Source organism: Salmo trutta, chromosome 33 (assembly GCF_901001165.1).
Source record: "Salmo trutta chromosome 33, fSalTru1.1, whole genome shotgun sequence".
Lineage (NCBI taxonomy): Eukaryota > Metazoa > Chordata > Actinopteri > Salmoniformes > Salmonidae > Salmo > Salmo trutta.
The window spans coordinates 7,681,161-7,812,672 of NC_042989.1; the positions used below are offsets into that span (position 1 = coordinate 7,681,161).

Here is a 131,512-nt window from a genome sequence, read left to right on the forward strand (position 1 = left end):
CATGATTTTCGAATGAGATGATTGACGAGCAGGTGTCCACACACTTTGTCATGTAGTGTATGTATTTTAACTGACAAATAAAATCAATCAATCAATCCAAACTGTGCAGCGGCCAATATTGATGAATGGAAAGAGACATTTGTTAGAAAACACCAAAAAGTTTAATGACATTCAGAGATTGTCAAGCCAAGCCTTCGATATTGGGTAAACCTAGAAGGCAGTGAGGGATGTGTTTTCGGTTTGTAGAGATTGACAGTCTATTGTGGTGTTGAAAATGCAAATCATCATATTGAAGTGCCCGAAATCGGTATATTTTGTTTATTGGTTGTGTGGGGCATTGACACAAACCTGTTGGTGGAAAATCTGTTGCATATATTATATATAATTATAAATATGTCATCAAAATGTTTAAAATCTGATTCCCCTAGCTGATCATTGACTGCAACCGGCTCTGATCGTGAAGTAATGAAACAGGCAGGGAGAGTGAGCTCTTCTGTGGTGGTCGGCAAACCCTCAACCTTCTGGCCCGTAGCTCTGCGTGGCGTCGACTGTACCACAAAAGCAAAGTAGATATTCAGGTTAATAAACATAGGATCGCTACAGTTATTGTTATTTGTGGTCGGAAACAATATTTTGAGATATTGTATGAGGGGGGTGGGTGTTCATTTTACTTTACAGTATAAGGGGAGGGTCATGTGAAAATATGTTTAACGTTAGGAGATACATCTTTTTTTTTCAGGATACCTTGAGCTGGACCAGCAGAAACCACCACTGCTAAAAAAACAAAAAACATTTTGTTCACTACATCTGGGGTGGTGTTCTACACTTTAAAATTCTATTATTACTGATTGTTTTTACTACCAAATCAAATTTTATTAGTCACATGTGCTGAACACAACAGGTGTAGACCTTACAGTGAAATGCTTACTTACGAGCCCCTAACCAACAATGCAGTTTTAAAAAATACAGATAAGAATAAGAGATAAAAGTAACAAGTAATTAAAAAGCAGCAGTGAAATAACAACAGCGAGACTATATACAGGGGGGTAAGGATACAGAGTCAAAGTGCGGGGGCAACGGTTATTTGAGGTAGTATGTACATGTAGGTAGAGTTATTAAAGTGACTATGCATAGATGACAACAGAGAGTAGCAGTGGTGTAAAGAGAGGGTGGGGGTTGGGCACTGCAGATAGTCTGGGTAGCCATTTGACTAGATGTTCAGGAGTCTTATGGCTTGGGGGTAGAAGCTGTTTAGAAGCCTCTTGGACCTAGACTTGGCACTCCGGTATCGCTTGCCGTGCGGTAGCAGAGAGAACAGTCTGACTAGGGTGGCTGGAGTCTTTTTAGGGCCTTCCTCTGACACCGCCTGGTATAGAGGTCCTGGATGGCAGGAAGCTTGGCCCCAGTGATGTACTGGGCCGTTCGCGCTACCCTCTGTAGTGCCTTGCGGTCGGAGGCCGAGCAGTTGCCATACCAGGCAGTGATGCAACCAGTCAGGATGCTCTCGATGGTGCAGCTGTAGAACTTTTGAGGATCTGAGGACCCATGCCAAATATTTTCAGTCTCCTGGGGGGGAATAGGTCTTGTCGTGCCATCTTCATGACTGTCTTGGTGTGCTTGGACCATGATAGATCGTTGGTGATGTGGACCCCAAGGAACTTGAAGCTCTCAATCTGCTCCACTGCAGCCCCGTCGATGAGAATGGGGACGTGCTCGGTCCTCTTTTTCCTGTAGTCCACAATCATCTCCTTTGTCTTGATCACATTGAGGGAGAGGTTGTTGTCCTGGCACCACACGGCCAGGTCTCTGACCACCTCCCTACGGGCTGTCTTCTTGTTGTCGGTGATCAGGCCTACCACTGTTGTGTCATGGGCAAATTTAATGATGGTGTTGGAGTCGTGCCTGGCCATGCAGTCATGAGTGAACAGGGAGTACAGGAGGGGTCTGAGCACGCACCCCTGAGGGGCCCCTGTGTTGAGTATCAGCGTGGTGGATGTATTGTTACCTACCCTTACCACATGGGGGCGGCCCATCAGGAAGTTCAGGATCCAGTTGCAGAGGGAGGTGTTTAGTCCCAGGGTCCTTAGCTTATTGATGAGCTTTGAGGACACTATGGTGTTGAACGCTGAGCTGTAGTCAATGAATAGCATTCTCACGTAAGTGTTCCTTTTGTCCAGGTGGGAAAGGGCAGTGTGGAGTGCAATGGAGATTGCGCCATCTGTAGATCTGTTGGGGCGGTATGCAAATTGGAGTGGGCCTAGGGTTTCTGGGATGATGGTGTTGATGTGAGCCATGACCAGCCTTTCAAAGCACTTCGTGGCTACAGACGTGAGTGCTATGGGTCGGTAGTCATTTAGGCAGGTTACCTTAGTGTTCTTGGGTACAGGAAATATATGGTGATTTACTTAAAACATGTTATTACAGACTTGGACTGGGAGAGGTTGAAAATGTCAGTGAAGACACTTGCCACTTGGTCAGCACATGCTCACAGTACACGTCCTGGTAATCCATCTGGCCCCACGGCCTTGTGAATGTTGACCAGTTTAAAGGTCTTACTTACGTCGGCTGCGGAGAGCATGATCACACAATCTTCCGGAACAGCTGGTGCCAATGCATGTTTCAGTGTTACTTGCCTTGAAGCGAGCATAGAAGTAGTTTAGCTCATCTGGTAGGCTCGTGTCACTGGGCAGAACCCTTATGTATATTGTTTTTCTTCTGTACTGCACATTGAGATGTTCATTAAACTGTCATACTTAAAATACAGTATATTACTATAATACACTTAACAAATATAGAAACACAACATATGAAGTGTTGGTCCAATGTTTGTTGAGCTGAAATAAAAGATCCCAGAAATGTTCCATATGCACAAAAAGTTTATTTTTACATTTACATTTAAGTCATTTAGGAGACGCTCTTATCCAGAGCGACTTACAAATTGGTGCATTCACCTTCTGATATCCAGTGGAACAACCACTTTACAATAGTACATCTATATATTTTTTTGCGGGGGGGGGAGGGGGTAGAAGGATTACTATATCCTATCCCAGGTATTCCTTAAAGAGGTGGGGTTTCAGGTGTCTACGGAAGGTGGTGATTGACTCCGCTGTCCTGGCGTCGTGAGGGAGCTTGTTCCACCAATGGGGTGCCAGAGCAGCGAACAGTTTTGACTGGGCTGAGCGGGAACTGTGCTTCCGCAGAGGTAGGGGGGCCAGCAGGCCAGAGGTGGATGAACGCAGTGCCCTTGTTTGGGTGTAGGGCCTGATCAGAGCCTGAAGTTACAGAGGTGCCGTTCCCCTCACAGCTCCGTAGGCAAGCACCATGGTCTTGTAGCAGATGCGAGCTTCAACTGGAAGCCAGTGGAGTGTGCGGAGGAGCGGGGTGACGTGAGAGAACTTGGGAAGGTTGAACACCAGACGGGCTGCGGCGTTCTGGATGAGTTGTAGGGGTTTAATGGCACAGGCAGGGAGCCCCGCCAACAGGGAGTTGCAGTAATCCAGACGGGAGATGACAAGTGCCTGGATTAGGACCTGCGCCGCTTCCTGTGTAAGGCAGGGTCGTACTCTGCGAATGTTGTATAGCATGAACGAACCTACAGGATCGGGTCACCACCTTGATGTTAGCGGAGAACGACAGGGTGTTGTCCAGGGTCACGCCGAGGCTCTTAGCACTCTGGGAGGAGGACACAATGGAGTTGTCCACCGTGATGGCGAGATCATGGAAAGGGCAGTCCTTCTCCGGGAGGAAGAGCAGCTCCATCTTGCCGAGGTTCAGCTTGAGGTGGTGATCCGTCATCCACACTGATATGTCTGCCAGACATGCAGAGATGCGATTCGCCACCTGGTTATCAGAAGGGGGAAAGGAGAAGATTAATTGTGTGTCGTCTGCGTAGCAATGATAGGAGAGACCATGTGAGGATATGACAGAGCCAAGTGACTTGGTGTATAGCGAGAATAGGAGAGGGCCTAGAACTGAGCCTTGGGGGACACCAGTGGTGAGAGCACGTGGTGCGGAGACGGATTCTCGCCACGCCACCTGGTAGGAGCGACCTGTCAGGTAGGACGCAATCCAAGAGTGAGCCACGCCGGAGATACCCAACTCGGAGAGGGTGGAGAGGAGGATCTGATGGTTCACAGTATCAAAGGCAGCAGATAGGTCTAGAAGGATGAGAGCAGAGGAGAGAGAGTTAGCTTTAGCAGTGCGGAGAGCCTCCGTGACACAGAGAAGAGCAGTCTCAGTTGAATGACCAGCCTTGAAACCTGACTGATTTGGATCGAGAAGGTCATTCTGAGAGAGATAGCAGGAGAGCTGGCCAAGGACGGCACGTTCAAGAGTTTTGGAGAGAAAAGAAAGAAGGGATACTGGTCTGTAGTTGTTGACATCAGAGGGATCGAGTGTAGGTTTTTTGAGAAGGGGTGCAACTCTCGCTCTCTTGAAGACAGAAGGGACGTAGCCAGCGGTCAAGGATGAGTTGATGAGCGAGGTGAGGTAAGGGAGAAGGTCTCCGGAAATGGTCTGGAGAAGAGAGGAGGGGATAGGGTCAAGCGGGCAGGTTGTTGGGCGGCCGGCCATCACAAGACGCAAGATTTCATCTGGAGAGAGAGGGGAGCAAGAGGTCAAAGCATAGGGTAGGGAAATGTGAGCAGGACCAGCGGTGTCGTTTGACTTAACAAACGAGGATCGGATGTCGTCAACCTTCTTTTCAAAATGGTTGACGAAGTCATCCGCAGAGAGGGAGGAGGGGGGAGGGGGAGGAGGATTCAGGAGGGAGGAGAAGGTGGCAAAGAGCTTCCTAGGGTTAGAGGCAAATGCTTGGAAGTTAGAGTGGTAGAAAGTGGCTTTAGCAGCAGAAACAGAGGAGAAAAATGTAGAGAGGAGGGAGTGAAAAGATGCCAGGTCCGCAGGGAGGCTAGTTTTGCTCCATTTCCGCTTGGCTGCCCGGAGCCCTGTTCTGAGAGCTCGCAATTAGTCGTCAAGCCACGGAGGAGATAGACAGATGGGTCAGGGGAGAAAGAGAGAATGTCCACTTGGGAGAGATGAGGATTCCAGTGCCACCATCCCGCTGACCAGATGCTCTCGGGGTGTGCGAGAACACGTGGTCAGACGAGGAGAGAGCAGTAGGAGTAGCAGTGTTTTCAGTGGTAATCCATGTTTCCGTCAGTGCCAAGAAGTCGAGGGACTGGAGGGTAGCATAGGCTGAGATGAACTCTGCCTTGTTGGCCGCAGACCGGCAGTTCCAGAGGCTGCCGGAGACCTGGAACTCCACGTGGGTCGTGCGCGCTGGGACCACCAGGTTAGAGTGGCAGCGGCCATGCGATGTGAAGCGTTTGTATGGCCTGTGCAGAGAGGAGAGAACAGGGATAGACCGACACATAGTTGATAGGCTACATGAGAGGCTACGCTAATGCAAAGGAGATTGGCATGAAAAATTAACTAAACAACTGGGGAAGCGAGAGAGCAGGGCCTCCCTCACTAACAATTCATTGAAACACTAAAACGCTAAAATATAACTTTCCTAGCTACCACTAGAAATTAAAATTGATGTAAACTACAGTGGTTCAATATTTCCAGGAATAGGCTCAAACTTAGTTTATTCCGCTAGATAACTTGGTACAGTATTCTTCCGTGAAAACCCACCTAGTGCACCGTGTCCTATGACGCCGTAGCTAACTAGCATGCTAGCATCCTATAACACACGGTTAGCACCAATACTTGGTAACAACAAGCTACCAATGGATCATTCGTGTCCGTGTCTAGTTCATAACGCAGAAGTAATTAAACATTGGCTAGCTAACACAAAGTCAGTCCTGCTATTTCTCTAAAATGTTAGGGAGCATTTCTCCTTTGGCAAGATAATCCATCCACCTGACAGGTGTGGCATATCAACAGGCTGATTAAACAGCATGATCATTGATCATTACACAATGCCACAGATGTTTTAAATTTTGAGGAAGCGTGCAATTGGCATGCTGACTGCAGCAATGAACACCAGAGCCGTTTCTTGATAATTGAATGTTAATTTCTCTATCATAAGCCACCCTGTTTTAGAGACTTTGGCATTATGTCCAACCGGCCTCACAATCGCAGACCATGAGTAACCACGTCAGCCCAGGACCTCTATATCTGGCTTCTTCACCTGCAGGATCGTCTTAGACCAGCCATCCAGACAGCTGTCAGAAACCTCCTCAAGTAAGCTCATCTGCGTGCACGTTGTCCTCACCAGGGTCTTGGCCTGACTGCAGTTTGACGTCATAACTGACTTCAGTGGGCAAATGCTCACCTTAGATTGCCACTGGCACGCTGGAGAAGTGTGCTCTTCACGGATGAATCCTGGTTTCAAATGTACCGGGCAGATGGCAGTCAGCTTGTATGGCATCTTGTGGGTGAGTGGTTTGCTGATGTCAACGTTGTGAACAGAGTGCCCCATGGTAATGGTGGAGTTGTGATATGGGCAGGCATAAGCTATGGACAATTAACACAATTGCATTTTATTGATGACAATTTCAATGCACAGAGATACCGTGATGAGATTCTGAGGCCCATCATCATGCCATTAATCCGCCACAATCACCTAATGTTTCAGAATGATAATGCACGGCCCTATGTTGCAAGGATCTGTTAATAATTCCTGGAAGCTGAAAATGTCCCCGTTCTTACATGGCCTGCATACTCACCAAACATGACACCCATTGAGGATGTTTGGGGCACTCTGGATCGACATGTACGACAGCGTGTTCCAGTTCCCGACAATTTCCAGAAACTTCGCACAGCCATTTAAGAGGATGGTCACACCAGATACTGACTATTTTTCTGATCTACGCTTCTATTTTTTTAAGGTATCTGTGACCAACAGATGCGTATTTGTTTTCCCAGTCACGTGAAATCCATAGATTAGGGCCTAATGAATGTATTTCAGTTGACTGATTTCCTTAATGAACTGTCACTCAGTAAAATCTTTGAAATGTTCCATGTTGCGTTTATATTTTTGTTCAGTATAGTATGGGGAAACTCACCCACCTCCAATGGACCCATATTTTACTGTCATACTTGTCTCAGCAAACCTGAGAGAGATGAGGACAGGCAACCATACTGTAACACAAACTGTAGCTAGCTATGAAAGCATCCACCTACTTGGAGGAGGAGATGACGAAGATGAAGAAATTTGGCATGGTGCCTTAGATCCTCAAGAACTGATATAGATGCACCATTGAGAGCATCTTGTCTGACTGCATCACCACCTGGTATGGCAACTGCATCGCCCTCAACCTCAAGGCTCTACAGAGGGTGGTGCGGATGGCCCAGTACATCATTGGGGGCAAGCTTCTAGCCTTACAGAACATTTACACCAGGCGGTGACTGAGCAGCAAGGCCTGGAAGATCGTCAAGGACTCCAGTCACCCGAGCCATGGACTGCTCACTCTGGTACTATCTGGCAAACTTAACCAGAGCATTGAGTCTCAGATCAACAGGCTCAGAGACACCTTCTACCACCAGGTCATACTAAGGGTCTGGTTTCAATAATGGACTCTTTTGGCATAGAGGAACTACATCACAGCTTACGTCACTACTATACAAAATAGTAGCTAGCTAGCAAGATGGAGATCACATATATATATTTTTTTTGTGTGCATTTCGCAAGTGGCTAGTTTGCGTCAACTACCTTCACTATAACCAAGTGCTGCAAACGTTTTGCCTGCAAACTTTGGATTTGAATTGTGACGTTCGGGCATGCCTGCCTAATCATGGTTGCCTAGGGTTGGGCTTTCGAGACTCGGTTGTCACCGCTGAATTAAACAAACAAAAACAAGCAGTAGCTGGAAATGTAACGTTAGCTATCTAAAGCAAGCATTTTCAACACTCACCTGTCAAAAAGCACATCCTCTGACTGCAAATGAACAGAGAGGTATATCAAGAACTTCACCAATGCTACTTCATGCTCACTCTTCATCAGCTAAAGTTATGTTGTTTTGTCTTAAGCTGAATATTTCAAAGGAGTCCTCTTCCCATCTTTTTGTCTGCCTTTAAGTTTTCCCACGATAGTGACGTTTCCCATTTCAACCAATCAAATTTACCTGTTTTCAATTTTGACCTAGTGTACACTACCGTTCAAAAGATTGGGGTGACTTAGAAATGTCCTTGTTTTTGAAAGAAAAGCAATTTTTTTTGTCTATTAAAATAACATCAAATTGATCAGAAATAGAGTGTAGACATTGTTAATGTTGTAAATGACTATTGTATCTGGAAACGGATGATTTTTAATGGAATATCTACATAGGCGTACAGAGGACCATTATCAGCAACCATCCCTCCTGTGTTCCATTGATAGTTGTGTTAGCTAATCCAATTTTATCATTTTAAAAGGCTAATTGATCATTAGAAAACCATTTTGCAATTATGTTAGCACAGCTGAAAGTTGTTGATTTGATTAGAAGCAATAAAACTGGCCTTCTTTAGACTAGTTGAGTATCTGGAGCATCAGCATTTGTGGGTTCTCTTACAGGCTCAAAATGGCCATTAACAAAGTACTTTCTTAAAATAAAAGATTAAGATGCGCAAAAGAACACAGACACTGGACAGAGGACCTCAAACTTTTGAACGGTAGTGTATGTCATAGGCGTCAGCTGATGGAGGCAAAAAAGTGCATTCATTTTTGGACCATTATTTGGACGAACCATTTCATCAGAGATTTTAGATCAATCATCTCCCACACCTTCCTCCACACACCGTGCAGTTGTGTGATTCGCTAAAATTAAATGATGAAAACTACTTTAAGTAGATCACTCCCATAGAATTCTATGGTGACTCCCATTAAGACCAACATTGAATCTTTGATATCCCAGGCTAATGCTGCTTTCATAACCAAGTGCGAAGGTGGTATTTACCACATACGACTGGGAAAAATCCACTAGTTGCCCTCCAACTGGTAATTACTGGTGGGAAACTCTATTATCCCTGAGCTCTGACTTCTCCAGTGGAGAACGACTGCCCCCTTTCATTGAAACCAAGGATGTTCAAGGCTGACCGCAGTACTGCAGACATTGTTAGCGGAAAACAGGATCCCCCATTATAGTGAATAAAAAATAGCCATCTTTGTGGTCAATCTTAGTGTAAATAAAAATTGTATTTACAAGACCATCATGGTACCAATAACTGCTTCTAATACACCAAATGTATGTCCTTGAACCAATTATTTTAAAATTGCACACAGAAGAAGTTTAAGGATAAGTTAGTTGCTAATTGTACTCCGATCAGCCTTCAACTTGAGTTACTCAATGAGAGGGGGCAGCACTGAGCTTCTGTAAATCAAATCAAATGTATTTATATAGCCCTTCTTACATCAGCTGATATCTCAAAGTGCTGTACAGAAAGCCTGCAATGTCACTTTCTGGAGAAGCTCAACTAAGCATGTTATGTCTCCATCCCCGGGTGCATGTTTTGGTTTTTGACATGCCCTAGCACTACACAGCTGATTCAAATAACCAACTCATCTTCAAGCTTTGATTATTTTAATCAGCTATGTAGTTTGGGAAATCTGGCCCTAAGGCAGCCCAAACAGACAATATTTGACTAAAACATAATAATTTCAAACCTTGCTTACATTTGTATACGTTCACACATATTATTATTATTATTATTATTATTATTATTATGCATGGGAATACTTTGGAACAGATTTTCCAAATTAAAATCACTTGTAGCTGAGTTGCTGGTGTTTTTACATGTCCAATAATTAGGAAAATGTCGGTGGCCCCCCCAAAAAAAACATTTGATGAAACATTGCATTTGGCCTATCCAATAGAAACGCTTTGAATAAATCATACATGGAAAAACAGATAGTCCAAAAATAAAGCAAAAGGAAGTATGTTTTGAAGTGTCTGTCCTATATCTGAGCGATGGATTTATAATTTTACCTTGGAATTATCTGTATACCTTTGACATGGAAATGCCCCATTCACTTCCATACTTTTTTTCGGCCTGGTAACCGGTTACCTTCAGACGAGTCCCATGACACTTGTGGGGGTCATAGAGCAAAACGGAGAACATCAACGTGAATACATCCAACAAGTTCTGACTTTACAACAAGTAATTACCACCTTTCCACTTGGTTATGGTTATAAACGCATCATCATATGCGCTGTGCGCAATAACCTGGGGAGGGAGTTAATGTTTTCGAGGCGTGAGTATCCCACTGAGGTATAATAAGAACTAGTCCTGATGATACAGTCATCAGTGATACAACCACAAGATGCAATATAAGATTATGCAAAGCAAAATGAAAGCAGAATTCTCTGATACTTGTTGTAAGTATAAGAAGGAAAAAGGCCATCTGTTTTGGACTTACCCATTAATAAAACATTTCTGGGAAAATGTTTAAAAAAACGAAGCTGTTCATATAAGAATGGACCCATGGCTATTTCTGCTGTGTGTCGTCAGGCCCTCACCTAACTTAGCCCAGCTCAATCTTCTTTGAAGAAAATACTCTTTGTGGCCCGCAAATCCCTTCTCCTTGACTGGATAAAAGACCAGCCACCAACAATAAATCTGTGGTATCGTGAGATCTTTAAAGTGTTACCACCAGAAAAAATGCGTGTAATATTTAGGAACAAGGAAGGAGATTTCTATACAATATGGGATCCCTTTTTGCTATCTCTTTTCCCTAATCTGGCAGATACCATAAAAAGTGTAAATATAAAAATTGTATGAATTTATGGGTCAACTGGACTACGGTCACTTTTTTTGTAAAAAATAAATATATTATTGTATAGGCCTCTATACTCTGGTAGGGGTATATTACACACTACATCCACACATTTAGCGACAGTCAATGTATTAATGCTATGTAAAGAAAATAAAAAATGATAATGGTAATGAAATGAATTAAAAAATATATTAAAGTAATGAAAAATGAAGAAAGAGAATGTATAATTATTATTTTTTCTATGTTCTTGTTTTGGTGTTTGTTGGTTATGTTTATTGTTACCTTGTTTCTTTTTGGAATACAAATATATGTACATACTATGTACAATTTGTTTATGATGTTGACCTGAAACAAGGAAAATTATATATATTATTATATATATTATATTATATTATATATATATATATATATATATATATATATATATATATATATATATATATATATATATATATAAAACCACAGATAAAAGGGGGGGATATTTGTACCCAGTCTCATCAATGTAAGAAAATATAGCAATTCGAAATCATGTCCCTGGTGACTGTCACATGATCTAAACAGGGGCGTGGTTATATAATAACTCGTGAGTTTGCAGCGTTAACAGTGCAGTCAGACTTTTTGGAAACATTGGTCAGGATGATTTATAAATTATCTTTTGCTGTCGCCTTGTGTTTCAGTTTGTGTTTTGATCTCTGTATTGCCGAGAGCTACGTTTTGGATGATAAAGTTGGATTAGGAAGAACGTTTGACGGCATTGGTGGTTTGAGTGGTGGAGGGGTAAGTAACTTATCCTAGCTGCTAATACTAGGCTAGTAGCTACTTCCTGGTTCGACTGTACTGTGAACCAATCAATGAAACGAGTACGTTGCAATTTAAATCGTTTTGTCACTTTTTTGCCACCTTTCCCTTTTCGTTTTAGGCAACATCACGTCTACTTGTCAATTATGCAGAACCCTACCGCAGCCAGATATTGGACTATCTCTTCAAGGTAGCTGCTACAACTGTATACATTCTTATGTTAGGTCTGAATTCCTCTTATCATGCAAGGTAGCCAGCCAGTAATCTTATCTTGGTGTGAGTTCCATAACAGTATGTAACTTTTATTTTCTGTCTGTAGCCAAACTTTGGGGCTTCTCTACACATCCTGAAAGTGGAGATTGGAGGTGATGCCCAAACCACAGGTAAACATGGGAAATGTACTTTATGGTGCACTACTTTAACCAGGACTATTTTGGGATTAGGGTGCCATTTGGGAAGCATTCTTTGTGTTTATCAAGTATGACACAGGCAGAGAGTGGCTTTGAGTTACGAATGTAATGTTAGCTGAAGACTAAGTGTCAATTCTGTTTTTCCCCCTAGATGGAACGGAACCCTCTCACATGCACTATGAAAATGATGAGAACTTCTTCCGAGGGTATGAATGGTGGCTGATGAGAGAAGCCAAGAAGAGGAACCCCAACATCACTCTCATAGGTGAGGCTGAAGGAGCAGTAGACCGTTTCATTGCCGCCGTACCCTTTCATCCCTGTATCAAACTAGAACGCAAGACAGTTGGAAATATCTGCGACGATTCGACAGATCAGCGTCAGGTGTGGTCTCTCTAACAATAGTCTCTGTTCATGTTTCCTTTTGTAACTGCAGGCTTGCCATGGGCCTTCCCGGGTTGGGTTGGACATGGGAAGAACTGGCCGTATGACTTCCCTGATATAACCGCATCCTACGTGGTGTCGTGGATTTTAGGAGCCAAACACTACCATGACCTGAATATTGATTATGTCGGGGTGTGTATTCAATTCATTGTTGTGTATTGAGAATATTTTAATTGGATACAAACATGATGTATTCATTTACTCTACCCACCTGTTTAAAGTTATGCTGCTGTTTTTATAACTATATAGATTTGGAATGAACGGAACTTCGACAGCAAGTACATCAAGGTTGGTGTTATGTTTTGTGTTCATATTTTACCAGCCATTACCATTACACAATGTGAAATGTCTTAGAAGAAAAAGATGACAAAAACTGCCACCAACATTTGGTTTTACTGTTGCAGCCATTAGTTAATTTGTTACCGGTGGCCAGTGGCACCTTAATTGGGGAGGATGGGCTCATCGTAATGGCTGGAATGGTATCAAAGGACTGGTATCCAACAAGGTTTCCATGTGGTTGATACATTCCAGTGACTCCATTCCAGTTATTATTCTGAACTGTCCTCCCCTCAGCAGCCTCCTGTGATTTTAGGGCTATTGGCAGAGAGGTAGACAGAAAATTGTTCATAAAAATCCGATCAAGATCAGCTGTTTGCATCTGAGAGCATATCATTTGTTACTAAGGTGCTCCGAGACACATTGGATAAAGTTGGCCTAACCGGTGTGGGCATCATCGCAGCAGACGGCAACTGGGATGTTTCCAATGCCATGGGTATAGACCCGTACCTCAACGACGCTGTTGAGGTAGTAGGGTAAGTAAGGGACAACATGGACCACAGCTTGCGCTGAAGTGACACAAAGCAGCCTTTGCAACTCCGGCTCACAGCAAATCACTCTGTTTCCTCCATGGCATGGTATTTCTCACGTGAAGCTGACTGTCACAGGTGTAGTCAATAGCATTCTGTGGGTCTAGAAATGCAATGATCATGCTAAACAAACATGCTCTCAGATGCTTTTGCACTAAAGTAATAAGTTAAATAACGTGGTATCGTTAAACCCAGATGCCAGTCAAGGTGAATGAAGAACTGAACACACAGGGGTTTACTGTAATAGAGTATGGGTTCTCCATGGGTGTGTCTCTCCTTTCAGTTCCCTGGGTCTGGTATGTTTGCTTCTGTCACGAGTTAGTTATACCACTCTACAATTCTAGAACACTTGGCAAGCAATCAGGAAGTCTGCGTGCTACATTTCATAACTTTGATTGCTCTGTTGTCAGACAAAGCTGAATGTTGGTGGCTTTTTTTCTTTTTCTTTTAATGCCTGAGCTGTCAGAAGAGATGTCTTAAGACAATTACAGTCAATTCCTGATCAATTAAAATTTTGTTTGAAGTGATACTTCAGGATTACTTCCCTAGAGTCAGATGAACTCGTGGATACTATTTTTATGTCTCTGCGTGCAGTTTGAAGGAAGTTGCTAACTAGCGTTAGCCCAATGACTGGAAATCTATGGTAAGTACTAGTAGATACCATAGACTTCCAGTCATTGCGCTAACACTAGTTAGCGTTGGCTCGCAAAATTACCTTTAACTTCCTTCATACTGGATGCAGAGACATACAAATGTTATACATGATTTCATCTGACTCTGGGAAAGTAGATAAAGGGCTTCATTGCCATAATCCCGAAGTATCACTTTAAGTGAATTTCAGTACACCAGTACCAATTCAAATAAATTCTTCATTATTCTTCTGCATATCTGAATAATCTTATTTAGTGCATATATTCATGAGTCTCAAACCACAGCAATATCAGGAGTTGATTCCATACTAATAGAGAATGTGCACTAGTATGTAAGCTATGTTTATTTCTTGACATTGGCACATGTTAAAGTAAAAGGGCAATGTTGTCAATTGTCCTGAATGGTTCTTCAATACAGGATCACCTTTTCACTTGCCTCTCTTTCTGACTGTCACTGGTTAGCTGCTGCGGTACACTCTGGATAAGAGTGGTTTGGAGAGGGTCAGAATCATAGCCAGTGATAACCTTTGGCAGCCCATAACCTATTCATTGTGTGTCGATCAAGAGCTGGCCGAAGCAGTAGACGTGATAGGGTAGGAGAGTTTCTACTTTGTTTCTGAGCTTCTACTGTGTTACAAAAGACCACCTCTGTTCAATATACTGCATGCGCTTCTCCCATCTATTTAGACGTTATTCCTCAGAACTACCGTCTGCACACACAGTGCTTATTCTTTTAAGTGTGCCTTTGTGTTCATCACTTTTTTTTTTTATAATTCCATTTGTGTGGCCTGATAGGGCCCACTACCCAGGCACCACCACAGTGATAGAGGCCCTGAAGACCCAGAAGAAGCTATGGTCGTCTGAAGACTACAGCACCTTTAACGACGAGGTGGGAGGAGGCTGCTGGGCCCGGATCCTCAACCAGAACTATGTCAACGGACTCATGACTGCGTATGTAGCTAGCTGTCGTAGTTACTGATTTCTACTAAAATCATAGCCTCGTGGAACCAGACTGACTCCTGTGCTCACTTTTCATTTCACAACAGAATGTGAGTTTGCGAGATTGGGCTGATTTTAAACAAGACTACTAAAATCAGCCTTAGTATTGGAAGGGTGAGAGGGGAGTACTAAGATCAACACAGAGATTGACCTTAAGGATTGCCCTAATGCCCGGGGTAAGTGACCTGAGCAGTTGGGCAAGTTGAGGCTGCTCTAAGGTTGCCCCATTGGGCAGGTGACTTTGGGATGAAAACCAACAAACTGCATGAATTCCAGTTTGTAACCTGAGACAAGGTGCAGCTATAAGAATCTGATAGATCAGCGTCCAAAACACGCAAACCTCACTCATATAATGGTAGGTATGGGCTGCGTCCCAAATGGCACCCTGTTTCCTCCCGAGTGGCGCAGTGGTCTAAGGCACTACATCTCAGTGCTAGAGGTGTCACTACAGACACCCTGGTTCGAATCCAGGCTGTATCACAATTGGCCCAGCGTCGTCCAGATTTGGCCGGTGTAGGCCGTCATTGTAAATAAGAATTTGTTCTTAACTGACTTGCCTAGTTAAATAAAGGTTAAATTAAAATTATGACCGGAGCCTATGGACCCTGGTCAAAAGTAGTCTGCCATTAAAAGGGTTACCTGTTGTCCTTTTTGTAAAAGAGTGGTCAGTGAAATATCTGTTGTATTGTTTCAGCACCATATCCTGGAACCTGGTAGCCAGTTACTATGAGGACCTTCCCTTTGGGAGAGATGGCCTAATGACCGCAGAGGAGCCCTGGACTGGGAACTATGTGGTGGAATCCCCCATCTGGATAACTGGTAACCCACAGCACTTAAATGGATAGTTCACCCTAACATTGTTTCATTATTGGTACAGTTAACTTGCATACTAGCTACAGATTAGCACAATAATGTTTGCTTACCGTGTCACTGTTTTTGAGTGGTTTATTACTGCTTCACCATTCTGTGAAGCTTCCCCAAAAGTATCGCCAGCTCACATGTGGCGACATTAGCGGCCATATCCTGCTACAGTACAAAGCTCACCAACATGTTTTAGACAAGTATGTGACAACTGCTAATGTAAAAAGGACTAATAATTTCATTGATCGATTTACATGATTTACATATTATCTCCTAGCCCACACCACCCAGTTTAGCCAGCCAGGATGGACCTATCTGCAAACCGTTGGGCATCTGGTACACGGGGGAAGTTATGTTGCCCTGACCGACAGTAACGGAAACCTCACTGTTGTAATAGAAACCATGGTCAGTATTTATCTTCCTGTACATTATGCCTGTTAACCAGGATCTTTAAGGCTTAATCCTACTGTTGATAGGACACTGTGCTATGAACACTTTTCTAATTTTGAATAAACAATTATGGTAAAGCCCTTTTTTAAAATCTCTGAAGCTTAACTTTTAAGTCTGCTTTTGACTGGAATGGAAACCCGAAGAGGACATTGTTGACTTTCTCTTTCAAATGTAAGCTCTGCTCTCTCCGGAGCCTTCAATCTAAGCTTTAGAAAAGCAAAAGGAAGTCTCGTGAGCTAGCAGCTCACTTCTACTTAGCTTTCTGCTGATGCAAGGATGGTGTAGCCAGAGTGGTTTGCGCTTTAGGCAACTTTATTATTTCTTATCATATAAACACAAAGATATCTGACTACTGGGCTATCACCTTAGTTTTTACATCTATTTTTCTTCTGTTCAGACTCATGATCATTCTGTGTGCATCAGACCTCCACTCCTGCCCTTCAATGTCACAGCCCAGAATGTAACATTCCAACTCAAGGGATCTTTTGTGAGTACTGTCGCAATCCCCTGAGACTTTTCTGCCCACTTAATGATTGAGAGGCTACTTTGTCTGAGTACGTGTTTCTCTGTCCTAGGCTTCGATCAAGGAACTACAGGTGTGGCAGTCAAGGTTTGACTTCAAGACTAAAAAGCCGTTCTTCTTCAAGAAATTGAGCCCCTTCAAGGTAAACGTACTCCTCTGACAGAAATAGCTCTGCAATAGAGCACGCCAGCCTCTAAAAGATTTTTACAAGATGTAATCTGACAGGATGACACTGTCTTTGGATCTTGTTTTTTAGAGCGAGTGTTGTACAAAATGATATTACTCTCCCATGACATTTCACATCTCCTCACTAACTTTTTTTATGAGAGGTTTTATGATTTTAGGTTGAAGATGTTTTGATGTGGGCATTTTTTTATTTACCACATTGTCATGAGTTTCATGCTCCCTCCCTCCCTCTCTGGTAGATTTCTGATGGTTCGTTCACCTTGAGCCTGGATGTTGATGAGGTTTACACTTTAACCACCATATCCACTGGACTGAAAGGGACTTACCCTGATCCACCCACCTCTGGCCCATTCCCTAAAGTTTACTTTGATGACTTTAATGTTGGTAAGTGCATTATAAAGCTAGAAATGTCACTATCTGCCAAAAACAACCTGAAAATGATCTGTAAATTCTAATTAAATAAATGCTTTTGTCTGTCTTGCTCTCGCTTGCTACCTTTCTCCTCTTTTCTCTCTCTGCAGCCAACCCTTCCTTCTCTGAGGCCCCAGACTTTGCTGACCAGACGGGGGTGTTTGAGTATTACATTAACCTGACGGACCCTGGTCCTCATGTCTTCACTTTGCGCCAGGTGGTCACACAGATGCCTGTTACCTGGGCAACAGATGCTGACCAGACCATCAGCATCATTGGAGACTATAAATGGTGAGAGGGCAGGGGTCAGGCCTGATGCCAACCCTTATCCTGGAGGGTTGAAGTGTGCACTTGAATGTATTGTGTATGTAGTGTTTTAGCAATAGGCCTTAGACTCCTCTGCTCAAATCCACAATGATAGTAATATTACTCTGGTAAGGAAAACGGTTCAGGTCAAGAAAGTGGGCATTTTACTGTGTGTATTTTGTAATGTTGTATACTGTTTTCCAGGCAGAACCTGACAGTGACGTGTGATGTCTTCATGGAGACGGTGAAGACTGGTGGAGTGTTCATCGCAGCCAGAGTGGACAAAGGAGGGCAGTCTGTCCGTAGCGCCAAGGGAGTCTTTTTCTGGGTGTTCGCAGATGGCTCCTACAAAGTCACCAATGACCTAGGTCAGTATTTCAATCACACATTAAGGGCTAGTTTCCCCAACACAGATTAAGCCTAATCCAGGACTGAAAACCATGGTCAAAGGATAATCTCCTTTGAAATAACTGTTTAGTCCATGACTAGGCTTGTCTGGGGAAACGGCGCCATAATGTTTATACCTGAGTTTTAAACATGCCTGCTTTTCAGTAAATGATGTATCATTGTAAAGCACAGGGTGTTGATAAAATCAATATGCCAAGTCTTTTTACTCCACAGTTGGCAAGACTGTACTGGCAGAGGGTCTGTCTGGAACGAGAGCGTATGGCTGGCACACGTTAACCCTCACAGTCGAGGTATGTTTACAACTTCAATCTCTGAAACAGTACACCAACTATTTTCAGAGAAACTTCATCAAAATGCATTTCTTTCAATTTTTTGTTTTTCATTTAAATGACTTCCAGACCTTGGTAGGGTGACATATTGTCTGACTATGGGCACATTAGCTATACTAAATTGGAAACTTTTTTTTTTTTTTTTTTCAGGGGCAGTATGCCACAGGGTTGCTGAATGGATATCCACTATGGAAGGATGCTGTGGTATTGGGACCAAAGAATGGCTGGGCTGCCATAGGAACACACTCATTTGAACTTGCACAGTTTGACAACTTTGCTGTGGAAGCAAAATGATACATTTTCTGTATGTTTGTGGTGAATAAACCTTGGTCATTAATTTATTTATTGGCACAATTATGCCTCTGAGCCCTTAAATGTGATTGTGTGTAAAATTAGAATGGTGTTTTTTTAATTCCAGAAATATTTTTTAAAGGGATTAATTTGGATTCAGTGCCATTTCATTAACAATCAAACATTGGCACAAATATCCATACTTTCTATTGTTATTTTGTGTGTGTGCATGCAGAGACGGAAGAGGAAGCGAGAAATCTCACTGGCTCCTATACAGTCAATGAACTAAGTTGACCAGACCCAGTTGCTATTGCATTGGTTTCTATGGGATAGCCACCCCTTAGACCAGAACTGTGACCATATTTTTAATGCCAACGGCCTGAGTAATAGTTACATAATTTAGCAGAGAGTCTTATCAACAGACTTTTCATCTAGTCTGCTCTGGGGTTCATACCAATGACCTTTCGGTTACTGGCCCAACGATTTTTAACTGCTAGGCTACCTGTTAGTAAGACCTCATTTAACCACCATCTTAAGTGCAAGCCTTCGCTTTAAAGATTGTTACATGCCTAGTATTTCCCCAGAAATATGGTGAAATTACTCAACAGTTTGGATCTGAGAATTACTGTGATGGAATTACTTTTCTGTTAAGCCTTTTTTGTCTTTCCACTGATAAAAGAATCATTGCCTAATGACTGTAAATATAGATTATTAATTGTCATACTATAAAAAAAATAACTCTTTACAATAAAGAGAAGGCATATTTTGAAACGGGCTCTTTTTTTTGTGCATATTTGTCAAGTTTGTGTCAAACATTGGGCAAACGATACCCCTTGAACGGTTGTTGCTAAGTAACGGGAGAGACGCCCAGTCAACATCTGAGCGCAGGATGGCTGAGGAAGAAGTTGAGAAGATTATTCGTCACACCAAGCGTATTTTTATCAACAACTTGGACTCCTATGCCTCGAAATGTATCGCAAAGGTTGGGCTTTCTGAAACGGACATATTGTGTAAATAAAAATGTATCTACGACTCGGAACTAAACCGTGGGTCTCATCCATTGCTAGCCAGCTAACGTTAGCCTAGCGGTGTGCTGACCGTTGCTATCCACTCAATGCCTTAAAAACAAATATGTGTCGGTTGTATGCGTAGCTATATAAAAGTAGCTAAAGCAATGGGTTAGACTGGGTTGACCAGAACCATACCTGCTTAAAATGTCTCTCTATGCTGTGTGCAGTTCTTGTCTGCCTGTGTAGTGGGGGCGTCCCTGGTGGAAACTGACGAGCCAGAGGTGGAGGAAGGGGAAGAGAGGCTGTCCAAAGATGAGCATCCAAAAGTCAAAGAGGGAACCTTTCAAATTGTCGGGACTGTTGCAAACAAAAACGAAAGAAGACCAACTTATGTGTTGGATGAATATTTTGTGAGTAACAGCCTAATATGTGTAGCAAAATGTTATTTCCACATGCTCTGCATCTTATCGTCAAAGAAAACGAACGTTAAGTGTTACCTAAACAAGTCCTATGCTATGTGTTTGTATGATTTCAGCAACTGAAAAGGGAAGAACTCCTGGAGCGCCTGATGGAGTGTGATATCATAATTTACAACATCACCGAGGACGCTGACCAGATGGACGAGGCCTCTTGGGTAATCTCAGGTAGGCTACTGTTTGTCTCTCATTGACTGATTATTAATATAAACACACACACCACTACAACACTATCTCTCTGTGTTGGTCTGGGAATTATAACACATTGCATAACACACCATTGATTCAATTGAAATGTCTGCATTGCATGACCCTAGAAATCAATGCCTACTTCACAGTTCACTGTTGTTTCACCAGCCCTTCATGCTGAGATGGCCAGGTTCAGTCAGCCAAAGATGTTCATCCTCATTTCAACTGTAATGACCTGGGCTCTCAGCAAGCCTGTCGATGCGGTGAGTGGGCCAGGATTCACTTCCGCTTTATTGTAGGGACCTTATGCCAACACCTAGCCTAAGTACCAGTCTCTTTAGCTAACATTCCACTCCTTGACACTCCTTGTCATTGCCAAAGAGACTGTCCTTTTGGCAATCTTCAAATGTTAAGATTCTATCATTAATGAGCTTGAGGAAATCAGAGGATTTGATTCTGATTCGATAACCCTCACAGAAAATTAGACTAATAGGAAAACGTTCTAACTTAATTCATAAATTTGAATGGAAACATTCTAACATTGGGCATTTCATTGTAAACATAAACACTGGACGCGGGGAGAGCAGAGGATTCCCCAGCAGTTCATTGTGAATACTGAGTCTATTTTATATCCAGCAAGCAAGAGCAAGGTGCTTCTTTCCTCAATAAAATATTGCTCAAAATAACTTACCAAACTACTGTACATTGCTACATTTGGGACTTGCATTGGGCTAGGCTACTGGTTCAAGAGCTATAAGAGGAATACAGAGGATGGAAGAGAGGCCAGTGGAGATGCCAGCGGAGATGTAGGCAACAACACGTCTGCCACGCTGATCCTCAACTCTTGGGCCCCGCAGGGGTGTGTACTTAGTCCCCTCCTGTACTTCCTGTTCACCCACGACTGCGTGGCCAAACACGACTCCAACACCATCATTAAGTTTGTTGACGGCACAACAGTGGTAGGCCTGATCACCGACAAGGATGAGACAGCCTATATGGAGGAGGTCAGAGAACTGGCAGTGTGGTGCCAGGACAACAACCTCTCCCTCAATGTGAGCAAGACAAAGGAGCTGATCGTGGACTACAGGAAAAGGGGGGCCGAACAGACCCACATTAACATTGACGGGGCTGTAGTGGAGCGGAACGAGAGTTTCAAATTCCTTGGTGTCCACATCACCAACGATCTATCATGGTCCAAACACATCAAGACAGTCGTGAAGAGGGCACAACAAAACTTTTCCCCCTCAGGAGACTGAAAGTTCTACAGCTGCACCATCGAGAGCATCCTGACCGGTTGCATCACCGCCTGGTATGGCAACTGCTCGGCATCTGGCCGTAAGGCGCTACAGAGGGTAGTGCGTACGGCCCAGTACACCACTGGGGCCAAGCTTCCTGCAATCCAGGACCTATATAATAGGCGGTGTCAGAGGAAAGACCATAAATTGTCAGAGACTCCAGTCACACAAGTCATAGACTGTTTTCTCTGTTACCACACAGCAAGCAGTACCGGAGCGCCAAGTCTAGGACCAAAAGGCTCCTTAAAACCTGTTGGGGCCACCCCTTCCCGTTCGGATCCCGGTAATGGGATTGCTTGACAAGATACATGGCGCGAAATTCAAAACAGCAAAAATTTAATAATTTAAATTTCTCAAACAATCAACTATTTTACACCCTTTGAAAGATAAACATCTCCTTAATCTAACCACGTTGTCCGATTTCAAAAAGGCTTTATGGCAAAAGCATAAAGTTAGATTATGTTAGGACAGTATATTGACAAAACATTACACACAGCTATTTTCAATGCAAAGACAGGCGTCACCAAAAGCAGAAAACCAGCTAAAATTATGCACTAACCTTTGACAATCTTCATCAGATGACACTCCTAGGACATTATGTTAGACAATACATGCATTTTTTGTTCTATCAAGTTCATATTTATATCCAAAAACAGCATTTTACAATATCGGTGATGTTCAGAAAATATTTAGCCTCCAAAACTGCCGGTGAATCAGCGCTACAATTTACAAAATTACTATTCGAAAACATTGGTAAAATATAATATTGTCATTCAAAGAATTATAGATTAACATCTCGTGAATGCAACCGCATTGCCAGATTTCAAAATAACTTTACTGGGAAATCACACTTTGCAATAAACGAGGTACTATGCTCAGAAAAATAGGCTAGGCGATACAGACTAGCGCCATCTTGGAGTCATCTAAAATCAAATATACTATTGTAAATATTCCCTTACCTTTGATTATCTTCATCAGAAGGCACTTCCAGGTATCCCAGGTCCACAACAAATGTTGTTTTGTTCGAAGAAGTTCATAATTTATGTCCAAATAGCTCCGTCTTGTTAGCGCGTTCCGAAGGCTACTCAAAATGTACGAAGCGCGCGGAACATGTCGCCACGAAAGTACAATTTGTTTTTTATTTACGTTCGTTCAAACATGTCAAACGTTGTATAGCATAATCTTTAGTGCCTTTTTCAATCAGAACTTTAACAATATTCAAGGCGGACGATTGCATTGTCTTACAAAATGTTTCGGAACGAAAGAGTACCCACATGCACGCGCATCATAGTAGTAATCGCCTTCCCCTTATGACAAACTTTTCCAGGCTTCTCGTTCGGTCAGTTTTTACAGGAGAAGACTCAAACCACTTTGTAAAGACTGTTGACATCTAGTGGAAGCCTTAGGAAGTGCTAAATGAATCCTAACTCACTGTGTGGAGGCTTGAAAATGTTCCACACATCAGATTTTCACTTCCTGTTAGGATTTGTCTCAGGGTTTTGACTGCCATATGACTTATGTTATACTCACAGACACCATTCAAACAGTTTTAGAAACTTTAGAGTGTTTTCTATCCAAATCGAATAATAATATGCATATTGTCGTTTCTGGGCATGAGCAGTAACCAGTTTAAATTGGGTATGTTTTTTATCCGGCCGTGAAAATACTGCCCCCTAGCCACAACAGGTTTTAACAGTTTCTACCCCCAAGCCATAAGACTGCAGAACAATTAATAAAATAGCCACCGAACTATTACATTGACCCCCCCCCATTTGTTTTGTATACTGCTGCTACTCGCTGTTTATTATCTATGCATAGTCACTTTACCCCTACCTACATCTACAGATTACCTCTAATATGTACCCCCGCACACTGACTCGGTACCGGTACCCCCTGTATATAGCCTCATTATTGTTATTCTTATTGTGTTACTTATTATTATTTTTTACTTTTGTCTATTTAGTAAATATTTTCTTAACTCTTCTTGAACTGCACTGTTGGTTAAGGGCTTGTAAGTAAGCATATCACGGTAAGGTCGACACTTGTTATATTCGGCGCATGTGACAAATTAAGTTTGATTTGATTTGCACACGAAGGGAACAGGCAAGACGGAGATGTGTAAAATATAACTTAATTCATAGGCTGTGCTATTAATCCACCATTTGTATGCTAGCCTATATATTAGGCCTAGCCTAATCCTACTACAGTGAATTTAGGCACCCCCTCCTGAGCTATGCAAGCCCTGACACACGCTTTGTGCCAATGAATAGAAGTTGAGCATCGCATTAATTAAATGTGCAATAAAAAAGTATTGTGCCTAGGCCTATTTAATGAAACCCAGGCTGTTGGGCTGTTGACGTAGGCAGCAGATCGCAAAGCAGGGAATCCCCATTCCCCAGTGAGCTGATGTTTGGGAATGGCAAGTTTACTTTCTAATCCATATACGCATATCAAGTGCAAGTGCACGGTCCATCAGCTCACATCAGTAGGATGGGGAGCTTTTTCATTAGGAGGGACGTCTAACGTGGATCACTAAAATAATTACTATCACATTTCCTCAATTTTAATATTTGACCTATGGGGACACCTATACGTTTGGCAGCCAAGCACGAGTGATCATTGTAGCCTTTTATCGTCGAGACACAATGTTGAAATGTCTTCACGCCTAGAATAAAAACCTCCAGGCTTCCGTCAGACTCAAATGAATGAAAAAATGAAGAATTACATGGGGCAGTTTGGAAAAATGAATCCCGTGCTAATCTTACTCTGGAGTAAGTCACATACGTGGATAATAATTACATAACCAACGTCTCTGGTAATACTATAGTTGTCTGTCTCCCCCTTCAAACTTTCCTTATCAATTCATTTGATAGGCAATATTATTTTAGCATTATGCTATAATGTAGCCTAGGCCTACTTTCTGGTGGACTACAGCCAAGATTTGAAGGTGAGCCTAGGTTTTGAATATGTTTTTAGGAAAGGACAAATGTGATGTGTGTGTTTGAGGTGTGCTGTTGGCTTTGATTGGTGGGTCCTTTTAGGGTGTGTATGTGTGTGTGAGTTCGCTAATTCACTCTGTCTATTCAGAATGTTTCCTAAAGTAACCTTTCTGGACTCCATTTCTTAATAAGAGAGGAGGGACAAATAATGTATCTGAAATTAGCTTAGCAAATTGTCAACATTTAAGCAAGTCATTATGATCAGCATGTGTGCGAGGAATGACGAAAGGTGGCTGTTTTGCATTTCTTTCCTCACATTTATGGGATGCAACTGAAGAAAACCTTACTCGATTGAATCTTGTAGGATAATATATTTCTCTCTCTCATTACGGAGTCCTCTCTAGCCACTTTGAACAACATGATCTTGCATTAGCACTGCCTTCTCACAAAGGGAATTACTGCAGCAGGTCGTAACGGTATTGTTTGTTGTACGTAAAATGTGTATTTTATATTGCGCCGAATTTGTGCGCACTGTTCCATGCATATTTCAGAACCTGGTCATGGAACTCTCTACAATATCTAAAATGATCCACGTGTGTTTACAAAGTATTGTATGATAGAGTAATCACTTGTAATCCATAGCTTTAACTGTTTCAACCCAGACTTGTTCACTGGAAGTTTTTTTGAATGTATGATGTTTGCTGTTACATTTTCAGGATGACCCTGAGATTCCATTCACTGAGGAAGACTACAGGAGAAGAAGAGCCCATCCCAACTTCAAAGAGCATATCAACGTTGAAAAACTTGTGGTCAAAATGGGCAAAACGGTTAATCTGCATATTCTTTGTCAGTTTGTGTTATTAAAATTGTGTAGGCATTACTGTTCAGTGCCAATACATAACATTATTCAACCTGCTCATTCCAATGTTTTTCTTTCGCTATAGAAAAGTTCATTGCTCTCCACATGCGTAGTGGCCTCAGGAGTTCAGTATGGAATGGGAGAGCAAGTCTTCCACTTCTTCTTCAAGGTAGATCATAACATTGATTATTGTTACCTACACTGAGTGTACAAAACATTAAGAACACCTGCTTTTTCCATGACATAGACTGACCAGGTGAAAGCTATGATCTCTTATTGATGTCACTTGTTAAATCCACCTCAATCAGTGTAGATGAAGATGAGGAGACAGGTTAAAAAAATGATTTTTAAGCATTGAGACACTTGAGACATGGATTGTGTATGTGTGCCCTTCAGTGGATGAATGGGCAAGACAAAAGATTTACGTGCCTTTGAACGGGGTATGGTAGAAGGTGCCAGGTACACTGGTTTATGTCAAGAACTGCAACGCTGCTGGGTTTTTCACACTCAACAGTTTCCTGTGGTGTATAAAGATTGGCCCACCACCCAAAGGACACCCAGCCAACTTGACACAACTGTGGGAAGCATTGGAGTCAACATGGGCCAGCATCCCTGTGGAACGCTTTCCACACCATGTAGAGTCATCCATGCCCTGATGAATTGAGGCCTACTGAGGGCAAAAGGGGGGAGGGTGTTCCTCATATTTGGTGTACTCGGTGTATATTTGTACAAGGGATCATTGAATGTAAGTTGTCTTGTGTGGTTCCTTTTTTTCCTTCATTAGACATCTTGGTTGGGAGACTTGCCCAAAGTCCCTATCTTTGGAGAAGGCACCAATGTCATTCCTACTATTCACATCAATGACCTTGCCGGGTGAGTCCTATTCTTATTTTCCTTCAAAACATGAAATAGGCCTGTCTTTATAAAGCAAAAGCTCTATCATGTACAGTCGCTAGTGAAAGCTTACACACCCCTTGCATGGTCTTCACATTTTTCTGCTTTAATAAAATTGAATCTCAAAAGAGATTAAATTAGATGTCTCCCCCTATTGATTTATATGGTCTAAGACACTGCATCTCAGTGCAAGAGGCGTCACTACAGTCCCTGGTTCGATTCCAGGCTGTATCACATCCGGCCGTGATTGGGAGGCCCATAGGGCGGCGCACAATTGACCCAGTGTCGTCCGAGTTTGGCCGGGGTAGGCCGTTATTGTAAATAAGAATTTGTTCTTAACTGACTTGCCTAGTTTAATAAAATAAATTGATTAATACAACCTCCACATTTTCAAAGTGAAAGAAAAATGATATAACTTTTCCCAAATTACTAAGAAATACTTGGCGGAAGCACCTTTGGCAGTCATTACAGCTGTAAAAAAATGTTTTATAAGATTCTTCCAACCTTGCACAGCTCTTAGGGCAACATACAGTATATCCATTGTTTTTTTCAAAATTGCTCAAGCTCAGTAAACTTGGTTGGGAATCATTGATGGACAGCAATATTCAAACCTTGTCTCTGATTTTTTTAAGCAGATTTAAGTCAGGATGGAGACGGGACCATTCAGGAGCACTCAACACCTCTTGGAAAGGCATTCTGGTGTGTCTTTGGCATTTAATGTGTGAAATTGTCTCAGGGTTTTCAGAAGACTGAGGCGGGTTTTCTGCTAACTTTTTACCTGGGCTTCACTCTTTTTATATTTATTTTGATCCTAACAAACCCCCAGTCCCTGCCGGTGACAAGCATACCTGTAACATGATGCTGCCTAGGGCTGTTATGGTGACCGTATTACCGCCACACCGGCGGTCACAAGTCATAACGCTTCTCCAAGCTCTGATGCTGCGGATGGTCATTAGTAACCTACCAAACGTTCTAACTGCCTGGTACTCAACACTCTATTGTCCCTCAAATCACTTTGACATCAATGCAAAGATAATCAAAACATTTATGAGAGCCCATAAGCTCATGTTGGGCAACATTTCTATAGGCTATGCAGAGTTTTGATGGCCATCAGCTTTCTATAGGTTAAGCCTACTATATTTATTTCTCTCTCAACTTTCCTAATATTAAGCACATTGCTTCTCTTTACAACAGGAGTATAGTCTACCTGGCTGGCATGAAAAGGAACCACGGGAAAAGCGTCCTCCATTCACTATTTAAGTGCATAGATGACATGTATTTTTTTCCCATTGCTCCTGTTTTGATATGCATGATAATGGTCCATTCCAAATCAAAACAAATTCTCACATATATTATTTAGTATATGTAAAGACAAGATGAAATCAAGAATCGTCTGATGGGTGACAATATTAGCCTATATCTTGTGAATGATGCCCAGCTTGTGTGCAGTAAGGCAGGAAACAGTGCATGCCTTTTTTTGTGACTTTTTTCAAATCATAGTCACACACCTCATGTTGCCTAGCCCATAGGCCTATATATTTTGATAAGGTTTGTATCACAACTAAAGTGGCCAAATAACTTTCAAAATTAAGAAAATGAATCCACTTTACAAGGGGTGTAGAGCCTAACTGGCATCCATACGCAGCACGTGAGTTTCAAGTTTGGGGAAGATAATTTTCACAATACAAATGCACCTTTATAATAAAAGCATTACATGCATAACGCATTTGCGATCACTTTTGAGAAAATATATTTTCCCGCTAATTGATTGCATTTTGGAACGTTTGCGCTTATAGCCTACTGCCGTGTCGCATTGCTGCGCTTATAATGTGAAGAAATAACCTAATAGTTTGTCAGCATTTTAAGCTAAGCTTTTAAAAAAATTTTTGAAGCTAGTGGTTGTATATTTTGGGATCTATCGAATCCCACAACTGTCCCAGACTATGTTTGGAATATTTATTTCTCTCACAGAATAGAATAGGTCAACTTTTGTATTATGGGGGATAGCAGATTGACATAGGCTAGTGCTTTTGCTGTTTGTTAGGCCTACTCATCTTGTTGGCTGCCGAAAAGTAAATGTAGACAGTTCTTCCAACATCTTCAATATGTGTCTCGGAATTCAATAAGGACGTGCAGTTGCGTCCCCGATGTGTTTGTCTTCACTTGTAGCCTGTGAGAAAGACCCGATCATGTGACGGGCATTGGCTAATAAGAATTGAGATAACTGAGAGCCATGTGAGTGAGAGATGCTTCGGAGCACGCAGACGGAAGAAGGGAATTATAATTATTATATTCAGCCCAAGGGCACAATGTCCACTGGCCGCAAAGGGCATCGATTTTTTTAGGGGGCATTACGGCCACACAAAGAGGATGCCACCGGGAAATTTAAGGCATTATCAAGTCCTTGTCAAATTGTAAATGATAGACTTGAGGAGGTGTGTGCAGCCTATGCAAAAAACAGCAGAGCTCATGCCTTTCATTAAACTTTTTTCAAATCATCATTAGAGTCTCATAATGCAGCCATAGAATGTATTCAAATTCAGAACATATAGCCCAACATTTGTATCAGAACTACAGTTGCATAAATAACTCTAAATTAAGCATATAGGAAGACCTGTTTCTTTGTTAACCGCTCAACACAGAATAGCCACATGTGGGCACTCCCTCAAATTGTTTGGAGAAAATATCCTTTCTATTTTATTCAGCTATGATGAATTGTATTCTTCATACAAGCAAATAATGCCACGGAATTCTGAGCAATTCTGCTAGCTTTAAGCACCATCTGTCAGAGCAGCTCACAGATTATTGCACCTGTACATAGCCCATCTATAATTAGCCCAAATAACTACCTCTTCCCCTACTGTATTTATTTATTTATTTATTTTGCTCCTTTGCACCCCAGTATTTCTACTTTGCACATTCATCCACTGCAAATCAACCATTCCAGTGTTTTACTTGCTATATTGTATTTACTTTGCCACCATGGCCTATTTATTGCCTTTACCTCCCTTATCTCACCTCATTTGCTCACATTGTATATAGACTTATTTTTCTACTGTATTATTGACTATGTTTATTTTACTCCATGTGTAACTCTGTGTTGTTGTATGTGTCGGAACTGCTTTGCTTTATCTTGGCCAGGTCGCAGTTGTAAATGAGAACTTGTTCTCAACTTGCCTACCTGGTTAAATAAAGGTGAAATAAATAAATAGCCAGATCAGGACCTAACATAAGGACAACTCAGAGTATGCTATTCTGTTCTTCTGAAATAGACAACATTTTCTTCATATCATGTTTCTTTAGACCTGTCTAAAATAATGGATTTATTGTGATGGTATAGGCTATAAATTGATTTATCAGATTTCTTTAAATGTAGATGTTCCAAAGGTCTGCATCAGTGGCTTTTATGCAATGCGTGGAAGCCAGGAGACACTAAATGTGTTTACGTTAATTAACGATCAATTACCGTGAGACCGGCAGTTATTTGCATGACAATCACCAGCTGACAAAATGTCATGACCACCACAGCCCTAATGCTGCCATTGCAATACTTGAAAATACAAAGGGATCAACAACATTGCATTCACTCCACATTACTGAAAAGAAGGAAGCCTGTCTTCCAAAAAAAAAAAAACATTCCAAATCATCCATTCTTAACCGCAGCAAGGCAGTTAAGTAATACTGCAAGACAACAAGGCAAAGACGTTCACTTTTTGGCATGAATTAAAAACTACAGGTTTGGGTCAAATCCAATAGAACACAACACAGAGTGAAACCCTCTGTATTTTCAAGTATTGTGGTCGCAACATCATGTTATGAGTATGCTTGTTATCGGCAGGGATTGGAGAGTTGGTCAGGTTTAAAATATATGTGAAAGGAGCAAAGCCCAGGTAAAAAGTTAAAGGAAAAACCGCTTTGGCCTTCTGAAAACGTATCCCTGGGATAGAGTTTTATTTTTCCGCGAGACAATTGCATACATTTTCATGCCAAAGACACACCAGAATGGCTTTCCTAGAGGTGTTGAGTGTTCCTGGGTTGCAAATCAGAGACAAGGTTTGAATATTGCTGTCCGACAATTATTCTCAACCAAATTTACAGAGCTTGAGCAATTTTGACAAAAACAATGGACATATGTTGCACTAACTTTCTTCTGTTCAATAACGTTCTTTCACTTGGAAAATGTGGAGTAGGTTGTGTAGACTGTAGGAAAAAAAATCTGATTGTGCACGGGGTGTGCCGACTTTCACTAGGCACAGTATCTATTAATCAGACACTTTTTTTCTCTCCTGAAGAGTGATCCAGAATGTAATTGACCACAAGCCAAAACCACATTACTTAGTCGCTGTGGATGATTCCAAGACCACTATCGATGACATTGTAAAGGTAGTTAAAGCAAATATGTTTGATCATTGGGAATTCGACTATAGGTTCAATCATCCCAAAAAAGTGCTTTAAGGATTATTTGAATTCTTATTTTTTCATCACCAGACAATAGCCTATGTGGTGGGGCCAGGAAAGACCAAGAGAGTGCCAAAAGAGGATGCTTTTCTCACTCGGGATTTGAGAGTACGTACAAAGATCAAATCAAACTTTATTCATAATACATTTGATTCAGACGTTACAATATGCTTCACATAGAATATAAGGTAAATACAAGGTTTAGATGGCAGTTTTATTACCATGGTCTACTGTTTATCATTATAATTATTCAAGAAGCAAATCATTAAATCTGGTCTTCTTTTTTTTCCTCAGCAAATGGACATCGATGCTCTTTTTGTCAACCTTCGGATTGAGGCTGTCTACCTGAAAGAGAACTTCAACATCCACTGGGTGTGTGAGTCTGGTCTCATAGACAACATTGACCGTGTTGTGGAGGAATACAAGCAAACCAGGGGCCTGCTGGTAAGTTAGACAGCAGCTGTAGCAGGCTAGCAGCCCATACTATCATTTAAGATTGAACAAAGGCACTCTTGTATTGAACGGGTGTATATTGTTGCATGACGGTGTGTAGATTTCAACTAGTTCAGACTAAATTCTGAGTGTGGGTTGCTGAAATGATTTAATGTAAAAACCCATTGCATTTGACTGAATAAGTTATGTAGTGTGTACTGTAAATTACTCTGTGTATAGTAAATGTGGTCTTTTCCCTAGCCCATCCGAGTGTGTATCATGGGCCCTCCAGCAGTGGGAAAGAGCACAGTAGCAGAGAGGATCTGTAAACACTACAAACTGCACCACATCAGACTCAAGGAAACCATCACTGAGACCCTTGCACACCTGGTCAGTTTCCATCCAGCAGACAAAGACTAACAAACCAGGGCTATGTCCCAAATGGTACTCTGTTCCCTATGGTGTGTACTACTTTGGGCCAGAGCCCATAGGCCTCTGGTCAAAAATAGTGCACTATAAAGGTGCCATTTGGAAGGCAGCCTAACGATCCAGGTGCACCATACCAATGTATGCCTTTTAAATGAGATCCATCATTCCAGGAGTCTATCATTAGGATGGAGGACGGAGAGACTGAGGCAGAGGATTCTGCCACCTCATCAGAACTCCTGGAGACTTTGAAGGAGAACATGGATCAAAATGGAGGTACAGAATGATGCAATTTGTTGTTTTAGCCATATTCCTTTTCTAAAACAAGATGATATAGTCAGTGCAATACATGTTTTCTCTGTCTGTTCTATTCTCCAAGGTCGACTGGATGACCAGTATGTGATCAGGATCATGAGAGACAAGCTGAAGTCAAAGCAGTGCAGGAACCAGGGTTTTGTCCTGGACAGCTTTCCCAAGACATATGAACAGGCCAAGGACCTGTTCTATGGTGAGACAGAGATGTATCCTCACTACTGGAAGTATGTTACAATGGCGCCTTATTCCCTATATAGTGCACTACTTTTGACCAAGAAACGTATTCCCTATTCCCTAGTCAAAAGTAGTGCACTATATAGGGAATAGGGTGATATTTGGGACACATATTTATAGTTTCAGCTCACTTACCAAAATCTATATTTTTTGTTTAGCTGATGATGATGAGCCAGAGGATATGAGGTCAAAGATCCCTCCATTCAACAAGAAGATAATTCCAGGTCTGTCCAAGCTGGAAAACACATATGTTTGCCTTTTTGTTCATCACACGTTGAACGTGAATACCAAGCCAAGTAGTCCCAGACACAGTGGTCATCATTATTTCATAGTAGTTACAGAGCTGACCCTGTCTTTTCAGATCTTTCAGAACAGTATATCTTCAGTGCTTTTCTCATCTCGGAAACCCAGAACCAAAATATTGCGTTAGAGATTGTGTCTCCCCACTGGAGATTATAGTGGCTTTCTTATGTTGTGTACTCTCTCGGTTCTAGAGTTTGTGTTCTCCCTGGACACCTCCGATGCATTCCTGAAGAACCGTGTCCTGAACCTCCCGGAGAGCCTGGTGGAGGGAACGTCCTATTCCCAGGAGCAGTTCCTGCGCCGCCTTGCCAGGTTCCGGGAGAGCAACGTGGAGGACGAGACCGTCCTCAACTACTTTGAAGAGCTAGATATTCACCCGGAGCACATTGGTAAATACTGAGGGAACTAACTTTTTGAACAGTTTGGCGGTGTACCCATAGAAATGAACCACTGGCATACCACTTGTACTAGTACCACGCATACCACTATGTCATAAGTAGATCTCCATATTGTCCATTTTTGTTGGGGCTATAAAGTACTTTTCTATTTAGTTATATTCTACTATTCATCTATGAATTCAGGTACAGTACAGTGTGATTTTACTGACTACTACCTACTCAGTGTATCTAAACTAGTCATTTGTGTTATTTCGGTGTCAGAGATCACCAGCAGTGACGACCAGCAGTACCTGGTGGTGACAGAGAGGATCATCAAGTCAGTGGGTAAGCCTAAGAACTACGGCCCCACCAGCCAGGAGCTGGAGGAGGAGGAGAGGAGGAGCGCAGACCGCCGGCTGAGAACGGAGGCCCAGAAGAGGGCTGACACAGAGAGGCGGGAGACAGAGGAGGCCCAGCAGAGAGCAGCCCGCTGGGAGGAGTGGGTGAGTTCAAGAGGCGGGGTATAAGGGAGATTAGAACTTACCCACTCTCTTCCTCTTACCTGTAGCTCTCTTGAAGGAAGTGATTGAGGGGTAGGTACAATTTTTTTTTCAACACCTATGGGAACATCTCGCATAATTGCCATATTTTGTTTATTCAATACAGCCGCTGTGATGTTTTTAGTAGCAGTCCTCATACTGTATGTTAATGGACAATTCTGCCACTTTTCAAGCTCATATTCATCATCTCCAGCACCAAACCAGTGTCTACATTTGTAAAAACAGCGTGTTTCTATGATCTGTGGTTAAAAAGAAAGGTCTTAAAAAAATGCTTCTCTATGACATCAAATCAACTGTGATTTTTAAAACCTGCAACACATTTCTGTCCAAGGGAGGGTATTTTCTTGCTCCCCATATCACCATGAATCTCATAGTGTTTGGAAAATCACTGTTTTTAAAATGTTGCAACTTTTGATGATGTCATCGGGTAGCACTTTTTAGCTTCATATTTTTTTCTACAAAACGTAGAAATAAGCCGTTTTCACATATGTTGACACTGGTATTGTGTCGGCGATAGTAACAATTTGGTTGAGAAGTGGTGGCGTTGCACTTGAATGTTTCGGTATGTGTTCCAGAGTAAGTGTCTGGAGGAGGTGAAGAAGCAGGAGCATGATCTCCTGGAGGTCCAGTCTGTTCCCCTGAGAAACTATCTGATGAAGAACGTCATGCCCACTCTCACCCAGGGCCTCATCGAGTGCTGCAAGACCAGGCCTCAGGACCCTGTTGATTTCCTGGTGAGACCACATTATAGATAAAAAAAATATATATATTTCAGTAATTTAGCAGACAGTCTTATCCAGAGTGAATTACAGTTAGTGCATTACTAGGTAGTGCATTAAACTACGTTTAGTAGCGAAAAACAACCACATACACAGCATTATTTGTTGAACAAATCCTCGTAGTGCATTAAACTACGTTTAGTAGCGAAAAACAACCACATACACAGCATTATTTGTTGAACAAATCCTCATACAAAATATGTAAAAAAGTTTCCAAGACATCCTCAAATCAAAGTGATGTATTGAAATATGGCCATTTCTTCCATATCAAGCTATGCTATATAGCTTGATATGGAAGAATACATGTTTAAGAAAAATGAAAATTGGCAAAAATAGTTGAGGTTTTCAAAAATAGTTACAAGGTTTTAATCCGACAGCGATTTTGTAAAACATATTCAAATGTCTTATTCTGTGTTTTGTATTTCAGGCAGAATATCTCTTCAAGAGCAACCCCCAAGTGGAGTGAAATGGGACTTGTCTTCAAGATTTATAACCTCATATCAGTACCATCTACAATTCATAATTGTACTCATATCATATTTAAAAGTGATTTAGTAAAAGCCTGTTCTCACAAGAAGAGTTTTTATTTTGATTATATTTAGGGGGGGATTCTTATACATTGACAGTATATTGTAGTTGTTTTATATTATTTTGGCAATAACGTGATTACAACACAACTGTGAAAGATGCAATGAAGCCATGACGTTCAAGTCATAACATTTCAACTTAGTGAGTTTACATCAAAAGTAATATTTCAGTTCACACGTGTAAAGTGTCAAAATATTACTTTTGATGTAAACTCACTAAGTTGAAATGTTATGACTTGAACGTCATGGCTTCATTGCATCTTTCACAGTTGTGTTGTAATCACGTTATTGCCAAAAACAAATAAAAACTCTTCTTGAGTTTGGTTGCAGACATATTTCAGCCATAACATTTTAAGTGGCCCCCCATTTCATGCTGTGACTTTGATAAACTAGATTAGTAAATTATGTCATTCCCTGCCCTGTTTTATTAACACACAGCTTTGTTTGTGTTGTTTTCTATAGACCATTACTTAAAAGCCCTGAGAACTGGATGAAAGCCTGACTGAAGCCAACAGCTAATTAACATGTTAATTTGCGTAATGAACTTGGGTGCGCTTGGTAACTAAAAAGTAGACCCAGTCGGGTCATAATGACTTTGATTTGGCTTGTGATTTCAAAGGATAAATGTTAAAAATGGCAGCTAATTGTGTCACTCTCTCATGTTTCCACTCGCAGCTCTAAGTGTACATAATTAGCTGTACTGGAACACCAAATTATTTCATTGTACATGCTTAATCACCACACTGGGAAATCACTTTGTTTGAGAACATTGTAGCGCGAGCCACAACAACACAATTTCAAGCTGTGTTTTTATATTTTCCTTTCTGATATGTAGGCGTAAATCAAACCACAGATCTGAGGTAAAAATATGCAGTTTGCTTGGACTTTTACTTAATTTTTTCCCCCTTAAACTAAATAAGATGTACTTGTCTTTGTTGTTGAAATTGTTTTATTCGGGGGGAAATTAATACAGATTCTTGACAGTTAGGCTACATTACCTTTTTTTAGTCTCCCTTTCGTCATCTGAGCTGACACCGACGGTCCCTACCTTCACAGGTGAAAATAGTGGTTGACATCCACCTCCACATTGCATATTGCTTTTCAGCTTTTCTGATCCATGCAATTGCTGGAGAGGAGACGAGGAGAGAAGAGGAAGCCACAAAATACTATAGAGATGCATTCTTCATAGTAGAAACTGGTGTCGTGTCCAATATCATCCAAAAGGGGTCAGTCTCTACTGCTTTTGAATGGCAGCATTATAACACTAGATGGCAGCCTTGCCCCAGCTATGGGTTAATTTTGATAATGTAGTTTTCTGGCTTTACCAATAACAACAATTATACACCAGACATTGTATATTTTGTTTGTATATTTATTTATTTATTTATTTAATCATAAATAGATAAATTCATCTTTACCATAAAGAAATTCAGCACATTACCCAATTTAAGCAGTTATAGCTTACTATATCACAGGGTCAATATGCTGAGCTGCAGGTGGACAGAATCCACTGTGTGATGCTGGTCACTGTTCCTTAAAGCTGCTTAAGCCATGGATGGATGTCTCTTTCACACACACACACACACCATGAGCCGAGGCCTTAACTTGGTGGGGAAATTTTCCCCCAGAAAACCTTGCCTCATTGGCGTTCAGAAAGAAAATGTGTTTTGTTGCTTAGGAACAGTTTGCCTTCCGTCTCTGCGGGTGGTCTCCTTGTGAATATCATTATGTGCCCCTCGAGTCGGGAGGACGACACATTTTTCTTTTCTGCCAATATTTATTGTCTGCTCCACTCACTGTCGGGAGGTCTGGAAAATGCTTTCATTGATTAAAGGGGTTACTAGGCAGGCGAAGTCTGTGAGAGACGTCACCTACCTTTATAATTTGTCAACATTATATTTCTAGAGGACAGCTTTAAGCTTACAGACAATATTGTTTTGTTTTGCTTTATGGGGACATCTGCAAAGACAATCTAATTGCTAAATAATACAAAAACACAACTATATTACTTAATTGTTCTTATTCTCAGCTTTGTATTTGTATCCGTCTCGAGTTATTTTGAGTGGTTGGTCCTTTAGATGAGTATAAATGAGCCACCCTCTAAATAAGTGGCACCTGAACATTTCCAGCATTTCCTACACACACACACACACCCTTCCCTGTGAAAACATGCTTGACTTTGAAATATCCTCAGTAGCTTACATTTAGATCCCAAGTGTGAAAACTCTCACCTTACATGATCAACACACACACACACACAGCAGAGGCACTGCTCTTCTGCTCCAAACATCCTCCTCTGACAAAGCAAAGAAGCTGCTCTCTCTCATTACTGTGTGAGGACAGCATAGCAAGCCCAGAGTGAGAGCTTCCTCCTTCTTTCTCCCTCTGAAGTTAGTTTCTGCCTATTGTAATGGCAAGGCAGATTCATTAATATGCCACTGATAAGTACCAAGGAAATTATTTGGAGGAGGAGGAGGAAAAAGAGAGGGAAAGTGGTGGGGCGACGGGACAATCACTCTTCCTCTTCCGGCTGGGCCATGCCAGCTTTCGGAAGTAGATGACAGGCGCTGACAGAGGGAGGGGGTACGTTCAGGCGGGGCGGAGAAAGAGGGGGCCCAGTGAGCGCCTAGAGGACGCCGCAAGGGGCGGAACGGCCCCCACCGCGCCCCGGCCTCACAACAGATCGACAGAGGGATTGTGTTGACAGGGGGAAAGAGGAGAGAAGGAGAAGCAGCCACATTTACAGCAGGGACGGAAATTCATTAAACTAGGGGAACACCTCCAAGAGCCACGCTGCAACAGCAGGCTCTGTTGAGCTCTGTGTGTGTGTTTCTGTGTGTTGCTCTCATTCCTATTGGAAAGCCAGGGCTATTTCTCCGTGATGGATGGGAGAGTTGAGGTGGTCTTCGTTAGAGTATTGCTCATTAGTAATGTATGCTACTGTCCTGTCTAATTGCTTACCCATAATTGTCAGTGTAGGAGAAATGATCAAACTCCCTCTGACCTATTCTCCACATCGGTGCTGCAGATTTCCCCTGCGCTGCAACTTTACTACTTTGATATGTCTAAAAGTGGATATTAAGTGGGTCATTAACATGTGTCTAGCATCTGTTACGGTAACAATGTTTAATCACAAACTAAAAGTTGCTTTCGTAAAAAATGTGTTCAGCACTTCTAAGCTCAAATACACAAGTAGTTAATCATTTTTTTCCTCAGTTTTCATATGTGTGTGATTAAACAAAACAAATAGGTTGAATGAAGTGCTAATAGTGCTGACCTTGTGCTGTTTCTCACTGCTTTTCCCAAATGTGATAATGGGTGTAGGTGTTTCACTCATGTGCAGCAGCCGTAGAGGACCCAGCCCTACTCCCACTGTCAGTACATCTGCTTCTGTCTCTCGTCGTCTCGCTGCCATCAGGTTTCATACCTAGTTGATTCCAGGATGGTGGAGGCACCGCTGGGATGGGGCCTGGCTAGAGGCTTGGAGCTAGGGTTGGACCTGGCTACGGCTGACCTGGCTCAGGTAGGGGCTGGCTGGGGCTTGGGGGTTGGGAGGGAGCCATGGTTGTGGTGGGTGCTGCCGATGGTAGAGATGGAGGTCTTTGTTAAAACATCAGGTGGAGTGTGGGGGTTTGGGCACAGGGCACCAAGGGGGGCAGGGGTGCTCCATGCTGCTCTGTCAATCTGCTTCTAACTCTACCACATCACCCCCTCTCTACACAAACACACAGTCACAGACACACCCCTGCCTGAGCTGAAAGGAAGGAGGGGGTGTGAGAGGCCACCAGGGGAAGGGACTGGCCGGGCAGGGGTGTTTGGGTGGTTATCCAGGCAGTGTGAAACCCAATTCACACCCAAGGACGAAGAGGGAGAGATCATCCCCTGTTAAATACGCCTGTCTACCCTCATCTGTCAATCAGCAGATCTTGAATAAACATGGATTTAGAGAGGAGAGAAATAGGTTACGTCCCAAACGGCACCTTATTCCCTATGTAGTGCACTACTTTTGACCAGGGCCTCAAGGGGCCATTTGGGACGCAGGCATAAACATGAGCGAGAACAGAGGGGAAAGTGGGTTTTTGTATAGGTATTTATTTGTTATTTAACAAAAAGTGCACAAAGTTGTGTAACTGTTATAGCCACAAAAAGCACAAATCCATCAGAATCACTACAAACTTCAATCACTGTATGATTCAAAGTGGAAATGGTGTCCAGTAAGTACCGTAAGTACTATGTATTAGCCTATACATTAACAGAGTGGTTATGCAGAGAAGCATTTTGCCCACGCTCTCATTTTCATGACACTTATGTCAAAATCAAGTAATGCCTTCCTTAGCTGCAATTCTGTCATTCCTTTTTTTTACTGCAGAGACTATTTGTTTTATCCGTGTGACAAATATACACTTTTTGTAAGTGTGACAAATACACAGCAACAACAAGATGACATCATCATACGTATATAAAATCCTAGATCGAGAAATTAAGTCATATAATACAACATTAAAATAGTACTGTTCCCTGTTGATGTGAAGCATTTTGATCCCTTGTTCCCTCAGTCCAACTAAAATAGTTTTACCAGAAGCTCCAAACCAATGATTCAAATGTTAATATCTGTTTAGAACTACATCAAGTTCCTGAACATGAATCCTAAAAATACCAGGGTACAAACTGATTATGTGAAAACTCATAAAAGAAGCAAGACAGCGTAATAAAAACAAAAGGTAAACTGTTGTCGCTAAAACTGTGTGACATACCTGAGGCTGTCCATGTGTGAATGTAAGTTAGCAGAGTTCAGTTCAGTTGTGGATGTCATGCAGATGATGCTGTGGAACATAAGTAACAACCAGACACAAGAGTGCTCCCCTGAACATTAGTCATGACACACACCTTTCCGTATCAACAGAGCTTTAGTCCGCATCACACTCCGGGGACATTAAACGAGGGAGACGGGGGTAGGAAGAGGAGAACGAGGCGGAGAACAGAGAGAACAGCTCTCTTCATTTCTAGGTGATTCACGTTTTGAGTGGGCTTGCAATGTTGCTTCATGGAAAGTGTGTGAGCCTAGGCAGGAGCATTACCCTGGGAACAGCAGGGCGGCTGGGGCTACATCCAAAATGTCACCCTATTCCCTACATAGTGCACTACTTTTGACCAAAGCCTCATTGGTCAGGGTCAAAAGTAGTGCACTACATAAGGAATAGGGGTGCTATTTGGGACATATCCCCCAAGTTTCATTAGGGAGCAGAGCTCCGGCTATGTTACCCAGGTTATGAGTTTTATGGTTATCATTATTTGCCATAGAATTATTATTCGAATAGATCTGCTAGTCAACTGTTTGGGATGGACATTAGGACAGGACGTCTGTGTGTGCGTGAGAGAGAGTGAGAGAGAGAAAGTGTTAGTCTGCGTGCATGTGTGTGTATCCGTTTCAGTCATGTTGTGGGGTTGTCAGCGGGTCTCAGAGGAGTCGGGCCACGGCAGCTCTGTTTCCGTGGCGATGCGGTGACGTGCAGCGTTCCCCGTGCAGAGCTCACTGATCTCTCTCAGTAGACTCTTCTGTGTCTCCATCAGAAAGTCCTCCTGGAAATGACAAACAGTCAAAGACACTGAGTACAGTAGAGTACAGTAGGGAGGACCACAGGATGCATATTTCATCTCCTACAGCACTGTCTTTCCATCTCGTCTTATTCTTATTTATTTATCTATTCCTTTGTGTTTCTTTGAGTTCTATGTGATAGAGGGGAACTCATGAGTAAGTAGGGGAACAAACGCACAGATGCTTCTTGCTGCCATGTTGTGTTTAGAGAGAGAGCGAGAGAGAGAGAGAGAGAGAGAGAGAGAGATCTGACGCGTAGTGAGCTGGCTGGAGGACAGCATTAGAGATGCTGTTTCCTCCTTATAAATTATCGGCGTGACGACCAGGCCCTCCAGCACACCGGTGTGATTCTTTCAGCGTTGGGGACGGAACCCTGCGTAGACCCGCTGTCGTCCCGCAGTGACTACCCACCCACCCTCAACCGCAGCCCGAGCAAAACCCACACCAACCCAACCCATGTCCAGGCCCATGTGTTACTGTGAAGCAGAGGCAGCAGTATGGGTCTCCTTCTCCTTCTCCCTCCTCCTCCTCCTCCCCACTGCGCGGCCGGGCCGGTCTGCAGCAGAGCAGTTAATAAAGAGATTGATTATCAGGCTGTCAGGAAGTGACAGTTGGACAGGGCGTCTCTGCGTGAGTGACAGAGGGCACGCTCGCTGCACAGCAGCCAGGAGAGGAGGCACAGGCACCACACCGCCTTCCGCTCTACCCGCTCCAACCGCCCCGTGCCACCCACACCCCCGGCACCCAACCCGACACCCCGCTTCAAGCCGTGCCAACACTGCTGCCTGCCGGGGGAGGGGGAGGAGGGTGAGAGAGATGGGGGCATGCAGAGCACGCTGCTCCAGCCTTCTGGAGTAGGAGAGAGAAAGACAGGGAGAGGAGGAGAGGAGAAGGAGATGAGGAGAGCAAATCAGCGGCTGGTGACTCTCACTGCCAGAGTCAGAGAGTCAGAGTTCACAGCCGCTGCCTTCTGGAGAGAGAGAAAGCACAAGAGAGAGCGCAAAGAGAAGTGGGGGAGGGAGAGAGAGGGGAGGGGGGAGGGAGGAGAAAGAGATGCCAGTGACGACATACTGTACTGCCGGCGAGGTCAAATATGAGGTACATATGCACACACACACACACACACACACACACACACACACACACACACACACACACACACACACACACACACACACACACACACACACACACACACACACACACACACACACAGGTTTTAGGCATTATCTTGAGTAACATTTACAATGCTCAGTTTTTTTTACTTAAACACAGACATGCACAGCCAATCACAGAGCGTTCTAGTGAGGATACTAGTGAGGATATCCCTGGCACGGTGATAGAAAGGGAGGTGTTCAGTGCCGAGTGCACAGCCCACACCCTAATTAATGATTTAACAGCACACAGGTACGCCCAGACAGCCAGGCAGGTGCTCTACTCATTCGCTTTGTGCTCCTCTCAGTGTCACTCCTCCCCTGCACTGAAGGCTGTCTGGGTGCTACACCTCTCCTCCTGACTCTGTTTGAAGTTTGGGACCTGCCTGCCTGTCGGTCTGTCTGTCCAACAACAGCGCATCCCCCAATCCCCAACACCGTCCCCCCTTTTTAATGAAATCCCAGCACTGATAACATCAGGTGACAACAGTGGATTCATCCTTTCCAGCTGAGTTGCAGCTTGCCGCATCACCCTGTTCAAACAGTGCATTGTTCAAAGACATATATATATATATATATATGAATTGTGTGTGTGTGTGTGTGTGTGTGTGTGTGTGTGTGTGTGTGTGTGTGTGTGTGTGAGTGAGTGAGTGAGTGAGTGAGTGAGTGAGTGAGTGAGTGAGTGAGTGAGTGAGTGTGAAAAAAAGCTGCTCTCTGTCTTGAAGAAGATCAAAACAACCCCAGAGAAAAATATACAATGAAGGCTTCTGATCTGCTCTGGCCATGCAGCGCTGTGATGAGAGAGAGGAGCAGAGGAGCAAGGAGCTGTCGGCCTGCCATGCTACCGAACGCAGTAGCGGACTAGAGAGGAGTGGAGCAAGGCCTCTCTCCGGATGGACGTTTTTCTGGTAGCACATTGTGTGTAGTACTAGCATGTTCATCTCGCATTGTACAGTAAACAGACAGTATGGGCTACAGCGTTCTGCGTTTACTAACTACTGTCTGTTCACACACACACACACACACACACACACACACACACACACACACACACACACACACACACACACACACACACACACACACACACACACACACACACACACACACTTCTTATTCTGAACACTGGAAGCATCTACCTAAGAGGGGAGACTACCTACTTAGTAATAGTCATTTTTATTTGTTTTACAATACCATTGTACGATTTTATTTTGACCATGGGAAAAAGACCATCTGTAAAGATTATGAATGTGGGTTCAATTGGAATACAGCCTTATACTGTGTAGCCTAGCTACCTTCTGACATACAAGGTCGACACACCACAATAATGACCATATGCTGTATAACGAGCATGAAACGTTTTATACAAAGGAGCAGCATGACCACCACACTGGAGCTACACCACATGCTCGCTCTCCGCCACGGGAAAACACAGAAACCGTCACAACCATCAGACAATATGTACGACCATCACACTGACATGTTAATAAGATCATGGCGCTGTGTGTATCAAGGGTGTAATGATTTAGGATCAGTTTGGCCCCGAAAAAAAGTCCCGGACTCCAGAAGGCTCCAGAGATGATCACATTGTGCTTCTTTTCTGTAGGAGGCAACATTTATATTTCCTATGTTAGAGTACATAACATTCTTGCGTTAGTATGTCATATAAAAACAGACCGAACGGCGTAATTGTTTAAAAGTAGATTCGCAGGGCATCAATCTGGAAGTCTGAGTACAATCACAATGCCATTTTCAATACGTACTGTATGTGTGGCACATATCAGTCTCACATATCGCACGTTGGTACATAAAACCACTATACGTGTTTTAGAATATTCACAATGTATAATCAATGTGATAGCAACAGTAGGCCTATCCTGAATGCAATTGCAATGCAATCTTCAATGTGTCACCATCTTTTATGCTAGGTTGTCAGTCTTCCACCACTATGTCACATGGGTGCAGCAACTAAGTGTTAGGGAAGGCTATCAATGCAAAATGAACATGGCGGTGAGAGGCTTGTGAATACAACAATCCCAATGCATTCTTTAATATCCAACACTTCAATGGTGCCTCAGAGTATCAGGACTATCTATCACCCTTGCAGTTCACAGGCGTATCACTTTATTTGGATAGTCCATCTGTAGATGCTCCACAGACTATCAAAGGGAAAGGGGATTCGAACCAGCGACCTTTCGGTTACTGGCCCAACGCTCTTAGGCTTCCTGCTATGCTACCTGCCTCCCCTTATCAGTAACAAACCAGTAACTTATCAGTAACATGCCAACTGTATGTCTGTTGACTTTCAACAAGAAAGTGTCTGTAGTCCATCTACAGATGTTCAACAAACTATCTGCAGACTCAGTAGCATCTCAACTGTATATCTCCTCATTACCAACGCCCTCCATTTGGCAAATCTGACCAGAACTCTATCCTCCTGATTCCTTTTTACAAGCAAAAAGTCAAACAGGAAGTACCATTGACGCGTTCAACGTGGAAGTGGTCCAATGAAGCGGATGCTAAGCTACAGGACTCTTTCGCTAGCAACGACTGGAATATGTTCTGGGATTCATCCGATGGCATTGGGGAATTTACCACATCAGTAACCGGATTCATTAATAAGTGCATCGACGACGTCATCCCCACAGTGACCGTACGTACATATCCCAAACAGAAACCATGGATTACAGGCAATATCCGCACTGAGCTAAGGCTAGAGCTGCCGGGTTAAAGGAATGGGACACTAATCCGGACGATTATAAAAAATCACACTATGCCCTCCGATGAACTATCAGGAAAAGTGTCAATACAGGACCAAGATCAAATTCTACTACACCGGCTCTGACACTCGTTGGATGTGGCAGGGCTTGCAAACTATCACGGATTACAAAAGAAAACCCAGCTGCGAGCTGTCCAGTGAGTTCACTGGCAAGTTCACTGAAATTTTTGCAGACATTTTCAACCTCTCCCTGACCCAGTCTGTAATACCTAGGATGTCTAAATGACTATCGCTATGTAGCACTTATATCTGTAGACATGAAATGCTTTGAAAGGCTGATCAGGGCTCACATCAACACCATCATCACAGACACCCTGGACCCACGGCAATTCGCATACCGCACCAACAGATCCAAAGATGATGCAACCTCTATTGCACTCCACAATGCTCTTTCCCACCTGGAAAAAAGGAACACCTACCTGAGAATTCTGTTCATTGACTACAGCTCAGTGTTCAACACCATAGTACCCTCCCTCAAAGCTCATCACTAAACTAAGGACGCAGGGATTAAATACCTCCCTCTACAACTGGATCCTGGACTTCCTGACGGGCCACCCCCATGTGGTGGAGGTAGGAAAAAAAACATCACCCACACGGACCTTTAACATGGGGGCCCATCAGGGGTGCATGCTTAGTGCCCTCCTGTACTTCCTGTTCACCCACGACTGCGTGGCCAAGCACGACTCCAACATCATCATTAAGTTTGCCGGCAACATGACGGTGGTAGGCCTTATCACCGACGACAACGAGACAGACTACATGGAGAAGGTCAGAGACCTGGCAGTGTGGTGCCAGGGAAATAACCTCTCCCTCAATGTCAGGAAGACAAAGGAGCTGATCGTGGACTACAGGAAATGGAGGGCAGAGTCGAGAGCGTTGCTCGGTGTCCACATCACTAAGGACCTATCATGGTCCAAACACACCAACACAGTCATGAAGAGGGCACGACAACGCCTATTCCCCCTCAGTAGACTGAAAAGATTTGGCATGGGCCCTCAGATCCTCAAAAAGTTCTACTGCTGCAACATTGAGAACATCTTGACTGGCTGCATCACCGCTTGGTATGGCAACTTCTTGGCATCCGTCCGCAAGGTGCTACAGAGGGAAGTGCGTACAGTCCAGTACATCACTGGGACTGAGCTCCCTGCCATCCAGGACCTCTACACCAGGTGGTGTGAGAGGAAGGCCCTAAAAATTGTCAGACTCCAGTCACCCAAGTCATAGACTGTTCTCTCTGCTAACGCACGGCAAGCGGTACCGGAGTGCCAAGTCTGGGAACAAAAGGCTCCTGAACAGCTTCTACCTCCAAGCCATAAAACTGCTGAACAGTTAATCAAATGGTTACCCGGACTATTTGCATTGACCCCCCCCCCACCTTTTTTTCGCACCCCACATTCTTGCACTTGCTTTATGTACACTTACTAGACTCTACCCACACACTAACACATACTACACTGACACTCCAACACACACACGCTCACACACACGCTCACACACATGCATATTGACGTCACACACACCCTCACACATAGACACACTTTCATACTCTTAACATATAATGCTGCTACTCTGTTTATTATCTATCCTGATTGCTTTGTCACGTTTACCCCTACCTACATGTATATACCTCAACTACCTCATACCCCTGCATATTGAATCGGTACCGGTACAAAATACAAATACTCCTTGTATTGAGCCTTGTTATTGTTATTTTATTGTGTTACTATTTCCTTTTTTTTCTTCTTATTTTTTTAAATCATGCTTTCTAACTCTCCATTGTTGGGAAAGGGCTCGCAAATTAGCATTTCACTGTAAAATCTACACCTGTTGTATTCATCGCATGTGACAAATAAAATGTGAAGAATTTCAGAATAATTCACAGTACTTAATTAACGCAATAGTGAAGGTATTGTGAAAACAACCATGCATTCCATACTATAGACTTCCATACTGGCACTGTGATACAGGCATTTCCATACAGCAGTAGTGTGTGTCTACACACAACAATGCCATCCATCCCCCCCTCACCCACTTGAATGGGCTTATCCTGTCTCTCTCATCCCAGTAAACACTCTTTTTGCACTCGATTGGTCGTCGGAGAGATCAATAGCCTCAGACAGAGTGAGTAGAACACCAGGATAGAGATGGTGATGTCTCGTTGGGTTTATTTTTTTCCTCTCTCCTTAAACCGACACAGAGCACGAGAGACCATTTCACACCCCCACAAAAAAAAAAAAAGGAGAGATGAAAAAAGGAAAGGAGGAGGATAGGAAGAGTAGACAGCATTTCACATCCACCCAAAAAAGAAAGAGACAAGAGGAGGAGGAGGAAAAAGAGAGAGTGCTACACAGCGAGCTTGAGAAGGAAGGCAACACAGATGGACAAGTGCTTTTTACGGCTGAAGCTTCTGCTGGCGCGGTGCCACGGGCACAGACTCCCTTTGTTTGCCAGGCTACTAAACTAATAGACATAAAGGCAGGTTCCTGCTGGCCTGGAATTATAAAGTCATTAAGGAATCCAAATACACACACACACATATATATATATATACACACACACACACACACACACACAAGCATACACACACACACACACACACACACACACAAGCATACACACACAAGCACACACACACACACACACACACACACACACACACACACACACACACACACACACACACACACACACACACACACCGACAGCATACAGGGGCCAAGAGAGGGGACGTGCTGACTAGGCCATACCCCTGGTGCAGCTTAGGCTAAGGTAACGTGTGTGCGTAAGGTTGGGGGCCTTGAGTGACTTCGCTGTGCGCGTCAAACACACAAACACACACACACTCATAACTGAAGAGGAGCTGAAACACAAACCGCTCCTCTGCATCGCAATACAAAACAAACTTTTATCAAAAATACACCACCTCCACCTCATCACACTCCACAAATATGTTTTTTATTTGTATTTTAGTTACTTTTGTTCCTCTGTAATCACAGTACTACATTGTCAAACAACCACTGTGTGTCATTCTTCACTATGGGTATTGTTCCCCTCCTTACATGTCTGCCTCGCCACAAAAGGATCCTCCGCGGGCTTTTGTCCCTGGTGTAATCTCAATATTATTTAAGATGGCCAGCGCACAATGGCAGCGAGAACAGGAGCCGCTTAAGCCCCTCTCCCTGAACAGTGGTCTTGGCAACTAAACTAACTCATTTGTTAGCTGTGCATTCCCTCAGACAGACCCGTAAATGGAGGCACCATCCAATTATTACAGGGGATGAACTAGAGCTGCTGCTGCTGCTGTAGGCTGGCCACACCACAATCTATAACCCCACATGGAAAACCTTACACATGGACTGATTCAATCCCCAACTTAGTCGGCTGCAGAAAGAGACCCTGCAGGCCAATCCCTGACATTCTGGAATGTACTGTAAATATATTCTGGAATTTGTCTTTAGAATATGGAAGTGGAATGGGATAGAATAGTTTATTATCATCATGTTGATACATTGTAAATGTGAAGTTTGGGTGTCATCTGACAATGAGACCCAGACGTGCCCAGAGAGAGTTACTACTAAAAAAGCATGGATCTTAATTTGATCACTCTTTTGTTACAGAGAATTTCCCTACACTACAGGAAATGCAAACTTGTAGTGTATGAGTTTAAAAAGGCTACTAAAGTTTGTAATTTCCACTTTGTAATTTCAGACTTGATTTTCCCTATTGAAAAATGTAACAACCCCTACAAAATCGTCCATGAATTATAATCCACACAATAATTAACATTTCCTGTTGCTGCAGGATTCTTTTCCTGCCGAAGCTAGCTGGCTGAAATTAGGATCCTACATCTGTATATACTAGTAAACAGGCACAGGTCGTGAGGTAGAAAATACCCTAATTCTCATGGACTCTAAATTCGACTAACAATACAGTACCTGTCTTTAGATCAAGAGTTGTACTGTAGCGTGTTAAAAGCACAGTATTTATAAGACAGGAAACCTCAGAAGCCTTACATACTCCATTCCATCTCTAGAAACTCATAATGTAGTCTCACTATAATAAACATGTGTGGATCCAGTGTTTGTTCTTCTCTTTCTTTATACAAAGACGAACGCGTGTGTTTTCAAACAAGGATGCTGAGAGGCGAAATTTCAAAGGCGAAACTTGAGAGCGAAGGCTGTGCCTTTACAATATTAATACATTTAAGTACGGCTCGATGGTAATACTACAGTATGCATATTTTGCATTTGTGTATGCATGTGTGTGTGGCATGTGTTTGTGGGTGGGTGGGTGAGAATGAGACTATGAAGAGAATCACTGATGAAAAAAGGCTACTTTGGAAATTCTATGATAATTGGCTTCTTAAAAGGAGCTCATTTTTAACTATGTCACTGCGACTGCTGCATGACAATTAATCTGTTTGCCACTGCTTCCTTGGCATCTGTGCCAATTACTTTATATGCTAATATATGTAAATTACTAAACATTTCAGATACCAGTTACAAGTATATGCAAGTAGTGTATTGTATTTTATTTAAAGTAATATTCTTAAAGCAGATCAACAAAGCAAGTGCTTTACATTTCGAGGCGTATATATTGTTTTTTTCTGTGGCATTTTTCTGTGGCATTTTTCCTAGGATGTGGTGGTATTGGGTACACTAAAATAATGCAATATAAACACTGCTGTTTAACATTTACTCTCCAACTAAAACAAATATTCACAATAATGATAATTTACACCATAACTATTTTCTGCACAGTAAAACAAACTGTTAAAATGAAAAGTTTCCGTATATAAAATTCAAACGTTTATAGCAGAACATTTCAGAGGCAATGAAATTAGAATATTAGAATATTTTTCACAATGCATGATTAAGTTAAGACAGTCGTTTCTCTACCAAGCTGATTCTTTATTTAAATAAATAAACCTCTCCATCTAACCATGTTTACTCATCAAACCGAATGTATTCTACCTTCTTCTGCCCTATCTCAGCGTTAGACGTATTAGAAGACAAAGCTGTGGAACTGCTCTTCTATTCTCTCTAAAGGCGACTAATGTTGTCGATATGTAAATGTTAATGAATGCCCTTTAAGCATCTTACAATGCCCCTTTTCTCTTAACATAAATTGCTATAATTATCAGTGCATTTAGTTTTTCCTCTCCTGGTCTCTCTGGGGCAGTTACATCAATAGAGTGAGGTGTTGTTCTACTGTCCTACAGTATCTCTGTCTACTGTAGTACTGTATACCAGGTAGACTGGCTGCTGCCTCTGCCTCTGCCTCTTTCTATTCTCCCAACTCAACTGAAGATGTCACTATTGTATACAGAATGGATACTCAGGAGAACCACAGAGAGAAAGAGAGAGAGAGAGAAAAAAATAGAGAGAGAGAGAGAGAGAGAGAGAGAGAGACAGAGACAGAGAGATAGACACTACTCGGGGAAAAAGTGTTTGCATGTTCATCTTTACGAGGATAATACGAAGCTGGATGTTTTAAACATATTTTACATTTAAAACAACTCTGCCTGCCTGAACTTTGAAAGTCTGGAAATCCACTACATTTATCAAATCAAGCTTGTACTTTCCTTGTTAAGCATGTCATATTTGGCACCTGTCCAGGTAATAATTTGCACATGAACATGACGGGCACACTAAACAATCTGTATTTCACAACTTATTAGGCATTTCATTCAATAGAACACAGTGGATCAATTGTAAAATATTCTATGCTCAAACACCTGAGTGAAATACCTGAATCTCTGAAGTAGCAGATTCGATTGTGGTTACAGTAAGTACTGTACAATATTTACAATGCATCACCCCAGTAGAAATAAGGAGGTAAAAACAGAGTGAATTCTACTGCCAGCCTATTCATTACAGCAATTAGGAAAAGGATTGGTTGGGTTTAATTCTCACACTTATGTTTAACTTCAGCATTTATTATTGTAAATGGACCCGTAAGTAAGCATTTCACTGTTAGTCTACACCTGTACTCTACGAATCATTTGATTCGAATAACATTTGATTTGATTGTAGTGTTTTCCTTCTGGGCATTATATAATTATAACATCAGCAGATTAGGGGAAGTTATGATGCAATAATTATATTGTGAGGATTTTTCTATTTGGAAAGATGCAGAGGAATGGATAAATAGAGAGAAATAATCACGGCGATAAAAAGAAGAGAATGAATGTAAACCGATTTAAAATACATAGACATTTGCGTACACACGGACACCTTGACCAGAGTTTCCGTAGTGTTATGATGAGAACTTAGAGTAACACCTCTCTCCTAATTTAGCGACCTTAGTCCTCCTTCCTGTCTTCCTCCTCCTCCCTCTCTCTGTCTGTCTGGTGAGCTCCTGCATGTATCCCTCTCTACATGTGTCGCCATTGTGAGTTTTTATCTGTTCTTTAACAGCGGTGCTCACACTCCTACCTGTCATTAGGGAGGGGAGGACACAAGGTTTATGAAGTGTCTTGATTAACACATTATCACAGAGCGCGTGTGTTTCTGTTTGTGCGCGCGTGTGTGTGCGCGCGTACGTGTTTGTGTGTGTCAAGAGGGTCTAGATTCACACAAATGATCACAGAGCCCACCGCTGTGACCCCGGGCCGTGCTCAAGCACCATCGGCTGTAGCTACAGCTCATTTAATTGATCTCTGCACGTTGTATTTTTTTATTTTACATTTACATATCAGTGCTGTTAAAGCAAGCTCTGGGTGGGCGTGGAAGGGCTTATTCTCGATACAAAACTCTTTTTGTTTTGCTCCGCTCTCCTCCTCCGACGACTGACTGATTCCTTTGGCTTCCATCCACAACATGCCTTCACAGGTGTTTAATGAATTAGCCCAGAAATCATAGTACCTGGTATTGTGTTTCTACAGGTGAATATGCATCCAGGCTATTTAAAACGCTTCACGTCTGTCCGTGACATTTTAAAAATGGACTCCCTGAGGGTAAACTTTGCCAATTGCCTTCCCATTAGTTTTGTCTCTGTGTTTTAGGAGAGGGGTTGGATTACAGACTCTTCTAAAAGCCATACTGCTTAGATAAAACAGAGCACCCTGCCTCGGCTGGTCTCTTGCACTGTGACATTTTCATTAAAGGCTTAAAAATGGAGAGAGAAAAAGAGGAATTAAGTGTTGTTGTTTAAATGCCTTTGTTCATTTTTCAGGTGGTATGACAGTAGCACTAGTGTAGGGCACACTGTAGAGAGAGAGAGAGAGAGAGAGAGAGAGAGCAGTTCACTCTCTTTCTGTCTCTTTTGCTCTCTCTGCATCTTGCTTTGCTTTTTCCTTCCTCTGTATTTCTCTATCTCACTTGCTCCCTCTCAACTCACTCCCTGTTAGTCTCTCCCTCTCAGTCTCCCCCTCTCAGTATCTCCTTCTCAGTATCTCAGTCTCTCCCTCAGTCGTTCAGTCTCTCCCTCTCTGTCTCTCCCTCTCAGTCTCTCCCTCTCAGTCTCTCCCTCACAGTCTCTCCCTCACAGTCTCTCCCTCTCAGTCTCTCCCTCACAGTCTCTCCCTCTCAGTCTCTCCCTCACAGTCTCTCCCTCACAGTCTCTCCCTCTCAGTCTCTCCCTCTCAGTCTCTCCCTCTCAGTCTCTCCCTCACAGTCTCTCCCTCTCAGTCTCTCCCTCTCAGTCTCTCCCTCACAGTCTCTCCCTCTCAGTCTCTCCCTCACAGTCTCTCCCTCTCACCCTTTCCGTCTCACCCTCTCTCTTCTGTTGCGGTGTACAAAGATTATGCACCGTCCGGCATCGCTGCCGGTAAAGCGCCATCTGTACGGAAGCGTGGCAGGCGCCGTAATCCGCCTGACGCAGGTTGTCGTGGAGACGGATGGCAGGGCTAGGTCGCCGCAGGTGTGAGAGCCGGTGCCGTGGGAGTGGGAGCGTAACCCTTCCAAGGGGATGGAGACTGGTGAGAAGGTGTGAGAAAGGGGGGGCACAAAGTCTCTGACACCCAGGAAGACGCAGGGAGAGGAAGCACCACCATTCACCGTCCTTCTCTCTCTCTGCATCATCATCACATACATCTCTAACGCTCCTCTATGTGCTTTCAGTGTGACTTAAAAAAAACGAACTATGGTGTAACTCTGAGAATCCGCAGTGTAATGCTTTAATAGTTATGTTGGTGGATAGTTTGAGGACAGGACATGGTGCTGTAGCCCCACTTTCTCAACCTTATTCCAGAATGTTGCTACAGAGAAAGGCCTCCGGTGTAAAAAAAAATGAAGCTCTCTTAAACCACATAGCAGAGCTATGATGCTCAGCTGGGGCCTCGTTTTTGGGCTGCGGCCCTCACAGAACAACCCAGGGATTGAGGTGCCTAGGGAGTACAAATGAATCACCACAACTCACAAACCAATCAGCTGCCCAGGCATATACTTACACTGCTTACAGCCCTTTTAATGTAAATGGGAAGCATTCCACAACTTGCCCTGTTATGTCAGGTGTAAACATTGCTGTGGGCCGCAGTTATTACATTGACATGTTAGTCATTTAGCAGACGCTCTTATCCAGAGTGACTTACAGTTTGTGCATTCACCTTGAGGTAGCTAGGTGAGACAACAACATATCTCAGTCATAGTAAGCACATTTTTCCTCAATACAGTAGCTATCATGAAAGTCAGTACTAACAGAAAAAGTTAGTTGATTAGAAACATATTTATTTCATATTTCAGCAAATGTATGTTGGTTTGAACTATACAGTATGTTGAATCAGCGCATGTTGCTGCAGGTCCACTGATTACTGATTACAATATACTATTTCTCCTTAACTAATTTAATCTATGGGAGATTCAACTGGCAGGGCAAGTCAATGTGTGCACAGTAAGGGTCAACTCCCAAAGGAATACTCACTATAGAGGAGCAGTATGTCGTACGTACTACTTCAATGGTGGGTTACCTGTTTCCCTATGTAGGTGAGATAAAAATAGGGCAGGAGTCAAAGGGAAAGACAACATTTGAAAAAGGTACCACTCTCTGCTGCCAGCCTAAAAGCATACAAATTGCTGTTGATGAGTTTTTGTATTGGGTGTGCGTTTATCCGGCGGTATCCTGGGCTTCCATGGAACAGCGAGACCCTGTGTGCGCTCACACACACACACACACACACACACAGGCAGGGCCGGGTTCTTCAGGTGTTCATTTGAATAGAAAGAGCTGAACGAGGCCTTGCGTAATTGATCCCCTGGGAGAGAGGATGTCTAAGCCTGCAGAACCCAGTTCTTCCCCAATTACACACACAAGGCACGCGAATACACAGGCACGGGTACAATTGTACGCACACTCACACACACACGCACACACACACACGCACGCACACACACACACGCACACACACACACACACACACACACTTCCCAAAAGCACAGCCAGGACCAATCAGATTGTTCAAATCTAAACCAACTCCTGGGTAGCCACTATGTCCATACAATTAATGATACTGTATGTAAACATTGTTCAATAAGAGTCTTTTCTCAGCAACAAACCCACATGATGGCTATCAAAATGGCCTCCACATGCCTCATCCTATCCTATCAGGTCAGAGCACAGCACAGCCCAAGCCATGCGGTCTCATTCATAGACGTTGCATCCCAAATGGGACCCTATTCCTTATATAGTGCACTACTTTTGACCAAAGAAAGGCACTATATAGGGAATTGGGACTCAGTTTCCTCTTCTCCTCAGAGCTGAATTTAATAAAAGCGGTGTTGACAGCAGGGCGCGGCAGTCCCTGACGGGTTCAGGCATGGGGCAGCCATGATGGAGCACCAGTCTGTTAATTACTGAGTACCTCTGGGGTTCCTCACCTGGCCCTCTGCATGCTCCACACGCTCCGCATGCCACGCCCGTCATTACCCACCACCACCCCACCGCTACCCACCCACCCTTGAGCTCACAAACACCACGCCTGAGCCAAACAGGTGCCGATCACTGTGCCACCAGTGTCCGCCACGCTCCTCTGCCCATCACATACACACACACACACCACTAGCATACGCATGCGCGGGCATACACACACATAACCTGCCAGGGAGCAGAGAACTAGGATACAGCCAGCGCCTCCTAGAGCCAGGGCCTCACACTGCATGTTAACGCACACACGCACACACACCACACGCGATTCAGAGGGGTAAACTAGGGGACAACAAGCGGGTCCTCAGTGGAATGGATAACAAAGGTGAATAACATAATAATGTATTCTCTGGTACGGTTGAGTCGTACAATATGGATGAGTGGACAGGTGAAGTGTGATGAGTGAATACCATGACACTGACAGTGGATGTTCTCATCCCAACACTGCTCCTGAACCACATAATGGTGAGGAGTGAATTCCATGACCTCTCAAGCAGTGTTGTCTGTTCTGTGGAGGGACACCTGCATCATGGGGGCATCATGGCATCTGCTATGATTAACGCTTGTCCACTACTATCCTCCACTCACTTCAACCTCCCCTCCCCTCACCTCAACCCCCCTCTCTTACCACTTTCTCTCCCCCCTCTCAGGCCTGGCGTAGGGAGTGTATGGGGAACAGACCTGACCCCTCTCCCCCCTCTCTCCCCTTCCTTTCCCCCCTCTCAGGCCTGGCTTGGGGACTGTGGGGAGACTATAGGGGTAACAGCTGCCCCCAGCCTGTCTGTCCATGACTGGCTGGCCAGCACTTTATTAGTGGCTGTCCAGGACTCCAGCTGATCCTCTCCCATGCAGTGCCCATGTCACACTGATGTCTTCATCGCTAAGCGGAGCAGACGCCCGGCGCCCGGAACTGGCAGCTACTGGAGGTGACAACAAATCCAATTATCTACCCTCACGACGTCTGCCCGGCCGGGACCACAGGGGTTAGAGCTGACAGGGGACAGAGGTATGGGATGGGGGGGACAGTGGGACAGGGGACAGAGGACACACACAGGAAAAGTTTTTCAAGAGGATTAAAACAGAGTGAGTGAGTGAGTGAGTGAGTGAGTGAGTGAGTGAGTGAGTGAGTGAGTGAGTGAGTGAGTGAGTGGGTGAGTGGGTGGGTGGGTGGGTGGGAGAAGGGGAGAAGGGTAGAAGGGGAAAAACAGTCACACTAACAATGCCTTTGTGGAGAGGTGACAGAGTTAATTCACAGCAGTGTGCTTCCCTGATACTGTCTATACTGGGGATCTGTTAGCAATATTACCACCGCCTACTTATGTGAGAAAATCCTGGGACAATCTGGAGAAACACATGCTACAGTATACAGCACAGTACTCCAGTCCATGTGTGTCAAACAATTGCATAATTTACAGAGAATTTGAAAGTGATTTTTCAAAAGAAACAAAGGACAGAAAGAAAAGAAAAGAAAGAAAGAAAGAAAGAAAGAAAGAAAGAAAGAAAGAAAGAAAGAAAAGACCTTGGTCAAAAGTAGTGCTCTACATAGGGAATAGGGTGCTATTTGGACGCATAAAATCATCGCTGCATGGCTCTCAGAGTCTGTGTCCTGTTTTTAACATTAATTCATTTAAATCTTCATAAACAAATTGGTTGATAGTTGCAGACTGGGACACTACATGTTAAGTGCTGATCATAAGGGCTGAGTATTGATCTGTTATCAGACAGTCCATCCCAGCAGAGCTAAAGGTGAAGGAGACCTGGAGGAAGCCACAGAGGTAACCTGCCAACTCATCTCCCCTCCCTCACTCTCCTCTCTCCCTCACCTACCACTCCTCTCCCACTCTCCCATCGTCTTCCACCCTAGGGAAAGTGTCTCAACTTATTATCGCTCTCTCTCTGCCACTGGGCCGGCCCAGCCGAGTACTCAGCCGTTAGTGTCTTTCCTCCCCGGCTCCATCGGCCAACCACCAAGGTCCCCGCTGCTCCTCTCCCTGACAGACGATCAGACAGGGGGACATCGTATGGATGAAGAGCAGGGTGGTTGTGGTGGAGCACTCACCCTCGATGGGGCAAGTGACTGAAATGAAGACATTAAACTATCCATATTTATATCAAAATCCTCCTCAGCCAGCGTGGACCGGCCAATTTCTTCCTTCTCAGCAGCTGAGAAGGCAGGCAGCAGCCATTTGAAAGTGAAAGGGATGGCTTGGTTCTCAGTGGATGGTGAGATCCTGATAAAAGCGGGGAGAGAGCAAGTGAGCACGATCGAGAGCGAGACAGAGAGCTTCATGGTATTCAGATGAGCGGGCGTCAGGCTCTCTGGGCTCTACGATGGGTGACTGGTGACTCGGGGGCATTTGAGCGTAGAGCACCAGGACATGCCCACAGAGGCGCTGCCATCCGACACCCCTACTTATGCATATATATATATATATATATATATATATATATATATATATAACTTCAACTGTATGTATGTATATATATATATATATATATATATATATATATATATATATATATACATACATACAGTTGAAGTCGTAAGTTTACATACACTTAGGTTGGAGTCATTAAAACTCGTTTTTCAACCACTCCACAAATTTTTTGTTAACAAACTATAGTTTTGGCATGTTGGTTAGGACATCTACTTTGTGCAAATCATTTTTACAACAATTGTTTACAGAAAGATTATTTCACTTATAATTCACTGTATCACAATTCCAGTGGGTCAGAAGCTAAAATACACTAAGTTGACTGTGCCTTTAAACAGCTTGGAAAATTCCAGAAAATTATGTCATGGCTTTAGAAGCTTCTGATAGCTAATTGACATAATTTGAGTAAATTGGAAGAGTACCTGTGGATGTATTTCAAGACCTACCTTCAATCTCAGTGCCTCTTTGCTTGACATCATGGGAAAATCAAAAGAAATCAGCCAATCACCTCGGAAAACAAATTGTAGAACTCCACAAGTCTGGTTCATCCTTGGGAGCAATTTCCAAACGCCTGAAGGTACCACGTTCATCTGTACAAACAGTAGTACGCAAGTATAAACACCATGGGACCACGCAGCTGTCATACCGCTCAGGAAGGAGATGCGTTCTGTCTCCTAGAGATGAACGTACTTTGGTGCGAAAAGTGCAAATCAATCCCAGAACAACAGCAAAGGACCTTGTGAAGATGCTGGAGGAAACAGGTACAAAAGTATCTATATCCACAGTAAAACAAGTCCTATATCGACATAACCTAAAAGGCTGCTCAGCAAGGAAGAAGCCACTACTCCAAAACCACCATAAAAAAGCCAGACTACGGTTTGCAACTGCACATGAGGACAAAGATCATACTTTTTGTAGAAATGTCCTCTGGTCTAATGAAACAAAAATAGAAGGAGGAAAAAGGGGGAGGCTGAGGAAGGAAAATTTGGTGGAGATATTGAAGCAACATCACAAGACATCAGTCAGAAAGTTAAAGCTTGGTCGCAAATGGGTCTTCCAAATGGACAATGACCCCAAGCATACTTCCAAAGTTGTGGCAAAATGGCTTAAGGACAACAAAGTCAAGGTATTGGAGTGGCCATCACAAAGCCTTGACCTCAATCCTATAGAACATTTGTGGGCAGAACTGAAAAAGCTTGTACGAGCAAGGAGGCCTGATTTGTTTAACACTTTTTGGTTACTACATGATTCCATATGTGTTATTTCATAGTATTGATCTACAAAGTAAAAAATAGTAAAAATAAAGAAAAACCCTTGAATGAGTAGGTGTGTCCAAACTTTTGACTGGTACTGTATGTATTGCATAGACCCTATGTAAACCCAGCAAAAAAATAAACGTCCTCTCACTGTCAATTGCGTTTATTTTCAGCAAACTTAACATGTGTAAATATTTGTATGAACATAACAAGATTCCACAACTGAGACATAAACTGAACAAGTTCCACAGACATGTCACTAACAGAAATTGAATAATGTGTCCCTGAACAAAGGGGGGGGGGTCAAAATCAAAAGTAACAGTCAGTATCTGGTGTGGCCACCAGCTGCATTAAGTACTGCAGTGTATCTCCTCATGGACTGCACCAGATTTGCCAGTTCTTGCTGTGAGATGTTTCCTCACTCTTCCACCAAGGCACCTGCAAGTTCCCGGACATTTCTGGGGGGAATGGCCCTAGCCCTCACCCTTCGATCCAACAGGTCAAACGCGCTCAATGGGATTGAGATCCGGGCTCTTCGCTGGCCATGGCACAACACTGACATTCCTGTCTTGCAGGAAATCACGCACAGAACGAGCAGTATGGCTGGTGGCATTGTCATGCTGGAGGGTCATGTCAGGATGAGCTTGCAGGAAGGGTACCACATGAGAGAGGAGGATGTCTTCCCTGTAACGCACAGAGTTGAGATTGCCTGCAATGACAACAAGCTCAGTCCGATGATGCTGTGACACAGCGCCCCAGGCCATGACGGACCCTCCACCTCCAAATCGATCCCGCTCCAGAGTACAGGCCTCAATGTAATGCTCATTCCTTCGACGATAAACACGAATCCGACCACCACCCTTGATGAGACAAAACCACGACTCGTCAGTGAAGAGCACTTTTTTGCCAGTCCTGTCTGGTCCAGTGATGGTGGGTTTGTGCCCATAGGCAACGTTGTTGCCAGGGATGTCTGGTGAGGACCTGCCTTACAAGCCCTCACTCCAGCCTCTCTCAGCCTATTGCGGACAGTATGAGCACTGATGGAGGGATTGTGCGTTCCTGGTGTAACTTGGGCAGTTGTTGTTGTCATCCTGTACCTGTCCTGCAGGTGTGATGTTTGGCTGTACCGATCCTGTGCAGGTGTTGTTACACGTGGTCTGGCCACTGTGAGGATGATCAGCTGTCCGTCCTGTCTCCCTGTAGCGCTTTCTTCGGCGTCTCACAGTACAGACATTGCAATTTATTGCCCTGGCGACATCTGCAGTCCTCATGCACCCTTGCAACATGCCTAAGGCACGTTCACGCAGATGAGCTGGGACCCTGGGCATCTTTCTTTTGGTGTTTTTCAGAGTCAGTAGAAAGGCCTCTTTAGTGTCCTAAGTTTTCATAACTGTGACCTTAATTGCCTACCGTCTGTAGGCTGTTAGTATCTTAACAACCGTTCCACAGGTGCATGTTCATTAATTGCTAATGGTTCATTGAACAAGCATGGGAAACAGTGTTTAAACCCTTTACAATGAAGATCTGTGAAGTTATTTGGATTTTTACGAATTATCTTTGAAAGACAGGGTCCTGAAAAAGGGACGTTTCTTTTTTTTCTGAGTTTATGTAGTTCATGACCTCATAATAACTGTCACAGTATCCACAGAAGGTCGTGCCCCTCCTCGGTCGGGCGATGCCCGGCGGTCGTCGTCGCCGGCCTACTAGCTGCCACCGATCTATGTTTCTGTGTCTTTTGGTTTTGTCTGTCTAGGTCCGCACCTGTTCCTTGTCTGTCATTAGTGGGGGGCTATTTAGTGTGTCCTTTTGTGTTCGGGAATTCATGCGGGATTGTTTGTATGTCACTAAGAGTGCAGACGGTAGTTAGCGCTGCCTTAGTATTCAGCGGAGGGGGGGGGCTCTCCTGCACCCACTGTGGGCGCAGAGGACACACTGCGGACCGGTGCTGGAGAGGTCCACCCGGGAGTTTGGATGGCAGGCAGAGCACTACATCGACCCCCCAGGTGAGTCAGCACCAGCCACACCCAGAGCCCCCTGTTGACCACATGTACACCTCAGTTTGTTTTCCCAATTTTTCCCCTCACTTCCAGTATAAGGCACTAGTCGATTCAGGTGCAGCTGGGAGTTTTATGGACCGTGGGGTAGCCAAGAAGTTAGGGATTCCCCTGGTTCAGCTGGACCACCCCTTCCTTGTGCACTTCCTAGATAGTCGACCACTAGGGTCCGGCCAAGTGGGGGAGGTCACCGTGCCACTGGTTATGGTGACGTGGGGGGGCCATGAGGAACGTATCAGCCTATTCCTCATTGACTCCCCGGCGTTTCCGGTGGTACTGGGAATCCCCTAGCTAGCCACTCACAACCCTCAGATTTCGTGGAGGCAGAGGGATCTTAAGGGGTGGTCGAGGAAGTGCTCAGGTAGGTGTATAGGAGTTTCCATCAGTGCAACCACGGTGGAAAGTCCAGACCAAGTCTCCACTGTGCACATTCCCTCAGAATATGCCGATTTGGCTATCGCCTTCTGTAAAACGAAGGCGACTCAATTACCCCCTCATCGACGAGGGGATTGCGATAAACCTCCAGGCTGATGCAGCCCTTCCTAGGAGTCACGTGTATCCTCTGTCTCAGGAGGAGACAGCGGCTATGGAGACATACGTCGCTGAGTCCTTGAGACAGGGATACATTTGGCCATCCAAGTCACCCGTCTCCTCGAGCTTCTTTTTTGTGAAGAAGAAGGAGGGAGGTCTGCGCCCGTGCATTGACTATAGAGGTCTAAATTCTATCACGGTGGGTTTCAGTTACCCGCTACCTCTCATTGCTACGGCAGTGGAGTCATTTCACGGGGCGTGCTTCTTCACAAAACTAGATCTCAGGAGCGCGTATAACCTGGTGCGTATCCGAGATGGAGACGAGTGGAAAACCGCATTTAGTACCACATCTGGCCATTATGAGTACCTCGTCATGCCGTATGGGTTAAAAAATGCTCCCGCTGTCTTCCAATCCTTTGTGGACGAGGTTCTCAGAGACATGCTCGGGCAGGGTGCGGTGGTGTACATCGATGACATCTTGATCTACTCCGCCACACGCGCGGTGCATGTGGCTCTGGTGCGTATAGTGCTTGGGCGGCTGCTGGAGCATAACCTATATGCCAAGGCTGAGAAATGTGAGTTCTCCAAACGAGCAGTCTCTTTTCTGGGATATCGCATTTCCACCACGGGGGTGGTGATGGAATGTGACCGCGTTACGGCTGTGCGTAATTGGCCGACCCCAACCACGGTGAAGGAGGTGCAGCAATTCTTGGGGTTCGCCAATTATTACCGGAGGTTTATCCGGGGTTTTGGCCAGGTGGCGGCTCCCATTACCTCACTGATGAAGGGGGGTCCGGTGCGGCTACGGTGGTCGGCAGAGGCGGACAGAGCCTTCCGTCGTCTGAAGGCTCTGTTTACCGACGCTCCGGTGCTGGCGCATCCGGACCCCTCTTTGCCATTCATAGTGGAGGTGGACGCGTCCGAGGCTGGGGTAGGAGCAGTGCTGTCGCAGCGTTCGGGCGCTCCTCCGAAGCTCCGCCCCTGCGCATTCTTTTCTAAGAAGCTGAGCCCGGCGGAGCGCAACTATGATGTGGGGGACAGGGAGTTGTTATCCGTGTTCAAGGCTTTGACGGTATGGAGACATTGGCTTGAGGGGGCACGTCACCCTTTTCTCATCTGGACCAACCACCGTAACCTGGAGTACATCCGGGCAGCGAGGAGACTTAATCCAGCTTCCCGTTCCAGCTTCCCGGAACCGGAAGGTCGATGCACTGTCGCGTCTCTACGACACCGAGGAGCAGACCATCGATCCTACGTTCCGCTTGGTGTTCGCGATCGCCTGATCCGATGGTCCCACACTCTACCCTCCTCGGGTCATCCTGGGGGGGAACGGACAGTGTGGGGCCTGAAGGGAAAGTACTGGTGGCCCACCTTGGTTGAGGATGTTAGACACTATGTCTCTTCCTGTTCGGTGTGCGCCCAGTGCAAGGCTCCTAGGCACCTGCCTCAAGGGAAACTACAGCCCCTCCCCGTTCCACAGCGACCTTGGTCTCACCTCTCGGTGGATTTCCTCACGGATCTCCCACCGTCTCAGGGGAACACCACAATCCTGGTTGTTGTGGATCGGTTCTCGAAGTCCTGCCGTCTGCTCCCTTTGCCCGGTCTTCCTACGGCCCTACAGACCGCAGAGGCCCTATTCACCCATGTCTTCCGGCACTACGGGGTGCCCGAGGACATCGTATCTGATCGGGGTCCCCAGTTCACGTCCAGGGTGTGGAGGTCGTTTATGGAGAGGCTGGGGGTCTCGGTCAGCCTGACCTCGGGTTTTCACCCCGAGAGTAATGGGCAGGTAGAACGCATTAACCAGGATGTGGGCAGGTTTCTGCAGTTGTATTGCCAGGACCGGCCAGGGGAGTGGGCGAGGTTCGTGCCATGGGCCGAGATTGCCCAGAACTCTCAGCGCCACTCCTCTACTAACCTGTCACCTTTCCAGGTTGTATTAGGGTATCAGCCAGTCCTGGTGCCATGGCAGCAGAGCCAGACGGAGGCTCCTGTGGTGGAGGAATGGGTACAGCGCTCGAAAGAGACCTGGAGTGCTGTCCAGGAGTGTCTGAAGCGGGCGATAGGACGACACAAGGAGAGCGCTGACCGCCGCCGCAGTGAGGCCCCCGTGTTTAACCCGGGGGACAGAGTCTGGCTCTCGACCCAGAACCTGCCCCTCCGCCTGCCCTGCCGGAAGCTGGGCCCGCGATTTTTGGGCCGTTCAAAGTCCTGAGGAGAATAAACGAGGTGTGTTATAGGTTACAACTTCCTTCATATTACCGTATTAACCCCTCGTTTCACGTGTCTCTCCTCAGGCCGGTGGTAGCTGGTCCGCTGCAGGACGCTGAGGTGCGGGAGGTCCCTCCGGCGTACACAGTCCGGGCCATCCTGGACTCCCGACGTCGGGTAGGGGGCCTGCAGTACCTCGTGGACTGGGAGGGGTACGGCCCGGAGGAGAGGTGCTGGGTTCCGGTGGGGGACATTCTGGATCCAGCTATATTGCAGGAATTCCACCGTCTCCGTCCGGATCGACCGGCGCCTCGCCCTCCGGGTCGTCCCCAGGCCGGCGTCGGCGCGCGGGGGTACTGTCACAGTATCCACAGAAGGTGGCGCCCCTCCTCGGTCGGGTGGCGCTCGGCGGTCGTCGTCGCCGGCCTACTAGCTGCCACCGATCTATGTTTCTGTGTCTTTTGGTTTTGTCTGTCTAGGTCCGCACCTGTTCCTTGTCTGTCATTAGTGGGGGGCTATTTAGTGTGTCCTTTTGTGTTCAGGAATTTGTGCGGGATTGTTTGTATGTCACTAAGAGTGCAGACGGTAGTTAGCGCTGCCTTAGTATTCAGCATGTTGCATTTCTGTATTGTGTTTGCCGGGCTGCGCCCCGTGCGTTATCGTTTTGGAACGATTCTCCTCTTTGGGTGTTATGCGCACCCTGTGCTTTTTCGGCTACCTTATTTTCAATGGTGGAATAAAACTTCTGTACTACCGGACCTCAGTCTCCTGCTCTTGACTCTGCCCCTTTCCTGCTCCTAAGAAAACGTGACAATAACCATACACATATGGTGTCATCTGGGGAGGAGGGAGCAGGAAAACGTATAAGAGCTAATCAATTAACAAGAACACCCTCGTGCCAGCCTTGAAAAGACCAAATGTGCAATTGAGTTTGTTTTCTCATGCATATTGCCACCCTCTCTCCCAACACCTCCTTTCTCTTCTCCATCTCCCTGTCTTCCAAAACCAAAAAAACAGCCCTCTGTACTTCCTGTGAACGTGTGGGTCACACCTCTGACTGCTGAGAAGTGTTGGAGAGGAGAGGAGGAGCCATTAAAATCATAGCAAGATAGACCAAGTGTGACACATCAAAGGGCCCGGAAAGAGCTCCGAAACGGCGCAACGCAACCCCTGCTTCATACATACAGCCCCCTCACCCTCCTTCCTCCCCCCCAGAGCAGCAGGGGGAACAAAGGGATACGGCACGCAGTACATGGTCAACAGAGACCCCCAGAAGACTACGACTGTGCAGTCTGCCTCTGTTCTGGCCCGTTCCCGGATCCCTCCCACACGGGCCCACTCCCCCCCTTCTCCACCTCCCCCCGGACACAAACACATCGTCCTCCCCCGTGACTACACGTCCGATGATTACACTACCCCCCCCCCCACCTCAAAACACACACACACACGCTCAGAGGGGCTAATTAAGGCTTTAATATGCAAATGAGAGCAGCAGTAAATTACACAGCTGGCAAATATGCCTATTTTTCCCTGAAAATACATCAGGAGTGCAGCGAGCTACGAGTTTGTTGTTGTGTTTGTGTTTGAGAGACACTGGTTCATTTTCTGTTTGAGAGGCTCTATCCTCTGATGCACTACTAGCAGCCCTAATGGTGATGGTTACAGTTGGAGTTCAGCAGTAGACGGCTTCGTGATTATAGCAATGTCCGAAAAAGTGGTCGGAGTAGTCTTTTGATAGTTGTTGAGTTAAGGTAATATGCAGAAGTCAGAAGTCCTCGTTAAAGCCTCCGTGCCTCTCTTATTGCAGCGATGCGGTGAAAAGCAGGGAGGGTCTGAATGCCAGTTCGCTCTCTGTGTGAGAGCTCCATCTCTGAGGCATCATCTCTGTGGTTCTGGGTGGGTCGGGTGGCATAAGCCTGTGTCCCAAATGGCACCCTTTTCCTTATTTAGTGCACTACTTTTAACCAGGGCCCGTAGGGAATATGCCATGTGGGACGCGACCTCTGCTGTGGTCTCTGGAGCGCTGGGCTGGCTCTGCCTATGATGATGCAGCCCATCACCCCTCTGAGCCTGAACCTGAGTGCTGACTACATGCATGGACAGGTTGTCCCATCCCAGCCGTCAAACAACCAGCCACCGAGACTGACCAAGCCAAAGGAGAGGGGCCCCCAAAAAACATCTTCCCCAATGACTGCCTCCTCCTCCCTTTCTTACTGCACCCCTGCGTGATAAAGAGGCCCCCCCCAAAACAGCTCCCCAGAGACCCCCTCCACATCCCCCTACCTTCACACCTGTACCCTTCTACCAACGCCCCAATGCCACCACACAAATCAACAAAATAACTTTCCAACACACAGCATTCTAAAACAGCTTCCAAAAGGCTGTGTCCTCCACTCTGTATCTTTCCCCACAGAGTCCCAACTCAAGTAACCCTAGACCACCCCCCGTTCTCCTAATTATCACCCTTTCACAATGACAACCTAGTCTACACATTCAACTTCCTCACTGTAGCCCTTAACTGTAGGGCAGAGCCATTCTACATTTACAAGACGCTCTCATCCAGAGCGACTGAATATATTTTCTCAGACTGGTCCCCCATGGGAATCAAACCCACAACCCTGGTGTTGCAAGCGCCATGCTCTACCAACTGAGCCACACAGGGTATTGACCAACAAACAAAATATCCAAACATCAAACTAGCGATTAAGAGGCAGCTGCTAAATGAAGTTTGATGACAAGATGTCTGTGTCCAAAATGGCACCCTATTTCTTATATAGCGCACAACATAGGGAAAAGGTGGACAATTTGGAACGCAGCCCATGTAGTTTGTTTATTAGGCAGGTTGATAAGCAGGATAAACAGCCTCTCTTCACCTTGCAGCCTTGTAGGCAGGGAAGCAGCGGCTACAGATAACTACACGCTCTGAATGTTGCTTTTCATAAGGCTGCTGGCTCAATGAATATTTTAGATGGGTAAATAATTAATAATTAACAGCAAACAGGCCAATGATCAAATGGAGAAGCGCGGCAACAGACATGAAAAATCTGACGCTTGTAAACAAAGATGCAAGGACCCAGATTTCCTCCCATCCCTCCGAGTCCCAGGCCCCGCCACCTTTTTTGTCTTTTAAATATGCGCATCCACAATTGAACCACACACACATAGCCACACACACCCACCACATACGGGCAGACCAACGGCATCACACGCCCACTCTTTTACAGACACACATACACTCCCACACACATACCCAGTCATTTTCCTTTAGAAAAATGAAATTTTCACATTTCTTTGCGACCCGGGGAATACAGCGGGACTGAGTGAGGAACACTTGATCTGGCCCCCCGCTGCTTTCTGATGGAAAGATTTGCTTTTTAATACAATCGTCACTCTTCCCACCTGGATCAGCACGACCGCCAAGACAAATCCCAGCTGTGTGACTCCAAACCTTACAACGGCACAGCGCAAAAATATTCCTTATTACCATGCCTTAAACATCCCGGACTGAAACCACAGTAACTCCTGTCTCCACAACAGAAATGTTAATCATAAGGCTGTGTGTCTGATGCTAGGCATGAAATGCTTTTCTCCAACAAGGAATTTATTTCTGTCCCCATTAAAATTGATACAGTACCTGGCCTGGTATAGGTACACATTCACAGTATGCACAGTACGTTAACCTATCATCATTTCAAATAATAGCTTCCCATTTTCACCCACATAAACAGGCATATACTGTATATCCAGTTGACTTCTGTCACCGGGGAAGAAATTGAATAGAATTTGAATTAAATGAGTAAACACCAAAATAAAACTGCAAACACTAAAATAAAACAAGTTTAGAGCCCCATCCACACGAAGCCATTGGAGTTAATTTTAAAGTAAGAATTCCGTTCCTTGGAGATTTTAATTAATGCTTTAATATGCAAATAAGTTAGCTGAGATAAAATCATGACAAACAGATGGCAAGTGCGGGTAATTATTTTGTGAATCCAGCAGGGGCCTGTATTAAGGTAGTGGCAGAATAGTTCTCCTCAGGCCTTCACAGACACACACAGAGGAGAAAAAGGCAACACTGACGTACCACCATGGGTTAATTTTTAGTTGTCTTTATCTGACTTCTAATTGTGAACTTTAACATGACCAACCAACGGCTGTGGATTAAAGTATTCATATTTAAGTTGTGGCAGCGTCGTTCTCCTCAGCTCTGCGTCTCCTCTGCGTCTCCTTTTGTCCTCCTCACACAGAGGACAAAAAGGCAACAACGCTGAAGACATATCGCAACACTTAATCGCCATGGATGACATTTTAGTGTCTGACTCTGGCCCTGGTCAAAAGTAGTGCACTATATAGGGAAAAGTTGCTTTGATCAAAAGTACTGCTCTACATAGGGAATAGGGTACAATTTGAGATGCTTGAGACTGATGTACCTGTTCCTGTTTGGGTGTGTGGTCCAGGTCCAGTGAGGTGAGGCTGTGGTTGATTCGTAAGGCCAGAGAGAGGGCCATGAGACCTCCAGCCCTGACCTCGTTCTCACGCACGTCCAGACGCTGGATGTGACGGCTCTCAGCTAGAAACTCAGCCAACGCCACAGCACCTACACACACACACACACACACACACACACACACACACACACACACACACACACACACACACACACACACACACACACACACACACACACACACACACACACACTTATAGTAACACAGTAGTATGAAGAGATAGCAAACACACAAAATAACATGAGTGACGACTGTGTGAAAAGTGAGTACCTTCACACGTGATGTGTGTGTGTTCCAGGTCTAGCTGCAGAAGTGAGTGGTTCATCATCAGAGATTCCCTCAGTGTGTGGATACCTCTGTTCTGCAGGTTATTCTCCCCCAGGTTCAATGTCTCCAGAGTCTTTAGGACAGGCTGGAATACAGCACAAACACAAGGCCACAGATCATACTCTGTGTGCGTCCCGAATTCTCTATATAGTGCACTAGGGTATAGGTAACCGTTTGGCACATAGCCTATATCCTCTACCTGAATATAACATCCAATAAAATATGACAATTCTGACATTCTTAAGGAACCACAACTAGTGAAGCAGGGACAATAAATCTGCACATTCAACTACATTTTTAGATATTTTGCAGCAAGTTGTTGATGGTGTTTATGAATCTGTTACAGGATGTTTAATCTCTTCCTGTTCATATAAAAAAATGCTACAGTTCACTATAGTACTTACTATAGAATTATATAGTAAACTATAGTACAGTGTAGAATCCTATACTCCACGTTGTAGTATCCCTCGATTGTGTAGTGCTTACTGTAGAATTTTGTAGTATACTGGAGAATACCATACTACACGCTGTAGTTTCCTTGATCATGTAGTGCTTACTTTGGAATGTTGTAGTATACTGTGTAGAATACTATACATTATACAACGGGTGGGTCTAATCCTGAATGCTGATTGGTTAAAACCGCATTCCAGCCAGTGTCTTTCCACAAGTTACCACCGGCTAAATCTATGATGTTAAAATGCCTATTTACTCTGTTCCATCTGACTGCTCAATCCTCTGTCTCATCAGCCCAGCCAGGCAATTTATGAACTTGATCTCCACTATAAAAATAATCTATACACCATCTCACATTTCTTTTAGAGTAACATTTAGTTTTCAACAGCAGAGATTTGTGTAAACCTTGCTGTCTCTCCGACATTTGCAACATTGTTTCAATATTAAAATTCGATCTCCAGCTGTCCCATAGTAATGAATGTCTCGGGAGTCTCGATGAGACAGACAGGCAGGCAATGTTTCTCACCCAATATAAATCATGAATCAGCTGGCATCATTTTTATGGATATATACAAAGAAATGTAAATTGAAAAAAGGTCAAACGAAACGAAGTACAGCTAGTCTTTCCAGCTTCAGTTTGAAGTGATTGTGTTAGCTTTGTAGTTGGCTAGCTCCTCTGAACAACAGTGTCCTGACGAGTGAGCACATTTTCTATGCCAGGCGAAATCGCGCCTCCTTAGCTCATTGTTATGGATGTATCCAAATAAATGTCATTAGAAAACAGCTTAAACAAATGCAAATTAAGCTACTTTGCTGTTATTCTGGCGAGCCGTAGTTGTTAGCCATAGTTGCCTAACTAGCAAGCAAGGGTTAAGAACGTTGCCAGCCAGTATGGCAATGTAACATTTAGAATAAACGATTGGGTCGTGTCCATAGATACAGAACAAAAAGACTGAACGACTGGGTCGCTTCCATAGATACAGAACAAAAAGACTGAATGACTGGGTCGCGTCTTTCGCAACCGAACCGATAGAACAAACGTCCAGCCGGCTTGGGTAGCAACCCAGGATTTGTTTTGGGACTATATCTTGTGGAAGGAGGAAATAGTATGAATAAATACATCTAAATAACATTCATGAAAATATGTCAATCATTATTTGAAGATGTTGGTAACCCGTTGTATAAAAGTGATAATGCCCTCAGGGCCAGTGTTTGTAGGATATATTGCCCTAACTCCTGTGTCAATATTTCCTCCAAACACCGGCTTGTCGGGCATTATCACTTATTTGTAATATCCTTTGTCACGTAGTGCTTAATTGAGAATTTTCCGATTGGACTGCTAGCTAGCTTTAACAATGCCATTTTGATTTGAACAGTATGTCCTTAGGGAGCTCATGCCGGGAATTTCCTGAGGTTCCCCCTAGATCGTGGTGTGCCAACTATAGAATTTTGTAGAATACTATACTCCACACTGTAGTATCCCTTGATTGATAGTCAAAATCTATTTAAAAACACAATACAACCACAAACGTGGATACAATGGAGTTAGAGATTTGTCAAGAACAAAGTTAATTAATTAAGTAATTAATTCCATTGTGGTCCTAGTTCAAACATGTTAGACATTCACAGCCAACCCCCCCCAAAAAATACTAAAGTATACTATGGTCTAAATGTATATACACTATAGTATTCACTGTATTGTTTTTGTAGACATGACTGTAGTAACACCTGCTGACTAGGGTTAGCTAAAATTGCAGAACCACTAGACTACGCCAGTTACTGTTCAATGAGTGAATCACCTCAACCAGGACATAAGACAGGTTGGTGACAGGCCACCTAGTGAGTTGGGTCAACATTCTGAGCAATTCAACAAACCAGGCAACACCTTAGCAAAAATATAAAACATTTATTACAATTGTAACATCTAAAACATTAGACAGGTTCTAGGCCCATAACAGCTGTTTAATTATGTATGTTCATTGCTGGTTTTGCCTGTTATTATTTGCACCTTTCTCTATCTCCTTTTAGATAAACCATACTCCAGAAAAAATCCAGCCAAGTCTCAATTCAAAACGAGTCTCATGTCAATCATTCCCTGCCATGTATCATCTCCATTACCTGAATCTATAAAGAATCTTAAACTGAACTGCATCTCTGCCTCCGCCTGCTCTTTAACTGAAGTCCCACAGTAGATGGGCATCACCATCACCATAACCCTCACCTAAACCTCAATCAGTTCCAATATTGTAACAGAAGAATATTGTGTGACAGGCCAGGAACCAAAGTTGTAGTCAGTGTTTCCCTGTGCACCCTTATTAGGGGAGGACATGCAGGGTGGGGTGGGGGATATGGCGTGGCGTCATTGCTTTTTATTTCTGTGAGCAACTATTTTGTGACCTTGCGGTCTTGAAGAAAATGTTGGTGTGGTCTATTCTGAATGGTATGTGTTGAGTTTGACCATCAGTGAGTTTTTTCATGTGACAATATTCAAGATGTTGATTATGTAAAGCCACTGAAATGTCCTTTTGTTTTCAGTTGGTTTGTTTGGAGAGGCTTTGCTGGTTTGAGGTTGAGGCAGTTTATTGGCAGCGCCCTCCAATTAGGTGATTTCTAAAATATCTATTATTTATGTAAATGCTGTGGTTAACTGTTCTGTCTTTTCTACAATCTGAAGTACAGTATTGTTTGTCACTATCACTGGTCATCTTGTAAACTTGGTCAGCTGAATCGCTGTGAAAGTATTGTTGTATTTCAGAAAGCTATCTAGTATAAGTAACAGATATAAGTCATTTTGGTGTTCTCTTGTTAATGTGTTTCTAAAAAAACAAACCTCTCCTCTGTTTTAATCAACTTCGCTTGTTCTTTATATCTAGTTCTGTACTGTTTCCCTTTAATAGCAGCATATAAATGGGTAAAACTATTTAAATATAGCAGCAGTTAATAATGAATGGCAAGAAAGGGTTACAAAAGCATGCAGCATGGTAGGCCGAAGCTATAGCAGGCTAATTTATCAATGGCTAGACAGCATAGCAAGCAAATAAACAATATAAGGCTAGCAGAAGTAGAAAGTATAGCCATAAAGCAGGCCTAGTTAGCATAACAAAGACAATGCACAAAAGTGCAACAATTATTAACATGTGGCCATTAACACAAGTATCAAAGAGAAAAGTTCAATACACTCAAAATGGCTGTTTAAATGAGTTGTTAGCATTTCGGGGCCAATATCAACTATACAAAACAAACAATGGCTTGTTCTCTTTTGTAAGATTAAAGGCTTGTACTCCCATTTCAGTTACACACACTGGTGGTTGTTGTTTGTCGTGCTCAACTACTCTGTCTGGGTGAAGGACCCGGATTGAAAGGAGGTGCCCTCGAACCTGCCCATACAGTAAATACCTTGCCATAAAGTTATATAGTGCTCGCTGCCACGAGTGCTCGCTGTCCTCACGTGACCATACAGATGGGCACACTATCAATACCTGTGGATCTAACAATGTAGTGTATCTACAGTATTGCCATGTGGCTTGCAATACACTGGCATTACCCGCAGACAACTACGGTTAATACACTGGCATTACCCGCAGACAACTACGGTTAATACACTGGCATTACCCGCAGACAACTACGGTTAATACACTGGCATTACCCGCAGACAACTACGTTAATACAACTACGGTTATGTGCAGACAACTACGGTTACGCATCAACGAGCACCGCAGTGCCATCAGAAGAAATGACCTGAAATTACTAGTGGCTAGACATTTTCATGAGGCTAAACATGCTGTGACTGATCTTAAGTTCTGTGCCATTGACCATGTTTCTCAAGCCGCCACAATATGGATGAGCACCAGCAGTCCCCCCCAGCACTCTGAGATTTTTAGCCTACTTGAGTATTTTATATCTATTGCTTCTGATATTGTTTTGTAGCCTAGCCTTTTTCCAATAATATGTGACATTTGAATTGTCCATTTTCTATATTCTTCTACATATTCCTTGTTAATATTTATTGACTCCCTATTCTCCAGTATCTAATCAACTATCTGCTTGCACCTGTTGCGCCTGTTACGCATAGCAGGTGTGTCTCCTTAAGTACGTGTCTTCCTAATTTTTGTATACAGCACTGATGAAGGCATAAGGCTGAAACATATGCTTCGTTTTAGTTTTTTTTCGCACTTTGTACTTTCACCTTTTGTATTCTTTCGAGCATGGATAAAATTAAGTGCATTATTTTTTGAAGCTCGGCCTCCTAGGGTTATGCCTTTTTCATGGTTTTCAGTGCGAGTACCTTTTGAAATCTACAGATATTTTTTCTCCTACGCACCGGTCGCCTTCCATTCTAGCCTGAGTGCAAACACTCATACTGGCTTTCTAGAGGGCACACCTGAAACGAATGCCCTCCCCCGCATCCACGTCACAGAGCACAGTAACCAGCTTTACCAGTATAAATCATCAACAATCATCAGACAACCAATAATACATACCCAGATAGTGGCTTGCTCTACTCAATCATAAATACTTAGGACTTTAAGTCACATATCATCAAAGAGGATCATTTGAAATACCTACCATATTTATGATTGCCTGAGTAGAGCAAGCCACTATCTGGGTATGTATTACTGGTTGTCTGATAATTGTTGATTTATACTGGTAAACCCTAAAGGAACTGCCAGTTGGTTTTGAATCTTTGTACAGAATTCCTAGCCCTTGATCATGACTCTCAGTTCCATTAAATTACACATAAGTCATTGGACGAAGGCACCTTATGTACGGGGGAGCTTTGTTAAGAGTCCTTATTCTCAATCTAAACATTTGCACGCGTTGTTTGCGGTACGGTTTTGGAAGCATAAGGACCTTATCTTACATATCATCGAGAAATCATTAAAAATAAATAACGAAAGGTTAGGTTAGTGTACCCACACGGCCATATCTCCATGTTACAGTGCTTGTTTTCACGGAAAACAGACGGAAGACGAGGCGACCGCATTTGCTAATTAGCTCAAGCGTGTGACTTGGGAAGTGTAACGGAAGTGTAGTTTCGTTGGATTGAGGCACCAATGGCTGTATGGATCTGTGCAAAAATTCTACAGTAAGTTTTCTTTTTTATTTGAAGGACTCTTTCTCTCTGATGAAATATTGTGGGCGAAACTAATAGCTGAAAACTGTAGGGAGCAGAATGCTGCTTAGAGTTTGAGAGCTACAATATTGATCTGTTGTCTTCGGTACTAGTAGTGCTAATGGACACGCTAATAATTGTTGCACTTTTTCTGAATTGCCTTTGTGATGCTCATTACACTCCCCCAAAAATATGCTGGGTTAAAAACAAACGAATTTGGGTAAATATTAGGTTTGTATAATCTCCATTACCTGAATGTATAAAGACCCTTAAACTGAACTGCATCTCTTCCTCCGCCTGCTCTTTAACTGGAGTCCCACAGTAGATGGGCATCACCATAACCCTCACCTAAACCTCACTCAGTTACAATCTTGTAACTGAAGAATATTGCGTGACAGGCTAGGAACCAAAGTTTTGGTCAGTGTTTCCCTGTACACCCTTATTAGGGAAGGACATGTAGGAAATGTATAAACACCTTGGTCGCATTCAGGTGAGAGGCCTTCTGAGTGGTGCAGTGGTCGAGGCATCACTGGTTCGATCCCGGGCTGTATCACAACTGGCTGTGATCGGGAGTCCCATAGGGCGCAGCACAATTGGCCCAGCGTCGTCCAGGTTGGCCGTCATTGTAAATAAGAATTTGTTCTTAACTGACTTGCCTAGTTAAATAAAGGTTAAATAAATAAAAAATAAAACAATTACACCATATTGAAGAGGCCGGAGAAATATTGGGGAGGGCAGAGAGGACGGAAGCTGGCGGAAACTGAGGTTTTGTTTGAAACTGCCAGTGAATCGAGTGAAGCTAATAGTACAGAAAGTGAAAATGAGTGGGTTACAGTGGCGGGAAAGGAGAAGTAAAGCTATGTTGGAAAATAGGAAACCACTAAACTCGTTTTTCAGGGTTTTGGATGAATGCTACTTGGTAAATCCGTTGAACGTCTCCAGGAAAATCTGGAATGTGTTGGAACAAAGTGTGGAGTCGGTGAGAGTTACAAGAAGTGGTCTTATTTTATTTTTTGGTCTGCGGAGCAGAAGAAGCGTGTGTTGAAACTCAAAAAGATATCGGAGTGGAATGTTTCCTGCATGGATATTCGTAGCAGGGCGCCAATCAAGGGGGTTATTTCTGGGGTGGCGCAAAAAAGAAAGGCAGAGGATATAACTGAAGACATCGATGGAGTGGTTGGTGCACATCGATTGACCTGTATGGTGGACGGAGAAAAGAAGTTCACTTCATTCACGCTACTATTCCTTGATGAAGAGTCTCTCTCCTCTCATATCAAGTTAGGATTCATGAGCTACCCTGTAAGAGCTTTTGTGCACAAGCACCTTCAGTGTGATAAATCTAAAAGATTTGGTCATGTGTCAAGTGTGTGCAGAAGAGAAGAATATCGTATACCAGATGAAGGGAAATGCTGCAACTGTGGAGGTGAACATGCCCCTGAATTCTTGGCGTGCCCTGGAGAAGGAGGTGGCAAGGGTAAGGAGTGTCCATGGTGTCTCCTATCTGGAGGCGGTGAGAAAATTGAAAGGAACGAGTGGCGGGGAAGAAGTAACGGTAGTAGAGCCACCAAGACCAGAAGGTTTCTCATCAACCGAGGGTTAGTGAAACGCTACATGTTAAAAAGGTGGATTTGTATGATTTAATGCAATGGTCATAAACTGTACAGCACAAGCGGAGAAGAAGTCTAAGAAAATTGGAATCATTGTGAATGCCGCTGAACGTTTTTTGGGTCTTTGTGATTTCACAGCCGAGGCGGTGCAAGAAATCCTGTCGGTGAATGTCCGCCCATCACAGGACCCTAAGCCTGTGTAGGGATGTATTTTGGAGTGGACTATGATTGAAGAAGTATGATGTTGATATAATTTTGTATTTTTTTAGCTGGCGTGTTTTATTTTGGATGATGCTGTTATCCACCTTTCCCAGAATGTTTTTTTTAAGTTTCTTATTCAATAACTCGTCCAGCTGGTGGCGGTAATGCACCATTAACATTGAATGCCAACCTCCATTAAACCCCATCGAAGAAGAAGAATTCAGGTGAAAGCTGTATACCTGGAAGGTTGTGGTTGTGTAGGTTGTATGGTGGCGGTGCAGTTTGTTTATTTTGTGACCATGCGGTCTTGAAGAAATGTTTGGGGTGTGTTCTATTGTTCTGAATGGTATGTGTTGAGTTTGACCATCAGTGAGTTTATTCATGTGTGACAATATTCAAGATGTTCATTATGTAAAGCCACCATTTTCAGTTGTTTTGTTTGGAGAGGCTTTGCTGGTTTGAGGTCCAGGCAGTTTATTGGCAGCGCCCTCCAATAAGTTGACTTTGTAAAGTAATTTGTATTTCAAAAATATATATTGTTTGTGTAAATGCAGTGGTTAACTGTTCTCTACCATCAGAAGTGCAGTATTGTTTGACACTGTTTTTGATCATCTTGTTAAGTTGGTCATCTGAATCTCTGAAAGCAAAGCACTGCATTTCAGAAATCTATCTGGTGGAAGTAACAGATCTAAGTCATTTTGGTGAACTCTTGTTAATGTTTGTTCTTTGTCAAACATGCAAATCTAATTGTCTAAGTCAGTGGTTCCCAAACTTTTTATAGTCCCGTAACCCTTCAAACATTCAACCTCCAGCTGCATTCCCCCTCTAGCACCTGGGTCAGCGTACTCTCACATGTTTTTTGCCATCATTGTAAGCCTGCCACACCACACACACACACACACACACACACACACACTATACGATACAATTATTAAACAAAGGAATGAGTGAGTTTTTGTCACAACCCAGCTTGTGGAAAGTGACAAAGAGCTCTTATAGGACCAGGGCACAAATGATAATATAATAATTAATAGTTTTGCTCTTTATTTAACCATCTTACATATAAAACCTTATTTATTCATTGAAAACTGTGAATAACTCACCACAGGTTAATGAGAAGGGTGTGCTTGAAAGGATGCACATAACTCTGCAATGTTGGGTTGTATTGGAGAGAGTCTCAGTTTTAAATCATTTTCCACACACAGTCTGTGCCTGTATTTTTCATTTTTCAGTTTTCATGCTAGTGAGGGCTGAGAATCCACTCTCACATAGGTACGTGGTTGCAAAGGGCATCAGTGTCTTAACAGCGCAATTTGCCAAGGCAGGATACTCTGAGCGCAGCCCAATCCAGAAATATGGCAGTGGCTTCTGATTAAATTAAATTTTCACAGAACCGCATCTTGTAATTTTGATGAGGCTCTCTTGTTCAGATATCGGTAAGTGGACTGGAGGCAGGGCATGTAAGGGATAACGAATCTAGTTGTTTGTGTCATCCGTTTTGGGAAAGTACCTGCGTAAATGCACACTCAATTCACTCAGGTGGTTCGCTCTATCACATTTGACATTTTCCGTAAGCTTGAGTTCATTTGCACACAAAAAAATCATACAATGATGGAAAGACCTGTGTGTTGTCCTTGTTAATGCAGACAGAGAATAGCTCCAACATATTAATCATAGCCTCAATTTTGTCCCACACATTGAATATAGTTGCGGAGAGTCCCTGTAATCCTAGATTCAGATCATTCAGGCGAGAAAAAACATGACCCAGATAGGTCAGTCGTGTGAGAAACTCGTCATCATGCAAGCGGTCAGACAAGTGGAAATTATGGTCAGTAAAGAAAACTTTAAGGCCATCTCTCAATTAAAAACAACATGTCAATACTTTGCCCCTTGATAACCAGCGCACTTCTGTATGTTGTAAAAGTGTTACATGGTTGCTGCCCATATCATTGCATAGTGCAGATAATACACGAGAGTTCAGGGGCCTTGCTTTAACAAAGTTAATCATTTTCATTGTAGTGTCCAAAACGTTTTTCTAGCTGTCAGGCATTCCCTTGGCAGCAAGAGCCTCTCGGTAGATGTTGCAGTGTACCCAAGTGGAGTCGGGAGAAACTGCTTGCATGCGCGTTACCACTCCACTATATCTCCCTGTCATAGCTTTTGTGCCATCAGTACAGATACCAGCACAAACACATCTTGACCACCAAAGTCCATGATGTCACAAAGCTGTCCAGTACTTTAAAAATATCCTCGCCTGTTGTCCTGGTTTCCAGTGGTTTGCAGAAGAGGATGTCTTCCTTAATTGAACCCTCATAAACGTAACAGACATATACCAGGGGCTGTGCCAGGCCTGCCACATCTGTTAACTCATCCAGCTGTAACGCATTTAATTCACTGGCTTGTATGCAAAGCAGTAATTGTTTCAAAACATCTCCTGCCATGTCACTGATGCGTTGTGAAACAGTGTTGTTTGATGAAGACATTGTCTGTATATTTTTTGGGGCCTTTCCCCCAGCATTGTCCCAGCCATATCCGCAGTAGCAGGACTAATTAAGTCCTCCACAATAGTATGGGGCTTGCCTGTCCAAGCCACTCGGTAGCTCATCATATAGGACACTTCTAGCCCCTTCTTATTAATGGTATATTTTGCTTTTATACATGTCTTACTAATCGAAAGTTGTCTTAATTCTCGCTCAAAAAACTCCAGTGGCTTATTTTTCAAATTGGCATGTTTCATTTCTAAATGTCTGCGCAAGAGTGAAGGTTTCATCAAGTTGTGAGATAGTACTTTTGCACATATAACACACTGTGGCTGAGGAAAGGCACTACTCCGAATATAAGTGAACCCCAAATCAATGAAGTTCTCATCATATTTGCGCCTCGTCTATGGTCAAAAGTCCCTGTTTGTTGTTCGGTGCTTTCCCGGGTAAGGGGGCAGTAGCTCTTCGGCTGCATCCGATTCACAACTGTCAGTGTCCATGCTAGCTGGGCTAACAACAAATGTAGAATTACTGATGCTAGCATTGGATGTGCTCGTGGAAGCAGAACAACTTGTGTTGTCGACAGGTGCAGGTGTAGTACAGCTGGTAGTACTGCTTTTTTTAACCATTTATCAATTTTTGAGCAAACGGAATGAACAGCAACTACGTTTGGCTACATACAGTGGCTTGCAAAAGTATTCACCCTTTTGTCAAGTGTCAGTGTGCAGTGGTTAGGATGGAGTCAGGCGCAGGACACATAACTGAGTAAAAGACATACTTTACTCGAAAATAAACAAAACACACCAGCTCACAGAAACCTTGAACACTAAACAAAGAACAAACGCACACAAAACCATGTGGGAACCAAAAGGTTAAATAGGGAATAAATAGATCGGTGGCAGCTAAAAAAAGAAACATAGATCGGTGGCAGCTAGAAAGCCGGTGACGTCGACCGCCAAACGCCGCCCGAACAAGGAGAGGCACCAACTTCGACGGAAGTCGTGACACCCTTGGCATTTTTCCTATTTTGTTGCCTTACAACCTGTAATTAAAATCGATTTTTGGGGGGTTTGTATAATTTGACTTACACAACATGCATACCACCTTGAAGATGCTAAATACTTTTTTTTGTGAAACAAACAAGACAAAAAAAAACAGACAACTTGCTTGAGCGTGCATAACTATTCACCCCCCCAAAGTCAATACTTTGTAGAGCCGCCTTTTGCAGCAATTACAGCTGCAAGTCTTTTGGGGTGTGTCTCTATAAGCTTGGCACATCTAGCCACTGGGATTTGTGCCCATTCTTCAAGGCAAAATTGCTCCAGCTCCTTCAAGTTGGATGGGTTCCGCTGGTGTACAGCAATCTTTAAGTCATACCATAGATTCTCAATTGGATTGAGGTTTGGGCTTTGACTAGGCCATTCCAAGACATTTAAATGTTTCCCCTTAAACCACTTGGGTGTTGCTTTAGCAGTATGCTTTCAGCTCATTGTCCTGCTGGAAGGTGAACCTCCTTCCCAGTTTCACATCTCTGGAAACAAACAGGATTCCCTCAAGAATTTCCCATTATATAGCACCATCCATCATTCCTTCAATTCTGACCAGTTTCCCAGTCCCTGCCGATGAAAAACATCCCCACAGCATGATGCGGCCACCACCATGCATCACTAAGTCCATATTGACCAAGACTATTTACCTTTCATTACGGAGGGTTTTGTGTCTGTTAGGAAGTAACGACCTAGTGCCAGTGAAGATCCTGAGAGACACAGGTGCCTCTAAGTCATCTGTGTTGGAGTCTGTGTTACCCTTCTCTGCTGAGACTGATTCGGGGAATAGTGTTCTAATTAGGGGAATAGGTTTGAACACTGTCAGTTCCATTGAATAAACTGATGTTGATTGTGGACTGGTGAAAGATGAGGTTGTTGTGGGGGTGCGTCCTTCGTTGCCTACTGAGGGTATCGACGTTATCCTTGGGAATAGCTTGGCTGGTGAGCGTGTATGGCCTGTCCTGTTTCCATCTCTAGTGGTTTCCACTAATCCGTCATTTGCAGGGATTCCTGATGAGAGTGCGCAGAGTTTCCCCAGAGGTGTTCTCTGCGTGTGCAGTGATTCGTTCCATGAGCCGTGGCGACCTGGTCACTGGGCCGTCTAACGAGAATGGCACACAGAAATCTGTCACTACTTTCCCGTTATCTGTACCCCGCTCCGATCTAATCAAGGAGCAATGGGCTGACTCCACATTAGAAGAGTTGCGTGACCAAATTGTGCCTGTGGAACATTTGGGAGATGTCGCCCATGGCTATTTTCTCCAAGAGGATGTCCTGATGAGAAAGTGGGTGTCTCATGGTAGTTGTTTTGTGGGGGAGGCGATTAGTCAGGTTGTTGTACCAGCTAAGCTTCGCGAGTTGGTGTTTACAACTTCTCACAATGATGTTGCTGGACATATGGGTGTGAGGAAAACCTACGATCGCATACTAAGATCGCATACACCTCTTCCCCATTTATTGAGGAGACTCTCCATGCAGACATACGGTTAGATTTTGGTTGTGGCATTTCTATGGCCATTTTGTGTGTTTGCTTTGCCACCTTTCAACACCCCTCATTACCACATTTATGCACGCAACCACTCACTTACACTACTGATTGCTGACTACACACACTATTGCTAATTGTATTTACGTTACTTCAGTTAAGGAATAACAAAAATATATTTATCTCCACATTGTCTCTCTTTTGTTACGGACTTCAAGCCGGTTCGTGACAATGGCCAAAAAGCTCAATTTTAGTCTCATCTGACCAGAGTAAGTTCTTCCATATGTTTGGGGAGTCTCCTACATGCCTTTTGGCGAACACCAAATGTGATTGCTTATTTTTTTCTTCAAGCAATGGCTTTTTTCTGGCTACTCTTCCATAAAGCCCAGTTCTGTGGAGTGTGTGGCTTAAAGTGGTCCTATGGACAGATATCCAATCTCTGCTGTGGAGCTTTTCAGCTCCTTCAGGGTTATCTTTGGTGTCTTTGTTGCCTCTCTGATTAATGCCCTCCTTGACTGGTCCGTGAGTTTTGGTGGGTGGCCCTCTCTTGGCAGGTTTGTTGCAGTGCCATATTCTTTCAATTTTTTTATAATGGATTTAAACGGTGCTCTGTGGGATGTTCAAAGTTTCGGATATTTTTTTATAACCCAACCCTGGTTTGTACTTCTCCACAACTTAGTCCCTGACCTGTTTGGAGAGCTCCTTGGTCTTCATGGTGCCGCTTGATTGGTGGTGCCGCTTGCTTGGTGGTGTTGCAGACTCTGGGGCCTTTCAGAACAGGTGTATATATACTGAGATCATGTGACACTTAGATTGCACACAGGTGGACTTTATTTTACTAATTATGTGACTTCTGAAGGTAATTGGTTGCACCAGATCTTATTTAGGGGCTTCATTGCAAAGGGGTGAATACATATGCACGCACCACTTTTCTGTTTTTAGAATTTTTTTGAAACAAGCTCTTTTTTCATTTCACTTCACCAATTTGGACTAATTTGTGTATGTCCATTGCATGAAATAAAAATAAAAATCCATTTAAATTACAGGTTGTAATGCAACAAAATAGGAAAACGCCAAGGGGGATGAATACTTTTGCAAGGCACTGTACAGACCATTAGTGGAATTCCCGCAAGAGGGTAACGGTTAATATGATTGGATGTTAATTATTTGACTAGACTATCTGTATTTCACATTGTGTTGTTATTTCGCTGAACACTAGATGGTTTCATTTTGGGGGGGGCAGTGAAACGAGGCTACTCAGGCGAGGAAAAAAGCTCACCCAAATGTATAGCCCATTGGAAAATATAAATGGACTGCTTAAAAAATACAAAAAATATTCACATGTTCAAACATCTTCCCCAGTTTTGGAATACCTGGTCTAAGTTTTAATCAACTTTTCTTGTTTTTTATATCTGCTTCTGTACTGTTTCCCTTTGACAACCCTGTTCTAGGCCCATTAAACTAATTCAGTGTCTGCAGGTTTTTGTTTTCCTTTCAATTAAGCCCTAGACAATCAGGTGTTGGGAGTGTCTTACTAATTAGTGGCCTTAATTCATCAATCAAGTACAAACCCGCAGACACTCGACCCTCCATGGAATGAGTTTGTCACCTACAACCTGTGTCTAACGTTTAGATGTTGCAATTGTAATAAAAATATTTTTGCTAAGGTGTTGTCTGGTCCGATGAATTGCTCAGAATGTTGACCCAACTCAATAGGTGGCCTGTCACCAACCTGTCTTATGTTCTGGTTGAGGTGTAGTCTGGTAGTTACTACAATCATGTCTGCGAACACACTATGGTAAATACTGTAGTATACTAGTCATGTCCGCAAAAACACTACAGTAAATATAGCCTCGTCGTGAACCAGGCTACCCTAAAATGGGAAGCCTGGGGAAGTTCCATGGCAGAAATCAGCTAAAGATTGGTTGGAACCCGGTGTAAATCAATAACGACTCGCAAACCTGTCACACGAATCAAATGCGTTGCTGGTTTTCACATAATTTTGAGATGAGCTAAAGCTGCAGCAAGAGGGGAGAAATGGTCTACAGTGGTAGCCATATCAAAGATTATAAATGTGTATGTTTCTAAAGTAGGACAAAAAGTAGCTGGCTAGCTACAAAGAGATTTGTTTTGAGAAAAGTATGCTAACCTTATAAACTACCTAGGCAAAAATGAACTTACTCGCTAGTTCAATTTCTCTCTCGATTATAAAGCCAACATAATGTTAACACCATATTATTGACCTAAAATGTTAGCCATCTTAGCCCAGTCGCTAGCTTATCCAGGGTCAGTGATACTAGTGCAACAATGTACTGTCCCGTACGAAAAAAGATTGCAGTCAGAGTGCAGTATAACTGCAGTCAGAGTGCAGTATAACTGCAGTTGGAGTGCAGTATAACTGCAGTACGCTACAAATACTGCATCCAATATATATATATTTTTTACTGCAGTACTTTTGCAGTATAATTGCATTTCAACTGCAGTTACCAGTCGACTGCAATTAATGCACTTTTATTGCAGTTTCAAAACTGCAATCTTTGTTTAAGGGGTCTATCTATGGGAACAACAGCAATCATATTGCAAGCAATATTGCTAAAATGAATGAACTAAAATGTTACCTGTAATGCTCATCTCCTGTAGCCAAATTGTCATCTCATTATTTCAATACTGTAGCTAAATTTACAATGGGTGGGTTTGCACTAAACAATTGTATTTGTCAGCACATAAAAGCCATGTACAACATCTGGTATATGGTTTGCCTCATATACAGTGAGGGGAAAAAAGTATTTCATCCCCTGCTGATTTTGTAGGTTTTTGTATGCTGATTTTGCATGCTGATTTGCCCACTTACAAAGAAATGATCAGTCTATAATTGTAATGGTAGGTTCATTTGAACAGCGAGAGACAGAATAACAACAACAAAAAATCCAGAAATTCGCATGTCAAAAATGTTATAAATTGATTTGCATTTTAATGAGGGAAATAAATATTTGACCCCTCTTCAAAACATGACTTTGTGATTGCCAACAAGGGTTTTGCCACCAGAGGTCAGACGTTTCTTGTAGTTGGCCACCAGGTTTGCACACATCTCAGGAGGGATTTTGTCCCACTCCTCTTTGCAGATCTTCTCCAAGTCATTAAGGTTTCGAGGCTGACGTTTGGCAACTCGAACCTTCAGCTCCCTCCACAGATTTTCTATGGGATTAAGGTCTGGGGACTGGCTAGGCCACTCCAGGACCTTAATGTGCTTCTTCTTGAGCCACTCCTTTGTTGCCTTGGCCGTGTGTTTTGGTCATTGTCTTGCTGGAATCCCCATTTACGACCCATTTTCAATGCCCTTGCTGAGGGAAGGAGGTTCTCACCCAATATTTGACGGCACATGGCCCCGTCCATCGTCCCTTTGATGTGGTGAAGTTGTCCTGTCCCCTTAGCAGAAAAACACCCCCAAAGCATAATGTTTCCACCTCCATGTTGACGGTGGGGATGGTGTTCTTGGGGTCATAGGCAGCATTCCTCCTCCTCCAAAGACGGCGAGTTGAGTTGATGCCAAAGAGCTCCATTTTGATCTCATCTGATGTAACACTTTCACCCAGTTGTCCTCTGAATCATTCAGATGTTCATTGGCAAACTTCAGACGGGCATGTATATGTGCTTTCTTGAGCAGGGGGACCTTGCGGCGCTGCAGGATTTCAGTCCTTCACGGCGTAGTGTATTACCAATTGTTTTCTTGGTGACTATGGTCCCAGCTGCCTTGAGATCATTGACAAGATCCTCCCGTGTAGTTCTGGGCTGATTCCTCACCGTTCTCATGATCATTGCAACTCCACGAGGTGAGATCTTGCATGGAGCCCCAGGACGAGGGAGATTGACAGTTCTTTTGTGTCTCTTCCATTTGCGAATAATCGCACCAACTGTTGTCACCTTCTCACCAAGCTGCTTGGCGATGGTCTTGTAGCCCATTCCAGCCTTGTGTAGGTCTACAATCTTGTCCCTGACATCCTTGGAGAGCTCTTTGGTCTTGGCCATGGTGGAGAGTTTGGAATCTGATTAATTGATTGCTTCTGTGGACAGGTGTATTTTATACAGGTAACACACTGAGATTAGGAGCACTCCCTTTAAGAGTGTGCTCCTAATCTCAGCTCCTTACCTGTATAAAAGACACCTGGGAGCCAGAAATCTTTCTGATTGAGAGGGGGTCAAATACTTATTTCCCTAATTAAAATGCAAATTAATTTATAACATTTTTGACATGCATTTATCTGGATTTTTTTGTTGTTATTCTGTCTCTCACTGTTCAAATAAACCTACCATTAAAATTATAGACTGATCATTTCTTTGTCAGTGGGCAAACGTACAAAATCAGCAGGGGATCAAATACTTTTTTCCCTCACTGTACATTGTCTACTGGTATCATTTTAACTTCTTTGGTATAGGGGGCGGTATTTTGACATCCGGATGAAAAGCGTGCCCAAAGTAAACTGCCTGCTTCTCAGGCCCAGAAACTAGGATATGTATGGAAAACACTCTAAAGTTTCTATAACTGTTAAAATAATGTCTGTGAGTATAACAGAACTGAAATGGCAGGTGAAACCCTGAGGACAAACCATAAAAAATAGAATAAAATTCAGCATACCACTGATTTCAATGCCTGGCACTTTTATAATAGGGCAAAATCTGGTTTCCAACATACTAATATTCTACATAGTTTAGCGCAGAAAATGTGGTAATTAACTGCAATGGCCATAATCCATTGCATGCCTACTTGGCCAGTCTGTGTTATATGCCTGCTGCGTAAAAGAGACAGAAGAATTCTCGATTGAGAGGAGCATTTGCTTCGTGCAAGGTATTTCTACCTGACAATGCACGATCTAAGTGATTTGATAGTTGGTATTCAGCAGTCATGTAAAAAAAGATTGAAACCAAAATCAAAAACCGTGATTATTTCTTAATAATCGAACCGACCTCAAACAGCACTAATCGCTCAGCACTACAACACAGACACATTAGAGACAGAACCCTTCCCCTTTTTATTGCAGGATTGTCATATGCGATTGACCAACATTGACACTAATTCATTTTGAATAATAGTTTAACAATTAAAACAAATTTAATAAACACTTCACTTCAAAGAATCAACACTTCATCACTTCAAAATGTACAAATAAGCACATAGGTAAAGATCAGAAATCTTAGTCTAAACAACAAAAGATAATTGAGCAATAACAAGTATGCTAATATTACTAAAGCATATTTTCAGGTGAACAAAAACCCACCACAACCTTACAATCTTGCTCCACTGATCCCTGATCTACTGGGTGGGCAGACATTGTGTGTGATGTTTAACTGTATTTTTGTATGCAACATTTGCTAACATAGGTAGGCCTACACATATAATCCATGGCAAATAGGATATACTCATTGGGAGCGCTCTCCATCTGCGAACAGGCTTTCACAGCTTTCCATATCTGAGGACAAAAAATAAATAAATCACAAACAGGCGACAGATATACTCAAATTAGAAAGCACTAAATAATATGTTACTATTATATCTCTGTCCTCAAAGTTTTCCCCTTTGGGGACTGGAGTTGGATACACTTTTCATAATGTCATCCCACAAAGATACCTGCCCTGTCCAGTAGCCTACACTCTCTGTTTACTGACAGCTGGAGCTGCAATGTCACCCTCTTCCATGGCTGTTATCTACAAATGCATTTGGAGACTGTTTTTAATTTACAATGATTACATCAAGATAGCTATCTCATGGGAAGTTAGCTAGCTGATTACATTTTAATTCACTTAGCTAAACAGTGTGTCAAGCTAGCTAGCTAGCTAGCAGCTCAGTTGAGTTAGCCTACAAAGTGGCCTACTGTAGCCAGCCAGCCAGCTAGCTAATAATACCTTAACATTTAAAAAAATGTATTTACTTACTTGAATAGGTTCTCCCACTGGCTCAAAAAATAAAATAATGGACAATATTCACAATATTTTTGGTCGAAGCAAAGCGCCGCCAGCAACCATGTGGATGAATGGAGGGAAAAAAAAGAATTGTAAAAAAAAAGGTTTACCACCAGAGCGGTATTGACCATGTTGTGACGTTTGACTTTACCAGCATAATCCACTTTCAATTTCACTAAATATAAATCGCAGACTGTCACACACAGTTATAACTTAATAACTAGCACTTAATAAAACTAGCATAGGCAACAACTACCCAGACGGTAAACAGTGGTGCACATAACACACAGCACCCCTTCTACGGGTGTGTGGGGGGAGGGTTCTTGAAATGTCACATCCAATCAAAATCTTGCCGTTGGGAGCCAGTGGGCCATTCAAAATGTTTTTGCAAAACAAATTCTCCAGACCTCCAAGAGAGGCGTGACCATGACGTGATTCTGGAGGTATGGCATCATGAGACTACTGTAGTGTTTTTGCAGACATGTCTGTACAGTATTTACTGTAAACACTGCAGTATACTACAGTCATGTCAGCAAAAACACTACAGTATACTACGGTCATATCCGCAATCACACTACAGCGAATACTATAGTATACTACAGTCAGAGTGAGGAGCGATACACCAGCGTACCTCATTGCCACCCCCCGTTCCACTCCTTTGGTCACCCGGCTGAGGAGGTAATGAATGAACGCGGGGGTGGAAAGATGCTGGCAACAGCAGACCTGAGGAAGTGCGTCTTCAGAGTTAATTTGTACAGTGGTGACTACAAACACACTCAAGAGCCCCTCGCTGTGTGTGTGTGGCACACTCAAGAGGCCCTTGCTGTGTCTGTGCTAATGCCAGCTCAGAGATGTGCAGAGGGGAGAGGGGAGAGGGATACACAAAGGCACGACACGTCCGATGGACGACTGAAACCTTTCCCAGAGAGAGGAGATGCTTGAAGGGGAACGCAGGGGATAATAGCGACCAATTAAAGACTTGACTGGTTGTTTGAGGGTTTGAGTCAAGCATGGATGAGGCCTGTCGCATGTAAACCACTGTAGGTTTGGAGAAGAGAGCTTTGGGGAAAACACAATACAGGGCTTCAGTTAAAACCAAAAATTCTAAGACAGATTTTGACGTTTCAGATGACAAAACAAATGGAATAAATAGAGTAAACACCCAGAACTATAAATTGTGAAGATGTAGTCCAGCCATACTGAACAGGCGGACCGCGGTCCGAATCTGGACCCAGAACGGGGTTGGTACGGACCGCAGGTCCCAACTTAAAAACAACTTTTTAAAAACAACTTTTTTTAACAACTCAGTCAGGCTTTCAATTTAATGTTATTGAGAGTTATACTAGTAGAATGTACAAGGTGCAATTTTTAAATGTTGTAGTGCATGGCAGCTTTCCTCTTATGTCATTAAGACATTACTTTAGAGAGCTATTTATAATCTATGTATAACTAGCCAATGTTAGTTAGCCTAACCAGCTAACTTACCTATCTAAATCTTGTAGTTATCAAGGCCAGCTTCGATTCCCATTTGATTTTGTTGAGTCGCTCAGGTATCATATGAACACACATAAGACATGAAAAAATGTGTAGAATTGAAAGAAATTTGCTTAAAAACATTTAAAAAATTCACTCCGCCAAAAAGAGGGGTGTGAAAAGTGTGGGTTGTGAGGTGGTGGTTTGTTGCTACGCCGATAAATGACAATATCCATCAGAACATTTGCCAGATAGGACATTTGTGTGAACGAACCTTCTCAAAAAGTAGTAGAGTATCCTTGACCTAGTCCATTAAGTAGCAAAAAATGACTAAAAATGCATAAAAGGAGGAACTAAAACCGGAGTACCTATACCAACAACAAATATAAAACTCACAGAAAAAGGGAGTTATACTGTATTGTGATTTGTCACTACACTAAATGTGTGTTCTGGATAACATTACAACCCAATTACATTCTGTGACACCAAAGTGGTTCCATGTCCGACCCAAATAACCCGCTCTCACTCTGTTCTCTTTCAACAGAGACAGCCCAGAGGACAAAAGGAAAAGAGAAATACAACAAACGAGAAAGGTTAATAACAGCTTTTCCTGTGTCATATTTGACAAGACCAGCCATTGGTCTAATTATCGTCATTATGGTTTGCCAAGACTTCTACTTCTCCTTCTTAGTGGCAGGCAGCATGATAGCCACTTCTAAACGCATATCTATTATTTAATCAAACTGTTGGTGGTGCAGAACGGGGGGAGAGAGAGAGAGAGAGAGAGAGAGAGGGGCACTTTATTTTTGGCCTGGGTGAGTTCTCTTTGAATATGCCAGTGGGCCAAGGCTTTTAATGTATACCCTTTTGATTTCCAAATCGCCACCACTCAAATGACAAAGGTGCAGTTTATGTTGCCAAAGGGAAAGGCTAAATCTGAGTCAAAGGCTAAGGCTGGGGTTGAGCTAAATGGTAATCCAGGATCAACACAGTGAAATTACAATCAGTATCAACACAGCTAATTTATGATACAGGATCAACATAAGATCTGTGTTCCTCACCAGAACTTTGGCTAGATGGACCAGTCCATTGTTAGTGATCTGGTTGTTCCATAGAATCAGAACCTTCAGTCCATTTGTCTGAACTCTCAGACCTTCACAGATCTCCTCCAGTCCTGCACAAGACCAGAAAAGAGAAATGAAACACTTAAGACTACAGTGCACTAGGCTAGTCATAAAGGGCTTAAATAAATGACAAGGGGAATTCAACAATTTACTGCTACCTCAATCTCTATGAGTGATACAGAGTGAAAATGGTCCTGTTCTTTGACAGTACCAGGACCGTCACCTGAGTCTGTTATGGTGTTGTTGCTGAAGTCCAGGGTAGTGATGGTACTGTTCACAGGAGCTTGGTTGCACCTTAATTGGGGAGAACGGGCTCGTGGTAATGGCTGGAGCGGAATTAGTGGAATGGTATCAAATACATCAAGCACATGGTTTCCATGTGTTTGATGCCATTCCATTCGCTCAGTTCCAGCCATTATTATAAGCCGTCCTCCCTCCAGCAGCCTCCACTGGTACTGTTGTATCTGGTTCATACTGAATATGTTCTTTAAGTGCACCTGAGTTTGCTATGGTGTTGTTGCTGAGGTCCAGAGTAGTGATTGAGCTGTTGTATCTGAGCAGGTCTCCTAACTGCATAGAGTCCTGTTCGCTGTTCAGATTATTGTTGGACAGGTACAGCTCCCGGAGTGCTCTGTTGCTCTTCAAAGCAGCCACTATGGACAAAGAAACCAAAGCAATATTACTTTTTAAGTAAAGTTTGGTTTGATGGTAAAGAATCATGCTAGTCTAATAAATAACCTACTTTAGCTTAAGAACATTTGAGACTAAACCATTGTATTTATAGTATTTCTCAAGAGTCACCCAGCGTTTCTCAAAAGCACAAATCTCCCATTATTCTACCAAAAATATTTTAAAGCATAATTTTATTGCACACTATCTCTCAGTAAATTGTACAGTGAAGTGTGTGTGCGCAGTGGTGGGTTGTCACGCAGCCCAGCCTTAGCGGATCGATGCAGTAGATTTGATCAGGCCCTTTGGGCTGCATGTGGAATGCCAACATTGTCATCATGCACAGTGGGAACCAAATGGAGGGATCGCTGGATTGATCTGGACGACTCCACGGCGCGCGGCCCGTCGAGTGCCGCAATCAGGGCCCCTTCGATCGAAGGCAATGATCCACAGCTGGGCCCCCCGCAGAGAAGGATGGAAGGGAACGGGGGAGGACAGGGGGGTAGGCAGGGGCGACGAGGCTGGATGCACGGCCCAAAAATATCAAAAGGATCCAGGAGGGTTTAAAGAGATAGGGTCTCTGTCTCAGTGGTGAGAAGGAAGAGCGTGTACGTGTATGTGCCTGTCTCTTCCTCTGGCTCATTTACAGATTTACAGGTCATTGTCTCCTCCCTGATCACTAGAGTACACCGGCCCAGCCCCCCGCTGCTCACAGAAGAGGAACACCTCCCTCGGTCGTCAAGGTTACGTCCCAGAGATGAAACACCAGCCAATCAATGAAGGTCACCGTTCAAGGACAGCAAGACCAAAGCCATCACCATGGAGCCGTAGAGTGTGACATTGGTGAAAGCTTTCATCTTAACCTTAAACTGTACTTGGTTAAAGGCTTCGTGGTAAAAATTATAAAAAACAAATTAGTAAATTACAGAAATATGACTGAAGTAAATGTTAATACCCCTCAACATAATTTATTTTTGAGAATTTTACAAGTTAAGGTATTTGTATATCTTGCTCCTGACCAAGGTAATATTATTGTAAGGGAAAGTCCAGTCCTTTATTGGAAGTCCAATGCTGTGTGCTGGAGGGCAGTGTTGGCCTCTTGTGCCTGAGTGCAGTGGTACGGACACAGTGTAGCACATGGGTATCAAACATACTGCTCCGGCCTGCGAGCCTATTCAGTCCAGCCTGTGGCTGGTGTGAGTAAAAAATGTACTGTACTGTGCAAAAGTTTTAAGCAGGTGTGAAAAAATGCTGCAAAGTCAGGGATTTTGTAGGCATATAGTCAGGTGTATGATTAAACAATTATACCTAACAGGTGCTAATAATCATAATTTCAATATGTAGGTTGAAACACAAGCATTACCTGAAACAGAAACAGCTGTGTAGAAGGAATAAAACTCAGCTAACAAGGTGAGGTTGCTGAAGACAGTTTACTGTCAAAATTCATACACCATGGCAAGACTGAGCACAGCAACAAGACACAAGTTAGTTATACTGCATCCGCAAGGTCTCTCCCAGGCAGAAATGTAAAGGCAGACAGGGGTTTCCAGATGTGCTGTCCAAGCTCTTTTGCAGAAGCAAAGAAACGGGCAACGTTGAGGACCACCACTGCGTAGTGGTCGGCCAAGGAAACTTACTGCAGCAGATGAAAGGCATATCATGCTTACTTCCCTTTGCAATCGGAAGATGTCCAGCAGTGCCATCAGCTCAGAATTGGCAGAAAACAGTGGGACCCTGGTACACCCATCTACTGTCCGGAGAAGTCTGGTCAGAAGTGGCCTTCATGGAAGACTTGCGGCCAAAAAGCCCTACCTCCGACGTGGAAACAAGGCCAAGCGACTCAACTATGCATGAAAACACAGGAACTGGGGTGCAGAAAAATGGCAGCAGGTGCTCTGGACTGATGAGTCAATTGAAATATTTGGCTGTAGCAGGAGGCAGTTTGTTCACCGAAGGGCTGGAGAGCGGTACACGAATGAGTGTCTGCAGGCAACAGTGAAGCATGGTGGAGGTTCCTTGCAAGTTTGGGGCTGCATTTCTGCAAATGGAGTTGGGGATTTGGTCAGAATTAATGGTCTCCTCAATGCTGAGAAGTACAGGCAGATAGTTATCCATCATGTAATACCATCAGGGAGGCATCTGATTGGCCCCAAATATATTCTGCAGCATGACAACGACCCCAAACACACAGGGAATGTCATTAAGAACTATCTTCAGCGTGAAGAAGAACAAGGAGTCCTGGAAGTGATGGTACGGCCCACACAGAGCCCTGATCTCAACATCATCAAGTCTGTTTGGGATTACATGAAGAGAGAGAAGCACCTGAGGCTGCCTAAATCCACAGAAGAACTGTGGTTAGTTCTCCAAGATGTTTGGGCCAACCTACATGCCGAGTTCCTTCCAAAAGTGTACCTAGAAGAATTGATGCTGTTTTGAAGGCAAAGGGTGGTCACACCAAATATTGATTTGATGTAGATTTTTCTTCTGTTCACTCACCTCATGTCTATTTTTGAAAGCATTCTTACTTTACAGCATTTTTTCAAACCTGCCTAAAACTTTTGCACAATACTGTATAATACAGTTGAAGTCGGAAGTTCACATACACCTTAGCCAAATACATTTGAACTCAGTTTTTCACAATTCCTGACTTTTAGTCCTAGTAAAAAGTCCCTGTCTTAGGTCAGTTAGGATCACCACTTTATTTTAAGAATGTGAAATGTCAGAATAATAGTAGAGAGAATGATTTATTTCAGCTTTTATTTCTTTCATCACATTCCCAGTGGGTCAGAAGTTTACATACACTCAATTAGTATTTGGTAGTATTGCCTTTAAATTGTTTAACTTGGGTCAAACGTTTTGGGTAGCCTTCCACAAGCTTCCCACAATAAGTTGGGTGAATTTTGGCCCATTCCTCCTGACAGAGCTGGTGTAAATGAGTCAGGTTTGTGGGACTCTTTGCTCGCACACACTTTTTCAGTTCTCCCCACACATTTTCTATAGGATGAGGTCAGGGCTTTGTGATGGCCACTCTAATACCTTGACTTTGTTGTCCTTAAACCATTTTTCCTGTTACTTGAACTCTGTGAAGCATTTATTTGGGCTGCAATCTAAGGTGCAGTTAACTCTCATGAGCTTATCCTCCGCAGCAGAGGTAACTCTGGGTCTTCCTTTCCTGTGGCGTTTCATCATAGCGCTTGATAGGTTTTGCGACTGCACTTAAAATAAACTTTCAAGAACAAGGTTCTTGAAATGTTCCTTATTGACTGACCTTCATGTCTTATTCTTATTACCTTTGCTTATTTGAGCTGTTCTTGCCATAATATAGACCTGGTATTTTACCAAATAGGGCTTTCTTCTGTACCCCTACGTTGTCACAACTGATTGGCTGAAATGCATTAAGAAGGAAAGAAATTCCACAAATTAACTTTTAACAAGGTACTCCTGTTAATTGAAATGCATCCCATGTGACTACCTCATGAAACTGGTTGAGAGAATGCCAAGAGTATGTAAAGCAGTTATCGAGGCAAAGGGTGGTTCCTTTGAAGAATCTCAAATTTAATAAATATTTTGATATGTTTAACACTTTTTTGGTTACTACATGATTCCATATGTGCTATTTCATAGTTTTGATGTCTTCACTATTATTCTACAATGTATAAAATAGTAAAAATAAAGGAAAACCTTTGAGTAGGTGTCTCCAAACTTTTGACTGGTACTGTATATATACACACAGTCCCTTCAGAAAGTATCCACTCCCCTTGACTTTTTCACATTTTGTTGTGTTACAAAGTGGAGTTAAATGGATTTAATTTGTCAACAATCTACACAAAATAATCTGTCAAAGTGAAAGAAAAATATAAAATGGAAAACAAAACAATACTTGATTAGATAAGTATTCAACCCCCTGAGTCAATAAATGTTAGAATCACCTTTGGCAGTGATTACAGCTGTAAGTCTTTTTGGGTAAGTCTCTAAGAAATTTGCATACCTGAATTGTACAATATTTGAACATTGCTCTTCAAATATTCTTCAAGCTTTGTCAAGTTGGTTGTTGATCATTGCTTGACAGCCATTTTCAAATCTCGCCATAGATATTCAAGCTGGTTTAAGTCAAAACTGTAACTAGGCCACTCAAGAAAATTCAATGACGTCTTGGTAAGCAACTCTTGTTCTTAAATCTATTCTGTTTCTTTTTATCCTAAAAAACTCTCTAGTCCTTGCCGATGACTAGCATATCCATAACATGATGCAGCCACCACCATGCTTGAAAATATGATGAGTGCTATTCAGTGATGTGTTGTTGGATTTGACCCAAACATAACACTATGTATTCAGGACATAACGTTCATTTCTTTGTCACATTTTTTGCAGTTTAATGTTAGTGCCTTATTGCAAACAGGATGTATGTTTTGGAATATTTTTATTCTGTACAAGCTTCCATATTTTCACTCTGTCATTTAGGTTAGTATGGTGGAGTAACTATAATATTGTTGATCCATCCTCAGTTTTCTCCTGTCACAGCCATTAAACTCTGTTTTAAAGTCACCATTGACCTTATGGTGAGATCCCTGAGTGTACAAAACATTATAAACTGAGATTTCTATGACATTGACTGACCATGTGAATCCAGGTGAAAGCTATATCCCTTAGTGATGTCACATGTTAAATCCACAGGTTAAAGAATAATTTTTACGTCTTGAAACATTTGAGACATGGATTATGTATGCGTGCCCTTCAGAGGGTGAACGGGCAAGACAAAAGATTTAAGTGCCTTTGAACGGAGTATGGTATTAGGTGCCAGGTGCACCGGTTTGTGTCACGTTCAAAAGTTTCCCATTTGTATCAAGAATGGTCCACCACCCAAAGGGGACATCCAGCCAACTTGACACAACTGTGGAATGCTTTCGACACCTTGTATTGTCCATGCCCAGACAAAATTAGGCTGTTCTGAGGGCAAAAGGTGGGGGTGCAACTCAATATTAGGAAGGTGTTCCTAATATTTTATACACTATACTTTTTGGGGGTATGGGGCTTTTAGAGGGAAAAAAAGCGATGGATAAAGTTATTTTTGCACATTTTAACAGTGAGGAAATACAATTAATCGTAAGTGCGGCACTCTGGACCTCGGTGAAGACCAAATGCGGGGCAAAATGAGTTTAGCATCTCTGGTGAAAGACCTGATTCCTGGTGAAATAACTGTTCTGAGGCCTGGTTACTGGTCCTCGTATCTGGCTACAGAAAGTCCTAGGTAGAAAGGATAGTGTCTCTGGCCGCGATGACGGTGTGGATCAGTGCGGCGGTGTGTAAAGTGACAGGCTGAAGATTAGGACATCTAATCCCGGGCCAGTCCCACTGTGAGGGTCACAGGGCCAAAATCTGCTCCTCCGCTCCTTGTCCTCCGTCATCTGTTCCTGCTGGCCACGGCCGAGCATGGACAACACAGAGTGCACACACATACACATTGACACACAAAAACACACATATGCAGTCACACACACACACCCACACACACAGGAGATACTACTGAGCCCTATCAGGCCATGAGGAAGAACTCAGAAATAACAGATTGTGTGTGTGTGTGTGTGTGTGTGTGTGTGTGTGTGTGTGTGTGTGTGTGTGTGTGTGTGTGTGTGTGTGTGTGTGTGTGTGTGTGTGTGTGTGTGTGTGTGTGTGTGTGTACATGTTTATATATACTTGTGGGTACCAGAAGTCCCCACAAGAATAGTAAACAAACAAAAATGTTACCAACTGGGGACTTTATTTAACCAGGAAAGTCAGTTAAGAACAAATTCTTATTTTCCATGACAGCCTAGGAACAGTGTGTTAACTGCCTTGTTCAGGGGCAGAAGGATAGATTTTTACCTTGTCAGCTCGGGGATTCGATCTTGCAACCTTTCGGTTACTAGTCCAACGCTCTAACCACTAGGCTACTTGCCGCCCCAATGGGGAAATTTTGTTGGTCCCCATAAGGTCAAATGCTATTTCTAGGGGGTTTAGAATTAGGTTTAGGGTTAGGGTTAACATTAGGTTTTCGGGTTAAGGTTAGGGCAAATAGGATTTTGAATGGGACTGAATTGTGTGTCCCCACAAGGTTAGTTGTACAAGACTGTGTGTGTGTGTGTGTGTGTGTGTGTGCGTGTGCGTATTTGTACATGTTTCGCTACCTTATCAGGACCACAATGTCCTGACAAGTCACCACAATGTCCTGACAAGTCACCACAATGTCCTGACAAGTCACCACAATGTCCTGACAAGTCACCACAATGTCCTGACAAGTCACCACAATGTCCTGACAAGGTAGGAAAATAAGAACATTTTGGAAAGTCAGGACTTTTTTTCCATGTCCTGGATTTCTTCAAATGCTATTTTAGGCTTAGGTTTGGGGTTTGGGTTTAAGAGTTAGGGTTAGGGGTTAAAGTTAGAGTTATTGAAAATATATTTTTGAATGGGAAAACATTTTTACTCCCCAAAAGGTCCTGATAATTTTCTAAAACAAAGCTGTGTGTGTGTATGCGTTTATGCATACGTGCAGGGCATACCAAGCGTGAAGAGGGGTCTGCCGCTGAGGCAGGTGCTTTGGAGGTGCAGCACGGTGAGTCTGCTGCTGAGGAGGGCTCTTGACAGGACCTGGGCTGGATACTGTAGCAGGGCCACGTTACACAAATCCAGCCTCAACAGACACACACTCTACAGAGAGACAAACACAAGGATCTCATCACAGAGAGGGAGAAAGGGAGAGGGAGGGGGACAGAGGGAGAGAGAGAGTGGGGTGCGGAGAGATAGAGAGAGATGGACGGGAGATAGAGGACAAAGATAAAGGGAGAGAAAGTCAGCAAAACTGAGGGGATGGAAAAACAGAGATGGAGGGAAGGACAGGGTATGACAGGGACAGAGAGCGAGAGAGACGTGTAAGAGGGAGTGAGGGTCTGAGATGCTAGGTTATGGACTGGCCTCTGTACTTTACTTCTGATCAAACACTTCCAGAACCTGTCAGAAAAAGATGGCAGGGAGGGAGGGAGGAGAGGCTGAAGGGCTAGGCCGTGCCCTAAGTGTGGACTGAACTCCGTATTCTACCTCACCTTCAAACACTAGAGGAAGAGGGGAATGCCAGTAAGGCAAAACAACACTGACTGACAGAAAGAGAGCGGTGGAGAGAGTGACAGAGCGAGAGTGTGGCTGAAGGGCTAGGCTGTGCCCCTGGTGGGGACTGGCCTCCATGCATCACCTCTCCTCAGCAACCACTAGCCTGTCTGAAGGAGAGGAGAGGGGGAATATCAAAAAAGGATGAGAAGAAAACAGTCCTGAGTGACGGAGGGAGAGCGGCAGGTCTGGGGGCCATTGTTAGTCTCCATCCCCCCCACCATCTCTCTGTCCGTCTGGTCGGCACATCAAACGTGTCCAGATTTTTTCTCTCCTGCTGCATCCTCCATCTCTCGCTCTACACCAAGGTGATTTTGATTGATCTTGAGTAATACTGCCTAAGAGCCGGCTTTTGGTCTCACCCTTGAAGTCCATTTCACCACGCGGCAAAACCTCACCTCTCTTTCATCTAAGAACTATCACTAATTGAACAAACATTGAAATAAATTTACACTATAACTATCCAATTCCATCCAGCATTAGAGGTTGTCATCTGGGCTTATTTTGTCATTGGCAAATTACTTATAGATCCCTCATCTGTTTGTCTATCTGTCTGTCTCTCAGACACAGTCAGCTAACGTAAGATGCTTGGGAAGATTTTCCCTGCATAGTTTGAGTCCTGCCCTGGGCCCTGAGAGGTTTATCACCCCAAGGACACGACCAGGCTGGCAGGCAGGCCTTCAAAAATAGCATTTGGGATCTGCAGGATCATTTCTCCTGGCTCTGCTAGCTAATCAGATGCCCATGGTAATGAAGTCTGAGGTACTGACTGTGGGTAATGGCGCGTGCATGCGTGCACGATTGTGTGCATGCATGTGTGTTAGCTAACAAAGCTAGGCAGCTTCTCTGGGAACTGCTGAACTTGAATATACTTTTTTTTGCCCTCAATACTCACTCGTCTTACTTCTAGAATACATTCCCTCCTATAGTATGTGCACTCTCTCACCCCTGGCCTGAATCCACACATAGAAACACATTACACTGAACTACATTTACCTGCTTTATCAAATGAGAGAGGGCCTTCCAACCAGATATCCCCATGCCGGTGTTGTCAGAGATGTCAAGATGGGGGGTAGATTCATAATACAAAATCATATCCAGCAAGGATGATGCTCCCTGGAAGAAAAAAAGAAAAGGGAGCGAGGTTTAAATTCAACAGCAACATAGTAATGGAGTTCCCAGTTCCTTTGATGGAGAGTAAAATCCGATACACAGGGACAGCTGAATACAAAACCCAATTGGAAAGTAAAAATGAAAAAATAAGTTTTTGCTCATAAAACTCACATTTTCCTCCAGCTCTGCCGCTTGCAGATTGATGAAATCAAAGCTCAGTGATTTCAGTATGACTTCCAGAGCCTCGCAGGAAAGGTGGTCTAATCGCTCACCTGAGTAGGGAAAGCAATCAAACAGAAGATAATTGGGACTTTTTGCTAACAGTCAGATTGCCATGTCCCCAGTCAGGAGTCAATGTTATTTTGTGATTGGAATTTTAGGAAACTCAGGGAGGCTAGAGCACACAAAACAACCTTCCCCTCCTACCCCTCCTTTAGAAAACGTAAATCATCTCTTTATCTGTGCAATTGTTTACTTTCTGTATTAAAGTTGTACAGTAAGCTCTGAGAGAAGAAAAGCGTCGCCACAGATTATGTGACTGGTAGTTAGTGCACAGTGTGATGCAACGACTCAGAGTTAAAAGGCGAAAGACGTTCTCTCTCTAACAAGATCCCATCCACTGTCCCCCTCCCTCCCTCCCTCCCAGTCATGAATCAAAGGGTGTCTGATTATTCAACACCAGATGACTTTTGAACAAAGAGAGAGACTTTGATGGCCGCAGCATCAGTCCGCCTCTCTTAGAGGCCCTAGCTCCTTCCTTCCTTCCCCTCATAAACTCTTATCTCCATGACCGCGGAGGGAGGGAGCAAACAGCACATCGCTGTCTCACAGCTCACACACATCCTTCTTTATTCATCATTAGCATAATAATTTCAAAAAAATGTTTTTTAAAGAAATTGTTTAAACAATAATCACTTAACTGTACCGTAGGAACAGGGGGAACTGCAAGGAAGGGGAGGAACTGAAATCCCCTCTATCTAATCCCCTCTGTGTTGGGGAAGATAATAACTAATGCAGGGTGTCATCACCCCAGTGTGATGTCATCAGTGCGTGACAACTGAGGGGGGGGGGGGGGGGGGGGGGGGGAACAAGATGACCCCATGTTGGAATCACACATCCCCACTGGGGTGGCAGCTCTCCTGTTACACTCATCAAAATCAAAGGGGGGCAGGGGTTAACCCCAAACTGAAGCTTCACAGCATCAGAGGAGTGATTAAATTCTACTGGTACTGTAAATGTACGTTACAGTAAACCGATGGCTACTTAGAAATAATCTGTATAATGGACTGGAATGTGATGTCTTTCGGGCAAACTAACTTTCTAGTATTGTAATATTGCAATCTTACACTGTTGTAATGGCTGTAATAGTCATTCATTTTACATTCAACAAGCACTATACCACTCACTGTATAAAATATCATATTAATCATACCCTATGTTGTAAATAAAGTTAGAACAAACATTTCACATTACCTTACCTTTCAAATCCAGACATGGGGCCCTGCCATTTAAACTGGTAACCTGCTGATGGAGAGAGAAAATTTAGCATTTCTCATTAACATAAACAATACAGTTAATGTACCCCTCTAACATGAGGCCTCTGCATCCCTCCATGGCTCTCTGACTTTGTTCAGAGTTAGAAGCTCTAGCTTCCACTGCCACCACCACAACAGCAACATGAGAGCATAAATTATGGATTTCACACAGTTTACTATTGATGGCAACACCATGTCCTAATTAACCAGTGTATATTAATTAGCAACAGCTGGTCATCTGTTGAGGCGTTCATTTGCCAAGCCACTGTTCCACATACATCTGTTTTGACTACATCAATCTCCAAAGGTGACATAATTGCGTGTATCGTGGAAATTGTCATCTTTTATTCTCCTGACAACCAGAACACAACAGCCAAGGAGCGAAAGAGAATCTCTCCTTACATGCAGATTAAAAAAGAATGTGATAGCATGTTCCCTCGTCTCTCCCTCTCTCTCTCTCTGGAAAGGAAGGAATGCGATCATTTCAACTGTTTTTCCCTCACATCAAGTGGAGGAACCGAACGCACGCCGTCTTCGTTTTGCCCAATCCCACTGTGTGAAGATGCCACCGGCTTATTCTCATATACTGCCTGTTTTATTTAATCCTTAAATATGATTCATTGTTGAAGGGACATGAGAGTACAAAATACCTTGAAGGAATGATTTCCTATATTTTTCTGTCTAGGAGCAGGGAGGAGAGACAATAGGCCCCTTAAAAATGTTCTAGTCAGAACCAAACTACATTAATCAATATAACATGAATAAATTACACTTTGTAAATAGAGGCGTATTATTGGTTATAATTACACATTTCCTTTGAAATTGTCAGTGTGCAGAAACACACATAAACAATACAAGGAATAACGCAAGACACATGAGTGACGTGTCACATTCGCCGAAAAAGAACGTACAACACATATTGTGCCAAAGACAATGTTGGCGGCAGAAAAGGCTACACACACACACAGTCTAATAGGTTAGAGCCTGGAATGAACAGCATCATGTAGGCCTGCTATGCCCTGAAACAGTACTCCCTATCTGTCTGTCTCTGAAATGTGTATCCCTCTGAGAAATATTTTATTTATAGAGGAACCACCACCACAAAACAAAGCATGCATATCAATTTATTAAAACCCCTGATATAACATTATAGCAGTATGAGTTATGATATTGTTCTACTTTATGATAGCATTTCTTCTGAGTACTTGGCAGAATAACCTGAAGAGAGGATTTTATTGACGAGCAGGAGACATGAAAAGTATTATACTGTGTGGTCGGTCAATATACTGTATATATTCTGTTTGGGATAGAGTACAGCGATGTGACAAAATAATTTGAGGCTGTGCAACCACCGGCCCACCCCACCGATCACACAAACAACCACACGAGTGCAAGTGCACACCCAACCACACACACACACACACACACACACACACACACACACACACACACACACACACAAACACAGAGTAGTTGCTTTTTTTCCATCTTAATGAATTTCTGAACTTGTGAGCCCCCTTCCTTTTCCCTGTTGCTCTGCTGCTGAGATGTGCTGCCTAGCGTGGAGGAGAAAAACGAAGGGACCGAGTGCCAAACCTATTGATGTATCAGGAGGGAGAGGGACAAAATGAAGGGATAAAAAGAAAAGCTTTCCCTCTCCCAGGCAGAGAGGGATATGGTTTATAAACTTGACTTCCAGCGAAGTCATCTCTGGTGCATTTGCCATTCATCACTCCGTCGTCGGTCCAGGAATCCCAGTCCCGCGCTCTGCCTTTGTATTAACAAATGTTTCACTGGAGCTCTTTTTTTTTTTAACTCATTTAATTAGTTGAAAAAAAAGTAGTTTTTTTTCTGAGCACTTTTCTACAGTTAAAGCTCTTAGGGGTTAAAATCACCAGCACATTTTCCATTCAGCATCTTTTCTGCAATAAAGGATAAATTATTTAAAATAACACAACCTTTTATCTCACACCCTTTGAAGGCAGCAAATAAAAAATGTAAATTGGGAGCTAATTAATATGCAAATGTATTCATTCCCAGTTAACAATTAGCAATTAAACCTGCAGTGTCTAGAAAGAGAAGAGACAAAATTAGTAACTTCATTTATCATTAAAAAAAAATGTAACGTACAGTACACAAAATTCTAATTGACTTTGAAAATATTTCCCACTGTCTTTCTTTGTTCATCTGTAATGATTTTGAAATGTGTGATAGTACATTTGGTAACATTATTAATGAGTCTTCATGTAAAGTACCTGTGTATTGTATCCCTAAATGCTAGATGTAAAATATAATGTTTATATTCACCACCTGCCTCTGCATGCTTCCGCTCTTCCATGTGTGTGTGTGTGTGTGTGTGTGTGTGTGTGTGCATGTGTGTGAGGGTGTTTTTGTGGTGTGTAGCAGAGCTAAAAATATCATCACAAATATCATCTCCATACTACAGAAAGCACAGCATCAGCCAGGTCCCCGGGGGGGGTTGTGTGTGTGGTGTGTGTATCAGTAAAGTCCAGAGGGTGTGTGTTGGGAAGTTATTTAGACTGGATGGTGTTTAGATGTGTTTAGATGTTTGTGAGTTTGTATCGTATCGCTGGGCAGACAGAGGGTTATTGCATATCAGAGACGCTGTGCTTTTCTGATGGATGCTGAGGTACAGGGCTCAGAGAGAGAGAGGGAGAGAGACAGAGAGCACAGGAGGGAGAGATGGGTACACACAGATGACAGAATTGACTCAAATGGGAACCGTTTGGTTTGAAATGTAAGCTATTTACAAAACCTATGCCTGATCTCGGGATGTGTCAGATCTTATCAAGATGGTGCTGCTGCAACAGCAATATTACAACTGCAAATCAATTCAATAATCACTAATACTGCTGTTATTCTAAAATAGGAATAATACTACTTATATAAGATTTTTGGTTACTTATAAAATCACAATCTATTTTCCAAAATGTTCAAAGCTATTTTGTCCGCTGTTGAATGTATTTTAATTTAACCAAAATGAACCATATTAGAGGGCTCCCCTCAAATTAAAATGTGTATTGAGAGGAGGCACCGATCCTTTCACTTCTAAAAAAAAGGATGTTTTAGTGAAAGTTTGTCTGAGCGTTACCAAATTACAATCTTGAGTGTGAGCCTGTGTAGGTTCCCAATGGCCTCCAGCCCAGCTAAGGAAAGGAAGCACTCTTCTCTTCAGGCTCTCCCACTCCTGCGTTCAGATAGCTGTGGTTAGGGCATTGCCCCAGTAAGCGTCACCTCTTATCGCTGTCTGTGTTGTAATGAGCGAGGAGACATATGTCCGGTTCCCCTGGTTTTTTGTTGATAAGCCTGCATTCAGTCGGAAACATTCAAATCCCTTTCACCTCTCTCAGCTTTTATTTGCATCTGAAGCACTAACAACAGCCTTGGAAATAGTGCAACACTTACTTAGTGACATTTACCTCTCATCTGCCTATTCTCTACACCTGGGGAGACACAATAACAATCATTTAATGCATTTAATTGTTTTAATGTGTTTCTCTTTAGAATTACATGAGGCGAGAAAGAGAGAGAGAGATCCCTCTGTGCTGTGAGAGGCACACTGGCTGGCAGCAGCCAAGGATTATGTTGTAACGCTACCGTACCGTACTGTAGGTAGGCCGCTACAGCAGAACAATATTAACGCTAATCAAGAGAATGAGAAACCAGCAGGGTTTGCATCTAATGCACAAATATTTTTTCTTGTCTTTAAATTCCTTAGGGGGGGGATGTTTTTGGGATGGATTTAGCTCCACACACACACACCAAAAAACGACATTTCTGTGAATTAAACCTTATGAATTTAACAGCAATAGAATGTCACGTTGGCAGCTTTGCACCGGGAGGGATAATTCATCCTTCAATAAATAGGGAATTTATGTCGAGGTAATTGATTTCTCCTCAGTCCACTCAACTGAAAAATCTGCAAGAGAAATAACCGATATCTATTCATTAAATGATTCAACAACAAGCAACTAATTCCTAGCTTAGGCTACTCCACCTGGTGCCTACAACCCAGAGAGAATACTAAATCCTATTTAGGTCAATGTGATTTGAGTCTTATAGTATTTTGGAATCATATTAAAACATTTCTGAATTTCACCCTTGTACTGTAGGTGAGAGCTCCAAATGAATACAGGACACTAATAAAAGGAGGTGCTTTTGAAATGAATGAACATAAAAGTAAACAAATCATACTTTAAAGGCCAAGTGCAGTCAACATTCGGTTGTTCCTGTGTTTTGTATCATATTGTACAACAGCTGATAAAACTAACACTGTAAAAGTGAGAAGAAATGTCTTCAGTGTTATTTCCTGATAGTTTCTGGTTGAAAATATAATCTACACAGGACCTTCTAATCATCAGATTTGCGTGGGCGGGGGCTTCAGCATCAATGATGACATCACCATGCAATAAATTGGTTAATCGACCAATTACAAAGAGAGTTCCAAACCTCTCAGCCAATAACTTCTAGTTTTAAGTTTCCCCTCCCCACTCAGACCACTCCCAGACAGTCCTAGCAAAATTCTTGCTTGAGAAATAGTTTTTTGCTAAATTTGAATGGAAATCTATTAGAGTAAGGTACTTTACTGATGCAAACATGGCTGCCATTGGGCCATTCAAACAAAAATTACAACAGTCCTTCATGTTAAAGTCAAGTGGCTCAATTTGAATCTGAATGATTGCAGCATTTTGAAAAGTGAACCTTTCTCCCCCATGCCTAAATAGGGCTTAACTATGTTGATAGGACTTATCAGAATTATGTAAATAATCACAGGATCTAACCCAGAAAATAAAGCTTCATGAAATTCCAGACTTCAGAGGGAAAATGAAATGAAAGAGTAAGAGAGTCTGTGTTTAACTAAGGCAGCCCTGGGCCCTGAGCTGAAACCCATTATTGTTTATGAAGATGTAACCAAAAGCAATACTGTTTTATCCACTTAAAACATTTCAAAGAAACAGCGAAAGCCCACGGGTACAATAAAAGCTTTAAATAGTCTTCAACGGCCAACCTCAGGGGGATTACCCTGCTGAAAATACCTAATTTAATAAATATGCTCTTTAAGCTCACACTCTCATTTTGCATACTCTTATTATGAATTCTCTCTCAGCCCTCTCTCTCTCTCTCGGCTAAATATTTCTCCTCTTAGCTACTCCTTAACCATACATATTTTACTCTTTTAGGAGGACCACCTACATTCATTTCGAACGCAATTGGGTTCATTAGTGCGTCCAACATAATACAGTGTGGGAATGTGTGAGTGTGTGTGCTTAATATAAGCACTGCTAAGTCTCTAATTTCCAACAAAGAATTCTCCTTGATCTAATCTTACATTTATGCAGGAGGGAAACTGATGTTCTTAACATTGCTGGTCCAAGTATAATAAGTAAGTACATACAATAAATTATACATGTCGGAGTTTGTGTGTGTGCGTGTGTGTATACGTGTGTGTGTACACCCCCACTAGCCCATGTTTATTTGTTTTTGTTTACAGCTGTGCTATTATTTACAAAGCCACTAACTTAAATCCAATGTAGTAGTTAACCTGCTCTTAGCCTCTTGTTTGCACAAGAGATGCAGTTCTAATTTTTTGTGCAATAAGCCTGATTGAGGCTGATTGAACGAACTGATCCAAATTACCCTTGGAATTTTAATATGTGCAGTCACACTGTGTGTCTACTACTGTGAGTGTCTGCTATGAAGCCAAGGGACCGCAGTATCTCTGCCTATCTGTGGTAAAATCTTGTCTTACTTTACAAAAAATGTATCCTGTCACCACAAATCAGTATAGTCAGAGATTATTCATATCACTGGGTATTATACCGATATGAACTGATGAGTATTGTCTTTCTTTTCACTACTAATGTACCACAGTGCAACATGTACTGTATCTGTAAAAAAAAAATATATGATTCTTTGGGGATTATTTTGGGAAGGTTAAAAAGACCCCATACCAGGTTTCAATTACTGGCAAAAATGGGTTGAAATAAAAGATTTTAGGGACAATATATATGAAATATGACTTTGAAGCAGTATTGGTTCTAGAAGCATCTTTTTTACGGATGTACCATAGAATTACATGAAACTAATCTTTTAATAGGATCTCTGTGGAATGTACCTCAAGTTGTTCCAGAATCTTGGGTTTAGGTTCCACCTGGTGCTTGTCGCAGCTCCTCTTGTAGGCCTCAATTACCTCTGCCAAGGTGAGGCTGTCAACTAAAATAGAAGAATACACTCATTACCCACCTTAATGTCTCTCTGTCCCAATGAACTGGGAGCTTCCACTCCAAAGTGCTTAGGCCATACGGATGGTAAACTGTCCCACATCCTAAATGGCACCCCATTCCCTATTTAGTGTGCTACTTTTGACCAGGGCCTATAGGGCTCTGGTCAAAAGTAGTGCACTTATAGGGAATAGGGTGCCATTTTGGATGCAACCTGTGCACTTCTGATTGACTGACTGTGGGGAAGGGAGAAGATGTCAGTCATTTGGAAGTGGGAAGGGCAGAGAGGATGAGTATCTGCCTTATAAATCAACCAATCAAGCGATCAAATTCATCCCAGATGCCTTATGGAGTGAGCCTAACAGGTGTAGCTAGGCCTATAGGACTTGCAGATGGAAACACTTGACTCACTGACTGTCTCAAACTTGATACATCATTTGTGTCACACTAAAGTTATATTGCTCACAAACAATGTATTTCACACCACTCTTCACTACAACCATAACATGATAATGGCCTCCATAGTCATTCCAATGGTTCTGTAAACATCATGTAAGTATATCCAGAGAATGACAGCTCCCTCTAAACCAATAAAAACACTTATCTTGAATCTGATTAGAAAAGTGTGTGTGTGTGTGTGTGCCCTCAGGATGCTTAAATCCTTGCCATTAATTAAAACATATCTACAGTAATTAATTAATTTACTTCAAAACATTTAGGTCACTAGGAGATACTGCTGTGATTCTGTGTTGGTTACCATGTTTATGCAAATCACTAATAAATATAGGAGGGTGGGGAATCAGGGAGGGATAGAGGGGAGGACCAGAATACAAATCAGGAGACTTGATCTTGAGACCATGTAAAATGTCAAAATGTCCAATGAGCGGCGTATGAAAGGACAACATTAGCCTATGCCGACTGGCCTATACCATACCTACGTGCTGATTCTAAGTTGGCCTGTATCAATCACTAAAAGTTATCCCTCCCTTATTCCCTCACAGCCATCAAGGGAGAGAAGAGGTAGAGGACATCAGCTCACCATTGATCGCGTCCTTGCGCTCAGCGAAGCCTGACACTATCTCCTCATCCGGAGGGAAAGACACATGCTTTTCACCTTTACATTTCTTTGGGCGCCAGGACGGAGACGGGGACGAAGTCTCTCCGTCATTATCGCTGTCACTGCGTCTAGTCATCGTTCGTTCCGCTTCCAAACGTCCAGTATGAATTTCCCGGTTGGGGAGGATCTTTTTTGGATAGGGGCGCAATTGGATTCGAGTCACCAGAGCGCTCCGAGTTTTATCCGTTTATCGTTGGACATCTCAAGGGCCATTCTTGTTTTATACAGTCGTAGCTCACAGGTCATCAAACTACACGTTTTGTTATAAAAGCGATGGCATTGAATAAACTCCTTGTCTAGTGACAACAGGATTCAAACTCTCCCAAAGTTTAGGTTCCCAGTGCAACACTTCCAGTGAGAGGCTCAGGCTAGACACAAGATAGGGCTACTCATGTGTCTATATCTTATTCATGAGCCAGTGCCATGTGATCCAAGTGAAACCCAATCTGCTCTAAAGCTATCAAATGGCCAGCAACAAGTACAATAATAATTCAGTTAAACTTGTATAAAATAGGTTACAATATAATTCATAATTATACAATATATCATACAAATTTAGAATGAACAACTTCTCATTTTTATATTCCCACTGCCTGCAATCTCTACTACCTTTGCTAAACCTATCAAATGTTTATACTTTTGCACGTAGATAGAGGATACGCTGCTTCTTCTCCTCTATCCTCCTCCATCTCCTCCTCAGCATGAGCACCTGCATCAACGTCACATTCGATTTAGAACGTCATTTCCCAGCACCCCTGTAAATATGCAAATGACAGAAAGTGTTTCTGACCAATAGGCTTGAGCAGTGTTGCAGAATGCGCCAATCGATTTCCGGTTGGACTGTAGTGCGGGAATTTTGGAGGAGCATCGAGGATAGCTTGGAAATAACAACGTCAACGAGGTTTGCGTTAAAGGTTTATGTTATAAACCTGTGAAATACAATGCCTTTGTTGAGATATATTGATATACTGTGTTTAAGAATACGATTATCACGGAAACGCTGGGTTGTGCGATCTGATCATCCAAAGGCAAGGCTTCATCAGAATGAAGGCCATTGCTAATATCAAATAGCTAATGTATCTACGACGTTAGCAAAATAGTTAAGCTAACTAGCTATATGTTCACTGGCTTTTGAAATTGCCTGACAATCTTTCACACGTATGCACGATTGTTTACCCGATATTGGCGTTAGTTATAGTTTTGTTGAATGAAGCACTGTTACATCTGCTAGATGTATCGCTAGATTGCATAGATTCTCTATCCTGTCCCTCCAGATGCCCCCTAAAGCCAAGGCAGCAGGGAAGGGCAGAGGACCAGAAAAGAGGAAGCTTGCTGAGGAGTTCCCCCCTGGAGAAGTACTTACAGATACTGGCAAGAAGTCCTGGAAACTGGGAGCCCCCATTGGACAGGGCGGCTTCGGACTGCTCTATCTGGGTAAGAGAGGCATGGCAACATGGGTTATAAAACACATCTAGGCTAGTTCATTGATTATTGATCGGGAATTCCTCATCCGCTGACCTCAGAAGATCAGGAATACTACATGTCTTGCATATGTATTTCCAGCCCATTCCCTTTTAAACTCTAGGCTAGTCTGAGGTCTGTTATTGTTTTACAGCCGATGAGAATTCATCTAAAACGGTTGGTGCTGGTGCCCCATATGTCATCAAAGTGGTAAGACAACTCTGGCTTGGTAACCCATGCCTTTTGTATATGATTGCCCGATTGGCCTCAGTTCTATCTCATGCCTGTACACGCAAGACAAAGGAAACATTTATCATCCTTACTGTATGCCTGTACAGTTGATGACAATATACTCTGACTACCCTGCATGACTCCAGGCTTACCTATGCTGGATGTTCTGTATAATGTTTCCAGGATGTGTATAACTGATCTTATGCTCCTGATTATGTCATAAACTAACACTAATGGGATGAATAAAGCTGTACTGTTTGGTCAACTGTCCTGTTTTTCTTGTTTGTTTTTTTCCATCTAGGAGCCCAGTGACAACGGACCACTGTTCTCAGAGCTCAAGTTCTACATGCGAGCTGCCAAGCCGGATCTAAGTATGCATACCACATACCACTCCTCCCTCATGATCGCACACCCACGCGGTCCCTCAACACCGGAACAAACAAACGCGAATAGAGAAATGAACAACTTTCTTAATTAAATAAGTGAAGTATTAGGGCCATGTAGTGAGGTCTTCTCTTTCCAACATGGTGCCTTTGGCTCCTGCGTTCGCCCCAAGGCCACAACTTTGCATTTTATATCATAACAATCCAAATGTCAATCTCCCCTGACAATTAACTGTTATATTACTAAGGAACGAAGGCTCATATTTTATTCATGGAATATGGTGGTGTCTGTTGGTAAATATTTGTCCCCGTAGCAGATTAGCTTGCGACCGCCTCTGGCTCGCCTTCCATGGAATTATCCTTCTCATTACTTTGAGCACCACCACCAAGTTTTAGGAAGTGTGTTTAGATGCATTTGTATGGAGGCTAAATAGTACTACCTTGATTTGCCTTACTGTTACTTTTCACTTGCAGTCATATAATTTAACTCTTAACAAGTGACTGTCTTTTAGCATGTTGTAATGTTGTTTTAGGTGAGTATTTAGCTGTTTTTCATATGTAGTATTGTTTTATATCTGTTCTACACTTTTTTTTGTATTGTAGTTCAGAGTTGGATGAAGTCTCACAAGACAAAATATTTGGGGGTGCCAAAGTACTGGGGGTCTGGACTGCATGAGAAAGGAGGGAAAAGGTATTGACTAGTGCCTTTTTAAAACCTGTTTCTTTCAGTACCTTGATGGCAGTCTCATTTAAATACCTTTGAACTAGTGTTGCACAATATACCGAAACCGTAGTACTTTTTTCGATAGTATAACATGAAAGCGGTTTGGTACTAGAATTTCTATTACTTTCGGTACTTTTGTCAAATGTTTCTCAAGTCATCTACTGATCGAGAGAGGATCAAGTCGATCAACGCAGCCGATGTTCCCTCATAGCGCTAGCGCTCCGTGCCTGCTCCGCTTACTCATTGCTAGCTCTACCCTGTCCGCAGAATATTGCTGATTTCAAAGCTGATTGTCACCAAAAACTTTATTTATTCACTTAATCTCCCCAGCCTCACGTCTCTCCCAGTCAAAATCATCTTTGCTTGAGCCCGGAACTGTGTGTGTGAATGCCATCATGGGTCTTAAAGAGACAGCACACACTTTTATAAAAGAAGATATTGAAAATAAGTCCCAAATTTAATGGAAATATTGTTTTTCATCTGTAGTCCCATGAAAAGTGCTTGTAAGTAAGCATTTCACGGTAAGGTTGTATTCGGCGCATGTGACAAATAACATTTGATTTGAAATCAGCCAAAACAAGCTCAATAACTCAATGCCTGCACACACTCCTATTTAACATGCATTCACCTGTATTGTGAATAGGCCTAGGCTACATCTTGATTTACCCAGTTTATCAATAGACTATAGATTTACCATAAAAAAAATTACCATTGTTGTTATATAGTTTTTTTTTTCCAAAGTCAAATTGATTGCATAATTGATTCATTTATGCATACATTCATACATTTTAAATGTAGTGATATTGAACTCAAAAAACTATGTGTGGATCAAGTGCCATTCCATGACTTTGGCAAATACGCTTTCTTGTTTTTCGCCGTGGTGTCATTTTGGTATCGAGTATTGTGATACTAAACCTGGTATCAAAGTCCAAATTCTGGTACCGTGACAACGCTGCTTTGAACCAACAAAGCAATTGTTTACAGACACCCATAAAGTTATGCATTCATGAATGTCCAACCAGCCCCCTACTTCTCCAGCTGCAAAGAAAGTGATGTTGATTGATTAACATATGCGATTGTGGGCTTCTCAATTGGCACCCTATTGCCTTTATAGTGCACTACTGTTGACCAGGGCCCACAGGGTGCCATATAGGGTGCCATGGGCCCAGGTCAAAAGTAGTGCACTATAGGAATTGGGTGCCATTTGGGATGCACACTGAATCTGGTTCCTCCCCAGGTACAGGTTCATGGTGATGGACCGGTTTGGGACGGACCTGCAGAAGAAGTTTGAGGAGAGTGGGAGGAGGTTCCCCCGAAAACTGGTCCTGCAGCTCGGACTGAGACTCGTGAGTTTTAGTCATCTTAACTGACGATTTTAGATAATCGAGCCAAGGGGAAAAAAAGAGTAAAACAACAGCTAACTAAAGCATTGAGTTATTTCATTCACGCTATAAAAAAATGTTGGCTATTTACTGTCTTGAGTGTTGTGTTAAAAAAAAACATTCTCGCTCATTTTGTTTGCCTACGCATTACTATCTCAGTAAATAATGTGTTTGATACTTATATGTTGACTTCTGTTCTCCCCTCACTTGTGTAGCTTGACATTCTGGAGTACATCCATGAGCATGAGTATGTTCACGCTGACATCAAAGCCTCCAACCTCCTCCTCAGCCACAACAACCCCGATCAGGTCAGTGGCTGTCCCACCCGTCTGCTATTCACTCTGTATTGACTGACTCATTTTTGATCTGTCCCGGTGCTAACACACCTGATTTAAGCTCATTATTAATTAAGCCAGGGCTTGATGTAAAGTTTAGTTCAATCAGGTGTGATAGTACCGCGGGAATGGATTGAGAAACGCTTGTGTAGTGGAGCTTTTAGTCCTGGTATGGCTCGCATACATGGTACACTATAGTATCAGGGCTATGTAGCCTAGCTAGCTATGTGCTTTGTGGGTAGTGGGTTACGGTTTCAGAGGGGAGGCCTATTTCTCAGTCTGGGTACGATTTCAAATGATTGTCTCTACCTCTTCAAGGGAAGTAATTCCTTTGACCCGATATGTAGCTAAGTTGAAACAACGTTGGATATATTTATTTATTTGATTATGCTCCTGCCACTGGTTCATTAGATTCGATTAAACAAATGAGAGAGAGAGAGGGAGAAGAGGGTGATGGGGCGTTCATCATTCCTCTAAACAGGGGAGAGATTAGATGACTGGTAAGAGATCTTTCAAGCAAACAAGGTGGGGGCAGAGGCAAATATTTAATTTAGAGATTAATAATGTATCCACGGTGTGTTATTAAAGTGCTATTTTTAAACGACAATTTAGAAAGCGGCCCCTTGGGAGTCTCAGGGTTAGCTCTCTCTCAATCTGCCTTCTCCCTCCCTCCCTGCAGTTGTTGGAAACATTTGTTTGACTTTCTGGGAGCTGATGATTTGAAGCAAGGAGGGAGCCACCTACTGTACTGTAGCCATGACTTGTATTGTATGCTTTGTTGTACGGATGTCACGATTCGCCCGACGCGCATCGGTCCGTGGAAACCAAACCTATCCAGACGTAGCACGCGTCGGTCAGAAAACCGCTACAAATAGCTGGGTTTGCATTTTTTTTTTTACTGTTGCTCATATTGCGTTCTTTCTACCTTCCCGAAAATGCCGCTCACCTTTTGGGACAACTGATGGGCCCTCTCTTTCGGTGTCGAACTGCTTGTGACTGTGTTGACTGTCATGGATCTACAAGTCGTTTTGCGTGCATGCCAGACATCCCCAGGCAATATCAATGACCTTGTCAAACTGCGCGCTACGCCCCTGTTTCGCGTGCTTACCAACGCCAGGTATGCGGCCCGTTCCTGATCTCGCACGTCTGCGTGGCACCTTAAGCGTTCAAGTGCTAAACTTACTTGCGTGATGTTGGGCTTTTATTAGTTGAGTGACAACCGATGTCATGCTAGGTTATTGTTATCTACGTGATGTTGAACAGTGTGTTTTACCGGAATAAAAGGCAGCTACCGGAGACGACTCTAATCTGGCTATAACTGCTGAACGGGGGTTTACCATAGATATTTATTTTGATCAGGTACATCCTCAACAACAGCGTTGGTAATTTTGCTTTAAACAGTCAGTGTATATGGTAATTTTTAGATATACAATGAGCAATCATTTTTGCAAAGTGCACCGCATGGCTGAAGCAAGAGGAGAACTTCCAAACTGTTGGTCAAAACTCTTCGATTTTGAGATGGGGTGAAATCCATAATTGTGCTATATATTCATTGGCTATGTCATAGCTAATTTGTAAACAATAAATATTGATACATTGCCATCTTAATCTGCCAAAATGACAAGTTAATTAGTGGGTGATGGTTTTGAAATCACCGAAGTGGGGGGGGGGGACAAAAAACAGGCTACATTGTCCCCCCCTCAATCTTATGTGGTGGTATATGCCTAGTCTCCCTTATGGTTCAGCTCAGGTGACTACGTAGTACATAGACCATACATTGTTTACACACACACACACACACACACAGAAGTAAGCTCAAGACAGATCTAGCTCAGAGAGGCCCAACTCATGAGCTCCATCACCAGCAGTTTTTAATTTAGAATAGGAAATGAATGTGTTTATGCAACAAATGTTAGTGCATCAAATCGCATCAAACCAAATTGCATCGACTTGTTCTCCAATCAAACTGAATCATATGGAATCATTTCAAACTACTGTGTAACGTATCGGAGCCCATGTATCTTTATGCGTATCGATTCTTATTGAAAGGGAAAGATCCCTATTTTATTCTGGTAGTCCAGGTGATACTGCATGTGAATTCCCCCCCCACTTTTTTATAAAAGCATGAAACTTGGTACACATGTACAGTTTATTATTAGTAATATACTAGTTATAGGCCACATCTTATGTATAGTCCTTAGGTTGGATATGTGTCCGTGTGTGCATGCATGAATTTGTCTGTTTTGTTTGCAAACCTATAGGTTTATTTAGTAGATTATGGGCTGGCCTATAGGTACTCTCCTGAAGGCATACTGAAGGAGTACAAGGAGGACCCTAAGAGGTGCCACGACGGGACCATCGAGTTCACCAGCATCGACGCACACAAAGGAGTCTGTAAGTACAGCACACCTCACCTCTGACTGAGCCAAGCCAGGGGCACGTTCATTTGGGAGCAAATGGTGGGGGGGGAATGGTTTGAAACTATTGGAATTATTTGTCTGGTCAAGTGTAAAAAAAAATACAAATAAAAAACTTATCAACACCACCTAGCTACCAGCGGTTAAGGTGTATATAACCTGCCGTTCACACCTAGCTACCAGCGACCAGTCATTTTCAGAGGGAGGAGGAAACACAAGGACACACAGACACTTAATGGCTGGCGACTTGAGAGCTAGCGAGCTGCGTTGAAAAATTCCCACGTTTATGCACATTTCTGCTATGCAACCATGCGACAGCCAATTGGGCTGGGCTGCTCTCACAATCACGCTTTGAAATTGGATAACAACAACAAATGCTGTAATGCACACCTACGCGGGCAGATTTCAACAGCTCCATCGCTGATTTTGTCGGCAAGTGTAAGTCCAGAGTTTAGTGTCTATTGGTCAACTCAACTGTTGTATGTCTACAGCACCTTGTAGAAGGAGTGATCTGGAGATCCTGGGGTACTGTATGGTCCAGTGGCTCTGTAGTAAATTGCCCTGGGAAGACAAGCTGCAAGACTCTCTCTACGTTAGAGACTCAAAACTACGGTAAGATGTCACACACATACCTGCATGTGCAAAACACGCACAAGCACACATTTGTGCGCACATCCCTCTTAAGTTTTTTTTCTTTTTTTCTCCCCGTTACAGATGTAGAGAGAACGTCTCAGAGTTCATGTCTAAGTGTTTCTCCTCGCAAGACAAACCAGGTGAGGTCTTTTCATTCACATTATATTTATGTATTTTGGACTCGCCCCTTGTATCAGTTTCCTTTTCGTGTGGACGTCGAAGTCCATATTGCTGTGGGGGACTTGCCAGTTACGTCGTCATTTACTAGCTGAACTGACTGACTCTCTGTGGTCCTTGAGAACACCTGTGTTGTGAGTTCAGCCCTCCACATTACATCCCGTGCCTCTGCTCCATTCACAGCCCCAACCAGCCCTAATTGAACTGAAGCACTTCTTCATCACACACACACACACACACACACACACAGCGGAGAGGAGAGTGGCTGTTCACTCCGTAATAATGGGACCTGCCGATTCCCTCATAATGAATGCTAATTCATTAGCGCCACCGCTAATTCTCCGACCGCAACAAAACTTTCCACTTTAACTTTGTTGTGAAGCCGTGAACTTACATATGTATTGAGTGCATTAGTGTGAAGCATAGGTGAGAGTCAGTATGGGGGACGGCTAGAGTGTTCACTGAAGTTTTCTAGCCATTTTGGAGTGAAAACACTTCAAATATGTTGTAAACTTTTTGAGGGTTTGTTAAATATCTATGATTTTATTTTTGAATGATTTGTGGGCCATTCGTACGGTATTGAGGACTGTAGATTTAATTTGGCTCTACATATCATTCACCTTAGAATATGGACTAGGGGGCCTAGTCGACAAGACAATTCTATCTGAAGTAAGAACACGTCCAATGCAGCTGTTTTTATCTCGATATCAAATCATTTTTAGGTAACAATTAAGTACCTTTACTGTGATTGTTTTCAATTGTGGTCAAAAATATACAAAAATAGCTTCTTGGCAAAGAGCAATTTCTCAAGCAAGACTTTTGCTAGGAATGTCTGGGAGGGGTCTGAGTGGGGAGGGGAAAACTGAAAACTTGCTGTTACTGGCAGAGAGGTTTGGAACTCTCTCATTGGTCTATTAATTAATTTACCACTTGGTGACATCACCAGGCAGGCCAAAACCCCATCCCACCAAAACAGGCTGAACATTCAGGCGGCCTTTTCAAACAGCTCTTACACTAAAGGGCATTATCATAATTTTCACAACATTACAGTATTATTCCAACGTCATAGTGGGGAAACGTTTCCGGTGAAATCATGTTTTTTTACTGCACTGGGCCTTATAACAAACTTTGACTTGGGGAGTTTAACTATCCCTTTAATCCTGAAGCCAGGGCCTTGCCTCCTCTCCGCCTACTCTTGTCGGCCTCCTCCTCTGATCCCTATGTGGCAGCGCCCGCTCTGTGCGCTTTGTGGCAGCCGTGTGACAGAAGGAGAGATTTCTCCGCGGGCTGTTGTCTTGTGCGTACAGCAACACGCAACGCATCACAACAGCACAGAGAGAGAGGTGACTGCAGTGGAGCCGTCATGGTTCTGTTGTGTCCGCCATCATCACTAATTCTGTTTGGTGTGACTTATTTTAGCTTTCGCCCAGACGGTAAACAACAGTTTGGAAGCGACGGAGCAGAAGGAAGAGGGGCTGACGCACCGTGCCACTTCCTCTCCTCGTCCCTCTCTCCTCTCCTCCTCACTCTCTCTTGACTTAGCCCCAAGGTCAAAGTGCCAGTGATGGCTGTATTAGGAGAGAGGAAAGGAATGCGAGTAGAGAAGGAGTGTAACTGGAAGGAAGTGCGGTAGCCAACACCTTTTTTATTCTGTTTTTATTTTATTTCACCTTTATTTAACCAGGTAGGCCAGTTGAGAACAAGTTCTCATTTACAACTGCCACCTGGCCAAGATAAAGCAAAGCAGTGCGACAAAAAACAACACAGAGTTACACATGGGATAAACCAAAAGTACAGTCAATAACAATAGAAAAATCTATATACTGTGTGTGTGCAAATGGAGTAAAGAGGTAAGGCAATAAATAGGCCAATAGTAGCGAAGTAATTACAATTTAGCTAATTAACACTGGAGTGATAGATGTGCAGATGATGATGTGCAAGTAGAAATACTGGTGTGCAAAAAAAGTAAATAAAAACAATATGGGGATGAGGTAGTTAGTTGGATGGGCTATTTACAGATGTGCTGTGAACAGCTGCAGCGATCGGTAAGCTGTTCTGATAGCTGATGTTTAAAGTTAGTGAGGAAGATATGTCTCCAACTTCAGTGATTTTTGCAATTGGTTCCAGTCATTGACAGCAGAGAACTGGAAGGAAAGGCGCCCAATTTAGTTGTTGGCTTTGGGGATGACCAGTGAGATATACCTGCTGGAGCACGTGCTACGGGTGGGTGTTGTTATGGTGGCCAGTGAGCTGAGATAAGGCGGAGCTTTACCTAGCAAAGACTTATAGATGACCTGGAGCCAGTGGGTTTGGCAACGAACATGAAGCGAGGCCAGCTAACGAGAGCACACAGGTCGCAGTGGTGGGTAGTATATGGGGCTTTGGTGTCAAAACGGATGGCACTGTGATAGACTGCATCTAGTTTGCTGAGTAGAGTGTTGGAGGCTATTTTGTAAATGACATCGCCGAAGTCGAGGATCGGTAGGATAGTCAGTTTTACAAGGGTATGTTTGGCAGCGTGAGTGAAGGAGGCTTTGTTGCGAAATAGGAAGCCAATTCTATATTTCATTTTGGATTGGAGATGCTTAATGTGAGTCTGGAAGGAGAGTTTACAGTCTAGCCAGACACCTAGGTATTTATAGTTGTCCACATATTCTAAGTCAGAACCATCCAGAGTAGTGATGCTAGTCGGGCGGGCGGGCCCGGGCAGCGATCGGTTGAAGAGCATACATTTCATTTTACTAGCGTTTAAGAGCAGTTGGAGGCCATGGAAGGAGTGTTGTATGGCATTGAAGCTCGTTTGGAGGTTTGTTAACACAGCGTCCAAAGAAGGGCCAGATGAATACAGAATGGTGTCGTCTGCGTAGAGGTGGATCAACACCTAGATAACAACCGTTCAGAGTGTCAGTTTTTTTCTCAGTTTATCGTCAGTTGTGAATCATTGATTTGACTAAGTTTGTCTGTTTCTGGTTCAATATGGTACGTTGTTTCTTCTCTGTATTGGATGACTGTATTTTTATCACAATGTTGTTGGAGCAGCTTGGGAAACAGGTAGAAATGCATTACCTCGTACTATTTTCTACTGTGGGCTACATTGAACAGTAGAAATCTAGCCACTGCAGCTAGCTACCTTGTAATTGTGGATAGGACTCACTTAAAAGGTGTCCTTAAGTCTGTGTGACCCTCCCAGTAGATATTACCATAAATGGAACATCTAAATCGACTTTTTTTATTTTTTTTTGCATACTGGAGATGATGCTGCTTTGACCAGCATCCCTTGAGGAAGGCAGCAGCTGAAACACCGGGCCTGGCTTAACTATTGAGTTCAATGAATGTTATTAATATCAAACTTGTATTTTCATGGCGTGCACCCTGTCTCTAATATCATGATCTTCAGTCATACTTTTTGGGGTAAGCAGCGCAGCTCATGTACAACTTTGTCTTCAATCTTTGCTTCGTGCGGGGACTCCTGACCTAAAACGTAAGGCTCAAATCTAAATTCCCCCTCTCCCATATCTATTGTTTTCTCTCCTTTTAGACGAACTTCAGAAGTTTATGGAGGAGGTGAAGACTCTAAGCTACACAGACAAGCCGGCCTATCAGAAGCTCCGGTCCATTCTGGAGGCGGGGCTTAAGTCGATCGGCGCCAAAGATGACGACAAGCTGGAGTTCTCCTCATCGGTCAACGGAGTCGGGCCGTCGTCCTCTGCCGAGGTCGGTTCACACACAGCCCAACACATTAAGAAAGACACGTGTTGCTGTGCGGCCGTGGTAGCCTCAGCATTTAAAACCTGGCACGCTCCAGACCTTTTTGAAGCCCGGCCTTTCAAACGGAGCCCATTTCAACCACCCCTAATGTGTTTACCTGTTAAAAGCCATTTGAAATGTAAAAATGCCTGAGCACGATCCCAGACTAATTGTGCACGTTAGTGTGAATGGCTGCCAAGTGCATTGATTTTCAAATCCAATTAAGGTGTGATGCTTTTACCAGATGTACCTTGACCGCTGTTTATTGGCATTTTTATACACACACACACACACACACACACACAGAGCCTTCATTTTGCTGATCAAAGCCATTTCTACATTACTCTGACTTACACACAGGGTTTCCTCCAACCATCTCAAAAGCCTTTTTCCATTTTTCTCCTCCCCGCTCTCTCAATTCTCACAATTCCCTCCCTTTCCTGCCCTCTCTTCTCCATCTTACCTATCTCCCTCCTCCTCTCCCCTTTCTTCTCTTCATTATCTTCCCCTCTTCCTTCCTCTCTACCTCCCTCCTCTCCTCCCTCCCTCCATCCCTCTTCTCCGACAGGTCTGAGTACCTGTGTTTATCCCTCGCTAATGTATCACAAATTTGCTGACACGGTAACCTTGGAGTCGGCGTGGCCCCGCAATCAGCGCACCGCTCTCACGGCAGAGGGAGGGATCTCCTCCCTCTTCCCCTTTCCCTTCAGCCCCTCTTCCTCCCCCCTCCTCGCACTACCCACAATGCCGTTTGCATATGGAAGGTGCCACCGGGGAGCTGGCCCATGCCAGTTGAGGGTTACCTGCCCACTGCCGTTATTGTTTGTAATTATCCAGCCAATCTGTTCAGCTCAGCAGGGTCTGCTGGTAATCATGAGGTAGCAATTGGCAAAATGGAAGTCAGCAGAGAGGAGAGAGGGAAGAGAAGAGGGGGGGGGGGGGGGGGTGAGTGAGTGATAGTTCAAGTCCGAGAGAGGGGCGAGCGTTCATTATACAGTCTGAGAGATGGAGGAAAAGGTGAAAGGGAGGGAGGAGGCAAGTAAGGAAGGAGAGATGGAGGATTTGATTGCTGTCGTTAAGTGCATCTTTCTCGTCGCCTCATTCTCGGCTGGTATGATTTCATGGACAAAGTTATTATCTCGTTTTAGTCTTTAATCTGTATAAGGGGGGGAAAATTAAGTCATAGTTTATGAAAATGGTACCAAAGGGATCACCTCACTAAGTACGGATACAGCTCTGCTTTGTCAGTTACTAAACCATCAAATCTCAACTTTGACCCCAAAGACAGTTCCAGATGCCTTAAATGATGACCCAAGAAACAGAATTAGCCCTGACCATTGTTGTTATTTAGATAGTCAAGGTCATGGAACCATAATTTAATTTGTACTTTCAATGGATTATTCCTGTAGAAGGTTTTCTTATTCTGCGAGATGGCAGTGATAATTGCATTTGCTCAGATGTCACACAAGGCTCTGGGCAGATGTAAATGTTTGGTCGTCGTGTACCCAAGCAGTTTCTCATTTCATGTTTGATTTCGGCCTCCAAGGATTCTGCAAGCGGACCGGGAGATTTGACCAGTGCGCTTGCTCTCTGTCTCTCTCTCTCTCTCTCATCCCTCTTTTCTTTCCCTCTCCTCACAGAAGACTCCCAAAAGAAAGAGAGCGGTAGATTATAAAGAGGAGGCTAATGACGAGACCGACGGCACTCCCGCCAAGAAAAGTAAAGTTGAAAAGAAAGGTAAGAATCTCCTTTCCTCTCCTTTTTTCCTTCTCCTCTCCCCTCCCCTCTCTTCAGGTTAAATCTCACTGTTTTGAAATTGTGATCTTCTCCCTACAGAGGTGAATGGAGTGAAAAGGGTAGTCATCCCCAAGAAGAAAGCGACCCTTAAAAAGACTGCTGCTAGCCCAAAGAAGAAGGCTGCTAGCCCCAAGAAGATACTGGTGGAGATGGCTACTCAGACCACTCCTGGCCTGAAGAGAGGCAGAGGTAGACCCAAGAAAAAGGCAGACCCATTAGAATCAGAATGAGTTGTACTTTTTATTCAGTGTTCCAGCCACCCTCGCTCACCTTCCTCACACTGTCCTCTTTTTAAAGTGGAACTGACAGCTTTAATTTGAACTACTTTGCCGATATGAAACAAACAATCATAATCAGTCAAAGAAATGTCAAATTCCCAGTTTACCCTACAAAATCAACTTTGTAACGGTTTTAAAAATAGCTTCTATTTGACTAAACATTCCATGATGTAGACTAAGGCATTGTTGGCAGAATAGATGGATGCAGTTCAATGCACGATTAATATGATTCGCCGATACATTTCTTGGTAGTCCCAAAACATATTGTTATCAGGTTGTAAATCACAACTGCCCTGGTACATTGTTTTCTGCCTCCATTCAGGTTACACTGTTTCAGTTTCAATGACTCAATATTCTGGACAAAAACTGAAGAATGTAACTAAGGATAGGAATATCAATACAATCCAACTAGCAAGAGCAATGATCACAAGTCAGTCATAACGTGGCTAATAGGCTAGCGTATCTACTTATGTATCAAGCTAAAAACGCGGAACCTAACGCTAGGAGGATGTCATGCCCTTGGAGGAGTGTGTGAGTGACTGGCTTTTTCCCCTCCTATTGTTTTATCGGTGGCTATACACATCTAGAGATGCAGGTGTCATTTGGTTGGCTAGCAAGAACTTGAACGACTGTTATCCAGTTAGCATATCTCTTGCGTTCTCAAATTCACTCTGGCTATCTACTCCGATTTCAGTGCACTCTTGTCTGAGTGTGCCAGAGCCCAGAATAACTGATGAATTTACACTTGCGGAATATGACCAGTGTCAGTAAACATATGCAAAAAAGTAATAGTTCATCACAAACACTTCAGTTAACATGAAAACAGCCTAACCAGCTCTGCTACGCTCAGTGAAATGGTCAGAGTGAGGTGTTCTCTCATTTGTGTCTGGAAGTAGCAAGCCAACTTTAGCCAGTTAGCTTGGGTGCTTTGTTGGGACAAGCATGCATTGGCAGGCATGCTGCAGAAGGATGAGTAGGCTACAATTCACCATTGTTTATCACTGCAATTTTGACAGCCAACTAGCTGAATAAGTTTGAGAGGGTTTACAGTTGTCGGAAGTTTACATGCACCTTAGCCAAATACATTTAAACTCAGTTTTACACAATTTATGACATTTAATCCTAGTAAAAATTCCCTGTCTTAGGTCAGTTAGGATCACCACTTTATTTTAAGAATGTGAAATGTCAGAATAATAGCAGAGTATTTCTAGGACATTACTCTAAAAAGTACGATCTTTTGTCCCCATGTGCAGCTGCAAACCGTAGTCTGGCATTTTTATGGCGGTTTTGGAGCAGTGGCTTCTTCCTTGCTGAGCGGCCTTTCAGGTTATGTCGATATAGGACTCGTTTTACTGTGGATATAGATACTTTGGTACCTGTTTCCTCTAGCATCTTCACAAGGTCCCTTGCTGTTGTTCTGGGATTGATTTGCACTTTCCACACCAAAGTACATTCATCTCTAGGAGACAAAACGCGTCTCCTTCCTGAGGTGGTATGACGACTGCGTGGTCCCATGGTGTTTATACTTGCGTACTATTGTTTGTACAGATGAATGTGGTACCTTCAGGCGTTTGGAAATTGCTCCCAAGGATGGACCAGACTTGTGGAGGTCTTCTGAGGTCTTGGCTGATTTCTTTTGATTTTCCCATGATGTCAAGCAAAGAGGCACGGAGTTTGAAGGTAGGCCTTGAAATACATCCACAGGTACACCTCCAATTAACTCAAATTATGTCAATTAGCCTATCGGAAGCTTCTAAAGCCATGACATAATTTTCTGGAATTTTCCAAGCTGTTTAAAGGCACAGTCAACTTAGTGTATGTAAACTTCTGACCCACTGGAATTGTGATACAGTGAATTATAAGTGAAATAATCTGTCTGTAAACAATTGTTGGATAATTTCTTGTGTTATGCACAAAGTAGATGTCCCAACCGACTTGCCAAAACTATAGTTTGTTATCAAGAAATTTGTGGAGTGGTTGAAAAGCGAGTTTTAATGACTCCGACCTAAGTGTATGTGAACTTCCGACTTCAACTGTGTCTAATGTCCCTTTGTTAGATTTTATCTCATCTTGCTCTGGCTAGCATTAGTTGTTGATCTTGTTGTTCTTGTTGATTTGCATAACTGAGGGAGAGAGAGCCCACCTCTTAATGGTTGTAAAGTTCCCAAATGTAAGAGGACTCTGTGGTGTTTACATATTTTCAGAAATCCTTTCAGGTATATTTTGTTGCTTTTGGCGAATGCGTTCTAATGATCTAAAGTTGCGCTGTTGCAATTGCCTGTAAAAACATAGTCCAGTTCAAAGTGAATGATGGCAGGCCAGTGTGGTAAATGGCTTGTTTGCATAAAGCCCTACTGTAGCTCTGATTGGCTATAGCACACCAGTCTGTGTAGACTCCGGTCTTGGACAAGACAGATGTTTTTATTAGGTTTATTTACTGCAGTGTCTATTAATTGTCCAAGCGCACTGCCAATTTCCCACTCTATATTGCTATAGAATTTTCACAACCACCTTAGTATACGTAATTCCCAAACATTCTAAGAATTTATGGGGAAAAAAATGTGAAAATGGCGTTATCTTAGTGCTTGCTTGTCAGATTTTTTTTTTTTTTAAGTGTCATTCTTCCTGGGGTTGTATATGAACAGATTTTAATACGATTTCATATTTCTAAAATGCTATCAGTTCCACTTTAAGAGATCCTCCTTTTTTAAAGTTTGTACAGTATCGTTTGTATCTCTTCTGCACTGCATATTTTTTTATATTTCATTTTAACACGCAAGGCCTTCTGTATGTCGGATAATAAAATAATAATATTTGAGTTTCTGTGGTATGCTTTCTGTAAACCAAAAACGTGTCATGTAGGATTTGAAGTCCTCCACATCAGGTCTAATTACAATACACTTGGTTTCCTAAACTCTTTGTCCTGCATAGTTTCCATTTACAACATAATGTTAACCCAGTCTTTTTGGTGATGAAATTCAACATCCTTATGTTTATAAGATACATTTTACCAAGACGAATATGATTATTCATGTTCTGAAATGTTAACTGGGGTGAAAACCCCAGGCATATCATTAACATTTATTGTATATAAAAAAAAAATGGATTTCCTAACCTAATACATCTGATTAAAAAGCACAGAGATGTAGTGCAGGTTTCTCGTAACAACTGTTGAGGATTTTACATTTTGTGGTTGTCGTCGTCAAAGTTGTTAGCATGACAAGCTGAATTAAATGTAAAAATGTGTTTTTGATCGGGCACCCTATATCATATCATCTGTGTCATGTATATTTTGAATCCAATATAGGTGGAAAATATATGGAAATCTAAAATGCCTCCATATCACTCAGTCATCCCACACATACAATACACTTGGTTTCCTAAACTGTTTGTCCTGCATAGTTTCCATTTACAACATAATGTTAAGTAGAAACTGGTTATCTTTCTTCTCCTCGTGACCGCTAATAGATAAGTATCTCTCTGTATTGTAATCTGCTGATGGGAATGTGAAGCGTCAGGCTCCAGTTTGGTTCTCTAGTCTGTCTGACATGATTGGGTACCAGGGCTGAGGCCTCATGCCCCTTCCCTCTCTTCCTCCCTCACTCTACTCTTCCCTACCCCCTTCTAGCTTCTCCCATGGCCTATCCTCCACCGGTGGGTTGGACCCAGGCCAGGCGGACACAGCTTCAGAGTGTAGTAATTAGGCCTGATGTGCAGGACTTCAAATTAAGTGACAGGATTTACTAAAACTGTCGCAAATTAGACCGATTGTGTCTAACTTCTGTAACTGAAAACGCCTGACTGGGGCCGAGCGTAGTATTTAGGGTCAAGGGACTAATGTGAGGAGACTAGAGATTATTTAACGGTCATTCGGTTCACATTTGGCGAAAAGAGATGGTCAGACATAGATTAGTGTCTCTGTAGCCCGTATTACAGATAAAGTTCACTATTTTACCATCGTCTTTTGGCAGAGAAGTGGTTCTTTTGAACACCAATGTTTAGAAAGGTCAGTGTGGAATAGTGTCTCTATTACTGATTAAAATAATAACCCTGTTCATTTTTTTTTTTATCCACCTTTTCCTCACCTGATAGTTGGTAATAGTTCAGTATATTACAATATAAAAAGGAAACTGCTTGTTTCCAAAAACATAAATCCTTTTGTCACCTGAGCTGCATTTTGTCATATACGCTGTCCGCCTTACCACCACTGTCTCCATTATGCAGTCCCTCAGCCTACACAGCCCATACACAGCCCATCAGCACCAGGTGTTTCTGTTGAAGGGAAACTTCAGACCTCCCATCTATCCCCCATTAACTCTGGTTAGATCCCTGCCTTTCTCCCTCCGTCCCTCACACACTGTAAGGCACATGCTGCCCTGGCTATAAGTGACACACCACACACAGAGGAAGATGTCTTTGTAAATGTTTGTGTTTTGTGAGCCTGCAGGGTCTCATGGCTGCATGGTGGTGGCATCGATCCCCTCAGCCCAGCTCGGACGCATGGAGGGAGGTAGTAAGTGCACCCCTGCCTGCCTGTTCCCTTCTCTTTCCCTTCCCAGAACCTGGGTTGCGCCCCAATAATCTCTCCTTCCTCCTGAAGAGTGCACTCGTTCACTACTCCCCACAAATGTTAAAGCACTGTATTGGTGTAGGCTAGAGGGAGTTTTCATATATCAGTCATTTCCTTTCAAATCCATGGAGGGAAGTGAACAAATGCACACTTTGGGAGAAAGGAACGATAGATGATTGGGACACAACCGTGACCTTGGGGGCGCACAGCCATCGCTCCTCAGTAGGGGGCAGTAGCACATAATGATGGCACAGAGAGGGGGGCTGGAGAACAAGGGGAGGGGTGAAGGAGATGACACTTAAACATAACAATACCACCTGTTCCCTCACTAACGCTCATGGCCAGGCACAGTCACAGACTATGTCCCAAATGGCACATAATGGTAGCACTATGGGCCCTGGTCAAAGGTAGTGCACTATGTAGGGAATAGGGTGCCATTTGTAACTGTTACGCTAGTGGTAGGGGGTGACAGTGTTTTGCGGTGCCCGACTGCGGACATTGATTGACCTGTGTTTTTATCCAGTGCCTGACTGCAGGTGGGTGTCTACATGCTCTCCGGGGCCGGGATGTGGCTGAGGGACACACACACAACACACCCACTGTCCGAAACACATACATCATCCGCAGCACATGCACACACACACTGGATGGACACACGCTGAATCGTGACTACCTTCCCAGCAGTAGTATAACCACCTCTTGTCCCTCCTGAAGCACCAGGCCATGATATGGATCTCAGACCAATATAGACAGACACAGCCTCATAAAACTCAATAACACTTTAACACACTAGTGTCACTATTTTAAGTGTTGTAACTTTGAGGCAATGTGAGGTCGCATTTTATGAGGCACACTCAAGAGTTCAAAGTTAAGAAAATAAAAACTAAGAGAAGGCCAGGGAGAGTGTTATTTTTCCTGTGAGTCTGAAGTGTTTTGAGTATTTCTGTTTGTGTTAACCATTGACTGTACTGTATAGGTGTTCGCTGACAGCAAATTACATCTACCAGAGTAAATGAAACACAGGACCTTCCTGCAGTCAACATGCAGATTGCACGCTCCCTCAAAACTTGAGACATCTCTGGCATTGTGTTGTGTGCCAACTGCACATTCTTAGTGGCCTTTTATTGTCCCCAGCACAAGGTGCACCTGTGTAATGATCATGCTGTTCAATAAGCTTCTTGATCTGTCAGGTGGATTTATCATCTTGGCAAAGGAAAAATGCTAACTAACAGGAATGTAAACAAATTTGTGCACAAAATTTGAGACAAATACACTTTGTGCAAACTGAAAATGTCTGGGATCTTTTAGCTCATAAAACATGGGACAGACACTTTACATGTTGCGTTTATATTTATAGTTTATTTATAGTTTGTTCACTGTACATTGATTGATTGATTAATTCATCTTATGCTGCTCAAATATAAATTACAAACATTTTGTAAATTCATCCAGTATGTTAAACTCAGAATTTGTATTTTATTGTTCCTGAAGGGGTACAAACACTTGGCACTAATGGTACCCTGTAAGGTCATCCTTTGTACTTTTAGTTAGAAGTGCATGCCTGTCCCCCAGTTCATAATGCAGGCCACATCAGACCTGCAAGTAGGATTTCAAAATTCCAGTGACTGTCCAAAAATCCCAGATTTTTTTTATCTGCAAATCACATTATACTGTCTAGCAAAGTGATGTGTAATTCCTATTGGAATCCAATCAGAATTAGGATAACCCAACAGTTGGAATTCTTATTCACCTGCAATCAACATTCAGAATGTATCCCAGGGTTCAACACATTGTAAAGAGACTACCTAAACTATTTAAACTGGAACACACATTTCAGTAACTGGTGCAAAATATCGAACTAACAATCAGGATTAGTTTAGAAATATGAAGGCTATTTATCATTGTGTAGCATAAGATTAATCAATAAATCAATGAGCATGCACAAACATTGATTTTGAAACAAACTATTCTAAAAATCAACCTGCAATAGAGCATGCTGAGAAATATGATAATGATTGGCTTGGTTTTGGTTCAAAGTGATGTGCGTGAGTTTCATGCCCCTGTATTATCATAAAACTAGGCTCTCAAAATACTTTAAATACTTACAAAACAAATTCAAACTGAGTGTTAAATCAACGTTCAGTGTTTCTTCAGTGTTGATTTAACACTGTCAGTGTTGATTTGTTTGGTTTTTTTTACACTGGGGAATTTGCTGTGTGCGTTTGGGTAAAAGTTATGTGAATGTATGTTGTGTGTGTATATATAACAACTTATATGATTCTGTGTTTTGTGTGTGTCTGTCCAGAGCTCTGGCTTCTACCACCTGTTCATGCAGTAGCTCATACAGCCGAGGCCCTACAGTCATTTTCTGTATTTCTCTCTCAAAAGGAATACCTAGATAAAAGCTTCACTGCCACAATTGTCCACACCTATCTATCTCCACCAGCATTTCTGATGAAAAGAAACCACAGAAATTTCACTCTTATTGTGTTCTGATTTACCTTCCTCTGTCCCACTCCCCCTCTCTGCCCACCCCTCCCTCCCACTCTTCCCTCCCTCCTACAAAAACAACCCGTCTCCCAAAAGACAAAAACACCCTAAACTATACCCTGATTTCAGGTGGGTGGGGTGAAAATAAGCTCTTTCAATGCAGTTATGGTACATTTGTGACTGTAGTTGTGCGTAAAATATTAGAAACAGCGGGTCCTCAGTACATTGGGAGAATCCAGGCTTGGCAGTGGGGGCTAAGACATGCGTCCTTATCGGTATTGTATTCACACTACACCGTCCTCCTGCTGTTTCTAATCTGCTGCTGCCGCTGTGAGCAAAACTGGACAGGCATTTATTGTCTCAGCGGGGGCACGCTTGACAAGAGAATGTTAAACACTCCACTACCTGCAATTTTCAAAGGCGATACCAGACATGATAAAATGTAGATACACGTTTCATTTCTGTTTTGGGGGAAACAGCAGCAGAGAGAAAGAAACCGCAACCAGAAAATTAAGTTTTTTTCTTTTTATACTTTTCTAATTTTCTTTCTTTTGTTGTGTCTTTTAGAGCTGTGTGTGTGTGTTGTTTGTTGTGTATGTCTGTGTTTTTTGTGTGTGTGTTTGTGCGTGTGTCTGTGTGTGTGTGTTTTTATGTCTGTACGTGATGTGTGTGTGCCTGGGATTTCGGCAGGGCTGTAGAAGTTCAAGTTCAGGGGACAGAGCATAAGGTAAAGTGTTGTCTCCTCTCTGCAGCCTGTGATCCCACAGGCAGAGGAAAGGAGGACTCTTCCACGAAGAAAGTGCCAAAGCGGAGTACTCCGTCCGCGGGCCAAATTGAAGGGCTTTAATTTGATTTAGCCCTGGCAGCGATGTTGAGTGTGCTTAGTGGTCATCAAAAAGACATGTTCATCAGCGTGCGGCAGGCTGCCTGACTCTGTAACTGTCCATGCTTAACGTCCCCCTCCCTCTTTCTCTCATCCCCTCCCTCCTTCCACGCTCAACCACCACAACCCTCCTCATTGCATACCACCACACCCACCTCCCTCCCCACCCATAACCTTCCTCAGTCTTGAAACGTCCCCTCTCAACCCCTCGCCTCCCTCTCCACCCCTCTGCCACTTGGACAAGTGAGTGCCAGCCGCGGCCACGGTACGGGAGTGGGTAAATGTTGGTGACAGCACGGTGTTAACCTTCAACAACGGCATCAGCCACGGCAGTGTTTAATTACTCTGACACATACACGTGTCGCACAGTGAGAGAGAGAGAGAGAGAGATATCTTATTAAGTGTTGGCTGGAGCTTCTAATGAACTCTGATGGGGTCCTAAAGAGGACTTTCAAACTTACGTTACGCCCCGTTACACCCCATTCTCCCCCGCCTCCCCTTCAGATCATTGTCATTCAGTGGGGATGGAGGCAGCGGCTGGTCATATCAAAATCACGCCGTGGCTGTGTCGAGGCGAGGAAAAGAAAGGATGTACAAATATTCTGTTTCCCAAATGGACCTGGGGCCCTGGTCAAAAGAAGTGCACTAAATAGGGAATAGGGTGCCATTTGTGATGCAACCACGGGCCCTGATGATGCTAACGTAACGTGTGAGCGATGGCTCTTAAATTAGGTCACAGTGTCTAATGGCCAACAAGCTGGGAGCGCCATTAAGGGGAAATAAACCTATGTGGACATATTTATTAACCAATCTACATGTTGGCTGAGGAGCATCTATTAGTGGATAATCAAGGAGGGAGGGTAGTTGATTGCTGAATACTACAGTCCACAAGGCTTAGCCGTTGTTTTCTACCTCTGGCTTTGCTCAATAGCACGCACAGATATACCTACTGTACAGTCAAAGATTAGCTTCACGAAGATGGCTGAGGAACAAGGACTTTATAACAGGTTCATAACTACCTTCATAGCCAATACATAACACATTCAAAGCTGTTTTTTCTAATCGTGCAGGAAAATGTAAATAAAGCGTTTCATGAATGTAGATTAAGATTTTTTGCCAGTGAATGGATCTCATATCTCAATATATTTCATATGTTATATATGATGCTCAATTTTGCTGCAAAATACTTCTCGACCCTCCATACATCCTCTCTCCCTGGTTCTGCCAGGCCACAACTCCCCCCTGTCTGCTCTCCCCTCCCTACCCCTTGCCCAGGCGACCTCAGCCCTATGTTATCAACAAACACACGTATACAGTGGTGAGGGGGAGAGTCCGGAGGGAGAACGCTGCTGTTTTTCTTCCTGGATGTCTGGGAGGGGTGACAAGGTCCGACTGGTAGACTGGCCCCAGGCCATGATCCATCTGACCGGGGTGTGAGTGCTGTGGCTGGGGGTAGTGGCGGTGGGAGTGGGGGGATGTGGAAGATACGGCCCGTCAGGGCACTTGTGCTTATCCACTGAACACAGAGGCCTGGTAGGGAGCCCGGGGCAATGTCCCCACACATGGGCCACAGAACATTGTTGTGGTAGCCTGTAGGCTGTTCAGGGTCTGGGACAACCAGTCTGTCTGTGGTCAGTCAGTGGTCTGAGTAGGAAGGTCTGTCTGCCTGCAGGCCAATGGCTTTCAAGGTGAAATCTCCCTTTATGTTGAGTTGAAGTGGTAAACAGTATCTGGCAGTGGAATTGTTGAAAAAGGGAGGTACAATATTTCCAAACTTGCCTTTTGCCTCAGCTTCCGAGAGTAATTTTGATGTACTTATTATATAACGTTTCACTGATAAACAACATTTACAACTTAAAAAACAAGCTTCATAAAAAGCCTTAAAATGTATCCGTGACACCATTAGCGTTGATGTATTCACTGTCTGCCCTCAGTGCAAGTGTTTGATTTGTCCCACTTTCCATTTAAACTGGGAGATACAACATTTTGATGCGCCTGATAGACTGTAATTAAAATGAATTTCTGGTTCCTGCCCTGTAAAGCTACTCTCCAGGGTCTGATAGTACATGAAAAGTCAACGCTGCTGAATCTACACTCAGCCTTCTGTCTAGATGGGAAATACATGCATTCTCATAGCCCTTGGTGTGCAGAGAGACTCTGGAGTTGTGACTGATATACACAAGGAGCACTAGCTTTGGGAATTGGCTTGGTAAATCTTTTAACCTCAACAGTTTTTTCTCAATATACTGTAGACCCTGCTTTTTGTAGCTTTTTTGTCCTATTCAAAACGTTTTCACGTACAGTGTAGGAATACAGTTAGTCGGAAGTTTACATACACTTAAGTTGGAGTCATTAAAACTCATTTTTCAACCACTCCACAAATGTCTTGTTAACAAACTATAGTTTTGGCAAGTCGGTTAGGACATCTACTTTGTGTATGACTCAAGTCATTTTTCCAACAGTTGTTTACAGACAGATTATTTCACTTATAATTCACTGTATCACAATTCCAGTGGGTCAGAAGTTTACACACACTAAGTTGACTGTGCATTTAAACAGCTTGGAAAATTCCAGAAAATTATGTCATGACATTAGAAGCTTCTGATAGGCTAATTGACATAATTTGAGTCAATTGGAGGTGTACCTGTAGATGTATTTCAAGGCCTAGCTTCAAACTCAGTGCCTCTTTGCTTGACATCATGGGAAAATCAAAAGAAATCAGCCAAGACCTCAGAAAACATTTGTAGACCTCCACAAGTCTGGTTCATCCTTGGGAGCAATTTCCAAACGCCTGTTCATCTATACAAGCAATAGTACGCAAGTATAAACACCATGGGACCATGAAGTTGTCATACCGCTCAAGAAGGAGACGCATTCTGTTTCCTAGAGATGAATGTACTTTGGTACGAAAAGTGCAAATCAATCCCAGAACAACAGCAAAGGACCCTGTGAAGATGCTGGAGGAAACAGGTACAAAAGTATCTATTTCCACAGTAAAACGAGTCCTATATCGACATAACCAGAAAGGCCGCTCAACAAGGAAGAAGCCACTGCTCCAAAACCGGCATAAAAAAGCCAGACTACAGTCTGCAACTGCACATGGGGACAAAGATCGTACTTTGGAGAAATGTCCTCTGGTCTGATGAAACAAAAATAGAACTGTTTGGCCATAATGACCATCATTATGTTTGGAGGAAAAAGGGGGGAGGCTTGCAAGCTGAAGACACCATCCCATCCGTGAAGCACGGGGGTGGCAGCATCATGTTGTGGGGGTGCTTTGCGGCAGGAGGGACTGGTGCACTTCACAGAATAGATGGCATCATGAGGTAGGAAAATTATGTGGATATATTGAAGCAACGTCTCCAGACATCAGTCAGGAAGTTAAAGCTTGGTTGCAAATGGGTCTTCCAAATAGACAATGACTCCAAGCATTCTTCCAAAGTTGTGGCAAAATGGCTTAAGAACAAAAAAGTCAAGGTATTGGAGTGGCCATCACAAAGCCCTGACCTCAATCCAATGGAAGATTTGTGGGCAGAACTGAAAAAGCTTGTGCGAGCCAGGAGGCCTACAAACCAGACTCAGTTACACCAGCTCTGTTCAGAGGAATGGGCCAAAATTAAAGGCAATGCTACCAAATACTAATTGAGTGTATGTAAACTTCTGACCCACTGAGAATGTGATGAAAGAAATAAAAGCTGAAATAAATCATTCTCTCTACTATTATTCTGACATTTCACATTCTTAAAATAAAGTGGTGATCCTAATTGACCTAATACA

General features: G+C 43.2%; 4 protein-coding genes across 6 annotated transcripts; 3 read left to right on the plus strand and 1 right to left on the minus strand.

Annotated features, from left to right (window-relative positions):
- Positions 1 to 11,255: 11,255 nt before the first annotated feature.
- Positions 11,256 to 19,399, plus strand: galcb (galactosylceramidase b). 2 transcript variants are annotated; one of them, XM_029729668.1, is made up of 17 exons: positions 11,256 to 11,476; positions 11,619 to 11,687; positions 11,817 to 11,880; positions 12,059 to 12,172; positions 12,341 to 12,480; positions 12,598 to 12,636; positions 13,033 to 13,160; positions 14,660 to 14,815; positions 15,558 to 15,682; positions 16,002 to 16,129; positions 16,572 to 16,661; positions 16,750 to 16,839; positions 17,123 to 17,267; positions 17,405 to 17,585; positions 17,805 to 17,968; positions 18,222 to 18,298; positions 18,488 to 19,399. In XM_029729668.1, exons 1-17 carry the CDS (start codon positions 11,336 to 11,338, stop codon positions 18,629 to 18,631), a joined length of 1,995 nt encoding a protein of 664 aa, XP_029585528.1. In that variant the 5' UTR covers positions 11,256 to 11,335; the 3' UTR covers positions 18,632 to 19,399. The 2 variants fall into 2 exon arrangements, with proteins under 2 accessions (XP_029585528.1, XP_029585527.1); XM_029729667.1 differs by lacking the exon at positions 13,033 to 13,160 and adding an exon at positions 14,327 to 14,457.
- A 95-nt stretch (positions 19,400 to 19,494) lies between these two features.
- On the plus strand, positions 19,495 to 34,748 carry ak7b (adenylate kinase 7b). The gene is made up of 18 exons (XM_029729666.1): positions 19,495 to 19,610; positions 19,866 to 20,048; positions 20,174 to 20,282; positions 20,472 to 20,566; positions 25,254 to 25,364; positions 25,482 to 25,565; positions 26,181 to 26,269; positions 30,583 to 30,673; positions 30,779 to 30,856; positions 31,043 to 31,192; positions 31,442 to 31,570; positions 31,780 to 31,882; positions 31,986 to 32,114; positions 32,314 to 32,379; positions 32,650 to 32,847; positions 33,118 to 33,338; positions 33,971 to 34,129; positions 34,602 to 34,748. The coding sequence occupies exons 1-18, from the start codon at positions 19,518 to 19,520 to the stop codon at positions 34,638 to 34,640; spliced, it is 2,127 nt and encodes a 708-aa protein (XP_029585526.1). The 5' UTR covers positions 19,495 to 19,517; the 3' UTR covers positions 34,641 to 34,748.
- Positions 34,749 to 38,833: 4,085 nt separating this feature from the next.
- LOC115172318 (protein phosphatase 1 regulatory subunit 37) lies at positions 38,834 to 106,890 on the minus strand. The gene is made up of 11 exons (XM_029729670.1): positions 106,150 to 106,890; positions 105,005 to 105,102; positions 98,812 to 98,854; positions 97,505 to 97,605; positions 97,217 to 97,336; positions 95,620 to 95,767; positions 88,909 to 89,064; positions 88,349 to 88,461; positions 67,417 to 67,558; positions 67,069 to 67,235; positions 38,834 to 40,341 (listed from the first exon to the last, which is right to left on the minus strand). Exons 1-11 carry the CDS (start codon positions 106,301 to 106,303, stop codon positions 40,210 to 40,212), a joined length of 1,374 nt encoding a protein of 457 aa, XP_029585530.1. The 5' UTR covers positions 106,304 to 106,890; the 3' UTR covers positions 38,834 to 40,209.
- Positions 106,891 to 107,028: 138 nt separating this feature from the next.
- On the plus strand, positions 107,029 to 120,873 carry LOC115172319 (serine/threonine-protein kinase VRK1). Of its 2 annotated transcripts, none has more exons than XM_029729671.1 (13): positions 107,029 to 107,128; positions 107,502 to 107,661; positions 107,843 to 107,898; positions 108,221 to 108,290; positions 108,906 to 108,993; positions 110,264 to 110,372; positions 110,624 to 110,716; positions 113,005 to 113,137; positions 113,652 to 113,772; positions 113,875 to 113,933; positions 117,509 to 117,684; positions 119,358 to 119,454; positions 119,554 to 120,873. In XM_029729671.1, the coding sequence occupies exons 2-13, from the start codon at positions 107,502 to 107,504 to the stop codon at positions 119,742 to 119,744; spliced, it is 1,353 nt and encodes a 450-aa protein (XP_029585531.1). In that variant the 5' UTR covers positions 107,029 to 107,128; the 3' UTR covers positions 119,745 to 120,873. The 2 variants fall into 2 exon arrangements, with proteins under 2 accessions (XP_029585531.1, XP_029585532.1); XM_029729672.1 differs by having other exon boundaries at positions 119,361 to 119,454.
- The last annotated feature ends 10,639 nt before the right edge of the window (positions 120,874 to 131,512 follow it).

Bases quoted from the DNA above. Each gene is read 5' to 3' on its own strand.
- galcb (XM_029729667.1), top strand. From the start codon at position 11,336: ATGATTTATAAATTATCTTTTGCTGTCGCCTTGTGTTTCAGTTTGTGT. The intron at 14,816-15,557 runs GTATGTAGCTAG...GTATTGTTTCAG, and splicing joins GTCAACGGACTCATGACTGC to CACCATATCCTGGAACCTGG. The intron at 17,586-17,804 runs GTGAGAGGGCAG...ACTGTTTTCCAG, and splicing joins ATCATTGGAGACTATAAATG to GCAGAACCTGACAGTGACGT.
- ak7b (XM_029729666.1), top strand. From the start codon at position 19,518: ATGGCTGAGGAAGAAGTTGAGAAGATTATTCGTCACACCAAGCGTATT. The intron at 19,611-19,865 runs GTTGGGCTTTCT...TGCTGTGTGCAG, and splicing joins CCTCGAAATGTATCGCAAAG to TTCTTGTCTGCCTGTGTAGT. The intron at 25,566-26,180 runs GTAGATCATAAC...TTCCTTCATTAG, and splicing joins TCTTCCACTTCTTCTTCAAG to ACATCTTGGTTGGGAGACTT.
- LOC115172318 (XM_029729670.1), bottom strand. From the start codon at position 106,303: ATGACTAGACGCAGTGACAGCGATAATGACGGAGAGACTTCGTCCCCG. The intron at 88,462-88,908 runs GTGCACTTAAAG...GGTCTTGTGCAG, and splicing joins CAACACCATAGCAAACTCAG to GACTGGAGGAGATCTGTGAA. The intron at 67,236-67,416 runs GTACTCACTTTT...GTGTGTGTGTAG, and splicing joins CACACACATCACGTGTGAAG to GTGCTGTGGCGTTGGCTGAG.
- LOC115172319 (XM_029729671.1), top strand. From the start codon at position 107,502: ATGCCCCCTAAAGCCAAGGCAGCAGGGAAGGGCAGAGGACCAGAAAAG. The intron at 108,291-108,905 runs GTATGCATACCA...TTTGTATTGTAG, and splicing joins AGCTGCCAAGCCGGATCTAA to TTCAGAGTTGGATGAAGTCT. The intron at 117,685-119,357 runs GTCGGTTCACAC...CTCTCCTCACAG, and splicing joins GGCCGTCGTCCTCTGCCGAG to AAGACTCCCAAAAGAAAGAG.